The 141,918-nt window shown below is 44.4% G+C and overlaps 3 protein-coding genes, 1 long non-coding RNA gene and 2 other non-coding genes across 8 annotated transcripts; 1 reads left to right on the top strand and 5 right to left on the bottom strand.

Annotated features, from left to right (window-relative positions):
* Nucleotides 1-3,622: 3,622 nt before the first annotated feature.
* Nucleotides 3,623-3,710, bottom strand: LOC132385371 (small nucleolar RNA SNORD14). Its single transcript, XR_009509169.1, has one exon. It is a non-coding gene; the product is annotated as a small nucleolar RNA SNORD14 (small nucleolar RNA).
* A 5-nt stretch (nt 3,711-3,715) lies between these two features.
* Nucleotides 3,716-24,688, bottom strand: LOC132385359 (heat shock 70 kDa protein-like). Its single transcript, XM_059957398.1, has 4 exons — nt 24,665-24,688; nt 4,387-4,645; nt 4,100-4,302; nt 3,716-3,943 (listed from the first exon to the last, which is right to left on the bottom strand). The coding sequence occupies exons 1-4, from the start codon at nt 24,686-24,688 to the stop codon at nt 3,731-3,733; spliced, it is 699 nt and encodes a 232-aa protein (XP_059813381.1). The 3' UTR covers nt 3,716-3,730.
* Nucleotides 24,689-46,795: 22,107 nt separating this feature from the next.
* LOC132385349 (uncharacterized) lies at nt 46,796-61,668 on the bottom strand. 3 transcript variants are annotated; one of them, XM_059957389.1, is made up of 6 exons: nt 61,546-61,668; nt 60,079-60,125; nt 56,609-56,863; nt 49,357-49,509; nt 48,485-48,518; nt 46,796-46,844 (listed from the first exon to the last, which is right to left on the bottom strand). In XM_059957389.1, exons 1-6 carry the CDS (start codon nt 61,596-61,598, stop codon nt 46,823-46,825), a joined length of 564 nt encoding a protein of 187 aa, XP_059813372.1. In that variant the 5' UTR covers nt 61,599-61,668; the 3' UTR covers nt 46,796-46,822. The 3 variants fall into 3 exon arrangements, with proteins under 3 accessions (XP_059813372.1, XP_059813370.1, XP_059813371.1); XM_059957387.1 differs by having other exon boundaries at nt 46,796-48,231; XM_059957388.1 differs by lacking the exon at nt 56,609-56,863 and having other exon boundaries at nt 46,796-48,231.
* Nucleotides 61,669-61,740: 72 nt separating this feature from the next.
* Nucleotides 61,741-79,213, top strand: LOC132385352 (uncharacterized). The gene is made up of 3 exons (XR_009509162.1): nt 61,741-61,908; nt 71,690-71,795; nt 78,542-79,213. It is a non-coding gene; the product is annotated as an uncharacterized LOC132385352 (long non-coding RNA).
* A 794-nt stretch (nt 79,214-80,007) lies between these two features.
* Nucleotides 80,008-117,240, bottom strand: LOC132385361 (heat shock 70 kDa protein). The gene is made up of 5 exons (XM_059957399.1): nt 117,231-117,240; nt 113,770-113,937; nt 113,483-113,685; nt 113,128-113,326; nt 80,008-80,036 (listed from the first exon to the last, which is right to left on the bottom strand). The coding sequence occupies exons 1-5, from the start codon at nt 117,238-117,240 to the stop codon at nt 80,023-80,025; spliced, it is 594 nt and encodes a 197-aa protein (XP_059813382.1). The 3' UTR covers nt 80,008-80,022.
* Nucleotides 113,006-113,093, bottom strand: LOC132385372 (small nucleolar RNA SNORD14). Its single transcript, XR_009509170.1, has one exon. It is a non-coding gene; the product is annotated as a small nucleolar RNA SNORD14 (small nucleolar RNA).
* Nucleotides 117,241-141,918: the final 24,678 nt, after the last annotated feature.

Genomic DNA, 141,918 nt, shown 5'->3' on the forward strand with positions numbered 1-141,918 from the left:
ATTTTGGTATCTCTGATATATGGCGTTTCCTTCATCCTACGGAGAGAGATTATTCTTTTTTTTCACATGTTCACCATACCTTCACTAGAATTGACTATTTCTTACTCGATAACCAACTTATTCCATTTGCCCACTCTTGTGAATATCAGAGTGTACTGATTTCTGACCATGCCCCAATTACTCTCTCGCTGAACTTTCCTGGTCTCCCTCAGAGGAATAAACACTGGCAGTTTGATTCAACTTTATTATCAGATGATGATTTTCTAAAATTCATTAAGGATCAGATAACCTTTTATTTTAACACTAATACATCACCTGAAGTGTCATCCCAGATTGTCTGGGATGCCATGAAAGCATATCTGAGGGGTCAAATAATCTCTTACACAGCAAATTTCAACAGAAGATCCTGTGCAAACCAATTAGACCTCATTAACCAGACTAAAGAATTGGATCAACTGTATGCTCAAACTAAGAACCCTGAACTATACAAGAAGCGTGTAGAACTCCAAACTAAATTTAATCTTCTGTCTACTCAACCTGTTGAACGCCAACTTCTCGAAAGAAAGAGTCGCTTTTGCATTCATGGGGATAAGTCTGGTAAATTTCTAGCCAATCAGCTGAGGCGTTCCAAAGCCAAACAACATATTACAAAGATCCGGAAGGAGAACAGAGACTTTACATCAGATCATTTGGAAATTAATGATGCACTTAAAAATTTTTATTCTCAGCTTTATTCCTCTGAATCTTTGAATGACAATATCTCTGTTGATCAATTTTTAAATAATCTGAATATTCCTTCACTTTCATCTGATTTTAAAGCCAAACTTAATGCGCCTATATCATCAGAAGAAATATCTTTTGCAATTTCTGCACTGTCCTCAGGGAAATCTCCTGGACCTGATGGGTTCTCTGTAGAACTTTATAAATCATTCTCTTCACTTCTTTCTCCTCAGTTACTTTCAGTATTATCTGACTCATTTAATTACGGCAAACTGCCACCCTCTTTTAATGAGGCATCTATTATTCTCCTATTAAAAAAGAGTAAAGACCCAACAGAGTGTTCCTCGTATAGGCTGATTTCTTTACTCAATGTTGATGTAAAGATCTTAGCTAAAGTTTTGGCTTATAGATTAGAAACCGTTATTCCCTCTATTATCTCTGATGACCAATCAGGTTTCATTAAAAACCGTCTCCCTTTTTTTAACATTCAGCGTTTATTTAATATTTTATATTCACCCCCAACTGGGATCTCTGAATGTGTTATTTCCCTCGATGCGGAGAAAGCATTTGATCGTATAGAGTGGGACTACCTTCTTACAGTCTTAGAAAAATTTGACCTCGGCCAAAGTTTCATCTCTCGGACCAAATTGCTGTACCTGTGTCCTACTGCTTCTGTTTTAACTAATTTTCAGAAATCCCAGGTATTTAATCTCAAACGTGGCACCTGTCCGGGATGCCCCTTAAGTCCCTCCCTTTCTCTTTGATTTGGCTGTAGAACCTTTGGCGATAGCATTTCGAAATTGTCCTGAATTGACCGGGATTTGGAGAGGGGGTGTTGAGCATAAAGTTTCTCTTTATGCTGATGACTTACTACTTTTTCTCTCAAATCCGTCTACATCCTTACCTCCAATGTTTTCACTTCTTGACCAGTTTAGCCAGATCTCTGGCTATAAACTTAGTTTACATAAGAGTGAACTTTTCCCAATTAGTAAAGAAGCACAAGAATTAACATTTCATGATCTCCCTTTTAAAGTAGTCCATAATCAATTTACTTATCTTGGAATTACAGTCACAAGGAAGCTTAAAGATCTCTTTCTTGAAAACTTTGCCAATCTTTCATGGTCTATAAAACAGAGTCTGGTACAATGGTCACCTCTATCTATGTCTTTGGTAGGTTGTATTAATGTTGTTAAAATGTATGTTCTCCCCAAATTTTTATACTTATTTCAATCTATCTTATTCTATCTTTTCTATCTTATTTCAATTTTTATTCCTAAATCTTTTTTTGACTTCTTAGACTCTTATTATTTTGTCATTCTGTGGAAGAATAAGTGCTCTAGAATTAGTAAAATCCATCTCCAAAAACCTAAAAAAGAGGGTGGCATGGCTTTACCTAACTTTTATTTATATTATTGGGCAGCTAATATACGTTGTGCTACCTTTTGGTCTTTTTTCCATGGCCAACCCGAGTGCCCTAAGTGGGTGGCAATGGAGTTGAGCTCCACTAAAGAACTATCTATCTCTGCACTTCTTGGCTCTGCACTCCCTAGTAGTCTGTCCAGATCAATAGCTAATCCTCTTGTTAGACACACTTTGCGTATATGGGCTCAGTTTAGGAAATGCTATGGTTTCCATGGTTTTTCCGTTTCCAGCCCTGTCGTACATAATCACCTTTTTCTACCTACTACATACGATTCAGCATTCCAGGTTTGGTATAGGAAGGGCATTAGACATTTTGAAGATCTTTTCATTGATAATCGCTTCGCTTCTTTTCAGCAGCTCTCTGTTAAGTTCAATCTGCCCAATGCTCATTTTTTCAGATATCTCCAAATCCGACACTTTATTGCTCCTTTAATTCCTAACTTCCCTGAAATGCCTGCGAAAAATGCTATGGACTTATTTCTTTTCATTAATCCACTAGGTAAAGGTTTAATATCAATTATTCAAGATAAGTTAGCAACCTTACGACGGGCCCCTGTGGGTAAAATTAAAATGGCATGGGAGCAGGATTTAAATATCTCCTTATCTGATGAGAGTTGGGACTCGATTCTCAAATCGGTTAACTCAACCTCTCTTTGTGCTCGCCATTGCCTTTTACAGTTTAAGATGGTTCATAGAGCACATATGTCTAAATCTAAACAATCTCGATTCTACCCTGACATTAGTCCGCTCTGTGATAAATGCAAGAGGGGTGAGGCCTCTCTTATTCATATGTACTGGTTCTGTCCTAGCTTGGAGAAATTTTGGAAAGATGTCTTCACTATGTTATCATATATTCTGAATCAACACCTAGAACCAAACCCCTTAATTGCTTTGTTCGGTTTCTGGGGCAAGACAGATTTATGTCTGGGTCCGACCAAATGCCGAATATTATCCTTTGCCTCTCTCCTGGCTAGACGCTTGATCCTCCTCAGATGGAGAGATGCTGCCCTGCCCACTCATGCTCAATGGCTTAACGACATTATGGCCTGCTTGGACCTCGAAAAAATCCATTATTCAGTTCTTAATTCGGGTTTAAAGTTCCATAAGGTCTGGGGACCTTTAATCGAGTACTTTCATAACCTTCCTCTTGACTAGGGTTCTTTTTTCTTTTTTTCGGTCCCTTACTTTCAGCTCCCTTTTTTTTTCTGGTAGTAGGCATTATTATCCTCTGTTACTGAGTGTATTCACAGTCTGGGAGTTTGATTGTCCTGATTTATATTCTCTATATTGTGTTGTGGTTGGTCTGGAGTTTTTTTTATTGTGTTTTGGGGTTGGGGGAGGATACTGAGTTTACTTGTCTTCAATTTAGGTGCTTTTTTTAAAATTCTCTTTCTTTGTATCATATTGTCACTGTACGCTTAATTTTAAAAAACTGTAGTATTGCTCCCTGGTTAACCAACTAACAACTTGTTTATGTCAACCGCTCAGACATCCAAGGAAGGTTCTTTGCCAACATCTCTATTTCTGGTGGAAACTACGAATGACTTTGGAATTCTTCATCATAGCAGAAACCATATTCATCTGACTTCTAAAGCTTCTTACCTTTGTCATTTGTGATGGTGATCTTGTTTTCTTTTCCGGTGCTCTTGTCCACTGCAGACACATTCAAGATACCCTTGGCATCAATATCAAAAGGCACCTCAATTTGAGGCACACCCCTGGGAGCAGGTGGAATTCTAGTCAGCTCAAACTTGCCCAGCAAGTTGTTATCTTTCGTCATTGCTCTCTCACCCTCAAACACCTAAATTCGAAACAATATTTGGCATTGTCAGGAAAACAAACTAATTAGGTAAGACACCGAGTCAAGAGATTCAGGAAATGCTAGACAGTAAATTTAACACAAATGGCATCAGAGAATCAAGCAGCTAATTTAGATATATGTAACATTGGCATTTACCTGGATCAGCACACCAGGCTGGTTATCAGAATAGGTAGTAAAGGTTTGTGTTTGTTTTGTTGGAATGCTGGTGTTACGCTTAATTAATGTTGTCATGACACCGCCAGCTGTCTCGATGCCCAGGGACAGAGGAGTAACATCCAACAGCAGCAGATCTTGCACAGCCTCAGACTTGTCACCAGCCAAGATAGCCGCCTGGACAGCTAAGAGAACATTAAAAGAGTTTACTTACAAGTTAAACAAGTTATTAAGATTGTACTACAAAACAATGTCAATTTGGTGATTACCTGCACCATATGCAACAGCCTCGTCAGGATTGATGCTCTTGTTCAATTCCTTGCCATTGAAGAAATCTTGCAACAACTTCTGGATTTTGGGAATGCGGGTGGATCCACCAACCAGCACAATATCATGGATTTGAGCCTTGTCAAGATTGGCATCTCGCAAGGATTTCTCTACAGGGTCAAGAGTGCCGCGGAAGAGGTCAGCAAATCGTGCTCTAGTGATTGAGGTATAAAAATTTGCAGTCTTCCGTTCTGCTGGGACCTGCCCAGAGTCCAGAGAATTTTGATAAATGATTACCAACGTGTCTACTATAACCTCTGCCAATTCCTTCGGCACCCTAGGATACCCTCTAGTTTGCTCATCACTATCTCTGTAGTGACAGTGATTTTATCGAGGTCCTCACCTCCCATTTCGTCCATAACATCTTTCTTTGGCATATTAGACGTGTCCACCACCGTGAAGACCAACACAAAATAGTCGTTCAATGCCTCAGCCATTTCCTTATCACCCAATATCAATTTTCCCTTCTTGACTTCCAAGGGACCTACGTTGACTTTAGCCACTCTCTTCAGCTTTATAATTTATAAAAAACTTGTGCTATCTGTTTTTATATTTTGTGCTAATTTACTTTCATATTCTTTCTTCCCTTTCCTTATTTCTTGTTTTGTTGTTTCTGTTGCTTTTTAAAGTTTTCCCAATTCTCCAGTCTCCCACTACTCTATGTGAGTTTGTACAAATTAGCTTTTAATTTGATACTATGTTTTAGATAGAAAAATAGAAAACCTACAACACAATACAGGCACTTTGGCCCACAAAGTTGTGTCGAACATGTCCCTACCTTAGTAATTACTAAGGTTACCCATAGCCCTCTATTTTTCTAAGCTCTATGTACCTATCCAAAAGTCTCTTAAAAGACTATCGTATCCGCCTCCACCACCTTTGCCAGCAGCCCATTCCACGAACTCACCACTCTCTGGTCAAAAACTTACCCCGACATCTCCTCTGTACCTACTCTGAAACACCTTAAACCTGGGCCCTCATGTGGCAGCCATTTCAGCCCTGGGAAAAAGCCTTTGACTATCCTCACGATCAATGCCTCTCATCATCTCATACTCCTCTGTCAGGTCACCTCTCATCCTCCATCGCTCCAAGGAGAAAAGACCGAGTTCACTCAACCTATTCTCATAAGGCATGCACCCCGATCCAGGCAACATCGTTGTAAATCTCCTCTGCACCCTTTCTGTGGTTTCCACATCCTTCCTGTAGTGAGACGACCAGAACTGAGCACAGTCCTCCAAGTGGGGTCTGACCAGGGTCCTGACCAGCTGCAACATTACCTCACACCTCCTGAATTCAATTACGCCTTCTTAACCACAGCATCAACCTGAGCAGCTGCTTTATGTGTCCTATGGACTCGGACCCCAAGATCCTCCACACTACCAAGAGTCTTACCGTTAATACTATACTCTGCCATCTACTAAAATGAACCACTTCACAATTATCTGGGTTGAACTCCACCTGCCACTTCTCAGCCCAGTTTTGCATCCTATCAATGTCCCGTTGTAACCTCTGACAGTCCACCACACTATCCACAACACCTCCATCAGCAAACTTACTAACTCATCCTTCAACTTCCTCTTCCAGGTCATTTATAAAAATCATGAAGATTAAGGGTCCCAGAACAGATCCCTGAGGCACACCACTGGTCACTGACCTGCATGCAGAATACAACCACTCTTTGCCTTCTGTGGATAAGCCAGTTCTGGATCCACAAAGCAATGTCCCCTTGGATCCCATGCCTCCTTACTTTCTCAACAAGCCTTGCACGGGGTACCTTATCAAATGTCTTGCTGAAATCCATATACACTACATCTACTGCTCTACCTTACTCAATGTGTTCAGTCACATCCTCAAAAAATTCAATCAGGCTCGTAAGGCACAACCTGCTGAAAAAGCCATGCTGACTATTCCCAATCATAATATACCTCTCCAAATGTTCATAAATCCTGCCTCTCAGGATCTTCTCCATTGACTTACCAACCACTGAGATAAGGCTCACTGGACTATAATTTCCTGGGCTATCTCTACTCTCTTTCTTGAATAAAGGAACAACATCCGCAACCCTCCAATCCTCCGGAACTCTCCTATCATTGATGATGCAAAGATCATTGCCAGAGGCTCAGCAATCTCCTCTCTCGCCTCCCACAGTAGCCTGGGGAACATCTCACCTGGTCCCGGTGACTTATCCAACTTGATGCTTTCCAAAAGCTCCAGCACATCCTCTTTCTTAATATCTCCATGCTCAAGCTTTTCAGTCTGCTGCAAGTCATCACTACAATCACCAAGATCCTTTTCCATCGTGAATATTGAAGTAAAGTATTCATTAAGTACCTCTGCTATTTCCTCCAACTTTTAATTATGTGCAATCGTGAACAATAGCCAGATCACAAATGCTGATGAAGTCGACTCGTTCCCAAAGAGAAATCTGATAGGCCAGTCAGACGGTTCACGCTGCTCAGCGATAGAACATAAAAAAATCATATGTACAATTAAGAAACAGTAAAAAAATAGTAGAAATACTGGAGTCCTGATGAATGTGATGAGGTCTGCTGGAGAGAGACATTTATACACATGCTATCCTCCATAATTCAGAGAGATTGAAGGATAAGGTTACAGGGTGACAAAACGTGACAGGAGCACTTGGAACTAAAAACTACTCCCTACTGGGAGAAAACAGTTCCATACACACTTTCCCACCTGATTGGTCCTATTCTTTCATGTCTTATCCTCTCGCTCTTCTCATACTTGTAGAATGCCTTGGGGTTTTCCTTAATCCTGTCTGCCAAGGCCTTGTCATGGCCCCTTCTGTCTCTCCTAATTTCCTTCACAAGCTCCTTCCTGTTAGCCTTAGAATCTTCTAGATCGCTAACATTACTCAGCTCTTTGAATCTTTTATAAGCTTTTCTTCTTGACTAGATTTAATACAGCCTTTGTACACCACGGTTGCTGTTCCCAACCAAAACTTCCTTGTCTCACTGGAACATAGCTACGCAGAACTCCACACAAATATCCCCTGAACATTTGCCACATTTCTTCTGTACTTTTCCCTGAGAACATCTGTTCCTAATTGAAGCTTCCAGTGTCCTGCCTGGTAGCCTCATAATTCCCCTTACTCCAATGAAACACTTTTCTAACCTGTCTGTTCCTATCCCTCTCCTGTGCTGTTGTAAAGGGGATAGAATTATGATCACTATCTCGAAAATGCCCTCTCACTGAGAGATCTGACACCTGACCAGGTTCATTTCCCAATATCGAATCAAGTCCTCTTGTAGGCTTATCTACATATTCTGTCAAGAAACCTTCCTGAACACACCTAACAAACTCCACCCCATCTAAACCCCTCACTCTAGGGAGATGCCAATTGATATATGGGAAAACAAAATCTCCCATCATGACATCAACTGGAGACGTCCAGTATCATATTCCAGCAGACAGATATCCACTCTTTCTTCTCGAGGAGGAGCTGGGAGGATGGGATTGAGAAATATAACTCCTGACTGATTGGAGCAGTAGAGTCAATGGGCCAAATGGCCTCCTTCTGCTCCTACATCCTCCAGAAGCTCTCTTCAGCCTCCAGGTAGGGAATGGGAAGCCTCACCTGGAATTACCGACTGTAGATTGCACTCGTAGTGGTGTCCAGCACCTTACCTCCGTCCATCCCCGCAGACATCTCAACCCAGTGATGAGATGATGAGGCAGAGAGAGCAGACAGCCAGTGTCCTTCCCCCAGTCTAACACTAGAGGGCACACTTTCCACATAAATTGGTATATTGAGGGGTAACCATATTGGAAATTGTGGAGAGCAGTGGCTGCCTAGAGTGTGCTGCCAAGGGAGTTGGTGGAGGCAGATACAATACAGGCCGTTCAGATGCTCTTAGGCAGACACACATCAATTTGTAGAGAATACATGGAACATAGAAAAAACTAGAGCACAATACAGGCTTTTGGCCCACAATGTTGTGCCAAACATGCACTTTCTTTAGAAATTAACTAAAGTTACCATAGCTCTCTATTTTTCTAAGCTCCATTTACCTGTCCAGGAGTCTCTTAAGAGACCCTATCGTATCCACCTCCACCACCATTGCCAGCAGCTCATTCCACGCACTCACCACTGTCTGCGTAAAAAACTGACATCTCCTCTGTACCGACTTTCAAGCATCTTGAAACTGTGGCCTCTCATGATAGTCATTTCAGCCCTGGGAAAAGGAATCTGACGATCCACGATTATTGCCTCTCATCATCTTATACACCTCCAGCAGACCACCTCTCATCCTGCAACGTTCCAAGGAGAAAAGGCCAAGTTCACTCAACCTACTCTCATAAGGCATGCTCCCCAATCCAGGCATCAACCTTGTAATCTCCTCTGCACCCTTTCTATACTTCCCACATCCTTCCTGTAGTGAGCTGACCAGAACCGAGCAGAGTACTCCAAGTGGGGTCTGACCAGGGTCCTGTATAGACGCTCTTAAACTCAATCCCACGGTTGATGAGGGCCGTGTTCATGGACCGTTCAGAAATCTGATGTCAGAGGGGAAGAGGTTGTGTGTGAGCTTCCAGATGCCAGTAATGAGAAGACGGTATGTCCCGAATGGTGAGTGAGAATGGATGCTGCCTTCTTGAATGGAGGGGAGGGTTGTGTCAATGATGGAGGGGAGGGTGGTGTCCATGACGGTGGGGAGGGTTGTGTCCATGATGGAGCGGGGGGTTGTGTCCGTGACGGTGGGGAGGGTTGTGTCCATGATGGTGGAGAGGGTTGTGTCCGTGATGGTGGGGAGGGTTGTGTCTGTGTCCGTGATGGTGTGGGGGGGTTGTGTCCATGACGGTGGAGAGGGTTGTGTCGGTGACGGTGGGAAGGGTTGTGTCAATGATGGAGGGGAGAGCTGTCTCCGTGACGGAGGGGAGGGTTGTGTCGGTGATGTTGGGGAGGGTTGTGTCAATGATGGAGGGGAGAGCTGTCTCCGTGACGGAGGGGAGGGTTGTGTCGGTGATGGTGGGGAGGGTTGTGTCCGTGAAGGTGGAGAGGGTTGTGTCGGTGATGGTGGGGAGGGTTGTGTCCGTGTCCGTGATGGTGGGGGGGGGTTGTGTCGGTGATGGTGGGGAGGGTTGTGTCCGTGTCCATGATGGTGGGGGGGGGGGTTGTGTCGGTGATGGTGGGGAGGGTTGTGTCGGTGATGGTGGGGAGGGTTGTGTCTGTGATGGTGGGGAGGGTTGTGTCAGTGACGGTGGGGAGGGTTGTGTCGTTGATGGTGGGGAGGGTTGTGTCCGTGAAGGTGGAGAGGGTTGTGTTGTCGGTGATGGTGGGGCGGGTTGTGTCCGTGTCAGTGACGGTGGGGGAGGGTTGTGTCCGCGACGGAGGGGAGGGTTGTGTCCATGACGGTGGAGAGGGTTGTGTCGGTGACGGTGGGGAGGTTTGTGTCCGCGACGGAGGGGAGGGTTGTGTCCGTGACGGTGGGGAGGGTTATGTCCATGACGGTGGAGAGGGTTGTGTCGGTGATGGTGGGGAGGGTTGTGTCTGTGTCCGTGACGGTGTGGGGGGGGTTGTGTCCATGACGGTGGAGAGGGTTGTGTCGGTGACGGTGGGAAGGTTTGTGTCCGCGACGGAGGGGAGAGCTGTCTCCGTGACGGAGGGGAGGGTTGTGTCGGTGATGGTGGGGAGGGTTGTGTCAGTGACGGTGGGAAGGGTTGTGTCAGTGACGGAGGGGAGAGCTGTCTCCGTGACGGAGGGGAGGGTTGTGTCGGTGATGGTGGGGAGGGTTGTGTCCGTGATGGTGGAGAGGGTTGTGTCAGTGACGGTGGGGAGGGTTGTGTCGGTGACGGTGGGGAGGGTTGTGTCCGTGATGGTGGAGAGGGTTGTGTCCGTGATGGTGTGGGGGGGTTGTGTCCATGACGGTGGGGAGGGTTGTGTCGGTGATGGTGGGAAGGGTTGTGTCAATGATGGAGGGGAGAGCTGTCTCCGTGACGGAGTGGAGGGTTGTGTCGGTGATGGTGGGGAGGGTTGTGTCCGTGACGGTGGGGGAGGGTTGTGTCCATGATGAATCTGACTGTGTCTATGACCCTCTGCAGCCTCTTGCGATCCCATGCATTGGGGCTTCCACACCAGGTGCTGATGTAACCAGTCAGATTGTTCTTCATTGCTAGAGCATTTAGTGACTTTACCAAATCTCAAACTCTCATTGAAGAATAGTCTTGCATATTTACACGTACATTATTCCAGAGATGTGCAGTACAGGGCATCCTAAAAGTTGTATCAATGCGTGGTACGGAAACTGGCTTCTGGTGTGCCCCAGCCTTGCTCATTTACACTCATGTCTGCGTCAACAGTGCAACCGTTCTACCAGTGCCCAAGAAGAGCAGTGTGAGATGTCTCAGTGACTATCATCCAGTAGCATTTACATCTACGATGTGCTTGGACATGTTGGTTATGACTGGAATCAATTCCTGCTTCAGCCAGGATCTGGACCCACTGCAATATGCCTCTTGCCACAATAGGTCTACGGCAGACATAGCCTTATTGGCTCTCCACATGGCCTTGGATCACCTGGATAATACAGTATCTAAGCCAGGGTGTTGTTTAATGACTATAGCTCAGTGTTTAACACCATCATCTCTACAGTTCTGACTGAAAAGCTACAGAACCTGGGCCTCTGTACCTCCCTCTGCAACTGGATCCTCGACTTCCAAACGGGAAGACTACAATCTGTTCAGATTGGAAACAGTATCTCCACCTCACTGATAATCAATGCTGATGTACCACAGGGATGGGTGCTTAGCCCACTGCTCTACTCTCTCTACACCCATGATGTGAGGCTCGGCACAGCTCAGATACCATCTATAAATTTGCTGATGATCCAACTACTGTTGACAAAATCTCAGGTGGTGACGAGAGGGCGTACAGGAGTTAGTTGAGTGATGCACTCAATGTCAGCAAGATGAAAGAGCGGATTTGAAAGGATAAGACGAGGGAACATGGCCGAGAGATTCTCAGTGGGATCAGAAGTGGAGAGAGTGAGCAATTTCAGGTTCCTGAGTGATATCCTCTGAGGAATAACCGGGTGCCAACATATCGATTGAACTGTAAAGAAGGCAAGACAGTGTCTGTATTTCATTCAGAGTTTAAGGAGATTTGGTCTGTCACCTAAAGCACTCGCAAATGCCTACGGATGTTCCGTGGAGAGCATTCAGACTGGTTGCATCAGCGTCTGGTCTGGAGGGGGGTGGGCTGGAGTGCCACTGCACAGGATGGAAGTGAGCTGCAGAGAGTTGTAATGTTAGTCATGGACACCAGCCTTTGTAATATCCAATACATCTTCAAGCAGCAGTGACTCAAAAAGGTTTGTGTCCACCGTTAAGGATCCCCACCACCCAGGACATGCCCTCTTCTCATTGTTACCATCAGGAAGGAGGTCCAGAAGACTGAAGTCACACACTCAGTGATTCAGGAACAGCTTCTTCCCCTCTGCCATCAGATTTGTGAATTTACATTGAACCCAGAAACAGTACCTAACTACCTTTTTTATTTGTTCTTTTACTATTTATTTAACTTAACTGTTTAATGCCTATATATACACTTAGTGTAATTGAGTTCTTTTCTAATACTTGTTTTGCATTGTACTGTAAAGTTAACAAATTTCATGCCACGTGCCGTTGATACGAAACCTGATTCTGTTTCTACAGATGCACAGCAGAGGGCATCCTAATCGCTGGATCACAGCATCCGGCCTACCCACCCTCAGGTGGGCCAATAACATCATGAAGGTTCTGACTCACCATGCTCATGGACTGTTTGTCCCACCCCCATCAGGGAGGAGGCAACACAAACCACGCCAGGACCGCCAGACTCAAAAATAGTTACATTCCCCAAGAAGTAAGGCTGATCAATGTCTTCACCTCTGGAAGTTGCAGTAAGGCAAGGGTTAAAGAGAATGCTAGCCCAGGGCAGCTGTAGACAAGTGTCACTTTCGGAGTCTCAATCCAAACTAGTGACAATATAACAGAAAGACGTTAAGCATCTCCAACAACAAAGGCTCTATTGTCCTCACTGACTTTTTAAATATCATCGGCTGTCCATTTGAAGTTTCGGTTGGGTTTAACACGTCTATTGTGAATGGCGAATGATCTTGTAAATAAGGAATTCACATATATACAACTTATAATGATCAATATCCAGAGCTAATAAGTCAATTTGAATATTCAGAGTTCAGAATACTGACAGGGGCTAGGTTGTACTCCTTGTCTACAAGTAAAATTAATAAAATGCTTGAGTCCGAGTGTTCTGGGCCCAGTTACTGTACTTATATGATTTTGTTATGGGCAATGATAATTATTTCAGCATGTCCACTAATACCACCACTACTTTATTATTGCCTTCAGTCACATTATGTACAGCCTAATGTCACATTCAGTCTAAGTCTATAAGCTGTTTATGCATTTATATGTATTGTGTGTGCTTTTTTAGTATTATTGTGTTCACTTTTTGTTTGTTTTTCTGTGCCGCATCGGATCCAGAGTAACAATTATTTTGTTCTCCTTTACAATTGTGTACTGGAAATGATGTTAAACAATTTTGAAGTTTTGAAAATTTTGATCGTGTCTATCTGGTGGGCACAGGTTAATAAGTTTGCCAAAACCAGTCCCAGTGTTGTTCAGTTCTCTGTTCTGTTTCCCGCTTCGCAACAGAGCCGGTTAATTTCAGTTTTTCCTCCAGTGACCTGCATTCCTGAGACTTTGCCATTGCTCCTGCCACCTATCCCACTATCATTTCTACAAATCCCTTGAGTTTACGATTTTCCAAACAGTATATATATTCTTCATGAATATTAGAATTTCTGACAGCTACATCAGCAATTTGTGATGCTACAGTTCAGAGAAGTTACATATATAACGTGAACTTTATAATTTTGGAAAGCTGCATGTATCACTCGTAGAGACTGCAATTTGTGAAACTTACCGGTACAATCTGAACACAAGAAATTCTGCAGATGCTGGAAATCCAAAGCAACACATACAAAATGCTGAAGGAACTCTGCAGGTCAGGCAACATCTGGAAGTGAACGAACAGTCAACATTTCGGGCCGAGACCCTTGTTCAGGACTGAAAAGGAAGGGGAAAATGACAGACTAAAAAGATGCCGGGGGGTGGGTGGTGGAGGAGGAGGAGGATTGCTGGAGAATGCTACGATTTCTGATCGCCACGATTTGAAAACTACTGGCATCATTTCTGAAAGTTACAATTAATGATGTATGGTTTCTGGAGTCTACACATTGGGAAAGGTACACGTATAATCACAGACTGTGACAATTTATGAAGGCTGCCTGTTATAACCTCCTGATATAACTGTCACTCACTAGGTGTAGTTTTGCTTTTCAGACATTTCTCTTTAAACTCTAGAGACTTGTGCATGAAAATCCAGGATATCGGCAGTTTGAGATAATCAAACCAGCCCGTCTGGCACCAACAATCATTCCTCGACTAGATTCAGTTAAATCACATTCCCTCCCCATTCTGATGTTTGGTCTGAACAACTGAACATCTTTCTTCTTCTGACTTTTAACTGCAAAGTCAAAGGTGCATTAACACCACTGACAGAACTGCAATGTGGCGTAGAGAGTTACAATTTTGCAAAGAAAAATTTCTTCAATCCATTGTAAGCCCAAAATGATGGCAACCAGTTCTGCTGTACATACTGATAAATGATTAGTAAGACATTTCTTTATGGCTACCTGTAATTCTAGCACAAAAAATAACCACACAAACAGTCCCAGCTTAATTATATTTTTATCCATCAGTAAAAGTAATTAACATATCACAATAATTTCCCTTAACCAACAGACTCTCAGACATACAAGGATCCTTGGACTTCATTAAAACAAGCAACCTAATATCAACTGAAGTGATTGGGGAAAAACCAGGGTGGGGTTACCAAAAAAGTGACAGTGGGGCATATTGCAAAATCCAGCAAACCCATATTCCTAGTGAGATGAGATCCCAGCCACCCAAAACTGAAAACACTCTTCTTGTGATGTTCCCAACAGTCTTCCAACAACTGGGTGATCATTCCTCTGCCCCACCAAGTTAACCCAGTATGTTAACACTAACTGCGACCTCCACAACTGTAAGGGTTATGGTCCCATTTCAACCAGTAAAGCTGAAACAGGAGATGACCTCACTGCACCACAACACTTCTGGGTGGGGGGGGGGGGGTACAACCTGTTCAAAAAGGACGGGTTACACCTGAACCCAAAGGGGTCCAATATTGTTGCGGGCAAATTTAATGGAGCTGTAAGGGAGGGTTTAAACTAATTTGGCAGATGCTGAGGCTTAATCACAGCCAGTGGGATGTATTACAGGGTAACAGAGACATGGTGCAGTTAAAACAGAAAGCAACAAGTACTGGACTGAAAGTGTTATATTTGAATGCACGCAGAATGAGAAATAAAATGGACGATCTTGAAATTCTGCTACAGATTGGCAAGTATGATGTTGTGGCCATCTCTGAAACTTGGCGAAAGGACGGCTGCCATTGGGAGCAGACCCTCCAAGACTATACGGTGTATCGGAAAGACAGGTTAGTTGGCAGAGGGGGTGGTGTGGCTCTGAGTATAAGAAATAATATTAAATCACTGGAAGGAGATGACATAAGATTAGAAGGTCTCTGTGGGTTGATTAAGAAATGGCAAGCATAAAAGAACCCTAATGGCAGTTGTATACAGGTCTCCAAACAGCAACCGGGATGTGGATTACAAATTACAGCAGGAGATAGAAGAGGCATGTCAGAAAGGCAATGCCATGATAATCGTTAGGGATTTTAACATAAAGGTGGATTGGGAAAACCAGGCTAGTACTGGAACTCAAGGGAGAGAATTTGTAGAATGTCTAAGGGATAGCTTTTTAGAACACTAGGGGATCGACTGTGCTGGATTGGGTGTTGTGCAATGGTTGGGAAGTGACAAGAGAGTTTAAGCTTAAGGAACCTTTAGGGAACAGTGATCACAGTGTGATCGAGTTCCCTTTGAAATTTGAGAAGGAAAAAATAAAATCTAATGTGTTGGTATTTCAGTGGAATAAATGAAATTACAATGGCATGAGGGGAACTGGCCAAAGTTGACTGGAAAGGGACACTAGGAAGGACAGCAGAGCAGCAATGGCTGGAGTTTCTGCAAAAAATGAGGGAAGAGCAAGACAGATATATTTCGAATAAGAAGAAATTTTTGAATGGAAGAAGGAGACTACCATTGCTGACAAGTGAAGTCAGAGCCAAAGTAGAAGCAGAAGAGAAGACATTCAAGGAAGCCAGAGCCAGTGGGAAAGATAGCCAGTGGGAAGCCAGTGGGGAGCTTTTAAAAACTTGCAGATGGAAACTAAGGTCATTTGGAAGGAAAAGATGAATTATGAGAGGAAGCTGGCAACTAATATCAAAGAAGGTATTAAAAGTTTTTTTTAAGTATATAAAGGGTAAATGAGGGTCGAGGTTAGATATAGAACTAATACAAAATGACGCTGGATGCAAAGATGGCAGAGGAACTGAATGCGTATTTTGCATCAGTCTTCACATTTGAAGATGTCTTCAATATACCAGAGATTTAAGAGCGTCAGGGAAGTGAAGTTTGTGCAGTGAAAATTACAACTGAGAAGGTGCTCAGGAAGCTTAATGGTCTGAGGGTGGATAAATCTCCTGGACCTGATGGAATGCACCCTTGGGTTCAGAAGGAAGTAGCTGCAGAAATTGCGGAAGCTCTCTTGCAGTGATCTTTCCAGAATCGATAGATTGTACCGGGTGACTGGAAAATTGCAGATGTTACTCCGCTATTTAAGAAGGATGGGAAGCAGCAGAAAGGAAACTATAGACCTGTTAGCCTGACATCAGTGGTTGGGAAGTTGTTGGAAGCGATTGTTAGGCTTGAGATTATGGCACATAGGCCAAAGCCAGCATGGCTTTTTGAAAGAAAGATCCTGCTTGATAAACCTACTGAAATTACAAGCAAAGGAGATGCAGTAGACGTGGTGCACTTGGATTTTCAGACGGCCTTTGTCAAGGTGCTGCACATGCAGCTGCGTAGCAAGGTAAGAGCCCATGGAATTACAGGGAAGTTACTAGCAGGGGTGGAGCATTGTTGGTCGGCAGAAAGAAGAGTGGGGATAAAGGGGTCCTATTCTGGCTGACTGCTGGATACCAATAGGTGTCGGTGTTAGGAACGTTACTTTTTACAATGTATGTCAATGATATGGACCATGGTATTAATGGATTTGTGGCAAAATTTGCCGATGATAGAAAGATAGGTGGAGGAGCGATAACGTTGAGGAAACAGAGAGACTTGGATAGTTTAAGGGAATGGGCAAAGAAGTGACAAATGAAATACAATATTGGAAAGTGTATGGTCATGCACTTCGGTGGAAGAAATAAATGGGCAGACTATTATTTCGATTGGGACAGAATTCAAAATGCAGAGATGAAAAGAGATTTGGGAGTCCCTGTGCAGGATACCCTAAAGATTAACCTGCAAGTTGAGTCGGTTGCGAAGAAGGCGAATGCCATTCATTTCTGGCGGTTGGAATATAAGAGCTGGGATGGGATGATGAAGCTCTATAAGGCACTCGTGAGGCCACGCTAGGAGTATTGTGTGCAGTTTTGGGCTCCTTATTTTAGAAAGGATATACTGACATTTGAGAGTGTTCAGAGAAGATTCATGAGAATGATTCCAGGAATGAAAGGGTTACTGCATGAGGAATGGTCTTGGGCTGTATTCCCTGGAGTTCATGAGAATGAAGGGGGAATTTTATAGAAATATTCCAAATGTTAAAAGGCCTGAACAAATTAGATATCGGGAAGTTATTTCCCATGGTCGGGGATTCTAGGACAAGAGGGCACGACTTCAGGATTGAAGGATGTCCTTTTAGAACAGAGATGTGGAGAGATTACTTTAGTCAGAGGGTGGTAAATCTGTGGAATTTGTTGCCACGAGCGGCTGTGGAGGCCAAGTCATTGATGTATTTAAGGCAGAGATAGATAGGTTCTTGATTAGCCAGGGCATCAATGGAGAAGGACTGAAAGCAGGGGAGTGGGGATGACAGGATGAAGTGGATCAGCCCATGATTAAATGGTGGAGCAGACTCGATGGGCTGAATGGCCTACTGCTGCTCCTATTTCTATGGTCTTATGGTCTAACACAGTTTTAAAGCCCGAGCTGGTATCACATCCAATCATTTTTAATTTGAAGATGAAGCTGATCCATAAGTCACACAGCCATAATCAAGTACCAATTTAAACAGATATAAATGATCCACAGAGATTTTTGTGTAGCACCCCAGGAGTTACCACATAGACCCAAGGATATTTAATGCCCCTTTACAGTTATCAATTATTTTACTGATATGGTGCTTCAGGTTATTCTACAGCCACATTCCAAATAATCTGATCACTGACACTTCCAGAGTTTGACAAATTTCAAACCAAGTGCAGGTCCCAATATTGATCCTCTGTAAAACACATAACTTGTGTTTTAGCTACCAAAATCTTCACAGCCCATCTACTTGCACACTGTTCGACCTTATTAATCACTAATTGCATTCCATATACTGTTACAATTAAACTTCTACCTCTAATCCACATAGCTCCATCATCTGCAAAAAGTGATTTAGCCACCCATCTCAGAGAAAATATCATTCATCATGTTATGAAACAATAAAGGGCCACACTAGAGAGGATATAGCTGCACTATGTTCCCCTCTGCAATTATAACAATTAACATTACACGTTCACAATCTTCATATTTATCTTTGCCGCCACACTTACTGCATCTTAGTTTCCCACGACACACTGCCGCAACATTCCCGAGCCTGTGACATTTGTAACATTTAAGAGGAAGTGGGACACACTCGTACATTATAACTGACGTACCCCAAACTAACTTTATCAGGGAGCTTCACCTCATCAAAATAAATCAGTACAGATAAACTACCCATCCTTTCCCCAGTTCAGACAACTTGCAATCTCTTTTCCTCCCGAGAAATGAGATTTAACCTCTTCTGTCGAAATCTCCACCAGAACTCCAGGATAACTCTCCTAATGTCTCTATTTTCATTATGCAACATAGATACTACCTTTTGCAAGTAATGTCTTCAAACGGAATGCCTTCTCACTACAAATGATGAACACATCGCTTCCTCCTAAAGCACGAGCATGATCTGTATTCCCGATGGGCGATTTTAACTCTGTAGTTGATCGAAGAAGGCCGTTCCGGGTCAAGTTTAAACAATATTTTGAAGCTTTCTTCCCGTATTTTTTTCAATATACCCCGCCCTTGCTCTCAATCGCTTCAAATATATTCCAATATTATGTTCCTTTTTTCGTTTTCCAGATTAGATTCAACTTCATTCCAACCTCCTTCCACCAACCCACGTTCACTCGAATCCTCCATTTGCAGTTCCCTGCCCAGATTCTCGCCCCGACCTGAACCCACACTATCTCCCAGCAACACCAGCCACCACACCTCCCAGCCAAGCCTCGAACCTCCAACTGAACCTCTTCTTCCGATTTTACTGGCGGTTGCAGCCCAACCTAATGGTGCATTACCACCACCAACTGGACTGCAGTGTGTTGTAGAGAGTTGGGAAATAAATACCTGCTCCTTTTATCAGATGAAGACTAAATTACCCCATAAAGCCCTGTAAAGGTAAGAAATGTAAGACAACATTGTGAATGAAATTAAAGCCACTTCCATAATTTGGTAAAGTGTTTAAATGAAAACCATCACCTCCCAAAGCTAGTAGTGCAGCCTGCATTTGCTTTCTTTCAACCTTACATGGTTTACGTTGTAAAAGAATGCATACAAATGTTTCATACAAGGTAAATGGTAGGAACTTTTAACAGCTATTTTGGCCAGACAAGCAACCTGGGCATTCTCCTCAACACCTCTGTGTGCAGGGACCCATAAGAAGAGACATGTAGAGCAATACTTTGAATATGAAGTGAAGTTTGAGGAACTTCCTGCAATAAATCTGACCGACTGCTAGAATGACCTTTTTTAAGACTAGTCAAGGCCAAAAAATAATCTGAACAAATTACAACTTTAGAAGGACAAATTTCTTTCACCAATTAGACATTGGCTGAATGGGAGAAGTCAGAGGTGATAGTGGAGGATTGATTCTCTGAGTGGAGGCCTGTGACTAGTGGTGTGTGTGCCACAGGGATCAGTGCTGGGTCCATTGTTATTTGTCATCTATATCAATGATCTGGATGACAATGTGGCAAATTGGATCAGTAAATTTGTTGATGATACAAAGATTGGAGGTGTAGTGGACAGTGAGGAAGGTTTTCAAAGCTTGCAGAGGGATCTGGACCAGTTGGAGGAATGGGCTGAAAAATGGCAGATGGAGTTTAATACAGACAAGTGTGAGGTATTGCACTTCGGAAGGTCAAACCAAGGTAGAACATACAAGGTAAATGGTAGGACACTGAGGAGTGCAGTAGAACAGAGGGATCTGGGATACAGATACAAAATTCCCTAAAAGTGGCATCACAGGTGGATAGGGTCAGAAAGAGAGCTTTTGGTACATTGGGCTTTGTAAATCAAAGTATTGAGTATAAGAGTTGAAATGTTATGGTGAGGTTGTATAAGGCATTGGTGAGGCCGAATTTGTAGTATTGTGTGCAGTTTTGGTCACCAAATTACAGTAAGGATAGTAATAAGGTTGAAAGAAGGTTTACAAGGATGTTGCTGGGACTTGAGAAACTGAGTTACAGAGAAAGGTTGAATAGGTTAGGACTTTATTCCCTGGAGTGTAGGAGAATGAGGGGAGATTTGATAGAGGTCTATAAAATTATGATGGGCATAGATAGAGTGAATGCAAGCAGGATTTTTCCACTGAGGCTAGGGGAGAAAAAAAAAAGAGGACATGGGTTAAGGGTGAAGGGGGTTAAGTTTAAAGGGAACATGGAGGGGTTAAGGGTGAAGGGGGTTAAGTTTAAAGGGAACATGGAGGGGTTAAGGGTGAAGGGGGTTAAGTTTAAAGGGAATATTGGGCGGCTTCTTCACAGAGAGAATGGTGGGAGTGTGGAATGAGCTGCTAGATAAAGTGGTAAATGTGGGCTCATTTTTAACATTTAAGAAAGACACGGATGAAAGGGATTTGGAGGGATATGGTCCAGATGCAGGTCAGTGGGACTAGGCAAATAAAAAGTTTCAGCACAGCCAAGAAGGGCCAAAAGGCCTGTTTCTGTGCTGTAATATTCTATGGTTCTATGGTTCTAACTGTAAACCTAAAATGATGGCAACTAATTCTGCTGTATACACTGATAGATGATCAGTGAGCTGTTTGTGTATTGTTCCTGTAATCCAGACATTCCCAGTTAATCTATCTTTGGACCCATCAGTACAAATAGTTAACATATCACAATAATTTTCCTTAACATATTGATGAACCAAATGTCTTTTGGGCATATCAGGATCCTTGGACCATTAAATCTTGCAACCAAAAATCAACTATAGGCATTGGGAAAAAACATGGTGGGGTTACCAAAAAGTTACCATGGGACATACTGCATGACCCAGCAAACCCATAGACCCAGCATGATGAGAATCCAACCACTGAAAACTAAAAATACCCTTCATGTTCCCAACAGTCTTCCAACACACTTTTAACAGGATTATTATGACTCTGCCCCCTCAATTTAACCCACTGTGATAACAATAACTACAAACTCCGCAACTGTAAGGGTAATTGTCCCATTTCAACCAGTGAAGCTGAAACAGGAAATGACTTTACTGTAACCACAACACAGTCTTAAAGCCTGAGCTTGTGGCACAGCAAACATTTTAAATTGTGTGCTCGTCTATTCATCCTCTTAGTAAAACATACAATTAGTGGTTTATCTACTGAAAGCTTAAAACCCTGTTCTCTCTCTCTCTCTCTCTCTCTCTCTCTCTCTCTCTCTCTCTCTCTCTCTCTCTCCCTCTCCCTCTCCCTCTCCCTCTCCCTCTCCCTCTCTCCCCCCCCCTTAGTTTTTCAGGTTTTCTGAAATCTACCAACTGAAAGAGAATCAGCAGCCAGAACGGAAACTAAGGAAACCCAGATAATGGAATTGACTGATGGATTTGACTGATAATGGAATTATTGATATTTGAAGATTTTGGCATTCTAAGGACAAAGAGTTTTCATTTTTCTCACATGTTTATCATTCCTACTCGAGAATTGATTATTTTTTTATTGACTCTTGTTTTATTCCATCGGTAATTGGTTGTAATTATGATATTATAGCCATCTCTGACCATGCTCCATTAAAACTTTCTATTACATTTACAGATACAGCTTCTAGTGCTAGACAATGGCAATTTGATTCTACCTTACTGCAAGATCCGGATTTTATTAAATTTATGAAGGAACAGATCGATTTCTTCTTTTCAACTAATTCCATGGATGATATTTCTTGCGGAACACTTTGGGACACTTTTAAAGCATATATATGTGGACAGATTATCTCCTACTCTACTGGTCTGAGAAAACGCATTAAGGTGGAAACTCTTTCATTGGTTGATAAAATTAAAGAGAGTGACAAGAAATATTCAATTACTCCTAGTAAGGAGCTTTACAAACAAAGGGTTGAACTTCAAACAGAACATAGTTTATTACTTACATCTTCGATTGAAAATCAATTAATGAAAACCAGATCTGATTTTTATATACATAGTGATAAATCGGGTAAACTGTTAGCTAATCAATTGAAGAATGCTTCGGTTAAACGTCAAATTACTAAGATCCATCAGCAGAACAGGGATCTGACAGTTAACCACGATGAGATAAATAAATCATTTCAAGATTTTTATACCTCCCTGTATCATTCCGAATTCCCTCATGATTGTAATACCATGTGTGATTTTCTTGGGAAATTGAATTTTCCAAAATTATCATCAGATGATCTTTCAATATTATAAACTCCTATTATGGATGCAGAAATTAAAGGGGTTATTTCCTCTATGAATTCTGGAAAAGCACCAGGTCCAGATGGGTATACAGTAGAATTTTTTAAATGTTTTTCCGCTACTCTTTCTCCTTGGTTATGCAGGGTTTTTGAAGAAGCAATTAGATTGGGCAATCTGCCACAATCTTTTTATAGAGCTTCCATTTCTTTAATATTGAAGAAAGATAAAGACCCTACTGACTGTGCATCCTATAACCAATATCCTTATTGAATATAGATTCCAAGATCTTTTCCAAGTTACTGGCATCCAGGCTGGAGAAGGTATTACCCCAAATTATTTCGGAAGATCAAACCGGTTTTATTAAAAATCGCTACTCTTTTATCAATGTTAGGAGATTATTGAATATTGTTTATACTCCTTCGCATACCACTTCAGAATGTGTTATTTCATTAGATGCAGAGAAAGCATTTGATAGAGTTGAATGGCCATACTTATTCAATGAGCTTGAGAAGTTGAATTTTAGTCCGACATTTATTTCCTGGATTAAACTGATATATCATACTCCAGTAGCCTCGATGCTTACTAACAATCAAAGATCTCCCTTTTTTCGTTTATTTCGGGGTACTAGACAAGGCTGTCCTCTTAGTCCATTATTATTTGATATTGCTTTAGAACCCTTGGCAATTGCTATCAGAGAATCACAGAACATTTTTGGCATTAATTGTGGGACAGATATACATAAATGATCATATGCAGATGATTTATTATTATTTATTTCTGATCCTGAGAAACCCATTCCTGCAGTTTTATCATTGTTGGCTCAATTTAGTGATTTTTCTGGGTATAAATTAAATCTTAATAAGAGTGAATTGTTTCCTTTAAATAGACAGGTTCCAATTTATGGAAATTTACCTTTTAAATTAGTTAATGACTCTTTTATTTACTTAGGGATTAAAATCACAAAAAGCTATAAAGACTTATTTAAGGTTAAGTTTTTACCCTTAATCGATCAAATTAAATGTTTGTTTACTAAGTGGTCACCACTACCTTTATCTCTGATAGGTCGGATTAATGCTATTAAAATGGTTATTTTACCCAATTTTTATTCCAAAATTAATGCTATTAAAAATTAATGCTATTAAAATTAATGCTATTAAAATGCTATTAAAAAATTAATGCTATTAAAATTAATGCTATTAAAATGGTTATTTTACCCAATTTTTATTCCAAAATCTTTTTTTGCTAATGTTGATTCAAAAATTTCCTCATATATATGGCAGAATAAAAATCCTAGGTTAGGTAAAATATATTTACAGAAGGCAAGGAAGGAAGGTGGATTGGCATTGCCTAATTTTAGATTTTATTATTGGGCAGTTAATATCTGATACTTGATATGTTGGTTAAAGGATTGGGATGGATCTTTTAGCCCTCATTGGGTGAACCTGGAAATTAAAGAACCTGGAACCTGGAACCTGGAAAGAATTTGCATTGGGTTCTATTTTAGGGCTTCTCTTCCCTTTGCTCTTTCTAAATTGCCGAAACGAATCGACAACCCGATAGTTAAACATACTTTACGTATATGGTTTCAATTTTGGAAATTTTTTGGGTTGACTCAGTTTGTTTTTAATATTCCTATTATATCCGATTGCTTTTTTTATCCTTCTATTATAGACCAAGCTTATTCAGCTTGGAAGACTAAAGGATTACTACGATTACTACAAAGGATTACTATACACGGATGTTCCGTGGAGAGCATTCAGACTGGTTGCATCAGCGTCTGGTCTGGAGGGGGGTGGGCTGGAGTGCCACTGCACAGGATGGAAGTGAGCTGCAGAGAGTTGTAAAGTTAGTCATGGACACCAGCCTTTGTAATATCCAATACATCTTCAAGCAGCGGTGACTCAAAAAGGTTTGTGTCCACCGTTAAGGATCCCCACCACCCAGGACATGCCCTCTTCTCATTGTTACCATCAGGAAGGAGGTCCAGAAGACTGAAGTCACACACTCAGTGATTCAGGAACAGCTTCTTCCCCTCTGCCATCAGATTTGTGAATTTACATTGAACCCAGAAACAGTACCTAACTACCTTTTTTATTTGTTCTTTTACTATTTATTTAACTTAACTGTTTAATGCCTATATATACACTTTGTGTAATTGAGTTCTTTTCTAATACTTGTTTTGCATTGTACTGTAAAGTTAACAAATTTCATGCCACGTGCCGTTGATACGAAACCTGATTCTGTTTCTACAGATGCACAGCAGAGGGCATCCTAATCGCTGGATCACAGCATCCGGCCTACGCACCTTCAAGTCACCTTCATGAGTCATCGTATTCATGGAACGTTTGTTCCACCCCCTCATCAGGGAGTCAGAGATTGGTTAAGAAAAAGGAAATATGACAGAGCTAAGGTGAGTGGGAGGACAGATGATTGGGAAGTTTTTAAGGAACAACAGAACTTAACTAAAAAGACAATACGGGGAGAAAAAATGAGGTACGAATGCAAGCTAGCCAGGAACATAAAGGAAGATAGCAAAAGCTTTTTTAGGTATGTGAAGAGAAAGAAGATAGTTAAGAACAATGTTGGGCCCTTGAAGAATGAATTGGGTGAAATTGTTATGGGAAACAGAGAAATGGCAGAAGAATTTAATGAGTACTTTAGATCTGTCTTCACTATGGAAGACACAAGCAATCTCCCAGATGCATGGATGGGCCAAGGACAGAGGAAATGAAACAGATTGACATTCGGAAGGAAACGGTGATGAGAAGACGATGGGACTGAAGGCTGACAAATCCCCAGGTCCAGATATTCTGCATCCTAGGGTACTAAAGGAGGTGGCCCTGGAAATTGCGGATGCATTGGTAATCATTTTCCAATGTTCCTTAGATTCAGGATCAGTTCCTGAGGATTGGAAAATGGCTAATGTTATCCCACTTTTTAAGAAAGGAGGGAGGGAGAAAACAGAGAACTATCGACCTGTCAGCCTGACATCGGTAGTGGGGAAGATGCTAGAGTCCATTATTAAGGATGAAATAGTGGCATATCTAGATAGCAGTGATAGGATTGGGCCGAGCCAGCATGGACTTACCAAGGGTAAATCATGCTTGACTAATCTGTTGGAGTTTTTCGAGGATGTAACCAGGAAGTTAGACAGGGGAGATCCAGTGGATGTAGTGTACCTCGATTTTCAGAAGGCATTTGATAAGGTCCCACATAGAAGATTGGTGGGTAAAATCAAAGCTCAGGGAATTGGGGGGGGGGGGGAAGGCATTGACATGGATAGAAAACTGGTTGGCAGATAGAAAGCAAAGGGTAGCGGTGAATGGGTGTTTCTCGGAATGGCAGGTGGTGACTAGTGGGGTGCCACAGGGCTCGGTATTGGGACCACAGCTGTTTACCATTTACATTAACAATTTGGATGAAGGCATAGAAAATAACATCAGCAAATTTGCTGATGATACTAAGCTGGGTGGCAGTGTGACATGTGATGAGGATGTTAGGAGAATTCAGGGTGACTTGGATAGGCTGAGTGAGTGGGCATATACTTGGCAGATGGCGTTTAATGTGAATAAGTGTGAGGTTATCCACTTTGGGAGTAAGAACAGGAAGGCAGATTATTATCTGAATGGTGTAGAGTTAGGTAAGGGAGAAATACAAAGAGATCTCGGAGTCCTTGTTCATCAGTCACTGGAGGTGAATGAGCAAGTGCAGCAGGCAGTGAAGAAGGCTAATGGAATGTTGGCCTTTATTACAAAGGGAATTGAGTACAAGAGCAAGGAAATCCTCTTGCATTTGTACAGAGCCCTGGTGAGACCACACCTGGAGTATTGTGTACAGTTTTGGTCTCCAGGGTTAAGGGAGGACATCCTGGCTGTCGAGGAAGTGCAGCGTAGATTCACAAGGTTAATTCCTGGGATGTCTGGACTGTCTTACGCAGAGAGGTTAGTGAGACTGGGCTTGAAGATGCTGGAATTAAGGAGATTGAGAGGGGATCTGATTGAAACATATAAGATTATTAAGGGATTGGACAAGATAGAGGCAGGAAATATGTTCCAGATGCTGGGAGAGTCCAGTACCAGAGGGCATGGTTTGAGAATAAGGGGTAGGTCATTTAGGACAGAGTTAAGGAGAAACGTCTTCTCCCAGACAGTTGTGGGGGTCTGGAATGCACTGCCTCGGAAGGTAGTGGAGGCCAATTCTCTGGATGCTTTCAAGAAGGAGCTAGATAGGTATCTTATGGATAGGGGAATCAAGGGATATGGGGACAAGGCAGGAACCGGGTATTGATAGTAGTTGATCAGCCATGATCTCAAAATGGTGGTGCAGGCTCGAAGGACCGAATGGTCTACTTCTGCACCTATTGTCTATTGTCTATAAGTTGATCATGGGCGGTGACTTTAATTGTTGTTTGAACCCAACGATTGACAGGTCATCAACCAATCCGTCGCTTCCTACTAAAGAGGCGGCGTGTATTAATTCTTTTTTACTAGCATATGGCCTGGTCGATATCTGGAGATATAAGCACCCTAATGACAAAGATTTTTCTTTTTATAAGTATTCTAGAATTGGGATTTATTTCCTGGATTAAATTGATTTATCATGCCCTGGTGGCTGTGGTTATAATTAATAATCGAAAATCTCCTTATTTTAGATTATAGAGAGGAACCCATCAGGGTTGTCCTTTTAGTCCTGTATTAATTAATTTGGTTTTGGAACCACTTGCTTTCACTCTTAAGGATTCTAATTCTGTGCAGGGTATTAAAAGAGGGGATAAATTACATAAGGTTTCGTTATTTGTGGATGATTTATTACTTTACATTTCAGACCCAAGGAAATCTATTCCTTTTATGTTATCTATATTTACAGAATTTAGTATTTTCTCTGGATATAAACTTAAGTTACATAAATGTGAACTATTTCCTATTAATAATTGATCATTTGATTATTAAATATATTATATTATATTATATTATTATACATAATATAATAATTTGATTATTATGATCAAATACCTTTTAATGCTAAAAACTATTTCACTTATCTTGGTATTAAAATCACTAAAAATGTTAAAGACCTATATAAGTATAATTCCCCCCTCTAATTGAATATATTCAGCAAGCGCTTTCTAAATGGTCGCCTATGTCGATGTCATTGATTGGTCGAATAAATGCTATAAAAATGGGTATTTTACCGAAATTTTTATATACATTTCAAGCAATTTCTTCCTTTGTTCCGAAAATAATTTTTGATAAAATAGATTCTATGATTTTGACTTACATTTGGAATAATAAATGCTTTAGAGCGAATAAACTTTTATTGTAAAAATCAAAAAAAGATGGCGGACTGGTCTTACTAAACTTTAGATTTTATTATTGGGCAATTAATATTCGTCATATTATTTTTTGCTTTCATGATATAGACAACCAGGATCGCCCTTCGTGGTTACATTTGGAGGAAAATTCGGTAGCGGGGTTTTCTTTAGCTTCTTTATTAGGAGCTCCCCTTCCTTTTTCATTCTCCAGTATAGGTAAACAAATTCTCAATCCTATCGTTAAAACGTACTTTAAAAGTCTGGTTTCAGTTTCGTAGATTTTTTGAATCAAATAATTTTCCACTCTCTAGTAATTTATTCTCTAGTAATATCTATTCTAATTTTTTTTAAACCATCAACTCTGGATAAGGCTTTTTTAACATGGAAAACTAACGGAATAAAAACGTTTTTAGATTTGTTTTTACGGGATTGTTTAATGACTTTTTCGTAGTTAATGGATAAATATGATATCTCTAATACACATTTTTAAGATATTTACAAATTAGGAATTTTTTACGTGATTTTTTTTACCAAAATACCCCTTGTTGGCTTAGCCATTAAATTTGGTTTATGCTATTTTTCAGCTCAAACCATTTCAAAAACGATTAATAGCTATTATTTATAAACCGTTATTGAATGCTCGCGTGTCGCTTAATGATAAGGTTAAATGCACCTGGGAAACTGGCATCTAGGTGTGGATTTACAACCCAACTCACTCACGGCAATTTTTGGGATTATTCTGGAGGAAGCAGGTAGAGTTTCTGCTTCTGCTCAACATGTAACAACCTTTTCAACTTTACTGTCTAGGAGAACTATCTTGTTATACTGGGAAGATTCTAATCCACCCACTGTTTTCCTTATCCGCGAAGGTTCGGAGGTGAATGGAAGGATGTTTTCTTCTTTTTTCTTCTAATTTTATCCTCAAATGGACTGCCCAATCTTTCTTTTTTTTTTGTTTTAGGTTAGTTTAGCGGTTTTTTTCCTTCTTACACAATAAAATTTCCAATTTTTTTTACGATTTGTCAAGAGAAGTTGTGGTTTCTTGTGTATATAATATATACAACAGCGTAATACCATACTTAATTGACTTTGACAATATATACATTTTTTTGCTGTTTCTACGTCTTTTGTATTATCTGTTTGTTAAAACTTCTCTGATTTGTAATTTTTTCTTCACTGGGAGATCAATAAAAAAGATTGAAAATGAAAATGAGATGTGCACTTGGTGAATGCTAAAATATGCAAAATATAACGTTTTTACTTCTGAGTTCGTAATTTTTGAAAGCCACGCGTATAATTTGTGAATGCTGTGGTTTATAAAGTTACATTTTGAAAGCTACGTGTACATCTTAACAATACTACAAATGCGGAGCGCAACAATCTTTAAAAGCTACAGGTATACTTCACGGAAGTTGCTGTTTATGAAAGTTACATGATTTTTTTTGTGAAGGCCACAAGCGCTGAAAGTTTTAATTGTGAAAGGTACACGGATGCTCTAATTTGTAAAATCTTCCTTTATATGCTATTAATTGTAACACACGTATATACACGATATTTCTGAACGCCACAACTTGTGAAAGGTACAGGTCTCATTTGACCGATGTACAATGTGAGTATATCGCATGTTTAATTTGCGAACCCCACTATTTTTACAAGCGACATGTGTATAACTTTAGAATTTGTGAACGGTAGATTTTGTGAGCGCAACATGTATAATTTGTAAATATTTAAACATTGACTGGCTGTGAGCATGCCTGCCTTTGACTTTGTTCAGAAAAGAAAACGCGGGCAAAAGGAATTCGTGAAATCCAGAATATTCTCAGGTGTGCATGTGTCCCGAGTTTTGCCGCCGGCCTGAAGGAACTTCAGTTGCTTCTGTCCAATCGGATACAAGAAATCATGCCCATAAGCGGTGTGTGTGCGGGGACAGGGTGATGTAAAACCCACACCCTGCCCAAAGATACAAGAAATCACGCGCGTCAGCGGTGTGTGTGTGTGTGCGCGGAGACAGGGCGTTGTGCTCCAAGCGTATTGTCTGTTCGATTCAAGATGAGGAACCGAGTTGTTCTAGTCTGGTATGTACTCGGGTACCCGTCCCGGGACTTACGAAGCCCCGCCGCTGAGAGGGAGAGGAACCGATAACCGGTGAAGTTAGCGGGGTTTGGAGTTGCAGACGAGGTCGGTGCTATGAATCGCGTTGACGAGAGTGGAGGGGTAGAAAGAAGAGGTGGCAGTGTGGGAGTTTACGACTAGAGAACGCAGCCACCGAATAGAACAGAAACGAGGTATTTCTGTAGACAGGGTAGGGAATCTGTGGAATTCATTGCCACCGCTAACTTTGGAACATTTTTGGGATACATTTAAAGCGAGGGTTCTTGGGTATTTGATTAGTAATCGCGTTAACGGTTACGGGGAGAAAGCGGGTAATGGAATTGAGGTGGACAGTAAATCAGCCATCATGGAATGGCGGACCAGACTCGATGGGGCAAATGGCCCGAATCTGCTCCTCTGTCCATGGACTCATGGATGCGATTGTGCCCCGAAAGCGCTCCCGAAGCGGGAGCCAGGTTTGGGGTGTCGAGTCTGCAGGAGCGGAGCGTTGGTCGGGGTTTATAACCCAGAGGGAGATGGTCACCGCTGAACGTGGGGGTGGGGACGGAACACTAAGGAGACGACAGGTCGGGCCATCGAAAACCGGGAGGTGTTGCGTTGCGGACCGGTAGTAGATAAAACAAAGAGCGGCCCGGTACAAGAAGAAGTTTAGCGCGATAGTTGCACCGAACAAATTAAGTGTCAAATTAAATTTCAATCCTTCTACGTCCATAACCCTCCGCTCGCCGCGCATTGATAGAACATACAACGCGGAACATTACAGGCGTTTCGGCCGTCAATGATGATTTTAACCCACTCCAAAATCAATCTAACCCCTTCCTTCAATTTCTAACATTCGCGTGTCTTGGTCACGGTCTAGGTAGCGTAGCGGTCAGCGCGACGCCATTACAGTTCGAGTCGATCCCGGCGCCGGCTGCAAGTAGTGTGTGCGGCTTAGTTTCTTCCTCCCACAGTCCAAAGACCTACCAGTTACTAGATTAGTTTCTCATTGTAATCGGTTCTGTGATCAGCCTGGAGTTAAGTAGGCACATTTTCAGACGGCTCTGCTCCTGAGCAAGAAGAGCGTTTAAAAAATTGTGTCTGCTCCCATTATTCATTGGCAACGAATAACTCGCACCCACCGCACTCTGATATGTTCCCCACCCGAACATTCCTCCAATTCTCTTAAAATTGTGCCCGTTTCCACCCAGGGAAAAAGTCTCTATCTTTGGCTTATCATCTCGTACTCCTCTATCAAGTCAGCTGTCACCTCTCATTTCATCCTCCAAAGAGAAAATCCGGAGTTCTCTCATAAGACGCGCTGCGCATTCCAACTAGCAGCCTGGTAAACCTCCTCTGCGCCCACTCTAAAGCTTCCTCACCCTCCAATGAGGACGTCTGCCTAACTCGTGCACACCTCCATCGTATCTGCCTCCATCACGATCCCTGGCAGCACATCGCAGGCACCCGGGACTCTCAGCTGAACAGGACACGATCCCCACCTCGTGGCGAACAGAACTAACTGCAATACAGAGTCCTGCCGAGCGGCCGGACTGGTTTGATCAATCTGCAACATTTTCAGATCAGTATGTTGCAAGAAATGTTTTGACAGTGCAAGACAAAAATGAGTGTACGTTATACACAATTAAACAATCAGTTCTTGACTGCTCAGGGCATGAAGGGATACGGGGAGAAGGCAGGATTTTGCGGCTGAGAGGAGAATTGAACCAGCCATGGTGAAATGGTGAATCAGACTTGATGGGCCAAATGGCCTACTTCTATATCTTATGGTCTTGTACATGATGGTGAACAGAGGTCACAGTTTGTTCGACACAACACCAGATTGACTGTTTCTACCGAGGTCATTGTTTTCAAACTGCCCATAAATCATATCCCATAGAAATATTGAAGAGCAGGAGAAACATTGGGAGAGAACATACAGAAACATTGGGGGAGAACGTACAGCTAGTTGCACAGTTCCAGCTGTCAGATTCTGTTGAGTTAACTCTTCAAATTAACCTTTCTTCCTCCTCAGGTCCATGAGAGTGTGTATATCCATGGTCAGATCTGCTCCTGGTAAGTACATCCCAGTTATAGAGGGAGCTTCACACAATGTCTGATCCTGTGTGTGTGTGATGGCACAGTGTGGAAAATGATTGACTCTGTCTCTGACCCTGGAAGTACGTGTTGAGATGTGGAGGGAACCTGACTCATGTCTGTCCCCAGAAGTTGATGATAGAATGGAGTGGAGGGAGCTTCATTCTGTGTCTGACCCCGGGAGTGTGTGATGGGACGGTGTAGAGGGAGCTTCACTCTGTGTCTGACCCCAGGTGTGTGTGATGGGATGGTGTGGAGGGAGCTTCACTCTGTGTCTGACCCTGGGACTGTGTGATGAGACAGTGTGGAGGGAGCTTCACTCTGTGTCTGACCCTCGGACTGTGTGAAGGGACGGTGTGGAGGGAGTTTCACTCTGTGTCTGACCCCGGGAGTGTGTGATGGGACGGTGTGGAGGGAGTTTCACTCTGTGTCTGACCCCGGGAGTGTGTGAGGGGACAGAGTGGAGGGAGCCTCACACTGTGTCTGACCTCGGGAGTGTGTGAGGGGACGGTGTGGAGAGAGGTTCACTCTGTGTCTGACCCTGGGAGTGTGTGATGGGACGGTGTGGAGGGAGATTCACTCTGTGTCTGACCCCGAGAGTGTGTGATGGGACGGTGTGGAGGGAGATTCACTCTGTGTCTGACCGTGGGAGGGTGTGATGGGACGGTGTGGAGGGAGTTTCACTCTGTGTCTGACCCCGGGAGTGTGTGATGGGACGGTGTGGAGGGAGATTCACTGATGCTGATGCTGGGAACGTTCTTGGGAAGGTGGGGAAGTGAGGGTGATGACCCCCCCCCCCAATCCCATTAACAGGAACACGGTTCTCCCTACAGGTCAGCATTACCCCTGCCTTTTCGAGAACAGCTCCTACAGGTGCCCCTGCACCCTGACTGCGAACCAGATGGTGCACTTTCACAACCTTGAGAACTCCCGCGGGTCCTTCAAGGATTTCTGCATCAGGGGCGAGGGAGATGAACTCTGCTGTGGAAAGATCAGACAGGCCTGTATGGTTGATGGCCACATCTTCCTGAGGAATTCCTCACAGATTCCTGGCACTCTGATCTGTGAGACCGTCCCAGGTAAGTTCTGGGGGGAGGCATGTACCATGAGGGTTTGATATTCCAGAATCCCACTTTATCCCATGCCCTACACACCCTTTGTTGGGGGCACATGGTTTCCTGTGTTCTGATCTAAATATAACATGAACCAGTACAGCACAGGAACAGGCTTTTCAGCCCAATATGCAGTACTAAACGTATTAAGTATGTTCATATGTGTATCGCCCCTTCTCCCTACGTCACGTGACCATCCCTCCGTTGTCTGAACAGTCATGCTTCTGTCTCAGAGCCTGTGCTGGTGGAGACAGGTGCAGCCCTGGCAGGTCAGTTGAGACTCTCATGGGTCATAATCTAATTCATTTGCCGGGTCCTGCTCCATGGATTGGAAATTTGCTCCGGTGCGTTCCTGTAAAGAGAACTGGCTCAGCACGCGTCCTTTGAACTTGACCCCTCTCAACTTAAATGCACACCCTTTCTACATTTCAACCCCAGGAAAAAAAGATACCAGCATTTGTAATTTCATTACAAGTCTCTACAAATTAAACTTCTTGTAGAACCAAATCTCCATAAGATCATAAGATATAGGAGCAGAAATAGGCCATTCAGCCCATCGAGCCTGCTCCGCCATTCAATCATGGTCTGATCCAATTCTTTCAGTCATCCCCACTCCCCTGCTTTCTCCCCATACCCTTTGATGCCCTGGCTAATCAAGAACCTATCTATCTCTGCCTTAAATACACCCAATGGCTTGGCCTGCACAGCCGCTCGTGGCAACAAATTCCACAGATTTTACCACCCTCTGACTAAAGTAATATCTCCACATCTCTGTTCTAAAAGGACATCCTTCAATCCTTATCTATTCAGGCCTTTTAACATTCGGAATGTTTCTATGAAATTCCCCCCCCACCCCACAATTCTCCTGAACTCCAGGGAATTCAGTCCAAGAGTTCCTCACATTGTAACCCTTTTATTCCTGGAATCATTCTCATGAATCTTCTCTGAACCACGTCCAATGTCAGTTTATCCTTTCTAAAATAAAGAGCCCAAAACTGCACACAATACTCCAAGTGTGGTCTCACGAGTGCCTTATAGAGCCTCAATATCACGTCCCTGCTCCTATATTCTATACCTCTAGAAGTGAATGCCAACATTGCATTTGCCTTCTTCACAACCGGCTCAACCTGCAGGTTAACCTTTAGGGTATCTTGCACAAGGACTCCCTGGTCCCTTTGCATCTCTGCATTTTGAATTCTTTCCCCATCTAAATGATAGTCTGCTCATTTATTTCTTCCACCAAAGTGCATGACCATACACTTTCCAATATTGTATTTCATTTGCCACTTCTTTGCCCATTCCCCTAAACTATCTAGGTCTCTCTGCAGGCTCTCTGTTTCCTCAATGCTATCTGCTCCTCCACCTAACTTTCTATCATCGGCAAATTTAGCTGCAAATCCATTAATACCATAGTCTAAATCATTGACGTTCATTGTAAAAAGCAGTGGTCCCAACACCGACCCCTGTGGAACTCCACTGGTAACCGGCAGCCAGACAGAATAGGATCCCTTTATTCCCACTCTCTGTTTTTGGCTGACCAACCAATGCTCCACCCACTATAGTAACTTTCCTGTAATTCCATGGGCTCTTATCTTGCTAAGCAGCCTCACGTGCGGCACCTTGTCAAAGGCCTTCTGAAAGTGCAAGTACACCACGTCTACTGCATCTCCTTTGTCTACCCGGCTTGTAATTTCCTCAAAGAATTGCAGTCGGTTTGTCAGGCAGGATTTTCCTTTCAGGAAGCCATTCTTGCTTTGGCCTATCTTGTCATGTGCCTCCAGGTACTCCATAATCTCATCCCTAACAATCGATTCCAACAACTTCCCAACCACTGATGTCAGGCTAACAGGTCTATCGTTTCCTTTCTGCTGCCTCCCACCCTTCTTAAATAGCGGAGTAACATTTGCAATTTTCCAGTCACCCGGTACAATGCCAGAATCTATCGATTCTGGAAAGATCACTGCAAGAGAGCTTCCCCAATTTCTGCAGCTACTTCCTTCAGAACCCAAGGGTGCATTCCATCAGGTCCAGGAGATTTATCCACCCTCAGACCATTAAGCTTCCTGAGCACCTTTTCAGTCGTAATTTTCACTGCCCAAACTTCCGGTATGTCTGGTACACTGCAGACCTCTTCCAATGTGAAGACTGATGCAAAATATGCATTCAGTTCCTCTGCCATCTCTGTGTCTCTCATCACAATATCTCCAGAGTCATTTTGTAATGGTGCTATATCGACCCTTGACTCTTTTACTCTTTGTATGCTTAAAAAAGCTTTTAGGTCCGTAAGCTTTTTAAACACTCATTGTAAAGTCTCTGGGAAAAATATTCTGACTACATTTCTGTAAATTGTTTTACTGGAAAATGTGTTCTAGTACTTTGTAACAATCAAGCTAAATAAGAGTTGAGAATAACATCCAGAAGTCTGGAAGATTAGCTCATCTTCCAGCTGAGGGGCATGGCGGGTTATTGGATACTTAATGGACAACTCTGTGGTGTAATGATTACTGTAGGGCTGTCATCATTTCAATGGAGGGGAGAGAGTTACAGGATCGAGGTCAGTCATTTCTACTAGAAGACGGTACCGTCAATACTCTGCCCCAGAGAATGTGAAGGGTGAGGGAAAGGGATAAATGTCAGAAAGATTGTGTGGAGGGGGTTTGGAGTAAGGATTGGGACATGAGCCTTGCACAAAGCATTGGACGATTGTGTTCAGCTTTGATCACCTTGCTCTAGGAAACATGTCATCAAGATGGAAAAACATTGAATGCCCCAGACATAACACACAAGTGACGACTCTGGAGCCAGTGACTGCCTGGACGAATGAATCGGACGGAGGAGAAGTGCCGAATACAACTAAGAGTGTGGCTGGGTGGACTGTAGGTGAGGTTTCTCATCCTGAAACTTGGACTTGAAATGAGTGGCTGGAAGGTGTCTGGTTCAGAAGGGGTTAAATGCACCCAACAGTAAGTGGCCTCTCCCCTCCTCCCTCACTGGATTGCAGCCCCTCTTCCACTCTATTCCCCTATTGCTCTCCTGTGGGGGCAGTTTTAAACCAGAAGACACATCTCTGCCCTCAGTACGCTTTCCCAGTAACGATGTCCGCAGGCAATGAATTCCACAGCTCTGAGCCCCTCATAATCTTGTTCACCTCTCGAAGGTCATTCCTCAGTCTCCTACACTCCAGAGAATAAAGACCCAACCTCACTCTGTAACTTAGTCCCTCGAGCCTCGGCAACATCTCAGATCCAACCTGCACTCTTTCCAAATTCATGGGAACTTTCCCCATATCAAGTTGGCCAAAGCTGAGCACAATATTCCAAGTTTGGGCTCACTAACAACCCGTACAACTGCAACGTGACTGCCCAAGTCCTGGCCTCAGTACCCCGAATGACGAAGCCTCATGTGCCAAACACCTTCACCATCCTGTCTACCTGTATCACCACTCTCAGGGAACAATTTATTGGGATTTAAGAAGGGGATGGATAGGCTTGTTAATACAAAAGACTGGTGATAGAGAGTGAATGGGACTGTAGTGTGGATGAAGGTACATCTGGGATGGGTGTGGATGGTGGAGCAGGCCCCGGGGGTAATGGATGTCCCACAACTATGTTGTACGTTTCTGGTTGACTCACTCTAATTATATCATTTCTGTTCAGGTGTGGCAGTCGTTCTTGTTGCTGTGGTTATTGTCTTTCTCATTTGCTGGTAAGTGACCTCATTCCTTCCTGGGGAAACTCAACTTTCAATTGTCCCAGAACCTCAACTGTGGCTTCCCCTACACCCCTCCCATCTGAGTTCTTCTGGTCCCTACACCCCATCAACACATCTCTGTGACCAACCCCCCCAACCTCTGGCCCCTAGACTCCTCCCATTTCTGTAACCCCCCCCACCCCAGCCCCTAGACCCATCTCTGTGACCCAATATCTCTCCCGTCTCTGACTCTCCCCTCCATTCCCTACACCCCCCTTTGACCACCTCCAACCCCTTGCCACTCCCTGCCCCTGTGACCTTGCTTTCTGCTTTACTTCCTGAAGTGACGTCACAGTGAGAGACTGGTGAGAATGTTGGCCTGGATTGATCCCCAGGGAACGTCTACACACAGTTAGAACTGACTAACAGCATGGACCGCCTGAAAGGAGTTAGAGTAGCAGTCCACTGGAATATACTTTCATATTTGATCAAATAAAATAACTGGAGGTGGAGCTAAGTGGATGATGGCGCCCAACGGCGACTCCTTTGCTTGCATCTTTGGAAACAGTCCTATTTCCATCTTTAACATCTCTGTTTTTCCCTTTCAGTTGTCTGAAGAACCGGACTACAGGGAATGAGACCCGTTATCGGGGTTCCACGATCTCGGGTGACTTTTGAGGTCCTAACATTTAACCGCCATTCATTCTTTGGGGCACTGCTCTGTTTTCATGGATGGTTGCAAAGAAACAGTATTTCAGGATGTATATTGTTTACATTTCCCTGATATTAAATTCTACCTTTGAATATTTGTGGTAATATTATTTTGTGTTATGTGTGTACACCCTGGTCTGGAGGAATGTGGTTTCATTTGGTGGTATACATCGGTACAGTTGGATGCCATTAAACCTTAACTTGAGCTTGAACTCGCCTCCCACCCATCGGGCAGATGTTAACTTCTCACCAGCTGACACGAGTCTGATTTAGAGTGAAGATCAGACAAACTGGCGGTGGTCTTGCACCTTGTTGTCCACCTGCACTGCACTTTCTAACTAACGCTTTATCCCGATTTGTATCCTTGTTTTACCTCGAAACTACCTCACCATACTGACGTGTGCAATGATCTGTCTTGATGAAACATAAAGCAAAGCTTTTCACTGTATCTCAGTACATCTGTGAAAATAGTAAACCGAGACTGGGCAGCAGACCACAGGTACCTATCAGACGGCTGTGTGTGTGGGGGCGTCTCTGATGGGGCAATAGCACTGTGCCCATGTGGGGTAGTTGCAGACGGTATGTTGACTAGAGAACATATGCCACTGTGTCACAAGCACCCCACATGCTGAGAGCCCCACGCACCAACAAGTTCCCACAACGCTGTTAAATTCAGAAGAATACTTTTCATTGCAGCATACAGAAACTGCTGAAAGAAGGTGTAGTTGGCAAGTAGGATGCCTTCAAAAGTGAAAGTCTGAGAGTCCAATCACAAACACGAGAAAATCTGCAGATGCTGGAAATCCAAGCAACACACAAAGTGCTGGAGGACCTCGGCAGGCCTTTCCCCTCTCACCTTATCTCCTTGCCCACGCATCACCTCCCCCTGTTGCTCCCCCCTTTCCTTTCTTCCATGGCGTTCTGTTCTCTTCTGTCAAACTCCCACCTTCCCCAGCCCTGTGTCTCTTTCACCGATCAACTTCCCAGCTCTTAACTTCATCCCTCCCCCTTCAGATTTCACCTATCACCTGGTGTTTCGCGCTCCCCTCTGCCCACCTTTTAAACCTAGTCCTCAGTTCTTTTTTTCTCCCGTCCTGCTGAAGGGTCTCGGCCTGAAATGTTAATTGTACCTTTTTTCCATAGGTGCTGCCTGGCCTGCTGAGTTCCTCCAGCATTTTGTGTGTGTTGTTTGAGAGTACAAAGCTTGACGTGCCCGTCAGAATAAAAGGCAAAGGTGATAGGTTTAGGAGACCCTGTCTTTCAAGAGAGGTTGAGGGTTGGTTAAGAAAAAAGAGGTGTCTGGCAGGTAGGAACAAATGAGGTACTTGAGGAGTAGATGAAATCAGGAGGGCTAAAACAAGGCATGAGGCTTCTCTAGCAGACAAGGCGAAGGAGACCCCGAAGAGCTTCAACAGATACTTTAAGAGCAAAATGATAAAATTGGTCCTCTGGAAGCTCAGATTGGAAATCCTCTGCCTGGAGTTAAGTGTTGGGGGAGATCCTAAATGACATTTTTTACATCTGTATTTACTCAGGAGATGTCACGTGGTCTACAGAATTGTGGCAAAGTAGCAGTGAGGTCATCAACCGTACACGGGTGACAGGGGAGGAGGTGTTTGCAGTTTTGGAGCAAATCCCCAGGGCCTGACAAAGTGTTCCCTCAGACCCCATGGAAAGGACAGTGGCATAGGGTTGGCACAATGCTTCACAGCACCAGTGATCCAGGTTCAATTTCTGCTGCTGTCAGTAAGAAATTTGTACTTTTCCCCCGGGACCACGTGGGTTTCGTCCGGGTGCTCAAATTTCCTCCCACAGTTCGAAGTTGTATCAGTTAGTAGGTTAATGGTCACCGTAAATTTTCCTGTGATTAGGCTAGGATTAAATCAGGGGTTACCGGTCAGAGCGGCAGGAAAGGCCAAAGGGCCGATTCCCAATAAATAATGAAAGAGTAGGGTCCTTAGCGGACGGGTGAGATACCTGGAGGATAGCTAATGGTGTTCTGCTGTTTCAGAAAGGCTCTGCGAATAAACCAGGAAATTATAAGCTGATGAGCGTGACATCAGTGATGGAAAAGTTATTGGAAGGTATCATAAGAGACTGGATTAATGTGTATTTGGATTGATTAGGAGTAGTCAGCATGGCTTTGTGCATAGCAGGTTACATCCAACTCATCTGAAAGAGGGTTTCAGGAAGTTACCATGAAAGTTGATGACGGCAAGGCAGTGGCTGTTGTCCAGATGGACAAAGCATTTGACAAGGTTCCACATGGAAGATTGGTCAAGCAGGTTCAGTTGCTTGGCACTCAAGGTGAGGTAGTAAGTTATATCAGGAACTGACTTTGTGGGAGAAGCCAAAGGATTGCAGCAGTCGTTTGCCTCTCTGACTGGAGGCCTGTGACTACAGGAGGGCCGCCAGGGTCAGTGCTGGGTCCGTTGTTGTTCTTCATCGATATCAATGATCTGGATGATAATGTGGTTAACTAGTTCAGCAAATTTGCGGATGGTACCAAGATTGGGGGTGTGCTGGACAGTGAGGATGACTACCAAAGCTTGCAGTGGGGTCTGGACCAACTAGAAAGATGGCCGATGCAATTTAATGCAGAAAAGTGTTCTTTGGGAGGACAAACCAGTGAACAAAGACATCTTGGAATACAGGCCCAGAATTCATTGAAAGTGGTGGCACGGGGAGATAGTGTCATTAAGAAAACTTTTGGCACATTGGTCTTCAAAGACCAAAGTACTGAGCACAGGAGTCGAGATGTTATGTTGAAGTCGTACAAGGGGTTGGCCAGGATTGATTTGGAGTATTGTGTGCACTTTTGGTCACCTAGCTACAGTAAAGATGTAAATAAGAGTGAAAATTTACAAGGATTTGCTGGGACTGGACTACCTGAGTTATAAGGAATAGGTTTGAAGTTTATTCCCTGGAACATAATAGATTGAAGGGAGATCTGAAAGAATTTAAATTATGAGGGGTATAGATAGGGTGAATGTAAGCAGGCTTTTTCCACTGAGGTTGGGTGGGACTGCAACCAGAGGTCATGGGTTAAGGATGAAAGGTGAAATGTTTAAGGGGAACATGAGGAGAAACTCCTTCACCTGGAGGGTGCTGGGAGTGGGTACGAGCCGCCAGCACAAGTGGTGCAAGTGATTTTGGTTTTAATGTTGAAAGGAGTATGGACAGGATTACGGCTGGAAGGGGTGTGGAGAGTGATGGTTGAGTGCAGGTTGATCAGAGTCGGCATGGAGTGGATGGCCGAAGGGTCTGTTCCTATACTGTAGTTTTATCTGACTCTAACTCAGCAGGTCAGGCAGCGTCCATGGAAATGAACAGACAGTCGACGTTTCGGGCCGAGACCCTTTTACTGGATTGCAAAAGAAGGAGGGAGACACCAGAATAAAAAGTTGGGGCAGGGGAAGGGAAATAGGCGGACGGTGTTAGGTGAACCCAGGTGGGTGGGAAATGTAAAGGGCTGGAGATGGAGGAATCTGATAGGAGTGGAGGGTGGGCCATTGCAGAAAGAGGAGGAGGAGGAGGAGGAATACAAGGGAGGTGATAGGCAGGTGGGAAGAGGTAAGAGGCTTGAATGGGGAACAGAAGATGAGGGGAGGGGGAATCTCGCGAGACGGGTGTGCCGAGTGAAGAGCAGAACACGGTACAGTGTGTGTGTGATGTGTCAGTTTCAGCAGCAGTGCTCCCCCGAGCAAACGATTGTTATTTACCTGTCTTCACTGGGAAGCGCAGAAACGCAATCCAGGTGTGGCAGAGAACAAAATGGACGTAATAACACAAAGTAATTTCCTCTGCTGACGTTCAGGTAAAACGCGGATACTACAGAAACTAACTGTTAGACCAGGTGCCATGTATGGTACATATGTAAATCTGTATGCGACAGAAGGAACGAGACAAAATCTGCAGATGCTGGAAATACAAGTTACACACACACATAAAATGCGGAGGAACTCAGCAGGCCAGGCAACACCTCTGGGTCAAAAACACTTGAGGACGTGTCTGAGACCACCTCGGTCGTGGGGTGGAGTGAAGGAGACCTGAAAGGCGGGGGCATCCTGAAAGGTGAAGCAATTACGGGCAAAGGCTTGCCCGAACAACACAATCAAAAATCAAATGTATTACTTACCTGTTTTCACTGGAGAGGCAGAGAGGAAACCAGTTCCTGTGTGGCGAGGAATGCGGTAGTAACACAAAGTTCCTGTTCATTACTTTCAAAATAAAATACCTTCCAAACTACCAGCTGACAATCTCACTGCGAGCCGTGTTCTATCCACTGGACGTGCAGCAATAAATGGAAAAGCGGAAACACAGGGGAATTAAACGGAGTTAGCTCTTGGGGTTAATTCAAACTCTCGAGAGTTTCCGAACAGGGCTGACAGATAAACAGCGAATCGCAAGATAGTGCAAGATCATATATGTTTAAAAACTGAGGTGGTGTTCCTCGGTTAAATGTCCATTTATGAATTGTATAGCAGATGGGGAGAATCTGTTCCTGAATCGCTGAGTGTGTGCCTTCAGGCTTCTGGACCTCCTTCCTGATGGAACCGGGCAATTCCTGGGTGAGGGGGGCATTAAGATAGATGCCACTTTTCTGAGCCACCGCTCCTTGGAGATGTCTTGCATACTACGGAGGCCAGTACCCAAAGTAGAGCTGACTAATCCTATTGCAGCTTCTTTCGGTCCCTTACTGAAGAGTGATACAGCCTGTCAGAATGCTCTCCACCGTACATCTGTAGAAGTTTTCCAGTGTTTTAATTGACAAAGCTCTTCAAACTCCGAATGAAATATAGCTGCTGTCTTGCCTTCTTTTAATAGCTGCATCAACATGTCGGGCCCAGGTTAGATCCTCAGGGATCTTGACGCCCAGGAACTTGAAACTGCTCACTCTCTCCACTTCTGATCCCTCTATGAGGATTGGTTCGTGACCCCTTGTCTACCCTTCCAAAGTCCACAATCAGCTCTTCCATGTCACTGACATTGAGTGCAAGGCTGTTGCTGCAAAACCTCTCAGCGAGCTGGTGTATCGTGCTCCTGTACACCCTCTCGTCTCAATCTGAGATTCTGCCAACAATGGTTGGGTTATCAGCAAATTTATAGATGGTCTTTGAGCTGTGCCTAGCCACACAGTCATGGGTTTAGAGAGAGTAGAGCAGTGGGCTGAGCACACACCTCTGAGATGACCATGTGGGCTGTCATGTTTCAGACAATTAAAAAGTATGTCTGGCTCTTCACCCATCTGGTACAAAATACAAAACATGATACATTATACTTTTGGAATTTAATGACTTACTGGATCTAAGGATTTAATGAACTTCTATTTTCCATAATAAAAACTCACCAGTACATTGAAACCTCCTAGTTTCAATGGTGTTCTGACAACTTATCTCAGTGTGTTGTGGGCGGGAAAGAGACAGGCTCTGGCATTTTTATGGGAATTGATAAGACACACAGAGCTGAGTTTGCTTAACTTTGTTGTAATTGACTTTGTGTGATTGTACAGTATAAAAAAGGCTGTGAATATATTTTTTGGAAGACTTGACGAGTCATTCTTCCCTTATTCATAAATAAAGGTATTCTCTAGTCACTTCGAAATCTGTGTCCAATATAGTGGCTAGCAACTTTAATTGAATTTACTTAGCAAATTCACTTCCCTAACTATTTGGCGATGAGGATGGGATCCCTTTTATACTGAGTTCAACAAACCATTAAATTGCGAGTTACGCTTGGGAAGCATTCATGGGGACCGTTTGACCATGAGCTGCTGTGAGTCTCCAGGGCAGAAAAGACCAGTAGGGCAAGACTGGTGCAGATGAAGGGCTCGCCCGGCCAGTGACCATCCCTGAGTTCCCGGAGAGGAGCAAGACAGTAGATGAAAAACAGGGTCCGAGACCCACGGGGTCACTGAATAATCAAATTAAAGGACAACAGGGACTTTGAAAATTGAGATAAGTTCTGTCCAGAAAAGGGTAGGGGAGTTGTACTGTGACAGACAACTAACTAAATTGGATTACAGGTTGACCAAAAACTAACAGGAAATGGATAGTAATGAGAGCAAATTCACCAAAGCCACCGGCGCTGTACCGAAGAGAAGAGACACAGCCTCGAGGCCTGCCGATCCACCCACAAAGGCTCTGATGAATAAACGTACTGAGAAAGGGGCAAGGAAGAATAAGACTACGCAACTTCTGGGTCAGCCCCAGTGGCTCCGGGCTCCTCGGTGAACAAGGTATGGCTGGTCACTGGAGATAGGAGGGATGTGATTACTTTTCTAGTGATGTAGACAGATGCAGCTTGGGAGAACGGCCATATTGATGGTCTTTTCATTTAAAGAACATTCGTTACTGGGAAGGTGAGACCATTGGAGGGGACGGGACCCAGACTGGGATTTACAATACTGATGTGGGGAGAAGTGGCCAAAAGGCATCAGCTACCAAAACCTAAACCTAAGATGGAGGAGGCAAACATACAAAAACTGGAAGTAAACCCTCCTCCCCTCCCACTCTTTCTCCCCCTGTGGGACTCTATTCTAAAATCCTAGATGTCGGGCTGCCGGAAAACACAGTTATGGAAATAGTAATGTTTGCTAAGACCGCTGCACAACACGGAGCCCAGTAATTGGAACGACAAGTACAAAAGTCGCAGTCCCATTGCGGGAACCAGCTTCCCTCATATGAACAGATTTCCCCATCCAGCACATGGGATCCTTCTGCCCCCGTGGAAAGGGAACAGTCACAACCGATGCCAACGCGATTATCGGACAGGAGATTTCAGTCCAGGGAACTAGTAGCAGGACCTAGCGATTGCCACAGGGAGAGTGAGCTACCTGATAGTCCAACCCACACACTGGTGTCCCAAATAATGGTAGGAGAGATACTGATCCTCAAACCCAGGACCCCTGCAGAGATTAGGGGTATTATTAGTGACACCCCTAGCCTATTAGGAAACCTTTCGAGTTCCACATTTGGTGAATACAAACTTGAAACATTAACTCTTTACCCGGAACTGCGCAGCGACTCCTACTGGCTGCCTATGGTATCGCCTGGTGCACTCCCACACAACGATTCACAGGAACCCCAGGAATAGATGGAGATTGAGTCCTGCGAGAAGACGGAGGGGTGAAGGCAACCCCTGGGTGCAGAAATGGCTAGAACAAGCCAAAGAGATCATCCTAGCAGAGGCCAGTCAGCATTGTGATTTTGGGGAGGTCAAGAAATGCCAACAGAAAAAGGGTGAGCCCCAACAGATTTAATTTTCTGTTTTGAAGATGTGTGGGCAAATAGTGCAGGAATACAATTGGAACAGAATAGACCTTCAGCGGTGCAAACATTTGTAAATGTTGCACACTCATTCAAAGTGATGATGGATATAAGGAACAATAAACCTGACCTACTTTGGTCCTCACAATCTTTGTAAATCAGACAGACCTATAGATAACTCACAACAAAATGAACATAATGACATCTTTGTAGTTCAGAATCAGATTTATTATAAGTAATTATAAATATATATATATAATTATTTATTATAAATAATTATAAATATATATATATTATGAAATTTGTCATTTTGAATCAGAAGTACAATGGAATACAGAGAGTTACAAATAAGCAATATATAAAAATAAACCAATGGAGCAAAATATATATATATCTATCAAACTTGGGAGATAGGGTTACTGTACAAATTAGAAATCTGATGGTGGAATGGAAGAAGTCAATCTGAAAATGTTGAGTGTGCACCCTCAGGCTCCTGTACCTCCTCCATGGTGGCAGGAACGAGAAGAGGGTGCGATGAGCAAGTGGACTTGCTGGCGGATTTTACCTCAAGTGAACATACAGGAGACACATTTGCAAACTGGTTGTTAGTGGTGATTGCGTTATAACGTAATGAAACAACAGCTAATAGAAAAAAGTTTGGGTCGAGCAGACCGGCTGTTCGGAAGTGGCCATTGTAGGAGTGGGGAGCTGAAGGTTCGGCTCTGGAGGCTTTGGCGTGACGAAGCTGAGTAAGTGGCCCAGCTGTGGGGAGTGAGAGCAGTGAGAAGGTGCGGGTAAGAACAGTTTTATAATGTTTTATTTTATTGATGAGCCTCAGACGATGTTCCAGTACAGGCACATGGTAGTGCCGGGTTAGAGTGAAACATTGTTCTTTTTCCTGTAGTTTGACGTTCCTGCACTTGCTTATAATGCTTACTGTATATAATTACCTGTATGAGTAATTGTTCATTGAATTTTCAGCAACTGTAGTACAGCTGTTTCTATACTTTGCTCGAATTTTTGTTATGGACATCTAATCAACTGCTACAGTCAAGAGAAGGTCCAGAGGTTCACGAAAATGATCCTGGAAATAAAAGTTAAGGTATGAGGAGCGTTTGATGGTTCTGAATCTGTACCCACTGGAGGTTAAAATGAAGGAGGAATCTTTTTGAATATTGAAAGGCCTGCATAGAGTGGGTGTGGAGAGGATGTTTTCAATAGTGGGACAGTAACGAGTTATGTTTAAAAGCAAAGGTTGACAGGTTTTTGATTAGTCAGTGGTTACAGGGATAAGGCAGGAAAGCGGAGTTGAGTGGGATAATAAATCACCCTTGATGGAAAGGTAGGGAAGACTCGATGGGCTGAGTGGTCCAATTCTGCTCTCATGTTCTCTGGCCTTGTGGCCTCATTGTTGACTTTTGAAGAGCCTCTGGGTCACAATATGACTGGATCCAACTAGAACGGAGACCCTCCTGCGAGATGTAGAAAGTCAGGGAACCTCACGGCCAGGCGCAGCTCTTGATGGTCGGGACAAGGAACCAGTTTCCTCCCACATTCCAGAGCCCAATGAGCTGGTGTCCGTGAGGAGTCGGCAGGCTGTGTTGGTGCCAGAAGCACGGTGGCAGTTACGGGCTGTCCTCAGCACGTCCTTGGGCTACGTTGGTCGTTTTATGCAAACGAAGCATTTCACTGCTTGTTTGGATGTACCCATGACAAATAAAGGTAATCTTTAACCTTTATCTGTATGTTAATCTGAAGGGCAAAGTGAGACAGGGATAGGAGACTCACTAGTTACTGGGGACGGACAGGAGATTCTGGGGCTGAGAAAGGGACAGTGGGATGGTGTTGCTGCCCAGGTGCCAGGGTCGAGGACGTCTTAGGGTGGCTGCAGAATATTCCCGAGGAGCAGGGAAATGATCTCGGGAGAAAGAGGGGAAGAGGATCCACACGGTGAGCTTAGGGAGTTTGGAAAGAGGCTGGAAACCAGGACCTTGAAGGTAGCGATCTCTGGATTACTGCACGCCAGGCCAGGAACAGAAATATAGAACAGATGAATGTAACTCTACCATGATGATCCTGTAACGTTCTCCTTCTGGTGTAACGAACGCCGAATTAAACGTCGAGATAAACCACAGTCAATGAAAACCAGTTTGCAGTAAGATTAACCATTTACTGTTCACTCTTCACATTAACATATGGTGAAAACTGTTGATAAAACAATACAAGATTGATACAGTATTTGTTCCTTTCTTAATATCACATTTCCATTGTAAATACTTGTAAAAGTGACTATAACTACATTACATTAAGGTGAAGTATACAGGCAGAGTTTACCTATGCCATTGACTACTTTAAATACACTTCAATGCAAACTATCCGCAACTCTTTAACTAACGAAAACATAAACATTATCGACCGTCGTTACTTTTAACAGGATCGGCGTTAACATCTTAGTTCAATATATCGATTATCTATTAACTTACAGCGTTGCTCTCACTGTGATTTCTAATGCATACAAACAACCCTGCTCAGGTGTGCCTCGTGGTGAGCCCCCCACCCTCGTGTTGATCTCAAACCGGTATTTTCCCACAAGACGTGGCGAAACCGGATGTGACGTCATCGCATGCCGATATTTTTTACATGCAATGAATATACTTTAAACACTTCTAATTCTAACTAGAAAATACTAACAAATGAATTACTAAGCGAAAATATTATAAACTAAATAACTGTCGTAAAGCCAACACATCTACCATGATGATCCCTAACCCAGCCCCGAGAGCAGGAGGGTTGGAAATGGGGTTAGCAACCCATGTGCTTGTTAGTCAAACCAATAAAGTTAATTGTGAGGAAATACATGTTTTTCTGTACCCAACTCGTCATTATTATTATTATTATTATTATTAATTAGGGTTAATTCTTATAACAGAGTTGGTAACAGAGCATTTCCTATCACACTCTCCCCCTAATTTGCCTGAGATTTAATGAGGTGGTGACTCGGATAAGTTGACCAGGGCCATGACGTATATTTTACTCAGAAACACTTTGGGAAGGTCTTTGATTGGTTTGTGGGCGGGGAGGGGGTGGTGTTGGTGGAGAGCAAGTCCAGAAGGCACTTGGTGTCCAAGTTGAATTGGATAATTGGTAGATGATTGGAGACAAAGAGGGGAGTGCTGGGAGGATGCTTTTCCAATTGAAGTCTGTGACTTGTGGTTAACCACAGGGTACTTCAGGCATGATGTGATAACAACTGATGTGATGTGAATGTGGGAGAAATGATTGTGACAAACCCAAGTAGGTGTTTACCAACAAGACAGGGGTTCTCAACTTTATTTTATGCAGAGGACCAATACCATTAACCAAGGGGTCCGTGGACCCAAGGGAGGGATCCCCTGTGTGAAGGGGAGATTCACCAGGACTTTGTCTGGGTGGGGTGTTAGTCCTGGGGAGAGATTGCACAGACTGGGCTGGATTCCTCTGGAGTCTTGGGGGTGCTGCCAGAGCAGGCAGTAACACTGCTGATAGTGGGATCTCACTGTGCATCTCCATCCAGGCCAATATTTGAGTTTTCAAACGTCCGACCCACAAGCACCTGGGAAGAATGGAGGGGAAGGGCACTCATAGTCTGATCACTGTGGGGAGACAGGGAGGGGTGTATGGTCTGGAAGGGGTCACGGAGAGGGGGAAGACGTATGGGGTCACATAAATGGGAAGTGGTGCAGAGACCTTACAAGTTTACAGAGATGGAGAATGTCACGAAGATGGGGAGGGGTGTGGACAAGCCACTGTTGAGAAGCTGGGAGAGCACACAATAGGCATCCCCAGGAAGAGACGAGGTCACTTACCACAGAACGATAGGAACACCAACTGCCATCGTCACTGGAGAATGGAAATGTCATAATCAGAGACATTCAGTACAATATAGCCTGTGGAACAGTGTGTTAATCATCCCTCCCCCTGCTGCCTGATCCGCCGTCCACAGCTGGACAGCATGGTGAAGGTGGTCGACACTGGCCTTTATCGACTGGGTCACTGAGATAGAGACTGGGCCATTGCATTGTATTTGTAAAAAGGCATTGGTGAGGCTGCATTTGGAGTTTGGCAGTGCGTGACTCCAGGATTTTGCATGTGCTTGCAATACTGTGTTAGTTTTGGTCAGTAAGGAAGGGTGCCATTAGGGAGGATGGAGTTCAGGAGGATGGTGGAAAGTGGTTGGATCTCATTGAAACCTGCTGGATAGTGCCTGGGTAGAGTGGAAATGTCTCCAGCCTCTCCTGCAGGAGTCCAGGAGCTGACAGCACGCCCTCAGGGTAAAGGGAACTCACTATGGAACTGAGACAAGAAGGAATTTCTAAAGCCAGGGTGTGGCAAAGCTGAATTTATTGCCTGAGGAGGCCAAGACATTTAAATATTCAAAGCAGACATTGATAGGGGTTTGTGAGGATGTTAAGGATTACTGGAGGAAGGCGGGAGAATGGGGTTGAGGAAAAAGCAGCCATGACTGAATAGAGCAGCAGATCTGATGGGCTAATCAGTGACCCAGTCGATAAAACTGCCCCCTACAGTACAGCTATAGGAGAATGGGGTGGGAGAAGGGCTGAGATCCAGGGGTGGAAGATGGGAGATTCCTGAGGGCCATTCAACCCCTCCCCCCCAACTCTGAAATGGACGCCGGCAACTCAACTTCAATCCCCTTGCACAGAAAGTGAAGCCTCACCTTGAGCTACTGACCGCCCAGCCGCATTCGTGGAGTTCAGCATCTTCCTTCCATCCCATCCCCCCATTCTGCTGGAGACTGGCTTCCTAGAATTCATCAGTGGCGAGTTCGACATCTGGGTTGCCATGGTCCCCTGCCCAGAACACTCCACATCTGTAAAACAAAGTTCAAAGTAAATTTATTATCAGAGTACATACAAGTGGAACCCTCGGGTGCGGCAAACGGCGTTACTCTAGGGGAAGACTCTCTCCGGCCCGCCAAACTTGTGAAATCTCATTTGTGCGGATGCTGCATGATGTTACAAATCAGTACCATGAAATTACAAACAGTACACCATATGCAATTAGAGCTTTATAATTTGTGATTTGACTTTAGGGTTAGTAAAGAGAACAAAAAGGAAAAGGGTCCATTTTAATGAAACAGTCTAGTGCGCACGTTGGAGCTCATGATTTTCCCGTCCATTCTCCATCGATTTTCCCCGGACATCGTCAACTCCCGACCCCATTTCAAAGGCCCCGTTATCTCTTATCATAACTGAAACACTGCTGTTACAGAGAAACCATTTCACTGGACTCAGCATGAGCAAAGTTGGGAGTCTCTTCCTCAATCAGTGGGGAGTTAGCAAAAGGCAGCATATAGCACACCCCCAGTCCCTCATCCTCTGAATCAGTATCCAACTCAGGGGTGGGGTCTTGCCTAATCTCTCCTTCAGTCGGTCCTGTAGTCGCTCCGCGTTGCTTCAGAGTCCTCTTACTAGCTGTAGGCTCTGGGTCAACCTGAACCTCTTGTCCCCCAGGTGGTTCTGATGGAGAATGTTGACAGGCCTATTCCTATCCTCTGGTTTCACCCAGAAAACTGGTATGCTTGGCATCTGACTCTCCACCACACAGGGCATAGCCGTCTAGTGGTTGGCCAAATTATGCTTTCCAGGTAGCTCCAAATTCTTTACACGGTCTCCTGGCATGAGTTTTGAGAACCTCACCTTTTGATGATACATCCTCTTACTTTTTTTTGATTCTGCTTGGCAGCCATAACATCAGCTCCCTTCTCATATCAGACACATACTTCAGATAAGTCTTTGGTGGTAAGTCACCTTTGTCAGTCGCAAAACAAAGGTCAATGGGCAACCTCTCAACCAAACATCAGGTAATATGGTGAGTACCCGGTAGCTTCATTTTGGGTACAGTTGTAGCAGTGGACCAGATCAAGTCAAGTCACTTTTATTGTCATTTCGACCATAACTGCTGGTACAGTACAAAGTAAAAATGAGACGCTTTTCAGGACCATGGTGTTACATGACATAGTACAAAAACTAGACTGAACTACGTAAAAAAACACAGAAAACTACACTAGACTACAGTCCTACACAGGACTACATAACTTGCACTAAAACAGTGCAGGCATTGCAACAAATAATAAACAGGACAATAGGGCAAGGTGTCAGTCCAGACTCTGGCTATTGAGGAGTCTGATAGCGTGGGAGAAGAAACTGTTACATAGCCTGGCCGTGAGAGCCCAAATGCTTTGGAGCCTTTTCCCAGACGACAGGAGAGAGAGGGGTATGAGGGGGTGCATGGAGTCCTTTAAAATGCTGTTTCCTTTGCTGATGCAGCTTGTAGCGTAAGTGTCCGTGATGGCGGGAAGAGAGACCCCGATGATCTTCTCAGCTGACCTCACTATCCGCTGCAGGGTCTTGCAAACCGAGATGGTGCACTTTCCGAACCAGGCAGTGATGCAGCTGCTCAGGATGCTCTCAATACAACCCCTGTAGAATGTGATGAGGATGGGAGGTGGGAGATGGACTTTCCTCAGCCATTGCAGAAAATAGAGACACTGCTGGGCTTTCTTTGCTATGGAGCTGGTGTTGAGGGACCAGGTGAGCACCAAGAAATTTGGTGCTCTTTACAATCTCTACCGAGGAGCCGTTGATGTTCAGCGGGGAGTGGTCGCTCTCTGCCCTCCTGAAATTAACCACCATCTCTTTTGATGTCCAAAATGTTGACTCCACTTGTTCTTCCTGCTGATCTCCAAAGTTCTGAGCATGTCTAACAAGGTCCCACTGAACCGCTTGTGTTGGGGATCACCTGGTATAGTCCTCAACCTCTCAACTCCAACTCCAAGCATGGCTAGTAACTCATGTATGAGCCCACTTTTGAAATCTCATCCCTGATCTATGTATTCGCCAGGGGACTATAATAAATGAAATACTTCTCCCATAACACCTTGGCCACCGTGGATACCCTCTGCTCCTTGGTAGGGAAAGCTTTCGCATATCTGGTGCAGTTATCCCTGATGACACATTGCTGACATCTGACTCTATTGACAGGAAATCCATACACACCAGGTCCAGGGGCCCCACACTCTGCAAGTGGGACAAGGGAGCTGCCCGTTAGGCAGCGTCTTCCTCCGTATGCATCGAATGCACGACTTGCAGAATTCTTCGACCTCCGACTTCATTCGGGGCCAGCAGAACTGGTCTCTGAACAATCCATTGGTCTTTTCAACCCCCAAATGTCCAGAATCATCATGAAGTGAGCGTAATACAACCCTCCCAAACTTCTCAGGCAGAACCAGTGCTGGGAATGCCGAGGTCGGTCTGGAGGTGACGTGACCCAGTATACTGAGTGATCTGGTTCCTCAACTCCAACCAAGGCCATTCTCTCAGTAATGGAGGAACCACAGAATGTTTCCTCTTCTCTGCTTGAGTCATGTTTCCCTTTTCAACTGCTTGCCAAATGGCACTGACACCCAGGACATCTTGCTGAGCAGCAGCCACTTCCCCAGAAATCAATTCTGGCAGATGATTTTTCTTCAGAGCAGTCAGGTTACAGTAAACCTGGGGAATGAAGTCATCAGAAGCTCCCAGTGGATCTACCGCTCGATCCTGCCCTTGCTTTTCATCCGCATTCACTGTGATAGCAAACTGGCACACGGCTTTCACTCCCGGGTCAGGAACACTCTCCCACCCTCCGTCCCTGCCCAGCCTTTCCTGTGCACATCGGGTCAAAGCGTCAGCATCAATGTTCCGGCTTCCCGGTTGGTAATGCCGCCAACCACCGACGGCCTACGGCATCCAGTTTTGCCGAGGTCAGGATACAAGTTAGGGGATTGATGTCCGTCCTCACCTCAAACTTGTTACTGTTGAGGTAGTCACTCAGCTTATCCACCTCCACCCACTTCAACGCCAGAAACTCCAACTTATTCGTGGAATAGTTCTTCTCAGAGGGTGACAGACTCCAACTGGCAAATGCAACAGGTCTCAACCAGGTGCCTTGGTCCTGATACAGGACACCCCCTAAGCCCTCTTGGCTAACATCCATTGTAGTACATACCGCAATCAGGGGTCTGTAAAAGCCAGAACAGGGGCCTGGATCGGCATCTCCTTCAGAGACTGAAAGGCCTCCTCACATTTCACATCCCACCTCAGTCCAAAAGGCTCTGATGGGCCAAGATACACTTTACACTCCTCTCCTTGTGTCCTCCCCCCTTTCTTCCCCAAAGGAGGGTAACCACACAGAAGCTGATTCAACAGGTGACTCACTTTCATGTAGCCCCTCACAAACCTCCGATTGTAACCACAGAACCCGAGGAACGAGTGCAGAGCCCTCACGGTCCGGTGCCACGGCCAGGTGGTCACCACCTCTACCTTAGCCAGATCTGTAGCTACTCCATCCCATGACAGCACATGTTCAACATAGCTAACAGACATCTTTCAGAACTGGCACGTCGAGGGAAAGTTTTAACTCTTCAGCTTTCAGATGGCCCAGCACCTTCAGTACTCAGTCCAGATCTTGGATGCTTTTCTTGGATGCACTCTCCCGATGGTACTGAGAGCAAAGGGTCATCGGGAGACATGGGGGTGCACAATGGTTCCTCCTTGCTCTCGTGGAGAAAGCGAATACAGAAGGCATTGAGCTCATCTGGAAGCGAAGCTCTGTCCTGTATGTTGCAAGATTTAACTTTGTAGGAGGTTACAGTATTCAAACCTTGCCACACCTGTTAAGTGTCCTTCGTTGATTCCAGTCTACTCTGGAATCTCCATTTCACCCAAGAGATGGCTTTCCGGAGATGATATCTGCACTTCTAGTAGCATCCTTGAGCTCCAGACATGAATACACCTGACCTGTCTCTCAGCAGGTTCCCGACTTCTGTCCCAGCTGTTTATTCCTTACTGCTGGGAAGACAACTGAGGACATTTAGTCTATCTATGCCCCTCACAATTTGAAACACTTGCAAAGCAAAACCAAGCAACATGTGTGACATGGTTTCATGAGAACAATGGCTCTTATGGTCACTTTGACTGAAGAAAGACATGGAAGTTCCCAATGTCCTCATTAATTCGTAAAGACCAGTGTGTGTAAAAATCATATGCTGTACAATCTTTTTTGCCCAGTGACAACAATTTGTGGATACTGAATAATTTCTTCAATAAAAACAGTATAAATAAGCCAGTTGTAAAATCTGCAGGCAAATCATCGCAAACTCCACACTGTCAACACTGTCCACTTCAGAAACCAGAAAAGGAAATACAATGGTGAAACATACTTAACATGCTAATGTGGTAGAGGGTGACAACCTTTTGTGCGCAGTTGAAATTCCTGTGCGCTAGTAGCAAATGATGCGTGCGCGTGCACACCTCAGAGGGAACATCCGAGGCACTTTCACATACCCCCAAAACACCGACCACCCTGTGATTTCAGTGGAGGCCGACTCCCGAGGATTTCACCGTCTACTGCAAGGACAGGACAATGGAGTCTCCAAAAGGAAGAGGAGTCAGATTGTGTTATTTCCTGATTAAATCATTGTGCTGCACAGACATGACAGTTCCGTCTCAGTCCTGCTCAGACAAGCTGGAACATGAAACAGTCAAGTGACGTCCATTTTATCTACCGATGGAGTTTTCCACCATCGTCCTGGTGATGAACATTTCACCGTTGGCCATTGTCAGGCAGGCATTGAAAGAACTGTGTACTGTGATCAGCGGTCATGAAAGAGTGCCCCCTAATGCCTTCTTGCCAGAGTTTGTTATCTACTTGATCTGCCTTATGAGAAACTTGTACGAAGATCACGGCAGTCAGAACTGAACACGGAACAACAGACTGTTTCAAGACAGGGAAAGGAGTACGACAAGGCTGAACACTGTCACCCTACTTATTTAATCTACCTGCTGAACACATCACGAGGAATGCTGGTCTGAACTCACGTCTGCATACCTCGATTCTGTTTTATCCCCCTTGGTTCAGTCTCTTCCTACCTACATCTGTAATGCTTCACACAGTTTCGATCTTTACAATGACTTTAAGATCTCTCGTCCTGATCGTCTCATTTCCTCTGTGGATATCCGGTCCCTGTACACTTCTGTCCTCCCCATCAGAAGGGCCTTAAATTCTCCATTTCTTCTTGGACACCAGACCCAAGCAGATCCCCTCCAACACCACTCCTCAATCAGGCGGAACTGGTCCTCACCCTCAACAACTTCTGCTTTGGCTCCTTCCTTCAAACCCACAGTGTAGCCGGGGCACTCACACGGATCCCAGCCATAGCCGACAAAAAGTCAGTTATGTGGTACAATTCATGTTCCGTGCCGACATCGCTCCCCCACTCTTCTTACCCTGCACTGACAACGGCATCGGTGCGGCTTCCTGCACCCACGCTGAGTTCATCAATTTCACCAACTTTGCCTCCAACTCCCACTCTGCCCTCAAATTTACTTGGTTCATTTCTGACACCTCCCTCCCTGTTCCCGATCTTTGGAATCTACTGCTTTGTATCTACTGCTATCTTTTATAAACCCACTGACTCTCACAGCTATTGGAACTCTACTTCTTCCCAACCTGTCACTTGAAAAAATGCCGTCCACTTTTCCCAGTTCCTCTGACTCCGCCATATCTGTTCTCAGGATGAGGCTTTTTCATTCCAAGACAGTGAGATGTCCTCCTCCTTCAAAGAAAGGGTCTTCCATTCATGACATCAACTCTGCCCTCCCCAAAATCTCTTCCACATTGTGCACACCTGCCCTCCCTCCACCACACCAGGGTTAGGGTTTCTCGTCCCCACCAACCACAAGGGTCTGTATCCAGCACATAATACTCCAATATTTGCCATCTCCAACAGGATAGCACCACCAAGTGCATTTTCTCTCCAGTGAAATGTGACTCCCTTGTCCACTTGTCTTCTGAATAATTTCAATAAAAACAGTACAAATAAGCCAGCTCTAAAAATCTGCAGTAAAACCATCGTAAACTCCACGTCATCAACGCCGTCCGCAACAGAAACCGGAAAAGGAAATGTAATTGTGTAGATCTGTGAAACATAATTAACTTGCCAATGAGGTTGAGAGTGACAACCTCTTGTGTGCAGTTTAGATTCCTTTGTGCGCTAGTGGCATAAATGTGTGCACCCACACATGGGTAAACATTCCCTGCGAGTCTATCCGGTGCTCCTGATGTGGCCTTCTGTATACCGGGAGAAATGTCCACTGTTCATGCTTTTCCACAGACGCTGCCTGGCCAGCTGAGTTCCTTCGGCATTTTGTGCAAATTGCTCAGAATTATTTACTCATCGTATTTCTTTCCTACTTGCAGTTTGTCTTTTGTATATTGGTTGTTTTATCAGTATCTGTGTATAGTTTCTCAGTGATTCTATTGTATTTCTGTTAATGCCTGTAAGAAAATAAGTTCAAAGTGGTATTTGGTGGTACACGTGTACCTTGGTAATAAATTTCCACTGAACTTTGCAAGGTCAAACCCCAGCCCCCTACACACCAAGGAAGCGAGTCTCAACCTGCTGGGGGGCGGGGCGTGGGGAGGAAGAATGGATAAACTTGGATTGTTTTCTCTGGAACAACTGAGATAGAAACTGATGAGTTTATGAGGATCAGAGGTGCATTGTCTCTTCCACCGTATCTAAATGTCCAACACTTGTATGCACACGTTTATCCAAGACTGGCAAGTGCTGTGTGCCTGCAATGAGCTGCCAGGGTTGTGGTGGAGATGGACGTCATAGAGCCATTTTGGAAGTTCTTAGGTAGACACATTAACGTGCTGGGAAAGGACTGATATGGACAGAAAGGATTGGGGTGGTTGGGTGTTTAACGAACAGTTCCAAGTCTGAGTGCAGCACAGGAAACTACAGGCTCTCGTGATGTGGTGGGAGGCAAAAGAAACATTTCCAGATGAAAAATCCTCAGAATGGTGGGATCCTAGAGTACTGGGTTCTCACTGGACACAACTCACCTCTCCCTGCCACTTACCTGACAAGCCGAAGCCGAAGCCAAATTCACAGTAGACAGTGTGGTTCATAGCCCAGCTGTAGATCAGTTTAACATGGCTGGCATCTACCCAGGCCTGGCTGCTGTTCCGACAGCACAGTCTGTCTCCGTTGCCTTTGAGGCAAACGTCTATAGGTCTTCGGAGGCTGTGAAGGTGCAGGCTTTGACCAACGTTCGGGACGCAGGAGCAGCTGAGAGAGCTGGTATCCGGAGTGAAACGGCAGATGCCACGCTGACCTGTCGGTAGAAGAGCGCCCCTGGTCACTGGGGTTGTGGGGAGTCATCCTCACTTCCCCACCTTCACCTCCATACCATCCCCTCACACACCCCCAGGCTCAGACACAGAATGAATCTCCATCGACACTGTTCCATCACACACTCCCGGGGTCAGACACAGAGTGAATCTCCATCGACACTGTTCCATCACACAGTCCCGGGGTCAGACACAGAGTGAATCTCCATCGACACTGTTCCATCACACACTCCCGGGGTCAGACATAGAGTGAAGCTCCCTCCACACCGTCCCATCACACACTCCCAGGGTCAGACACAGAGTGAATCTCCCTCCACACCATCCCCTCACACACCCCCAGGCTCAGACACAGAATGAATCTCCATCGACACTGTTCCATCACACACTCCCGGGGTCAGACATAGAGTGAAGCTCCCTCCACACCGTCCCATCACACACTCCCAGGCTCAGACACAGAATGAATCTCCATCGACACTGTTCCATCACACACTCCCAGGGTCAGACATAGAGTGAAGCTCCCTCTACACTGTCCCATCGCACACTCCCGGGGTCAGAAAAAGAGTGAAACTCCCTCCACACCATCCCATCACACACTCCCAGGCTCAGACACAGAATGAATCTCCATCGACACTGTTCCATCACACGCTCCCGGGGTCAGACACAGAGTGAAGCTCCCTCCACACCGTCCCCTCACACACCCCCAGGCTCAGACACAGAATGAATCTCCATCGACACTGTTCCATCACACACTCCCAGGGTCAGACACAGAGTGAAGCTCCCTCTACACTGTCCCATCGCACACTCCCGGGGTCAGACAAAGAGTGAAACTCCCTCCACACCATCCCATCACACACAGAATGAATCTCCATCGACACTGTTCCATCACACACTCCCAGGGTCAGACATAGAGTGAAGCTCCCTCCACACTGTCCCATCACACACCCCCAGGCTCAGACACAGAATGAATCTCCATCGACACTGTTCCATCACACACTCCCAGGGTCAGACATAGAGTGAAGCTCCCTCCACACTGTCCCATCACACACCCCCAGGCTCAGACACAGAATGAATCTCCATCGACACTGTTCCATCACACACTCCCGGGGTCAGACACAGAGTGAATCTCCCTCCACACCGTCCCATGACACAGTCCCGGGGTCAGACACAGAGTGAATCTCCATCGACACTGTTCCATCACACACTCCCGGGGTCAGACATAGAGTGAAGCTCCCTCCACACCGTCCCATCACACACTCCCGTGCTCAGACACAGAATGAATCTCCATCGACACTGTTCCATCACACACTCCCAGGGTCAGACATAGAGTGAAGCTCCCTCTACACTGTCTCATCGCACACTCCCGGGGTCAGAAAAAGAGTGAAACTCCCTCCACACCATCCCATCACACACTCCCAGGCTCAGACACAGAATGAATCTCCATCGACACTGTTCCATCACACGCTCCCGGGGTCAGACACAGAGTGAAGCTCCCTCCACACCGTCCCCTCACACACCCCCAGGCTCAGACACAGAATGAATCTCCATCGACACTGTTCCATCACACACTCCCAGGGTCAGACACAGAGTGAAGCTCCCTCTACACTGTCCCATCGCACACTCCCGGGGTCAGACAAAGAGTGAAACTCCCTCCACACCATCCCATCACACACAGAATGAATCTCCATCGACACTGTTCCATCACACACTCCCAGAGTCAGACATAGAGTGAAGCTCCCTCCACACTGTCCCATCACACACCCCCAGGCTCAGACACAGAATGAATCTCCATCGACACTGTTCCATCACACACTCCCAGGGTCAGACACAGAATGAATCTCCATCGACACTGTTCCATCACACACTCCCGGGGTCAGACACAGAGTGAAGCTCCCTCCACACCGTCCCCTCACACACCCCCAGGCTCAGACACAGAATGAATCTCCATCGACACTGTTCCATCACACACTCCCAGGGTCAGACACAGAATGAATCTCCATCGACACTGTTCCATCACACACTCCCAGGGTCAGACACAGAATGAATCTCCATCGACACTGTTCCATCACACACTCCCAGGGTCAGACATAGAGTGAAGCTCCCTCCACACCGTCCCATCACACACCCCCAGGCTCAGACACAGAATGAATCTCCATCGACACTGTTCCATCACACACTCCCAGGGTCAGACATAGAGTGAAACTCCCTCCACACTGTCCCATCACACACCCCCAGGGTCAGACACAGAATGAATCTCCATCGACACTGTTCCATCACACACTCCCGGGGTCAGACACAGAGTGAAGCTCCCTCCACACCGTCCCCTCACACACCCCCAGGCTCAGACACAGAATGAATCTCCATCGACACTGTTCCATCACACACTCCCAGGGTCAGACACAGAATGAATCTCCATCGACATGTTCCATCACACACTCCCAGGGTCAGACATAGAGTGAAGCTCCCTCCACACCGTCCCATCACACACCCCCAGGCTCAGACACAGAATGAATCTCCATCGACACTGTTCCATCACACACTCCCAGGGTCAGACATAGAGCGAATCTCCCTCCACACCGTCCCATCACACACTCCCGGGGTCAGACACAGAGTGAATCTCCATCTACACCGTCCATCACACGCTCCCAGGGTCAGACATAGAGTGAATCTCCCTCCACACCGTCCCATCACACACTCCCGGGGTCAGGCACAGAGCGAAGCTCCCCACACACCATCCCCTCACACACCTCCAGGCTCAGATACAGAGTGAATCTCCATCGACATTCCCAGGGTTAGACATAGTTCCCTCTACAGCATCCCATCATGTACCCCTGGGGTTAGACAGAGTGAAGCTCCCCCCACACACTCCCAGGGTCAGACACAAGAGTGAATCTCCCTCTGCAGTGTCCCATCACACACTCCCAGGGTTAGATACAGTGTGACGCTCCCTCTACACACCACCGGGGTCAGACACACAGCGAAGCTCCCTCCAAACTGTCCCATCACACACTCCCAGGGTCAGACACAGAGTGGAGCTCCATCCACACTGTCCCATCACACACTCCCGGGGTCAGACACAGAGCGGAGCTCCCTCTACCCTGGAAGTGTGTGATGGGACAGTGAACGTACACACAGTAAAGCTCCCTCCACCCTGGACAAAAGGAGAATCTCCCTCCACACTGTGTGACTCTACCCTACTTACCAGCAGCAATTCCGACCATGACCAACCACACACAGACTGCGATGGACCTGAGGTGGAAGAAAGGTTGAGGTGAGGAGTGAACTTTGATAATCTGATCCCACCTCAGACAGGAACTGTCAACGGCACCCAGAGTTTGAGTTCGGAACCAGTCTAGCCAGTTTTCTAATCCCTCCCAATGCTCCCACTGATCTGAAATGTTTCTGTGTAACCGTGGCCTAATTAGGGACAGTCAGCCTGGTACTGTGTCGGGGAAATTGAGTCTCACTGAGGTTACTGTATTTTTGAAGGAGGCGATGAAGATGATTGACAAAGTTGGAGTGTGTAAGATCTCTACCTGGATTTCAGTAAGCCATTTGGCAAACCCCTCGTGGGAGGGTCATCCAGAAGATTAGGATGCAAGAATTTACCACTTGGATTCAGTATGGTGTTGCCCCACAGAAGAGAGCAGGGAGTGGTTGATTGTCTCCGGAGGTCTTCGACTTGAGGTGTTCTGCAGGGATTAATACTGGGATCTCCAAATGACCTGAATAAAAATGTGGGTGGGTGGATTCGCGATGTGGATCGCGTGGGAGAACAGGGGCACGAGTTACAGGGAGAAGTCGCGTTGGTGCAAGCTGAGGGGACCCTGATTATGTTTATGGGAGCGAGAGAGGTGGGAGGGGCGGGCAGAGGGGATGAGCAAGAGGGGCAAAAGAGGCACAGGGTGATGCACCATCAATAACTCTCGTAGACGTGAGCTAAGGTAGACTTTTATTGGTTGGAAGAAAGCACCGTCAGCAGCAAACATGCAACATCCTGGAGACTCAGTACCTCCAATCGCCTTTATACAGGGGTCTGTGGGAGGAGCCACAGGAGCAGTCGGGTGGGGGGGGGGGGGGGCGTGTAGGAAAAGGCACAGGAAAAGAGCCGCAGAAATAAGAAACACACAGAGAAGAAACCGCAGAGATAAGAAGCGCATAGAGAAGAAGCCGCAGAAATCGGAGTCACACTGGCTGAAGCAACGAAATGGCGATGAGTGGATGGAAAGCCGGTATATTTATGCTGCCGTTTATATGAGATTCACGTGGAAGCCCGGGAGAACCAAAGGAAACGCTCTCTGCCCGCCGCGCCGACACTCAGACAGGGGAGCTCGAGAAACAGGGGGAAAAGGGAATTAGGAGAACAAGAGGAATAAACAGGTGGGGTGAGGGGGGAGGCGGCCGGGATAGTCACAGGTTTAGTCAGGCGGGGATTTAATTAGTTGGGGGTTTAATTAGTTCAGCCCCCTTTAACCCTGTTTTGTTCTCTGTACCATTTCCCATCTCCAGTTTCGCATCGCAACAGGCAATATATGCCCACGTTTCCCTCGCTGGGATCCCGAGTTGCCACCGACCCCCGTTCCAAACGGTAGTCACTGTTCCTCCTCAGGTTGAAACCGCTACTCCTCCATCGCCAACATAATGCATTCCCGTCCCGGACACTACATACCTTCCCTTGGTAGTCACGTCCTCCATCTGATATGATACTCCGAGTGAGCACATTCACCAAAGGAATGATCCCGTGAACTCGAAAAGGCAGGGTTTAATTCCAAGATATCTCCTGCGAAATCGCTCCGTTTTGTCGTTTGCATCACGGGCCACGTGACTCAATACTGCATAACCCGAGCCACTTCCGGGTTCGGAAGCGGATGAGAACTGGTTCTGCTTCTTGCAACTGTTCTTCTCCCGACTTTCCAGCTCACTCCTCCCTCGTACCTTTCCCTCCGACCAGTGGGATTTGGATTGAAATCTTCCCCACTCTGCCGGCTACCACGGGGCAGTGAGACGATGCTGTTCACTGGAGGAGGAGCGGGTATGTTCAGCGTTACCGTGTCCCGAGCCCAGGGAACGGGAACGAGTGTGCCGTGAATTTAGCCTCTCCGCGGTTTAACTCAATTCTACTTGTTTGTAGAAGGATTCAAAGGGGGGAAAGGGGCCACAGTAGTTGACAAAGGAAGTCAGAGATTGCATAGCATTAAAATAAAAGGAAATATAAGGTGAGTGAGAGGACAGATGATTGGGAAGTTTTTAAGGAACAACAGAACTTAACTAAAAAGACAATACGGGGAGAAAAAATGAGGTACGAACGCAAGCTAGCCAGGAATATAAAGGAAGATAGCAAAAGCTTTTTAGTATGTGAAGAGAAAAAAGATAGTTAAGAACAATGTTGGGCCCTTGAAGAATGAATTGGGTGAAATTGTTATGGGAAATGGAGAAATGGCAGAAGAATTTAATGAGTACTTTAGATCTGTTTTCACTAAGGAAGACACAAGCAATCTCCCAGATGTATGGATGGGCCAAGGACAGAGGAAATGAAACAGATTGACATTCGGAAGGAAGACTGATGGGACTGAAGGCTGACAAATCCCCAGGACCAGATGGTCTGCACCCTAGGGTACTAAAGGAGGTGGCCCTGGAAATTGTGGATGCATTGGTAATCATTTTCCAATGTTCCTTGGATTCAGGATCAGTTCCTGAGGATTGGAGAATGGCTAATGTTATCCCACTTTTTACGAAAGGAGGGAGGGAGAAAACAGAGAACTATCGACCTGTCAGCCTGACATCGGTGGTGGGAAAGATGCTAGAGTCCATTATTAAAGATGAAATAGTGGCATATCTAGATAGCAGTGATAGGATTGGGCTGAGCCAAGATGGATTTACCGAGGATAAATCATGCTTGACTAATCTGTTGGAGTTTTTCGAAAATGTAACCAGGAAGTTAGACAGGGGAGATCCAGTGGATGTAGTGTACCTCGATTTTCAGAAGGCATTTGATAAGGTCCCACATAGAAGACTGATGGGTAAAATCAAAGCTCAGGGCATCGGGGGGAAGGCATTGACATGGATAGGAAACTGGTTGGCAGATAGAAAGCAAAGGGTAGCGGTGAATGGGTGTTTCTTGGAATGGCAGGTGGTGACTAGTGGGGTGCCACAGGGCTCAGTATTGGGACCACAGCTGTTTACCATTTACGTTAATGATTTGGATGAAGGCATAGAAAATAACATCAGCAAATTTGCTGATGATACTAAGCTGGGTGGCAGTGTGACATGTGATGAGGATGTTAGAAGAATTCAGGGTGACTTGGATAGGCTGGGTGAGTGGGCAGATACTTGGCAGATGGCGTTTAATGTGAATAAGTGTGAGGTTATCCACTTTGGGAGTAAGAACAGGAAGGCAGATTATTATCTGAACGGTGTAGAGTTGGGTAAGGGAGAAATACAAAGAGATCTAGGAGTCCTTGTTCATCAGTCACTGAAGGTGAATGAGCAAATGCAGCAGGCAGTGAAGAAGGCTAATGGAATGTTGGCCTTTATTACAAAGGGAATTGAGTACAAGAGCAAGGAAATCCTCTTGCATTTGTACAGAGCCCTGGTGAGACCACACCTGGAGTATTGTGTACGGTTTTGGTCTCCAGGGTTAAGGAAGGACATCCTGGCTGTAGAGGAAGTGCAGCGTAGATTCACGAGGTTAATTCCTGGGATGTCTGGACTGTCTTACGCAGAGAGGTTAGAGAGACTGGGCTTGTACATGCTGGAATTAAGGAGATTGAGAGGGGATCTGATTGAAACATATAAGATTATTAAGGGATTGGACAAGATAGAGGCAGGAAATATGTTCCAGATGCTGGGAGAGTCCAGTACCAGAGGGCATGGTTTGAGAATAAGGGGTAGGTCATTTAGGACAGAGTTAAGGAGAAATTTCTTCTCCCAGACAGTTGTGGGGGTCTGGAATGCACTGCCTCGGAAGGTAGTGGAGGCTAATTCTCTGGATGCTTTCAAGAAGGAGCTAGATAGGTATCTTATGGATAGGGGAATCAAGGGATATGGGGACAAGGCAGGAACCGGGTATTGATAGGAATTGATCAGCCATGATCTCAAAATGGTGGTGCAGGCTCGAAGGGCCGAATGGTCTACTTCTGCACCTATTGTCTATTGTCTCTCTGCTCCCAGGTGAGGCTTTCCATTCCAGGACATCTCAAATGTCTAAATTCTTTAAAGGTTGTGGTTTCCCTTCTGCCATCATGAATGATGCCCTCACCTGCATCTCCTCCATTTCCCACACTTTGGCCCTCACCCCGTCCTCCCGTCACCACAACAGGGACTGTCCCCCTTGTCCTCACCTACTACCCCACCAGCCTCTGGATCCAACATATTATCCTCCGCAACTTCCGCCACCTTCAACAGGACCCCACCACCAAGCACATCTTTCCCTCTCTACCCCTATCAGCTTTTTGCAGGGATCGTTCCCTCCATGACTGCCTGGTCCACACGTCCCTCCCCACAGATCTCCCACCTGGCACTTAACCCTGCAAGTGTAAGTACTACACCTGTCCCTACACCTCCTCCCTTACCACCATTCAATGCCCCAAACAAGCCGTCCAGGTGTGGCAACACTTCACTTGTGAGTCTGTTGGGGTCATCTGTTGCATCCGGTGCTCCTGGTGCAGCCTCCTCTACATCGGCGAGACCCGACGCAGATTGGGGGACCGCTTCGCCAAACACCTCCGCTCCATCCGCCACAACAGACAGGATCTCCCGGTTGCCACCCACTTCAACTCTGCTTCACATTCCCATTTGGTTATGTCCATACATGGCCTCCTCTACTGCCACGATGAGGCCAGACTTGGATTGGAGGAACAACACCTCATATACCGTCTGGGCAGTCTTCAGCCCCTTGGCATGAACATCAAATTCTCCAACCTCTGGTAATTCCCTCCCTCTCCCTTCCCCCATCCCAGTTTCACTCGTCCTCCTCCTCCTACTGCCTATCAACTCTCTCATGATTCTGCCTTCTTCTACTACACAGCACTGTCCCCTTACATTCCTTCTTCATCTTTCCTGCCTATCCCCTCCCTGCTTCCCCCCCCCCATCCCTTGATCTTTCCTCTGATTGGTTTTTCACCTGGCACCTACCAGCCTTCTCCTTCTCTTCCCCCCACCCCCCACCTTCGTTATAGGGCCCCTGCCCCCTCCATCTTCAGTCCTGATGAGGGTCTCGGCCCGAAACATTGACTTCGTTTCCACGGATGCTGCCTGACCTGCTGAGTTCCTCCAATGTGTTGTATGTGTTGTTTTGACTCCAGCATCTGCAGAGTATTTTGTTTTCTTTTGGGCTGCCTTGAAATTACAAAACTATCTGTATTGTTGTAACTTTCGGTTCCTGTTTAAACTTTTTTCCTCTTCCTTGTTCATGAGTTTCCTATGCAACTTGGTTAACCCTTTACATAATATATGGCTTATTTAAGGAAAATGGATAATATTATTAACTTTGTTTCATGGAACACGAATGGTTTGAATCATCCAATTAAACGAAAGAAGTTTTTCAAAATTTTTCATAGTTTGAATGCTCAGATTATTTTTGCGCAGCAGACTCATGAGGAAGGAGGATAATTAGCTTTTATTTTAGGTTTTGGATAGGGCAACAGTTTCACTCAAACTCATCAACCAAAGTGAAAGGTGTTTCCATTTTTATAGACCCTTCAATCTCACTTGTTCGTCATGACATAATCTCAGATCCTTATGGTTAATGACTGGTTTACTCTATAACCAAAAAGTAGTTTTGGTTAATGTTTATGCAGCAAATACAGACTACCCTGAATTCTTTAAGCAGCTATTTATATCTCTTCCTAAATTAAATGAATATAGGTTAATAATGGGCCGAGATTTTAATTGCTGTTTGAATCCTATGTTGGTTATGTCTGCACCCAATCAGGTACTTCCAAACAAATCTGCTACCTTTATTAATTCCTTTTTAGTTGACTCAGGAATTTTAGAAATTTGGAGGGTTTTTACATCCTAATGAAAAAGAGTTCTTTCTTTTCTCACATTTGTCATAATTACTCTGGAATTGATTATTTCTTTATTGATTCTCATTTAGTTTCATCTGTTACTACCTGTGAGTATGATGCAATCGCCATTTCCAATCATGCCCTTTGAAATTATCAATTAAATTTAATGATGTGACTTTTAGTACTAGACAATGGTGGTTCAATTCTATCTTGCTTCAAGATTCAAATTTTGTTAATTTCATTAAAGAACAGATTGAATTTTTCCTTTCATCTAATTCAACGGAAGAAATTTCCGGTGGGATATTATGGGATACCTCCAAAGCATTTATCCATGGACAAATTATTTCATATTCTGCAGGATTGTAAAAAATGAATTAATAGTGAGATACATACATTGGTTGATAAGATTAAAGCAGTTGATAAATAATATTCTATTGCTCCCAATTTGGAGCTTTACAGAGAGAGTTGAACTTCAGATACAACATAGCTTGTTATTAACATCGCTGATTGAAAACCAATTACTTAAATCTAGGAGTCAATTTTATATACGTGGTGATAAATCAAATAAATTATTGGCTAATCAATTGAAAGCTACTTTGGCGGAACGACAGATTAATAGATTAATAAAGTTCGTAGACGGGACAGTACTTTGTCGGTTAACCATGATGAAATTAATAAATCTTTTCAAGAATTTTATACTAATTTATACCAATCAGAATTTCTGGTTGATCCTAATATAATGCATGATTTTTTTAAGGAAATTAAATATTCTGAAATTACCAGTTCATGAATGTTTTGCATTAGATGCACCCATTACTGAAGAAGGCAATTTTTTCAATAAATTCTAGTAAAGCACCTGGCCCAGATTGATATACAGCTGAAATTTAAAAAAAAACTTCTTGAGATTTACTCTCTCCCTGGTTATGCAGAATGTTTAAAGATGCTTTATTAGTAGGTAAATTACCACAATCCTTTTATGAAGCATCTATTTCTTTAATTCCTAAAGACCTCACTGAATGTGCGTCATACCAGCCCATATCTTTGTTGAATGTGGATTCTAAGATCTTTTCCAAAATATTAGCAATTAGATTAGAGAAGGTATTGCCTCAAATTATTTCTGAGGATCAGACAGGATTTATTAAAAATCGTTACTCACATTTTAACATTAGGAGGTTGATGAACATTGTGTACACTACGTCATCTAATACTTCAAAATGTGTTATTTTGCTTGACGCTGAGGCGTTTGATAGACATGAATGGGATTATTTAATATACTCGAGAAATTTAATTTTAGTTCATCTTGGATTCGACTGTTATACCCTTGGCTGCTGTATTAACCAATAATCAGAGATCCCCTTTCTTTTGGGCTTTTTCAAGGTACCAGACAGGGCTGTCCTTTTAGCCCTTTACTATTTGATATCCTTGGAGCCCTTGGCAATTGTTATTCATGATTTACCTGATATTTGGCATTATGCAGGGGAATAGGACGCATAAAATATCACTATATGTAGATGACCTGTTATATATTTCTAACTCATAACTGCAGGAATGGATTTCTAACACTACTTGCCCAGTTTAGTAGCTTTTCTGGTTACAAATTGAGTCTTGATAAGAGTGTGCTTTTCCCATTAAGTATGCAAATTCCAATTTACAGACAATCACCATTTAGATTGGTTACTGATTATTTTACTTGGGGGTTAAAATTGCTAAGTATAAGGATCTACTAAAAGTTAATTTTTTTTTTACCTTTTAATTGATCATGTTAAACAACTGTTTACTAAATAGTCCCCAATGTCCTTATCTTTGATTGGTAGAATTAATGCGATTAAGATGTTTATTTTACCTACATTTCTGTAACTATTTCAGGAGGTATCAATTTTTATTCCCAAATCTTTTTTTGATATTATTGATTCTAAAATTTCTTCATATATATTGCAGTATAGAAATCCCAGTTTAAGAAAGAAATATTTACAGAAATCAAAAAAGGAAGGCAGTTTGGCTTTGCCAAATCTTAGATTTTATTATTGGGCAATTTATATTCGATATATAATGTTTTGGACACGTGCTGGATGAAACTCAATCCCTAAGATGGTTGAACCTTGAGTGGGATTCTCTTCAGGGGTTTTCATTGGCTTCTAGTCTAGGAGCTGTGCTTCCCTTTGCAGTTACTAAATTGAATAAACAAATGATTAATGCAACATACAATACAAATATGGTTTCAATTTCGTAAATATTTTGGATTGAATAAATTTATCCTGTCAATTGCTATTGTAACTTTTTTTTCCAACCGTCTACAATTGACCAAGCTTTTGTTTTAAGGAAACCAAAAGGAATAACATGTTTTCATGATTTATTCATGGATGATTGTTTTATGTCTTCTGCTTCTTCTGAATTCCAGTCAGTACATTCCCAAGCGACTCAATCTGTCCTCATAGTCCAATCCCCTCATCTCTAGAATCAGCCTGGTGAGCACCACCTCCAAAGCCAGTCCATCCTTCCTCAAGTTGGGAGACCAGAACTGCATGCAGTTCTCCAGGTGCGGCCTCACCAGTACCCTGTACAGTTGCAGCATAGCCTCGTTGCTCTTAAATCCAATCTCTCTAGCAATGAAGGCCAACATCCCATTTGCCTTCTTGATAGCCTGCTGCACCTGCAAACCAACCTTTTGTGATTCCTGCACAATCACTCCCTGGTCCCTGTGCACAGTACCATGCTGTAATTTTTCCTCATTTAACTAATAATCTGCTCTTCCATTTTTCCTTCCCAAGCATTTACACATTTACCAACATTGTATTCCGTCAGTGAGACCCTTGCCCACTCACTTAACCTATCTATATCCGTCTGCGGACTCTATGTATCTTTGGCACAATTTGCTTTTACACTCAATTTAGCATCATCAGCAAACCTAGATACACTACACTCGGTCCCTTCTTCCAGATCTGACACAAGATCCGCTACCGCTCCCTGGACATAGGATTTGTACGTCTCTCCCACTCACACACACATTCCCGTTCCATCATTGGGAGTATCTACAGGAGGAGCTGCCTTGAGAAGGCAACAACCATCATCAAAGATCCCCACTTTTGGGCCATGCAATCTTCTCACAGCTCCCATCATTCAGCCCTCCACACTGTCTACAACACCCCCAACTTTTGTGCCATCAGCAAATGTACTAACCCATCCCTCCACTTCCTCATCCAGGTCACTTATAAAATTCACAAGAAGCAGGGGTCCCAGAACAGATCCCTGAAGCACACCGCTGGTCACCGAACTCCACGCAGGAGTACGAGCTATCTATAACCAAACTTTGCCTTCTGTGGGCAAGCCAATTCTGCATCCACAAAGCAAGGTCTCTTTGTATCCCATGCCTCCTTACTTTCTGAATGAGCCTTGCATGGGGAACCTTCTCAAATGTCCTGGTGAAATCCCTATACAGTGGCATGCAAAAGTTTGGGCACCCCGGTCAAAATTTCTGTTACTGTGAATAGCTAAGTGAGTAAAAGATGACCTGATTTCCAAAAGGCATGAAGTTAAAGATGACACATTTCCTTAATATTTTAAGCAAGATTACTTTTTTATTTCCATCTTTCACAGTTTCAAAACAACAAAAAAAAGAAAAGGGCCCGAAGGAAAGTTTGGGCATCCTGTATGGTCAGTACTTAGTAACACCCCCTTTGGCAAGTATCACAGATCGTAAACACTTTCTGTAGCCAGAATTTGCTAGTATTTAATTGAATTCATTCTTCCCTCTACCAGTGAAATGTTCCCCGTTCACTGTTCACTGGCTGCAACACAAGCCCGGGGGGGGGGGGGGGGGGGAAGAGGAGGGGGCAGTTGGAGAGGTGTTCTTTTCATGAAATTCTACACTTTTCTCCCCCCAAACATACCTTTGCTCATTGTGGTCAAAAATTTCTATTTTAACTTCATCAGTCCACAGGACTTGTTTCTAGAATGCATCAGGTTTGTTTAGATGTTCCTTTGCAAACTTCTGACACTGAATTTTGTGGTGAGGATGCAGGAAAGGTTTTCTTCTGCTGATTCTTCCATGAAGGTCATATTTGTGCAGGTGTCACAGCCCAGTAGAACAGTGCACCACCACTCCAGAGTCTGCTAAATCTTCCTGAAGGTCTTTTTGCGGTCAAACAGGGGTTTTGAGTTGCCTTTCTAGCAATCCTCCATGCAGTTTTGCTTGGAAGGTTTTCTTGGTCTTCCAGACCTCAACTTGACCTCCACCATTCCTGTTAACTGCCATTTCTTAATTACATCACGAACTAAGGAAACGGCTACCTGAAAACGCTTTGCTATCTTATAGCATTCTCCTGCTTTGTGGGCATCATTTATTTTAATCTTCAGAGTGCTGAAAGATCGGCTGGCAGTGTTGGTCTAGAGAAACCTGAGGTGGAAAACCTCTTGTTTGTGTGGATGCTGTGTGATCTGTTCCCCCGTTACAAATCAGTACCACGAAATAACAGCAAGTACAATTAAATGATTTAACTCTTTAATTCTCCATCTGACTAAAGGATTAGTAAAGTAAAACAAAAAGAAAAGGGCCAATTTTAATGAAACAGTCAAGTGGGCACAAGTTGGAGCTCACAGTTTTCTCCTGCTGGTCCTTTTCTTTTCACAATATTTTTATTCCGAAGAAAAAACAAGATTTACAGAGTGCAACACATAGATACATATCGACATAAATTGTGTACATTCATATATTGTAATAAAATTGATCAAAATGTTATACATAAAGGTATACCACTCAGTAATCAAAAATTTAAAGGTAGGTCATACATCATAAAAGAAATTTTTTATATAAAAAAATTCAACCCCCTACCAACTACCAAAGAAAAAAGCTGATGGATGATAATGGATAATTAGAAAAAAAAACATATTCGCTTAAGAAGATAGAAATATACATAAAAGTCTGTGCTCTGTTATGCTTTATAAATTGGAAAAGTAATTTAGGAAAGGTCCCCAGATAATCATAAAAAGATTGTTTCAAATTTAAGACTGAGCAGCGGATCTTCTCTAAGTTTAAATAAAACATAATATCACGTAGCCATTGAAGATGTGTAGGAGGGGTAGACTCCTTCCATTTAAGTAAGATTGCTCTCCTTGCTAAAAGAGAGGTAAAAACTAAAACCTGTAAGTTAGGAGTATTTAAAGTTGTATCTTCATTTGCAATAATAGCAAACAAGATGGTAAGGGGATTTGGGTCAAATTGGACCCTAAAAAGTTGTGAGAAGGTATGGAATACTTCCCGCCAAAACTTTTCAATTTTAGGGCAAAACCAAAACATGAATTAAAGAGGCATCAGCAGAGTTGCATTTATTACAAAGTGGAGAAACATTCGGATAAAAACAGAGTTTCCAGTGATACAGAATAACCTATCAACTGGTCAGGTTCAATTGTATGACACACACTGCAAAGGAGCTTCTGGAAAAGTACAGAATCACCTGTACTACTGTTACTGAAAATTCAATGAACAATTACTCATACAGGTGATTATATAAGCATTATTAGCAAACTGGAAGAACAAGAACAATGTTACTCTAATCCAACACTACCTTCCTGTCTGCACTGAAAGAATGTCAAAGGTCAACAGCAAAATAAAACACCTTAAGGAAGGTCTTACCTGCTCCCCCTCCCCACACCTGGGTCACTTACTCACCCTCTTCACGCCAGAGCCTCTCACTCCCAACTCCAAAGTCTCCAGACTGCTTGACCCCAACTTCTTTCTAGTAGCTGCTGTTCATTACCTGATTACCCAATCACTGTCGACTATCAATTTGCAAATGTGTCTCCTTGAAGGTCCTAGTGAGGTGAAACTTACCACCAAGTGGGACGGGAAAACGTTCGAAAAAACAACAGAGGGCAACGACAACAGCCACAAGGAAGGAAAAGTTGAAGTATGAAGGTAAGCGAGTTTAGCAAGAGTGCATGGCATTTCAGGAGAAATACGAGCATGGATAGAGCTTTGGCTATTGGAAGGGGGCAAAGAGTGGGAACTAAGAGGTCCTTTTCTGATTGGCTGCCGTTCCTCAGGGGTCAGTTTTGGGACTACTTCTCTGTACATTGTATATCAGTGATTTGGCTGACAGGATCTCTGGCTTTGTGGCCAAGATTGTGGATGATACAGAGATAGATGGAGGGGCAGGTAGAATTGTGGAAGGAGAGAGGGTGCAGAAGGACTTGGATTGATTCTGAGAATAGGCAAAGAAATGACAATTTTCCAAATGGAGAGAATATGTAAAAATCATGAGGTGCAAAAGGACATGCTAGTCCTTGTGCAGGATTCCCAAGGTTAACTTGCAGATGGAATCGGTGGGAAGGAAGGCAAATGCAATTTTAGCATTCATTTCGAGAGGACTAGACTAGTAAAGCAGGGATGTAATGCTGAGGCTTTGTAAGGCTCTGGTGAGGCCTGATTCGGATTATTGTGAGCAGTTTTGTGCTCCTTATCTAAGAAAGGATGTGCTGATATTGGGAGGGTTCAAAGGGGGTTCAGGAAATTGATCCCAGCAATGTAAGGCTTCTCAAATGAGGAAAGTTTGGCTCTGAGCCTGCACTTGCTGGAATTTAGGGAAATAGAAAGTGGGGGAGGATCTCACTGAATCCTATTGAATGTTGGAAGGCCAAGATGGAGTGGGTGTGGAGAGGATGTTTCCTATAGTGAGGGAGCCTAGGACGAGAGGGCACAACCTCAGGGTTGTCCATTTATAACAGAGATCGGGAGGAATTTCTTCAGCCAGAAGGTGGTGAATCTGTGGAATTCATTGCCACAGGGGTCTGTGGAGGCCAGGTCACTGGGTGTATTTAAGGCAGAGATTCATAGGTTCTTGATAAGTCAGGGCGTGAAAGATTACGGGAGGAAGGCAAGCGAATGGAGTCGAGAGGGAAATGGATCAGTCATGATCAAACGGTGGAGTTGATTTGAAGAACCGAATGGCCTAATTTGTTCCTCTGTCTTTTGGTCTAAGTCGCCTTGCTCACCACCCCCTCTCCTCATTACTGCTGTGAGGGAGGAGGTAGCAGAGCCTGAGGACGGACACTCATCATGGACAGAACAGTAGCATAACGGGTAGCAGGTCACTATTACAGAGCCAGGGACACTGGTTCGATTCCCACCACCATCTGTAAAGAGATGTATGTTCTTCCCGTCACCGCACGGGATCCGAAGGGTGCTCAGGTTTCTGGTTTACTCCCAGCTTCCAAAGACACCCAGATGAATGGGTTAATTGGTCAGATGGGTGTGATTTAGCAGAACAGGTTCATCGGGTTGGAAGACCCTGTTACTGTGGTTTATTTCTCTACAAATTAAAGACCAGTTTTAGAACAGCTTCCTAATGTTCATCAGATGTCTGAATGGTCCGTGAACCCATGAACACCAGCTCACTATCATCTCCCTTTCTGCATAATCTACTTTTTACACATTTCTTATTCTACTTTTTTATGTATTCCACTGCGTTGGTGCTTCAACAGAAAAAACTGTCATGTGTATCTCAGTGATAATGAACCTGATCTGATTCTGAACTTGTTCAAATGTCAGTGTTTATTTTGTTGTGTGTTATGTATAAGTCTGTCGGATCTACCAATTCCATTTCCCTGACATTTTTGTCTGCACCCTGCCCTGGGATATCTTCCCAAAATCAACACCTCACACTTAGCATCATGGAATCATAGAAAGCTAAAGCATAGAAACAGGCCCTTTAACATAGAAATCAAAATCACATCCACCACTTTTGCCAGCAGCTTGTTCCACACTCTTTCCCCCCCCCCCACCTCGGTGAAGTGGTTTCCCCTCATGATCCCCTTAAACATTTCACTTTCACCCTTAACCCATGACCTCCAGTTGTCGTGTCACCCAATCTCAGTGGAAAAAGTCTGCTTGTATTTACCCTATCTATACCCTTCATAATGTTGTATACCTCTATCAAATCTCCCCTCAGTCTTCTATGTTCCAGGGAATAAAGTTATAACCGACTCAATCTTTTCTTGTTCCTCATGTCTCCAGTCCTGGCAACATCCTGTAAATTTTCTCTGCAAACTTTCAATCTTATTTGCATCTTTCCTGTAGGTAGGTGACCAAAACTGCACCCAGTTCTCCAAATTAGGCCTCACCAACATCATACAACTTGAACATAGCAACCCATCTCCTGTGCTCACTATTTTGATCGATGAAGGCCAATATGCCAAATACTTTCTTTAAGACCCTAGCTACCTGCAACACACATTTTCAATGAATTATGGTTGTGCATTCCCAGGCCCCTTTGTTCCACCACACTCCTCAGTGCCCGACCATTCAATGTAAGACGTACCCTGGTTGGTCCTACTGAAATTCAACACCTCGTACTTGTCTGCATGAAATTCCATCTGCCATTTTTCATCCCATTTTTCCAGCTGGTATGGATCCCACTGTAGGCTATGATCATCTTCCTCACTGTCCACTACAACACAAATCTTGGCATCATCTGCAAATTTACTGATCCAGTTTACCACATTATCATCCAGAATGTTGATACAGATGACAAACAACAACAGACACATCACCGACCCCTACAGCAGTCCACTAGTCACAGAGGAAACTATCTGTTACCGATCTCTGGCTTCTTCCATAATCCAATTTACTACCTCATCTTCAATGTCAAGTAATGGAATCGTCTTGACCAATGTCCCATGCGGGACTTTGTCAAAGGCCTTACTGAAGTCCACGTAGATAACATGCACTGCCTTGACCGTATTGACCAATTTCCCATGTGGGACTTTGTCAAAGGCCTTGCTGAAGTCCACGTAGATAACATCCACTGCCTTGATCGTATTGACCAATGTCCCATGTGGGACTTTGTCAAAGGCCTTGCTGAAGTCCACGTAGATAACATCCACTGCCTTGATCGTATTGACCAATGTCCCATGTGGGACTTTGTCAAAGGCCTTGCTGAAATCCACATAGATAACATCCACTCCCTTGCCTTTATCAACTTTCCTGGTAACTTCCTCGAAAAACTCTATAAGATTGGTTAGACACGACCTACCACACACAAAGCCATCCTGACTATCCCTAATCAATCCCGTCTATTAAATACTCATATTTAAGAATACCGTCCGATAACTTTCTCACTACTGATGTCAGACTCAGCGGCCTATAATTTCCTGGTTCATTCCTAGAGCCTTTCGTAAGCAGCAGAACAGCATCAGCTATTCTTCACTCATCTCGTACCTCACCTGTCATGAAGGATGATTTAACTAGGACCCCTGCAGTTTCAGCACTTGCATTCCACAGGGTCCGAGGAAATACCTTGTGAGGAGTGAGCACCTCCTCTGTAATCTGTACAGGCTCCAGGTCCTCACTGCTGCTTGGCCTCACTTCTTTTGACTCTGTGTCCATCTCCCAAGTTGATACAGATGCGTAAAATCAATTTAAGATCTCCCCGTTTCTTTTGGCTTCAAGCCTAGATTACCATTGTGATCTTGCAGTGGACCAATTTTGTCCTTTGCAATCCTTTTGCTCTTAACATACTGTGTCTGTAGAAGCCCTTAGGATTCTCCTGCTACTTGGTCTGTTGGAGCAACTTAATGCCTTCTTTTAGCCTTCCTTGTTTCTTTAAGTGTTCTCTTGCATTGCCTTGAAATTCAAGTCAAGTCAACTTTTATTGTCATTTCGACCATTACTGCTGGTACAGTGCATAGTAAAAATGAGACAACGTTTTTCAGGACCATGGTTTACATGACACAGTACAAAAAACTAGACTGAAGTACGTAATAAAAAAAACAGAGAAAGCTACACTAGACTGCAGACGTACACATGACTGCGTAAAGAGCACAAAAATAGTGCAGGCTTTACAATAAATCATAAGCTGGACAATAGGGCAAGGTGTCAGTCCAAGCTAATGACATAATGATCACTAGATGCAAAGTTTTCGAGTTTAACTCCAGCTGCCATTCCTTGGCCCTGTTCCCCAGGTCATCTGGAATTCCGTGTATTCCGAGATAACCCTCTTCACTGTGCACTACCTCACCAACTTTGTTGATCGGGTAAACTTATTTGAAGAGGGACACTGCACAATCCCTTCGGTACACCATTGGTCACAGGCCCCCACTTTAGAGGAACTCCATTCCCATCGCAACTCTTAACTACCAAGGCCAATATTGTGTCCATTTCCTTATCTCACCCTCGATCCTACGTGTTCTCACCTTCCAGACTAGCTACAACATGACATCTTTTCAAAGACCCCATAGACAACATCTGCCTTGCCATGTCAATCCTCTTGGCCACAGCTTGTCCCCACCGTGTATCTCACCCACCCAATGGCTTATGTGAAGTAATGGTCTGGAGGGATCTAAATGAGGTCTCCACCATTCGTGGCCCTGCTGCCTACCTGTTGCTGTACCCAGCCCACAGTCACCCACTCTTTGGCTCAGAGGTGCTCCCTCCCCCGATGCTCCCTCATTGGCCCTGCATACAATAACAATATGTTACAAAGGAAGAGAATTTAGCAAAAAAAAAGCACCTAAATTAAAGACAAGTAAGCTTAGTGTCCTCCCCAAGCCCCACAACACAAGAAAAAACAACAGCAACTCCAGGCCAACCACAACACAATATAGAGAGGACAGCCAAGCTCCCAGACTGTGAATACACTCAGCAACAGAGGATAATAATGCCTTCTACCAGAAGAAAAAAGGAGCTGAAAGCAAGGGACCGAAGAGAAAAAAAAAACCTAGTCAAGAGGAAGGTTATGAAAGTACTCGATAAAAGGTCCCCAGACCTTATGGAACTTTAGATCCGAATTGAGAACTGAATAATGAATTTTTTCGAGGTCCAAACAGGCCACGATGTCGTTAAGCCATTGAGCATGAGTGGGCGGGGCAGCATCTCTCCATCTGAGGAGGATCAAGCGTCTAGCCAGGAGAGAGGCAAAGGATAATATTCGGCATTTGGTCGGACCCAGACATAAATCTGTCTCGCCCCAGAAACCGAACAAAGCAATTAAGGGGTTTGGTTCTAGGTGTTGATTCAGAATATATGATAACATAGTGAAGACATCTTTCCAAAATTTCTCCAAGCTAGGACAGAACCAGTACATATGAATAAAAGAGGCCTCACCCCTCTTGCATTTATCACAGAGCGGACTAATGTCAGGGTAGAATCGAGATTGTTTAGATTTAGACATATGGGCTCTATGAACAATCTTAAGCTGTAAAAGGCAGTGGCGAGCACAAAGAGAGGTTGAGTTAACCGATTTGAGAACTGAATCCCAGCTCTCCTCAGATAAAGAGATATTTAAATCCTGCTCCCAGGCCATTTTGATTTTATCCATGGGGGTCCGTCGTAAGGCCGCTAGTTTATCTCGGATGATTGATATTAAGCCTTTACCTAGTGGATTCATGGAAAGAAATAGGTCCATAGTATTTTTCGCAGGCATTTCAGGGAAGTTAGGAATTAAAGGAGCAATAAAGTGTCGGATTTGGATATATCTGAAAAAATGAGCATTGGGCAGATTGAACTTAACAGAGAGCTGCTGAAAAGAAGCGAAGCGATTATCAATGAAAAGATCTTCAAAATGTCTAATGCCCTTCCTATACCAAACCTGGAATGCTGAATCGTATGTAGTAGGTAGAAATAGGTGATTATGAGCAATAGGGCTGGAAACGGAAAACCCCTGGAAACCATAGGATTTCCTGATCTGAGCCCATATACGCAAAGTGTGCTAACAAGAGGATTAGCTATTGATCTGGGCAGACTACTAGGGAGTGCAGAGATAGATAATTCTTTGGTGGAGCTCAGCTCCATCGCCACCCAGTTAGGGCACTCAGGTTGGCCATGGAAGAAAGACCAGAAGGTAGCACAACGTATATTGGCCGCCCAATAATATAAACGAAAGCTAGGTAAAGCCATGCCGCCCTCCTTTTTAGATTTTTGGAGATGGACCTTACCAATTCTAGAGCGCTTATTCTGCCACAGATATGACAAAATAATAGAATCTAAGGAATCAAAAAAAGATTTAGGAATAAAAATTGGGATAGATTGAAATAGGTATAAAAATTTGGGGAGAACATACATTTTATCTGGAGGGATCTAAATGAGGTCTCCACCATTCATGGCCCTGCTGCCTACCTGTTGCTGTACCCAGCCCACAGCCACTCCCTTTTTGGCTCAGAGGTGCTCCCTCATTGGCCCTGAGGTACTTCCTTCTAGCTCCCTTGAAACCGGTCACTTCCTCCAGCTCAGACGTGCCACCCCCACCAAATGGATGATCCTTCCCCCGTCCAGTGCTGCTCATGGCCTGGGCTCCTTCTGCTCCTGCACACGGAGTGGCTGAGTCAGGTGTGGAAGCCCCTCAAACGCTGAAAGGGTTTATTAACCTGAGGAGCTATGTAAGAGTTGAATGAAAGTTTTCAAAGGAAAATGAATAAGGTAAACAGTAATACTCAGATCTTGAGTTGCAAAGAGTCCTTGAACGTGAGCCTGTAGGTCGTAGAATCAGTTCAGGGTGAAGTTATCCACGCCGGTACAGGAGTCTGATAGTTGAAAGGTAATACCTGTTCCTGAAGCTGGTGGTGTGGGACCAAAGGCTTCTGACCCTTCTGCCTGATTGTATCAGTGAGATGAGGGTGTTGTCAGGACCGCGAGGGTCTTTGATGATGAACGCTGTTTCCTTGTGGCAGTGTTCCTTGTAAATGTGCCCATTCCTGGGAATGCCTGTGATGGACTGGACTGTATCCACCACTTTCTTCAGCATTTTCCGTCCTTGGGCATTGGAGTTTCCACACCAGGCTGCGATGCAACCAGCTGGAATGTTCTCCACTCCACGTCATTAGAACTTTGTCAGTTTTTGTTGACATGTGAATCTACACAAGTAAGAAAGTAGAGGTGCGGTTGAGCCTTTGTGATGACGCTTACGTGCCGGTCCCAGAATAGATCCCCTGATGTGATGATGCCAAGGAATTTTTACCGTACTGACTCCCTCTGCCCAAGTGAGGACTGGCTCATGTACCTCCGGTTTCCTCCTATAGTCTGTAATCAGCTCTTGGCTTTGCTGACATAGACCATGAAATATAAGAACAGAATTAGGACATTTGGCCCATCAAGTCTACTCTAGCATTCCAACATAGCTGAACCATTTTTCCCTCTCCGCCCCAAACTCCTGCCTTCTCCCATATCCCTTCATCCCTGACCAATCCATCAATCTCTGCCTTAAATATACCCAGTGACTTGACCAACACAGCCATCTGTGGCAACAAGTTATGGGTTGTGTGTGAGGGTGTGTTTTGGTTGTGTGTTTGTGTGAGGGTGACTGCAGGTTGAAGAAGGGAGATCGGGGCACTCAATGGATTTCTTGTTTTTAGCCGAGACACCAGACACGCTGGTCAGACGGATGTAGCAGTCTGTCACATGATCCTTCTGCTCCCGCCATATCATCAGGACAGCGCAGAATTGACTTCCGAGCACCTCCGAGCCAAGCTTTACGATGGACAGTGCATGTTGTGCAACAACGTGAGGAGCCCAGGCTTTGTCTGAATCGCCAATTTTCCACCCAAAGAACAGTAAAGGCTTTCTCAATAAGAGGAGTCAATTTCCTTCTTTGAGATCTTAGTGTATACTCGTCAGAAATGTGACAGAGAGTCGTAGTTGTTGCAACATTGGCAAGACATTCTGCAATCACAAATACTCCTGAAAATACTTTATTATAATGAATACAGTAGATGAACATCAATGTGATTGCAAACCAATATCATGTAAACACAATGCATAGAATGGTGTGTGTGTGATGCTTTATTCCCTTTCGAAAACCTGTCCTGCCTTGTAGCATCCACCCTGCCTAAGCAAGCCCAGGAATACCTGGACACGATGGAGATCTTTTCACTTTACATTGCGGGCAACATTTTAATTGATTTGAATAATGAATTGAAATAACAAATATAGGTGATTTTTGAAAAATGGTGAGTGATAGGGAGATTTCATGGTGATTTTGCTTGATCAGCAGCCCAAAATCCATAAAGTACACCAAAAGTATTCAGGAAGCAATTCTTTGTTGTCCGGTGTTACTGACCTTGTCGGAGGGAAACCAGAGGGTCATGAGCCAGTCCTCATCGGAAGGTCAGAGGTGGAGAGGGTCAGCAACTTTAAATTCCGAGGTGTTAGTATTTCAAATGACCTGTCCTGGGTTAACAAATAAATGCAATTATGAAGAAAGCATGGCAGCAAGATTCAGCATGACCTCTAAAACTTTGACAAACTTCTATAGATGAGCGGTGGAGAGTATATTGACCAGCTGCTTCACAGCCTGGTATGGAAACACCAATGCCCTCGAATGGAAAATGCTACAAAAAGTAGTGGATATGGCCCAGTCCACCATGGGTCAGCAACCCCAACTGTTGTGCACATTGACATGAAATGTTGTCGCAGGAAAGCAGCATCCTTCATCAGGGACCACCCCATCACCCAGGACATGCTCTCCTCTCGGTGCTGCCATCAGGAATTAGGAACAGAAACCTTAAGACTCACACCCATGGTTCAGGAACAGTTATTACCCCTCAGCCATCAGGTTGTTGAACCAAATGTGATCATTTTCCTTGTCCCATCATGGAAATGTTCCTACAACCGATGAGATTTTCAAGGACCCTTCATTTCATGTTCTTGATATTTTTGCTTATTTATTTATTATTATTAATTCTTAATTTTGTATTTGCACAGTGTGTTGTCTTCTGCACTCAGGCTGACAGCCCCAGTGGGTGGATTTTCATTCATTCTGTTATGGTTATTCCGAGCGTGTGACCACAAGAAAGTGAATCTCAGGGTTGTGTATAGTGACATATATGCACTATGATATTAAAGTTTACTTTGAACATTGGCCTGTGGTTCACTACAGGGTACCTAATGTGTAAAGTGTTAAACCTGAGTTGTGAATGTTGGAGATATGACTGGTGGGTTTGTGACTAACACAAGTTGGTGGTGTTGTGGAGAGAAAGGAAGGTTGTCATGGATACAGATCACATGGAAAGTTGTTCCGAGAGAGGGCAGATGGAGTTCATTACAGGAACGGTACTAACATGGACAGAAGATTGGTTGACTGGCAGAAGGTGAAGAGTGGGATTGAAGGAGAGCATTGTCTGGTTGGCTGCCAGGGACTAGTGGTGTTCCACAGGGGCCGGCGTTGGGACCACTTCTTTTCACAGCATAGGCCAATGATTTGCGTGGCAGAATTGATAGTTTTCTGGCCAAGTTTAAGAATGATACAAAGATAGGTTGAGGGGCGAGTAGTGTTGAGGAAGCTGGGAGTCTGCAGAAGAACAAATTAGGAGAATGGGCAAAGAACACAGACACATAGAATAGTACAGCACATTACAGGCCCTAGTGTATCTACCTCCACCACTGACTCAGGCCGTGCATTCCATGAACCTACCACGCTCTGAGTGAAAAACCTTCCTCTAATATCCCCCTTGAACTTCCCGCCCTTTACCGTAAAGCCATGTCCTCTTGTACTGAGCAGTGGTGCCCTGGGGAAGAGGCACTGGCTGTCCACTCTGTCTATTCCTCTTAATATCTTGTACACCTCTATCATGTCTCCTCTCATCCTCCTTCTCTCCAAAGAGAAAAGCCCTAGCTCCCTTGCTCTCTGATCATAATCCATACTCTCTAAACCAGGCAGCATCCTGGTAAATCTCCTCTGTACCCTTTCCAATGTTTCCACATCCTTCCTATAGTGAGGTGACCAGAACTGCACTCAGTACTCCAAGTGTGGCCTAAATAGAGTTTTATAGAGCTGCATCATTACATTGTGTCTCTTAAACTCTATCCCTTGACTTAAGAAAGCTAACACCCCATAAGCTTTCTTAACTACCCCATCTACCTGTGAGGCAACTTTCAGGGATCTGTGGACATGTACCCCCAGATCCCTCTGCTCCTCCACACTACCAAGTATCCTGCCATTTACTTTGTACTCTGCCTTGGAGTTTGTCCTTCCAAAGTGTACCACCTCACACTTCTCCGGGTTGAACTCCATTTGCCACTTCTCAGCCCACTTCTGCATCCTATCAATGTCTCTCTGCAATCTTCGAGAATCCTCTACACTATCTACAACACCACCAACTTTTGTGTCATCTGCAAACTTGCCAACCCAGCCTTCTACCTCCACATCCAGGTCGTTAATAAAAATCATGAAAAGTAGAGGTCCCAGAACAGATCCTTGTGGGACACCAGTAGTCACAACCCTCCAATCCAAATGTACTCCCTCCACCACGACCCTCTGCCTTCTGCAGGCAAGCCAATTCTGAATCCACCTGGCCAAAGTTCCCTGGATCCCATGCCTTCTGACTTTCTGAATAAGCCTACCATGTGGAACCTTGTCAAAAGCCTTACTAAAATCCATGTAGATCACATCCACTGCACTACCCTCATCGATATACCTGGTCACCTCCTCAAAGAACTCTATCAGGTTTGTTAGACACAATCTTCTCTTCACAAAGCCGTACTGGCTGTCCCTGATCAGACCATGATTCTCTAAATGCCCATAGATCTTATGTCTAACAATCTTTTCCAACAGCATTCCCACCACAGATGTAAGGTTCACTGTTCTATAATTACCAGGACTATCCCTACTACCTTTTTTGAACAAGAGGACAACATTCGCCTCCCTCCAATCCTCTGGTACCATTCCTGTGGACAACGAGGATATAAAGATCCTAGCCAGAGGCTCAGCAATCTCTTCCCTCGCCTCGTGGAGCAGCCTGGGGAATATTCCGTCAGGCCCCGGGGACTTGTCCTTCCTAATCTATTTCATCAACTCTAACACCTCCTCTCCCTTCATATGAACATGCTCCAGAACATCAACCTCACTCATATTGTCCTCACCGTCATCAAGTTCCCTCTCAGTGGTGAATACCGAAGAGAAGTATTCATTGAGGACCTCGCTCACTTCCACAGCCTCCAGGCACATCTTCCCACTTTTATCTCTAATCGGTCCGACCTTCCCTCCTGTCATCCTTTTGTTCTTCACATAATTGAAGAATGCCCAGGAGTTTTCCTTTACCCTACTCACCAAGGCCTTCTCATGGCCCCTTCTTGCTCTTCTCAGCCCCTTCTTCTCCTTTCTTGCTACCCTATATTCCTCAATAGACCCATCAGATCCTTGCTTCCTAAACCTCATGTATGCTGCCTTCTTCCACCTGACTAGATTTTCCACCTCCCTTGTCACCCATGGTTCCTTCACCCTACCATTCTTTATCTTCCTCACTGGGACAAATTTATCCCTAACATCCTGCAAGAGATCCTTACTTATCTTGAACCTATCAGCCTCTGCCTCAAATACATCCAGTGGCCTCATGCTCGGTACACCTGTAAATCTGCTCAATAATGAAAATATCTAATCAGTCTATCATGTGGCAGCAACTCAATACAGCAAAGCATGCAGGCATGGTCAAGAGGTTCAGTTACTGTTCAGACCAATCATTAGAAAGGGGAGGAAATGTGATCAAAGTGACTTTGACTGTGGAGTGATTGTTGGTGCCAGATGGGGTGGTTTGAGTATCTCAGAATATGCTGATCTCCTGGGATTTTCAAGCACAACAGTCTCTTATGGAGGATGATGCAGAAAAATAACCAACAAAATGCTTCCATTGAGTGGCAGTTCTTTGGGTGAAAATGTCTTGTTAATGAGGGAGACCGGAAGAGAATACCAGAGTGGCTTACGCTGACAGAAATGTGACAATAAAGAACATAAACTTAATGAACATGAGAAATAGGAGCAGGAGTAGTCCATCTGTCCTGTCGAGCCTGCTCCGCCATTCAATCAGATCATGGCGATCTGATCATGGACTCATCTCCTCCTACCCACCTTTTCTCTACAACCCTTAATTCCCCCCACTATGAAAAAACCCATCCAACCTTATCGTAAATATATTCACTGAGGAAGCCTCCACTGCTTCATTGGGCAGAGGATCACACAGATTCACCACTCTTTGAGAAAAGCAGTTCCTCCTCGTCTGCGTCCAAAATATACTCCCTGAATCTTGAGGCTATGTCCACTAGTTCTAATCTCAGCTACCAGTGGAAACAACTTCCTTGCCTCTGTCTTATCAATCCCTTTCATAATTTTATATGCTTCTATAAGATCTCTCAATCTTCTGAATTCCAGTGAGTACAGTCTCAGGCAACTCAATCTCTCCTCATAGTCTAACCCTCTCATGTCTGGAATCAACCTGATGAACCTCCTCTGCACCGCTTCCAAAGCCAGTATATCCTTCCTCAAGTCTGGAGACCAGAACTGCACACAGTACTCCAGGTACAGCCTCACCTGTACCCTGTATAGTTGCAGCATGACCTCCCTGTTCTTGAATTCAATCCCTCTAGCAATGAAGGCCAGCATCCCATTTGCCTTCTTGATGGCCGGCTGTACCTGCAAACCAACCTTTTGTGATTCATGCACAAGCACAGCGCAGCATCATGCTGCAATTTGCTCTTTCGTTTTTCCTCCAAAGTGGATGACCTCACATTTACCAACATTGTACTCCATCGGCCAGACCCTTGCCCACTCACTTAATCTATATCTATGAGTCCGTCTGCAGACTCTCACAGCAAAGTCCACTCTTTACCTTCTGCCAGTCAGCCAATCTTCCATCCATGCTAGTACCTTTCCTGTAAAACCACGGGTTCCTATCCGGTTAAGCAGCCTCATGAGTGGGACCTTGTCAAAGACCTTCTGGAAATCCAAATAAGCAACATCCATGACTCATCCTTGTCTGTCCTGTCTGTCATTTCCTTATCAAATCCCATCAGATTTGTCAGGAAAGATATCTCCCGAAGGAAACCATGTTGACTATGGTCTATTTATCATGTGGCTGTCAGCACTCCAAAACATTATCGTCAATAAACCTGTTCCTCCAATATCATCTGAATCATTGAGGTCAGACTAACTGAGTGATCACTACTTGTCCCTCCATAATCCATTGAGCCACCTCTTTCAGGACCCTAAGTGTCCACATGGTGCAGGTGACTTATCTACCTTCAGCTACCCAAGCACCTTCTGTGTAATAGTAATAACACTCACTTCTGCCCTGACACTCTCGGAGTTCTGACAAACTGCTGCTGTCTTCCACAGTGAAGACAGATGCAAAATACTTCGACTTCACCCAACAATCACCCCCCCCTCCCCCCTCCATTATTACCTCTCCAGTATCATATTCCAGCAGTCCGATATCCACTCTTGCCTCCAGAGGAGAGGGTGGGAGGATGGGATTGAGAAATATCACTCCTGACTGAATGGAGCAGTAGTCTCAATGGGCCGAATGGTCTCATTCTGCTCCTGCATCGTCCAGAAGTTCCCTTCAACCTCCAGGTGGAGAATGGGAAGCCTCACCTGGAATTACCGTCTGTACATCAGCACTCGTAGTGATGTCCCACACCTTACCTCCGTCCATCCCAGCAGACACGGGCTTCCGAGACATCGCCTGAGGTGGGTAGACAACCCGTCTCCCACATTCCCCTGTCTGGATGGGGCCACACCACAGCTGTAAAACACGGCCGGTCTGTCTCAGGGGTGAGCTGCTCTCTGTAGATCCACGTTCTCCGGTGGTTGGACGGGTCTCCTGGGGAGGGTTTGTGAACTCAGGACAACGGGAGCAGGAAGAACGTCTATCCCACACGGCTTGTCTCCCAGGATCGGTGACACAGAGTCACACTTCACAGAGACAGGCCCTTCGGCCCATCTGGTCCCTGTCAGCCCAGATGCTCAACAGAGCCAGTTCCACTTGCATGCATTTATCCCAAAACCTTTCCTATCCATGTACCTCTCCGAGAGGCGTTTACATATTGTTACCGTACCTGCTTCAGTCTGCTCATTCCATGTACGGACCACCCTCTCATTGAAAATGTTGCCCCTCAGGTTCCCATTAAACCTCTCACCTCAAGCCCGTTGCCTCTGGTACTGCATTCCATCACCTCGGGTGAAAGACTGTGCATTCACCCCATCCATCCCCTTCATGATTTTATACCCCTCTGTAAGGTCACCCCTCAGCCCCATAAACTCCAATGAACAACGTTCCAACCTGCTGTCTCGATTGGACGAGAAGGAGAGGTTGGACAAACTGGATTTGTTTTCTCTGGAGCTGCGGAATCTGACGGGAGACCTGATAGTGATGAGATGATGAGAGGCTGAGAGAGCAGACAGCCGGTGTCCTTCCCCAGTCTAACACTAGAGGGCACACTTTGCCCATACTTTATTGTCACCAAACAATCGATACAAGAGAGTACAATCATCACAGCAATATTTAATTCTGCGCTTTGTGCTCCCTGATGTACAAATCCAAGTAAATATAATAAAAATTTGAATTATAAATCATAATTAGAAAATAGAAAAGGGAAAGTGAGGTAGTGCAAGTTAGGTCCGGATATTTGGAAGGTACGGCCCAGATCCGGGTCAGGATCCGTTCAGCAGTCTTATCACAGTTGGAAAGAAGCTGTTCCCAAATCTGGCCGTACGAATCTTCAAGCTCCTGAACCTTCTCCCAGAGGGAAGAGGGACAAAAAGTGTGTTGGCTGGGTGGGTCGTGTCCTTGATTATCCTGGCAGCACTGCTCCAACAGCGTGCGGTGTAAAGTGAGTCCAAGGGTGGAAGATTGGTTTGTGTGATGTGCTGGGCTATGTTCACAATCTTCTGCAGCTTCTTCCGGTCTTGGACAGGACAACTTCCATACCAGGTTGTGATGCACCCTAGAAGAATGCTTTCTACGGTGCACCTATAAAAATTAGTGAGGGTTTTAGGGGACAGGCCAAATTTCTTCAGCTTTCTCAGGAAGTAAAGGCACCAGTGGGCCTTCTTGGCAGTGGACTCTGCTTGGTTAGACCAAGTCATGTCATTTGTGATATTCACCCCGAGGAACAAGCTTTTGACCTGTTCCACCTGTGCACCACCGATGTAGATGCGGTCGTGCAGTCCGCTACTCCTGAAGTCAACAACCAATTCCTGACATTGAGGGATAGGTTATTGTCTTCGCACCATGCCACCAGGTTCTTAATTTCCTCTCTGTACTCAGACTCATCATTACCCAAGATACGGCCTACAATTGTGGTGTCATTAGCAAACTTATATATTGAGTCTGATGAAAACTTGGCTACACAATCGTGGGTGTACAGTGAGTACAGCACGGGGCTGAGTAAACAGCCTTGTGGGGCACCAGTGCTCAGAGTGATTGTAGAGGAGAGCCTGTCCCTTATTTTTACAGCCTGGGTCCTGTCTGTGAGGAAGTTGAAGATCCAGCTGCAGATCTGAGTGCTGAGACCCAGGTTCAGGAGTTTAGGAATCAGTTTATTTGGAACGATGGTATTAAAGGCAGAGCTGTAGTCGGTGAAAAGGAACCTGACATATGAGTCTTTATTCTCCAGGTGTTCTAAGGAGGAATGTAGTGCCAGAGAGATGGCATCTGCCATTGACCTGTTGCTCCGGTAGGCGAATTGCAAAGCATCGAGGCTGACTGTTAGGTTATGGTTGATGTGTGCCATAACCAATCACTCGAAGCACTTCATAGCAATTGATGTTAGAGCCACAGGTCGGTCGTCATTCAGGCATGCCACCTTGCTTGTCTTTGGCACCGGGATTATCATTGCCTTGTTAAAACACGAGGGGATCTTAGACTGAAGCAGGGAGCAGTTGAAGATTTCAGCAAACACTCCAGCTTGCTCACTTGCACAGGCCCAGAGATCCCGTTCTGGGATGCCATCTGGGCCGGTAAATAATTATGTATAATTATATTTATGTGATTTATACATAAATTAGTATATTGAACGATAACGATATTGGAAATTGCAGAGAGCAGTGGCTGCCGAGAGTGTGCTGCCAAGGGAGTTGGTGGAGGCAGATTCAATACAGGCCGTTCAGATGCTCTTAGACAGACACACATCAATTTCTGGAGAATATATTGAACAGAGAAAAACAACAGCACAATACAGGCCCTTTGGCCCACAATGCTGTGCGGAACATGGACTCACTTTAGAAATTACCTAGGGTTACCCATAGCCCTCTATTTTTCTAAGCTCCATGTACCTGTCCAGGAGTCTTTTAAAAGACCCTATCGTATCCACCTCCACCACCATTGACAGCAGCCCATTCCACGCACTCACCACTCTGGCAATTAACGTACCCCTGATATCTCCTCTGTACATACCTCCTGGCACCTTAAATCTATGAGAATATAAGAACATAAGAAATAGGAGCAGGAGTAGGCCATCCGGCCCATCGAGCCTGTCCCACCATTCAATAAGATCATGACTGATCTGTCCCCAAACTCAGCTCCATCTATCTGCCTTTCCCCCAATAACCCTTAATTATAGAGTATAGTCCCAGGCAACTCAATCGCTCCTCATAGGTTAACCCCTTCGTCTCTGGAATCAAGCTGGTGAACCTCCTCTGCACTGCCTCCAAAGCCAGTATATCTTTCCTCAAGTCTGGAGACCAGAACTGCAGACAGTACCCCAGGTGCGGCCTCACCAGTACCCTGTATGGTTGCAGTACCTCCATGTTCTTGAATTCAATCCCTCTAGCAATGAAGGCCAACATTCCGTTTGCCTTCTTAATAACCTGTTGTATCTTCAAGCCAACGTTTTGCGATTCATGCACAACCACTCCCAAGTCCATCTGCACAACAGCATGCTGTAATATTTCACCATTTCGATGATCATCTGCTCTTCTATTATTCCTTCCAAAGTGCCAGATCTCGCATTTACCAACATTGTACTCCAGGTGCCAGACCTTGGCCCACTCACTTAACCTATCTATATCCCTCTGTAGACTCTCCACATCCTCTGTACAATTTGCTTTTCCACTTAGTTTAGTGTCATCAGCAAATTTTTCTACGCTACACTCAGTCCCCTTTTCCAAATCATCGATGTAGATGGTAAACAGCACAAACCACTACGGCACCCCACTCACCACAGACTGCCAACCGGAGAAACACCCATTTATACCAACTCACTGTTTCCATTGGTTAACCAATCCACTATCTATGCCAATACACTTCCGCCGACTCCATGCATCCGTATCTTATATACAAGTCTCTTGTGTGACAGCTTATCGAACACCTTCTGGAAATCCAAGTGTACAACATCCACCTGTTCCCCTCTATCCACTGCACTCATTATGTCCTCAAAGAACTCCAGTAACTTTGTCAAACAGGACCTGCCCTTTCTGAATCCATGCTGCGTCTCTCTGATGCAACCACTCCTTTCTAAATGTTCCACTATTTCTTTGTGAATGACAGCTTCAAGCATTTTCCTGACTACAGATGTTAAGATAACTGGCCTATAGTTGCCCGTCTTTTGCCTACATCCTTTTTTAAAAAGTGGCATGACATTTGCTGTCTTCTGATCCACCGGGACCTGCCCAGAGTCCAGAGGATTTTGATAAATGATTACCCACGCATCTACTATAACCTCTGCCAATTCCTTCGGCACCCTAGGATACATCCCATCAGGACCAGGGGACTTATCTACCTTCAAACCCTCTAGTTTGCTCATCACTGTCTCTTTAGTGACAGTGATTTTATCGAGGTCCTCACCTCCCATTTCATCCATAACATCTTCTTTGGCATATTAGACGTGCCCTCCACCGTGAAGACCAAATAGTCGTTCACTGCCTCAGCCATTTCCGTATCACCCAATATCAATTTCCCCTTCTTGACCTCCAAGGGACCTAGGTTGACTTTAGCCACCCTCTAAAGCTTTATAATTTATAAAAACTTGTGCTATCTGTTTTTATATTTTGTGCTAATTTACTTTCATACTCTATCTTCCCTTTCCTTATTTCTTGTTTAGTTGTTTCTGTTGCTTTTTAAAGTTTTCCCAATTCTCCAGTCTCCCACTACTCTATGTGAGTTTGTACAAATTAGCTTTTAATTTGATACTATGTTTTAGATAGAAACATAGAAAACCTACAACAAAATACAGGCACTTTGGCCCACAAAGTTGTGTCGAACATGTCCCTACCTTAGTAATTACTAAGGTTACCCATAGCCCTCTATTTTTCTAAGCTCTATGTACCTATCCAAAAGTCTCTTAAAAGACCCTATCGTATCCGCCTCCACCAGCTTTGCCAGCAGCCCATTCCACGAACTCACCACTCTCTGGTCAAAAACTTACCCCGACATCTCCTCTGTACCTACTCTGAAACACCTTAAACCTGGGCCCTCATGTGGCAGCCATTTCTGCCCTGGGAAAAAGCCTTTGACTATCCACACGATCAATGCCTCTCATCATCTCATAGACCTCTGTCAGGTCACCTCTCATCCTCCATCGCTCCAAGGAGAAAAGACCGAGTTCACTCAACCTATTCTCATAAGTTAGCATGCCTCCCAATCCAGGCAACATCCTTGTAAATCTCCTCTGCACCCTTTCTATGGTTTCCACATCCTTCCTGCAGTGAGACGACCAGAACTGAGCACAGTATTCCAAGTGGGGTCTGACCAGGGTCCTGACCAGCTGCAACATTACCTCACACCTCCTGAATTCAATTCCACCATTGATGAAGGCTAATACACCGTACGCCTTCTTAACCACAGCATCAACCTGAGCAGCTGCTTTGTGTGTCCTATGGACTCAGATCCCAAGATCCCTCCGATCCTCCACACTACCAAGAGTCTTACCGTTAATACTATATTCTGCCATCTACTAAAATGAACACTTCACAATTATCTGGGTTGAACTCCACCTGCCACTTCTCATCCCAGTTTTGCAGACTATAAATGTCCTGCTGTAACTTCTGACAGCCCACCACACTATCCACAACACCTCCAACCTTTGTGTCATCAGCAAACTTTCTAACTCATCCCTCCACTTCCTTTTCCAGGTCATTTATAAAAATCATGAAGATTAAGGGTCCCAGAACAGATCCCTGAGGCACACCACTGGTCACCGACCTGTATGCAGAATATGTCATGCATGCAGAATACAACCACTCTTTGCCTTCTGTGGGCAAGCCAGTTCGGGATCCACAAAGCAATGTTTTTTTACCAGAGAGTGGTGAGTGCGTGGAATGGGCTGCTGGCAATGGTGGTGGAGGCGGATACGATAGGGTCTTTTAAGAGACTTTTGGATAGGTACATGGGGCTTAGAAAACTAGAGGGCTATGGGTAACCATAGTAATTACTAAGGTAGGGACATGTTCGACTCAGCTTTGTGGGCCAAAGTGCCTGTATTGTGTTGGTGGGTTTTCTATGTTTGATAAGGTATCCCATGCCTCCTTACTTTCTCAAAAAGCCTTGCATGGGGTACTTTATCAAATGCTTTGCTGAAATCCATATACACATCTACTGCTCTTCCTTCATCAATGTGTTCAGTCACATCCTCCAAAAATACAATCAGGCTCGTAAGGCACAACCTACCCTTGAAAAAGCAATGCTGACTATTCCTAATCATATTTTACCTCTCTAAATGTTCATAAATCCTGCCTCTCAGGATCTTCTCCATCGACTTACCAACCACTGAGGTAAGACTCACTGGTCTATAATTTACTGCGCTATCTCTACTTCCTTTCTTGAACAAAGGAACAACATCTGCAACCCTCCAATCCTCCGGAACCTCTCCTGTCGCCATTGATGATGCAAAGATTATCACCAGAGGCTCAGGAATCTCCTCCCTCACCCACACAGTAGCCTGGGGTACATCTCACCCACTCCCAGCGACTTATCCAACTTGATGCTTTCCAAAAGCTCCAGCACATCCTCTTTCTTAATATCTACATGCTCAAGCTTTTCAGTCTGCTGCAAGTCATCACTACAATCACCAAGATCCTTTTCCATCGTGAATATTGAAGTAAAGTATTCATTAAGTACCTCTGTTATTTCCTCCTTTTTAATTATGTGCAATTGTGAACAATAGCCAGATCACAAATGCTGATGAAGTGGACTCGTTCCCAAAGAGGAATCTGATAGGCCAGTCAGACGGTTCACGCTGCTCAGCGATAGAACATAAAAACATCATATGTACAATTAAGAAACAGTAAAAAAATAGTAGAAATACTGGAGTCCTGATGAATGTGATGAGGTCTGCTGGAGAGAGACATTTATACACATGCTATCCTCCATAATTCAGAGAGATTGAAGGATAAAGTTACAGGGTGACAAAACGTGACAGGCGCACTTGGAACTAAAAACTACTCCCTACTGGGAGAAAACAGTTCCATACACACTTTCCCCCCTGATTGGTCCTATTCTTTCATGTCTTATCCTCTCGCTCTTCTCATACTTGTAGAATGCCTTGGGGTTTTCCTTAATCCTGTCTGCCAAGGCCTTGTCATGGCCCCTTCTGTCTCTCCTAATTTCCTTCACAAGCTCCTTCCTGTTAGCCTTATAATCTTCTAGATCGCTAACATTACTCAGCTCTTTGAATCTTTTATAAGCTTTTCTTCTTGACTAGATTTAATACAGCCTTTGTACACCACGGTTGCTGTTCCCAACCAAAACTTCCTTGTCTGGAGCATAGCTACGCAGAACTCCACACAAATATCCCCTGAACATTTGCCACATTTCTTCTGTACTTTTCCCTGAGAACATCTGTTTCTAATGGAAGCTTCCAGTGTCCTGCCTGATCGCCTCATAATTCCCCTTAACCCAATGAAATGCTTTTCTAACCTGTCTGTTCCTATCCCTCTCCAGTGCTGTTGTAAAGGAGATAGAATTATGATCACTATCTCCAAAATGCCCTCTCACTGAGAGATCTGACATCTGACCAGGTTCATTTCCCAACACCAGATCAAGTACAGCCTCTCCTCTTATCAGCTTATCTGCATATAGTGTCAAGAAACCTTCCTGAACACACCTAACAAACTCCACCCCATCTAAAGCCCTCACTCTAGGGAAAAGCCAATTGATATTTGGGAAATTAAAATCTCCCATCATGACATCAACTGGAGACGTCCAGTATCATATTCCAGCAGACAGATATCCACTCTTTCTTCTCGAGGAAGAGCTGGGAGGATGGGATTGAGAAATATCACGCCTGACTGAATGGGGCAGTAGTGTCAATGGGCCAAATGGCCTCCTTCTGCTCCTACATCCTCCAGAAGCTCTCTTCAACCTCTAGGTAGGGAATGGGAAGCCTCACCTGGAATTACCGTCTGTACATTGTACTCGTAGTGGTGTCCAGCACCTTATCTCCGTCCATCCCCGGGAAAAAGCCTCTGACGGTCCACACGATCAATGCCTCTCATCATCTTATACACCTCCAGCAGGCCACCTCTCATTCTCCGTCGCTCCAAGGAGAAAAAGCCAGGTTTACTCAACCTATTCTCATAAGGCATGCTCCCCAATCCAGGCAACATCCTTGTAAATGTCCTCTGCACCTCTTCTATAGTTTACACATATTTCCTGTAGTGAAGTGACCAGAAATGGACACAGTACATCAAGTGTGGCCTAACCGGAGTTTTATAGAGCTGCATCATTTCATCGCGACTCTTAAATTCTATCCTTCGACTTCTGAAAGCTAACATCCCATAAGCTTTCTTAACTACCCTATCTATCTCTGAGGCAACTTTCAGGGATCTGTGGACATGTACCCCGAGATCCCTCTGCTCCTCCACACTACCAAGTGTCCTGACATTTACTTTGTACTCTGCCTTGGAGTTTGTCCTTCCAAAGTGTACCACCTCACACTTCTCCGGGTTGAACTCCATCTGCCACCTCTCAGCCCACTTCTGCATCCTGTCAATGTCTCTCTGCAATCTTCGACAATCCTCTGCACTATCTACAACACCACCAACCTTTGTATCGTCAGTAAACTTGCCAACCCACCCTTCTACCCCCACATCCAGATCATTAATAAAAATCATGAAAAGTATAGGTCCCAGAACAGATCCTTCTGGGACACCACTGGTCACAATCCTCCAATATGAATGTACTCCCTCCACCACAACCCTCTGCCTTCTGCTGGCAAGCCAATTCTGAATCCACTTGGCCAAACGTCCCTGGATCCCATGCCTTCTGACTTTTTGAATAAGCCTACCATGTGGAACCTTGTCAAAAGCCTTACTAAAATCCATGTAGATCACATCCACTGCAAAACCCTCATCTGTATGCCTGGTCACATCCTTAAAGAACTTCTATCAGGCTTGTTAGACACGATCTGCTCTTCACAAAGCCATGCTGGCTGTCCCTGATCAGACCATGATTCTCTAAGTGCCCATAGATCCTATCTCTAAGAATCTTTTCCAACAGCTTTCCCACCACAGTCATAAGGCTCACTGGTCTATAATTACCTGGACTATCCCTACTAACTTTCTTGAACAAGGGGACAACATTCACCTGCCTCCAATCTTCCGGTACCATTCCCATGGACAACGAGCATATAAAGATCCTAGCCAGAGGTTCAGCAATCTCTTCCCTCGACTCGTGGAGCAGCCTGGGGAATATTCCATCAGGCCCCGGGGACTTATCCGTCCTAATGTATTTTAACAACTCCCAACACCTCCCCTCCCTTAATATTAACATGCTCCGGAACATCATCCTCACTCATATTGTCCTCACCATCATCAAGTTCCCTCTCAGTGGTGAATACCGAAGAGAAGTATTCATTGAGGACCTCACTCACTTCCACAGCCTCCAGGCACATCTTCCCACTTTTATCTCTAATCGGTCCTACCTTCACTCCTGTTATCCTTTTGTTCTTCACATAATTGAAGAATGCCTTGGGGTTTTCCTTTACCCTACTCACCAAGGCCTTCTCATGCCCCCTTCTTGCTCTTCTTAGCCCCTTCTTAAGCTCCTTTCTTGCTACTCTATATTCCTCAATAGACCCATCTGATCCTTGTTTCCTAAACCTCATGTATGCTGCCTTCTTCCACCTGACTAGATTTTCCACTTCACTTGTCACCCATGGTTCCTTCACCCTACCATTCTGTATCTTCCTCACTGGAACAAATTTATCCCTAACATCCTGCAAGAGATCCTTAAACATCGACCACATGTCCATAGTACATTTCCCTGCAAAAACATCATCCCAATTCACACCCGCAAGTTCTAGCCTTATAGCCTCATAATTTGCCATTCCCCGATTAAAAATTTTCCTGTCGTCTCTGATTCTATCCTTTTCCATGATAATGCTAAAGACCAGGTAGCAGTGATCACTGTCCCCCAGATGCTCACCCACTGAGGGATCTGTGACCTGACCCGTTTCATTACCTAATACTGGATCTAGTATGGCATTCCGCAGGGGTCAGTGTTGGGACCCCAACTCTTTACAATCTATATTAATGATTTGGAGAAAGGGACTAAGTGCAATGTATCGAAGTTTGCTGATGACACAAAGGTGGGAGGGAGTGTAATGAGTGCGGAGGACATTGAAACCCTGCAGGGGGACATAGATAGGCTGAGTGATTGGGCGGACATTTGGCAGATGAAATATAATACTGACAAGTGTGAGGTCTTGCACTTTGGCAGGAAAAGTAATAGAGCAAGTTATTATCTAAATGGAGAGAAACTGGAAAGTGCTTCTGTGCAAAGGGATCTGGGGGTCCTGGTGCAGGAAACACAAAAAGTTAGTATGCAAGTGCAGCAGGTGGTCAAGAAGGCCAATGGAATGCTGGCTTTTATTGCTAGGGGGACGGAGTATAAGAACAGGGAGGTCTTACTGCAGTTGTACCGGGTATTGGGGAGACCACACCTGGAGTATTGCGTGCAGTTCTGGTGCCCATATTTAAGAAAGGACGTACTGGCTCTCGAGGCAGTGCAGAGAAGGTTCACTAGGTTAATTCCGGGGATGGGTGGGTTGATGTATGATGAGAGGTTGAGTAGATTGGGACTCTACTCATTGGAGTTCCGAAGAATGAGAGGCGATCTTATTGAAACATATAAGACTGTGAAGGGGCTTGATTGGGTGAATGCGGGGAGAATGTTCCCAATGATGGGTGGAACTAGGACTAGGGGGCATAATCTTAAAATAAGGGGATGCCGTTCCAGGACTGAGATGAGGAGAAATTTCTTCACTCAGAGGGTAGTGGGGCTGTGGAATTTACTGCCCCAGAGAGCTGTGGAAGCTACTACACTCAATAAATTCAAAACGGAGATAGACATTTTCCTGGATAAAAATGGCATTAGGGGATACGATGAGCGAGCAGGTAAGTGGACATGAGGCTAGGTTTAGATCAGCCATGTGATCTCCTGGACCAGTTTTCGATAGCCTGGATGGGTCGGAGAGGAATTTTCCAGATTTTTTCTCCTCAATTGGCAAATTGTTTTTTTTTCCCCGGGTGATCTCATGGGTTTGGGCGGGATGAATAATAAAATAAAATGGGCGGCATGGTGCCCTGTTGGTTGGCACTGTTGCCTTGTGGGATTCGGTGATAACTAGAGTTAAGATTGGATCAGTCATGATCTTGTTGAATGGCGGAGCAGGCTTGAGGGGCCGATTGGCCTACTCCTGCTCCTATCTCTTATGTTCTTATTCCCCCTAGTCGGCCTGTCCACATACTGTGACAGGAATCCATCCTGGACACACTTAACAAATTCTGCCCCATCTGAACCCTTGGAACTAATCAAGTGCCAATCAATACTAGGGAAGTTAAAGTCACCCATGATAGCAACCCTGTTATTTTTGCACCTTTCCAAATTCTGCCTCCCAATCTGCTCCTCGGTATCTCTGCTGCCACCAGGGGGCCTACAGAGTACCCCCAGTAGAGTAACTGCTCCCGTCCAGTTCCTGACTCCACCCATACTGACTCAAAAGAGGATCCTGCTACATTACCCACCCTTTCTGCAGCTGTAATAGTATCCCTGACCAGTAATGTCACCCCTTCTCCTCTTTTACCCCCCTCTCTGTCCCTTTTAAAGCACTGAAATCCAGGAATATTCAGAATCCATTCCTGCCCTGGTGCCAGCCGAGTCTCCGTAATGGCCACTACATCATAATTCCATGTACGTATCCAAGCTCTCAGTTCATCACCTTTGTTCCTGATGCTTCTTGCATTGAAGTACACACACTTTAGCCCTTCTACCTTACCACCTTTACACCCTTTATTCTGCTTCTCTTTCCTCAAAGAAGTGGCAGAGAGAATACAATCTTGGGAAGCGTATGGACATGCACTTTGGTAGAAGGAACAAAGGTACGGACTGTTTTCTAAATGGGGAAAGAGGTGCAAAGGGACTTGGGAGTCCTTGTGTAGGATTCTCAAAAGCAGGGGATCCCCACCGCTACGATTAACCGAGGTGTCTGCGGACCCCAGGTTGGGACATTCTGCCCTAAAGGAATTTGAGTCAGTGGTAAGGAAGGCAAATATAATGTTAGCACTTGTTTTGAAGGGACAAGAACTCAGCAATGGTGAGACTTTAAAAGTGATTGGACAGATTGCACAGAGTATTATGGGCAGTTTTGGGCCTCTTATCTAAGAAAAGTTGTGCTGGCATCTGAGAGGGCCCAGAGGAGGTTCTGTGAATGAAAGGATTAATGTATGAGGAGCAAATGCTCTGGGCCTGTACTCGCTGGAGTTTAGAAGAATGAGGGGAGATCCCAGTGAATCCTATTGAATATTGAATAGCTGCGATAGAGTGGATGTGGAGAGGATGTTACCGATGGTGCGGACGTCTAGGACCAGAAGGCACAACCTCAGAATCATTAGCAAGAAGGTGATGAATTGCTGAGATGGCTGTGGAAGCAAAATCATTGGGTATACTTAAAGGAGTCTGATAGGTTGTTGATTCTCGTTCCTGTACCGAAGACGCCGCACCCCCAGTGGCTCCAATGACTACGGACTGGTGGCATTGACCTCCCACATCATGAAGACCCTGGAGAGACTTGTTCTAGAGCAGCTCCGGCCTATGGTTAGGCCACACTTAGACCCCCTCCAGTTCGCCTATCAGCCCCGACTAGGAGTTGAGGATGCCATATCTACCTGCTGAACAATGTCTACGCCCACCTGGACAAGCTGGCGAGCACTGTGAGGGTCATGTTTTTTGACTTCTCCAGTGCGTTCAACACCATCCGCCCTGCTCTGCTGGGTGAGAAGCTGACAGTGATGCAGGTGGATGCTTCCCTGGTGTCATGGATTATTGATTACCTGACTGGCAGACCACAGTACGTGCGCTTGCAACACTGTGTGTCAGACAGAGTGGTCAGCAGCACTGGGACTCCACAGGGGACTGTCCTGTCTCCCTTTCTCTTCACCATCTACACCTCGGACTTCAACTACTGCACAGAGTCTTGCCATCTTCAGAAGTTTTCTGATGACTCTGCCATAGTTGGATGCATCAGCAAGGGAGATGAGGCTGAGTACAGGGCTACGGTGGGAAACTTTGTCACATGGTGCGAGCAGAATCATCTGCAGCTTAATGTGTAAGGAGCTGGTGGTGGACCTGAGGAGGGTTAAAGCACCGGTGACCTATTTCCATCCGAGAGGTTAGTGTGGACATGGTGGAGGATTACAAATACCTGAGGATATGAATCAACAATAAACTGGACTGGTCAAAGAACACTGAGGCTGTCTACAAGAAGTGTCAGAGCCGTCTCTATTTCCTGAGGAGACTGAGGTCCTTTAACATCCGCCAGATGATGCTGAGGATGTTCTACGAGTCTGTGGTGGCCAGTGCTATCATGTTTGCTGTTGTGTGCTGGGGCAGCAGGCTGAGGGTAGCAGACACCAACAGAATCAACAAACTCATTCGTAAGGCCAGTGATGTTGTGGGGGTGGAACTGGACTCTCTGATGATGGTATCTGAACAGAGGATGCTGTCCAAATTGCAGCCATCTTGGACAATGACTCCCATCCACTCCATAATGTACTGGTTAGGCACAGGAGTACCTTCAGCCAGAGACTCATTCCACTGAGATGCAACACTGAGCGTCATAGGAAGTCATTCCTACATGTGGCCATCAAACTTTACAACTCCTCCCTCGGAGTGTCAGACACCCTGAGCCAATAGGCTGGTCCTGGACTTATTTCCACTTGGCATGATTAACTTATTATAATTTAATTATTTATGGTTTTATATTGCTATATTTCTTCACTATTATTGGTGCGGCTGTAATGAAACACAATTTCCCTCGGGATCAATAAAGTATGTCTGTCTGTCTGTCTGTCAATTAGTATGGGCATCAAAAGTTGTGGGAGAAGGCAGAAGAACGGAGTTGAGAAGGACAGTACATCCGCCTTGATGGAGTGACAGAGTAGACTTGATCGTCCGAATGTCCTAATTCTGCTCCTGTGTCACACCATCTTTGAGGTAACTCTTAACCCCGTACTTACCTTGAACCTATCAGCCTCTGGCTCAAATATACTCAGGGACCTTGTGTTCGGTACACCTGTAAATCTGCTCATATATGCAAATATTTAATCAGCCAATCATGTGGCAGCAACTCAATGCAGCAAAGCATGCGGGCATGGTCAAGAGGTTCAGTTGCTGTTCAGACCAATCATTAGAAAGGGGAGGAAATGTGATCAAAGTGACTTTGACTGTGGAGTGATTGTTGGTGCCAGATGGGGTGGTTTGAGTATCTCAGGATATGTTGATCTCCTGGGATTTTCAAGCACAGCAGTCTCTGATGGAGGATGATGCTGAAAAACTACCAACAAACTGCTTGCAGTGAGCGGCAGTTCTTTGGGTGAAAATGTCTTGTTAATGAGGGAGACCGGAGGAGAATGCCAACTGGTTTACGCCGACAGAAAGGTGACAATAAAGAACATAAACATAATCAACATAAATAGGAGCAGGAGTCTGGCCCATCGAGCCTGCTCCGCCATTCAATCAGATCATGGCTGATCTGTCCCTAAACAGCTCCATCTACCTGCGTTTCCCCCAATAACCTTTCATTCCTTTACTAAGGAAAAACCTATTTAACTGTCGCTTAAATATATATAGTGAAGAAACCTTAACTGCTTCCCTGGGCAGAGAATTCCACAGATTCGCCACTCTCTGAGAAAAACAGTTTCTCCTCATCTCCGTCCTAAATCTTCTCCCCTGAATCTTGAGGCAATGTCCACTGCTTCTAGTCTCACCTATCAATGGAAACAACTTTCCTACTTCTATCTTATCTATCCCTTTCAAAATTTTATATGTTTCTATAAGATCCCCCCCTCATTCTTCTGAACTCCAGAGAGTATAGTCCCAGGTGACTCAATCTCTCCTCATAGGTTAACCCCTTCATCCCCGGAATCAACCTGGTGAATCTCCTCTGCACTGCCTCCAAAGCCAGTATATCTTTCCTCAAGTCTGGAGACCAGAACTGCAGACAGTACCCCAGGTGCGGCCTCACCAGTACCCTGTATAGTTGCAGCATGACCTCCCTGCTCTTGAATTCAATCCCTCTAGCAATAAAGGCCGACATTCCATTTTCCTTCTTAATAACCTGTCGTACCTGCAAGACAACATTTTGCAATTCATGAACAAGCACTCCCAAGTCCATCTGCACAACAGCATACTGAAATCTTTCACCATTTAAGTAATAATCTACTCTTCTATTATTCCTTCCAAAGTGCATCATCTCGCATTTACCAACGTTGTATTCCAGGTGCCAGACCTTGGCCCACTCACATAACCTATCTATGTCCCTCTGTAGACTCTCTACATCCTCTGTACAATTTGCTTTTCCACTCAGTTTAGAGGCATCAGCAAATTTTGCGATGCTACACTCAGTCCCCTCTTCCAAATCATCGACGTAAATGGTAAACAGCACCGACCCCTGCAGCACCCCACTCACCACTGACTGCCAACCGGAGAAACACCCATTTATACCAACTCACTGTTTCCATTGGTTAACCAATCCACTATCTATGCCAATACACTTCCTCTGACTCCATGCATCCGTATCTTATATACAAGTCTCTTGTGTGACAGCTTATTGAACACCTTCTGGAAATTCAAGTATACGACATCCACCTGTTCCCCTCTATCCACTGCACTCATTATGTCCTCAAAGAACTCCAGTAACTTTGTCAAACAGGACCTGCCCTTTCTGAATCCATGCTGCGTCTCTCTAATGCAACCGCTCCTTTCTAAATTTTCCACTATTTCTTTGTTAATGACAGCTTCAAGCATTTTCCTGACTACAGATGTTAAGATAACTGGCCTATAGTTGCCCGTCTTTAGCCTATATCCTTTTTTAATAAGTGGCGTGACATTTGCTGTCTTCTGATCTGCTGGGACCTGCCCGGAGTCTAGAGAATTTTGATAAATGATTACCCACGTGTCTACTGTAACCTCCGCCAATTCCTTCAGCACACTGGGATGCATCCCATCAGGACCAGGGAATTATCAGCCTTCAGGCCCTCTAGCCTGCTCATCACTATCTCTTTAGTGACAGTGATTTTATCAAGGTCCTCACCTCCCATTTCGTCCATACCATCTTTTTTTGGCATATTAGACGTGTCCTCCACCGTGAAGAGCGACAAAAGATAGTCGTTCAATGCCTCAGCCATTTCCTTATCACCCAATATCAATTTCCCCTTCTTGACCTCCAAGGAACTATGTTGACTTTAGCCACCCTCTTCCGCTTTCTATCTTTATAAAAGCTTTTGCTATCTTTTTATATTTTGTGCTAATTTACTTTCATACTCTGTCTTCCCTTTCCTTCTTTCTTGTTCAGTTGTTCTCTGTTTCTTTTTAAGGTTTTCCCAATTCTCCAGTCTCCCAGTACGCTTTGTGACTTTGTACACATTAACTTTTAATTGGATACTGTGGCGGCTCATTTCCTAGCGTATGCGAACCGACTCACAATTAGATAGCCTACGGGGGTTTGCGAGCACAGAGCTTTGGAGCCTCTTCGCCATGGGGGGCCGGTTGACAGAGGCTTAAAAGTGAGGCTGAAGTTTTCGAATAAAGTTTTTCCTTCGACTGCAGTTACCGACTCCGTGTCGTAATTTTAGCGCTGTTTGTAGCACACCGCTACAATTGGTGACCCCGACGGTCCAAACGATTTTTGGACCAGAAATGACCGACGCCGCCTCTGTTCATGCGGTTTCGTTGAAACTGCCGGGTTTCTGGACACAGCGCCCGGACCTATGGTTCCAGCAAGCCGAAGCCCAATTCCACGTTCGCCGGATCACCTCAGAAGACACCCGCTACTACTACGTGGTGGGCTCCCTCGACCAGGACACAGCTGCCCAGGTCGCGGAGTTCGTACAGTCGCCCCCGGCAGACGGCAAGTACACGGAATTCAAAGCCCTGCTCCTCAGGATTTTCGGACTCTCACGGCGCGAGCGGGCTGCCCGTTTACTGCACCTGGATGGCTTGGGCGACAGACCTCCATCGGCTTTAATGAACGAGATGTTGTCTCTGGCCGAGGGACACACAGGCCTCATGTTTGAGCAGGCATTCCTGGAGCAGCTGCCCGAGGACATACGCCTGCTGCTGTCCGACGCGGATTTCAGTGACCCCCGGAAGGTGGCAGCCCGGGCGGACTTGCTGTGGAACGCCAAAAAGGTGAGCGGGGCGTCCATCGCACAGATCACCCAGCCACGCTCCCGGCAGCAAACCAGTCCAGGCCCGGCCGCAGAGCCCACTAACCCCCGGCCCAATGACCACTGGTGCTTCTACCACCAGCGGTGGGGCGCAGAAGCCCGCCGTTGCCGCCCGCCCTGCAAGTTCCCGGGAAACGCCAGGGCCAGCCGCCGCTGATGGCTACGGCGGCTGGCCATCGGGATAGCCTCCTGTATGTGTGGGATAGCAGGTCGGGACGCCGCTTTTTGGTCGATACTGGGGCTGAGGTCAGCGTTTTACCTCCGACAAGTTACGACACTCGCAGCAGGGCACCGGGTCCCCCCCTGAGGGCCGTGAATGGCAGCACAGTAAGGACCTATGGCACCCGTCAGGTGCAGCTACAGTTCGGCCCCAGCCAGTTCACGTGGGACTTCACACTGGCCGCCGTAGCCCAACCGCTTCTGGGTGCGGATTTTTTGCGAGCTCACAGCCTGCTGGTTGACCTGCCCAGGAAGAGACTGGTACACGCCGGGACCTTTCAGACGTTCTCCCTGGGCGCGGCCCAGTTGCCAGCCCCTCACCTCGGCTCCATCACGCTGTCCGACAACGACTTCACCAGGGTCCTGGCGGAGTTCCCATCGGTTCTGGCACCGCAGTTCACAGCAGCCATGCCCAGGCACGGCGTACAGCACCACATCCCGACACAGGGACCACCCCTCCATGCCCGTGCTCGGCGGCTTCCCCCGGACAAGCTCCGACTGGCGAAGGAGGAGTTCCAGAGAATGGAGGAATTGGGGATCATCCGGCGGTCCGACAGCCCCTGGGCTTCCCCCCTGCACATGGTGCCCAAAGCGACGGGGGGCTGGAGACCGTGCGGCGACTACCGCAGGCTGAACGAGGCTACCACACCGGACCGCTACCCTGTGCCGCACATTCAGGACTTTGCGGCAAACCTGCACGGCGCCCGGATCTTCTCCAAGGTCGACCTTGTCCGAGGGTACCATCAAATCCCGATGCATCCTGACGACGTCCCCAAGACGGCTCTCATCACCCCGTTTGGCCTCTTCGAGTTCCTCCGCATGCCGTTCGGCCTGAAGAATGCCGCACAGACGTTCCAGCGGTTAATGGACGCGGTGGGACGGGACCTGGACTTCGCGTTCATCTATTTGGATGACATCCTCATAGCCAGCGGCAGTCGTCAGGAGCATCTGTCCCACCTCCGTCAACTCTGCGCCCGACTGAGTGAGTACGGTCTTACAATCAACCCTGCCAAATGCCAGTTCGGACTTGATACCATTGACTTCCTGGGCCACAGGATTACTAAAGACGGGGCAACCCCTCTGCCCGCTAAGGTAGATGCGGTCCGCCACTTCCCCCGACCCACCACGGTCAAAGGCCTTCAGGAATTCGTAGGTATGGTCAATTTCTACCGCCGCTTCCTCCCTTCAGCTGCCCGGATCATGCGCCCCCTGTTCGCCCTGATGTCGGGTCCGAGCAAGGACATTACCTGGGACGAGGAGTCCGCCGCCGCTTTCGTTCAAACGAAGGAAGCTTTGGCTGACGCCGCAATGCTAGTACATCCCAGAATGGACACCCCTACCGCCCTCACAGTGGACGCATCAAACACGGCAGTCGGTGGGGTGCTGGAGCAGCTCATCGCAGGTCGCTGGCAACCCCTGGCGTTTTTCAGCAAACACCTGCGGCCACCCGAGCTCAAGTACAGTGCTTTTGACCGGGAACTGTTGGCGCTCTACCTGGCAATCCGGCATTTCAGGTACTTCCTAGAAGGTCGGCCCTTCACCGCGTTCACGGACCACAAACCGCTTACCTTTGCGTTTACGAAAGCATCCGACCCCTGGTCATCCCGCCAGCAACGCCACCTGTCCTACATCTCTGAATACACAACGGATGTCCGGCACGTCTCGGGTAAGGACAATGTCGTGGCGGATGCGCTCTCTCGCCCTACCGTTCATGCCCTTTCCCAAGGGGTAGACTTTGAGGCACTGGCAGAGGCACAGCAGGTAGATGAGGAGATTCCGAGTTACAGGACTGCAGTCTCTGGTTTGCAGCTCCAGGACCTCCCCGTGGGCCCAGGTGAGAGGACCCTACTCTGTGACGTCGCCACCAACCAGCCCCGTCCGGTCGTCCCCGCAGCCTGGCGGCGACGTGTTTTCGACTCCATTCATAACTTGGCGCATCCCTCCATCCGGACAACTGTCCGGATGGTTTCCAGCAGGTTCGTTTGGCACGGACTCCGCAAACAGGTCAGTGAATGGGCCAGGACGTGCATGCACTGCCAGACGGCCAAGGTTCAGCGGCACACCAAAGCCCCACCGCAGCAGTTCCATCCCGCCCACCGGCGTTTCGACCACATTCATGTGGATATCGTGGGCCCCCTGCCAGTGTCGCGCGGAGCGCGTTACCTCCTGACTATCGTGGACCGGTTCACAAGATGGCCAGAGGCGGTCCCGCTCACCGACACCACCTCCGAATCTTGCGCCCGAGCCCTGATCGCCACCTGGATATCCCGCTTTGGTGTACCAGCCCACATTACCTCCGACAGAGGCGCCCAGTTCACCTCCAGCCTGTGGTCAGCTATGGCCAGCCTTTTGGGGACTCAGCTGCACCACACCACTGCCTACCACCCACAGTCGAACGGGCTAGTGGAGCGTTTCCACCGTCACCTGAAGTCGGCCCTCATGGCCCGCCTGCGAGGAGCCAACTGGGCGGACGAGCTTCCCTGGGTCCTTCTCGGCATCCGCACAGCGCCCAAGGACGACCTGCACGCCTCGTCGGCCGAGTTGGTATACGGCGCGCCCCTGGCCGTCCCCGGGGAGTTCCTACCAGCCCCGAGGGGGCAAGAGGAAGAACCCGCTGCAGTCCTGGGCAGACTTCGCGAGAAGCTCGGTAACCTGGCCCCCATACCCACTTCACAGCATGGGCGGCACCCGACCTGCGTACCCAAAGACCTACGGAACTGTAAGTTTGTGTTTGTACGAAGGGGCGGGCATCGGCCACCGCTGCAGCGGCCATACGAGGGGCCGTTTACGGTGCTCCGGAACAACGGGTCCACGTTCGTGCTGGACGTTGGGGGGAAGGAGGAGGTTTTCACGGTGGACCGCCTCAAGCCGGCCCATGTGGACCTGGCGCAACCGGCCGAGTTTCCGGCGCCTCGGCGCAGAGGCCGACCTCCCAAGCAGGTTCTGGCCCAGGCTGTGGACATTGGGGGGTGTATCGCCGGTTCTGGGGGGGGGTTATGTGGCGGCTCATTTCCTAGCGTATGCGAACCGACTCACAATTAGATAGCCTACGGGGGTTTGCGAGCACAGAGCTTTGGAGCCTCTTCGCCATGGGGGGCCGGTTGACAGAGGCTTAAAAGTGAGGCTGAAGTTTTCGAATAAAGTTTTTCCTTCGACTGCAGTTACCGACTCCGTGTCGTAATTTTAGCGCTGTTTGTAGCACACCGCTACAATACTATCTTTTAGATAAAAACATTGAAAACCTACAACACAATACAGGCACTTCGGCCCACAAAGTTGAGTCGAACATGTCCCTACTTTAGAAATTACTAGGCTTACCCATAGCCCTCTATTTTTCTAAGCTCCGTGTACCTATCTAAAAAGACCCTATCATATCCACCTCCACCCCCGTTACCAGCAGCCCATTCCATGAACTCACCACTCTCTGGTAAAAAAAACTTAACCCAGCCATCTCCTCTGTACCTACTCTGAAACACCTTAAACCTGTGCCTTCATGTGGCAGCTATTTCAGCCTTCAGCAAAAGCCTTTGACTATCCACACGTTCAATGCCTCTCATCATCTCATACTCCTCTGTCAGGTCACCTCTCATCCTCTATCGCTCCAGGGAGAAAAGACCGAGAGTTCATCTCCTCTGCACCCTTTCGATGGTTTCCACATCCTTCCTGTAGTGTGGTGACCAGAACTGAGCACAGTAGTCCTAGTGGGGTCTGAGCAGGGTCCGATATAGTTGCAACATTACCTCTCAGCTCCTAAATTCAATTCCACGGTTGATGAAGGCCAATACACCGTACACCTTCTTAACCACAGAGTCAACCTGCGCAGCTGCTTTGAGTGTCCTATGGACTCGGACCCCAAGACCTCTCTGATCCTCCACACTGGCAAGAGTCTTTCCACTAATACTATATTCTGCCATCTACTAAAATGAACCATTTTACAATTATCTGGGTTGAACTCAATCTGCCACTTCTCAGCCCAGTTTTGCATCCTATCAATGTCATGCTGTAACCTCTGACAGCCCACCACACTATCCACAACACCTCCAACCTTTGTGTCTTCAGCAACCTTACTAACCCATCCCTCCACTTCCTCTTCCAGGTCATTTATAAAAATCACAAAGAGTGAGGGTCCCAGAACAGATCCCTGAGGTTCTCCACTGGTCACCAACCTCCATGCAGAATATGACCCATCTACAACCACTCTGTGGGCAGGCCAGTTCTGGATCCACAAAGCAATGACCCTTTGGATCCTATGTCTCCTTAGTTTCTCAATAAGCCTTGCATGGGGTACCTTATCAAATGCCTTGCTGAAATCCATATATACTACATTTACTACTCTACCTTCATCAATTTGTTTAGTCACATCCTCAAAAAATTCAATCAGGCTCATAAGGCACAACATGCCCTTGAAAAAGCCATGCTGACTATTCCCAATCACATTATACCTCTCCAAATGTTCATAAATCCTGCCTCTGAGGATCTTCTCCATCAACTTACCAACCACTGAGGTAAGACTCACTGGTCTATAATTTCCTGGGCTATCTTTACTCCCTTTCTTGAATAAAGGAACAACATCCGCAACCCTCCAATCCTCCGGAACTCTCCTGTCCCCATTGATGATGCAAAGATCATCGCCAGAGGCTCAGCAATCTCCTCTCTCACCCACACAGTAGCCTGGGGTACATCTCACCTGGTCCCGGTGACTTATCCAACTTGATGCTTTCCAAAAGCTCCAGCACATCCTCTTTCTTAATATCTACATGCTCAAGCTTTTCAGTCTGCTGCATCATCCCTACAATCACCAAGATCCTTTACCATCGTGAATATTGAAGTAAAGTATTCAATAAGTACCTCTGCTATTTCCTCTAATTTTTAATTATGTGCAATCGTGAACAATAGCCAGATCACAAATGCTGATGAAGTTGACTCGTTCCCAAAGAGAACTCTGATAGGCCAGTCAGACGGTTCACGCTGCTCAGCGATAGAACATAAAAAAATCATATGTACAATTAAGAAACAGTAAAAAATAGTAGAAATACTGGAGTCCTGATGAATGTGATGAGGTCTGCTGGAGAGAGACATTTATACACATGCTATCCTCCATAATTCAGAGAGATTGAAGGATAAGGTTACAGGGTGACAAAACGTGACAGGAGCACTTGGAACTAAAAACTACTCCCTACTGGGAGAAAACAGTTCCATACACACTTTCCCACCTGATTGGTCCTATTCTTTCATGTCTTCTCCTCTTGCTGTTCTCATACTTGTAGAATGCCTTGGGGTTTTCCTTAATCCTGTCCGCCAAGGCCTTGTCATGGCCCCTTCTGGCTCTCCTAATTTCCTTCACAAGCTCCTTCCTGTTAGCCTTGTAATCTTCTAGATGGCTAACATTAACCAGCTCTCTGAACCTTTTGTAAGCTTTTCTTCTTGACTAGATTTAATACAGCCTTTGTACACCACGGTTCCTGTACCCAACCAAATCTTCCCTGTTTCATTGAAATGTACCTGTGCAGAACTCCACAAACATATCCCCCCCCCCCCCACTGAAACTCTAAGGGTTGTTGGCAATCTCTCCCTGGATTTGGTGTGTCTTATTTTTAAATAGACATTCTGTGCTTAATGTTTCCCTATGGACGTTAAACAGTACTTGTGTAATCTATCTTATTCTTGTATAACTTTATCTATAGAGTTCTACAGTTGACTCTAACTTGTTTTGGAGGTTTGAAGTCTTTATTGAAGGTCTCCCTGTTTGCTGGTTCACAGTTTAACTGCTGATTATTTTTTTATTATTCTTTTTTTATTTATTATTTTTTTCCACTATTTCTTAATTTTTGATTTTTTTCCCTCTCTGTAAATGGTTGATAAGTACTCTTCCTGAATCTATAATTTTCCCCTTCCTCCCTCTTCTTTTTTCTTCCCTTTTTTCCCCCTTTTTCTTCCTTTATTCTTCCATTATTTTTCGCGGGTAGGTTAGTTTTGGTTTTCTTCCGATTTTCTCTGTATTAAGTTTTATGTTTCTGCAGAAAATGTTCCAATTTGCAGTTATGTTTTCTAGTGCATAAACTAGTTACTATTTGCTATAATATTTATATGGAACTGCTGTTAATGACACAGATCTGGAAGTTATATTTGGGTTAATTTTTTTGGTAGAGCTAGCTGCTCTTTTTGGTAGCCATCTAGTTTTGGGTTGTGTGGGTGGGGTGCATTTTCCAGTTCCAACATCATTCACTGTATTTATTGTTTTTCTTTATTGCTCAGGACATGTTTATCTTTTGATTTTACAAATCTATGTTTATATTTCTGCTCCCAGACTGCTATTGTATTGCTTGACTTTTTATATGCCTGCTGCCTTTTATGCATTAGTAATTGATAATGGCTAGTGCACTTAAATTTGTGAGCTGGAATGTAAAGGGATTGAATCACTCTGTTAAAAGGAGGAAGGTATTCTCACATATTAAACAACTCAAAGCTGACATTGCTTTCCTTCAAGAAACTCATATTCGTTGTTTTGATAACTCCCGGCTTCTGTCAAAGTGGGCGGGTCAGTACTTTCATTCATCCTTTGCCACTAAAGCTAGGGGTGTCTCCATTCTTATTAACTCAAATATTCCGTTTGAACTCCATAATAAAATATCTGATACAAATGGTCGTTTTATTATTGTTTCTGGCAAACTATATAACACTAAAGTTGCACTAGCAAACCTGTATGCCCCCAACTTTGATGATGTTAACTTTTTTGAACGTTTTTTTTTCCTCACTACCAGACTTAAACTCATACACTCTTATACTGGGTGGCGACTTCAACTGTTGGTTAGATCCTAATTTGGATCGATCATCCTCTGTTACCAGATCACCTACTAAATCTGCCTTAGCTATCCAATCGTTTCTCTCTAATTTTGGTATCTCTGATATATGGCGTTTCCTTCATCCTACGGAGAGAGATTATTCTTTTTTTTCACATGTTCACCATACCTTCACTAGAATTGACTATTTCTTACTCGATAACCAACTTATTCCATTTGCCCACTCTTGTGAATATCAGAGTGTACTGATTTCTGACCATGCCCCAATTACTCTCTCGCTGAACTTTCCTGGTCTCCCTCAGAGGAATAAACACTGGCAGTTTGATTCAACTTTATTATCAGATGATGATTTTCTAAAATTCATTAAGGATCAGATAACCTTTTATTTTAACACTAATACATCACCTGAAGTGTCATCCCAGATTGTCTGGGATGCCATGAAAGCATATCTGAGGGGTCAAATAATCTCTTACACAGCAAATTTCAACAGAAGATCCTGTGCAAACCAATTAGACCTCATTAACCAGACTAAAGAATTGGATCAACTGTATGCTCAAACTAAGAACCCTGAACTATACAAGAAGCGTGTAGAACTCCAAACTAAATTTAATCTTCTGTCTACTCAACCTGTTGAACGCCAACTTCTCGAAAGAAAGAGTCGCTTTTGCATTCATGGGGATAAGTCTGGTAAATTTCTAGCCAATCAGCTGAGGCGTTCCAAAGCCAAACAACATATTACAAAGATCCGGAAGGAGAACGGAGACTTTACATCAGATCATTTGGAAATTAATGATGCACTTAAAAATTTTTATTCTCAGCTTTATTCCTCTGAATCTTTGAATGACAATATCTCTGTTGATCAATTTTTAAATAATCTGAATATTCCTTCACTTTCATCTGATTTTAAAGCCAAACTTAATGCGCCTATATCATCAGAAGAAATATCTTTTGCAATTTCTGCACTGTCCTCAGGGAAATCTCCTGGACCTGATGGGTTCTCTGTAGAACTTTATAAATCATTCTCTTCACTTCTTTCTCCTCAGTTACTTTCAGTATTATCTGACTCATTTAATTACGGCAAACTGCCACCCTCTTTTAATGAGGCATCTATTATTCTCCTATTAAAAAAGAGTAAAGACCAAACAGAGTGTTCCTCGTATAGGCTGATTTCTTTACTCAATGTTGATGTAAAGATCTTAGCTAAAGTTTTGGCTTATAGATTAGAAACCGTTATTCCCTCTATTATCTCTGATGACCAATCAGGTTTCATTAAAAACCGTCTCCCTTTTTTTAACATTCAGCGTTTATTTAATATTTTATATTCACCCCCAACTGGGATCTCTGAATGTGTTATTTCCCTCGATGCGGAGAAAGCATTTGATCGTATAGAGTGGGACTACCTTCTTACAGTCTTAGAAAAATTTGACCTCGGCCAAAGTTTCATCTCTCGGACCAAATTGCTGTACCTGTGTCCTACTGCTTCTGTTTTAACTAATTTTCAGAAATCCCAGGTATTTAATCTCAAACGTGGCACCTGTCCGGGATGCCCCTTAAGTCCCTCCCTTTCTCTTTGATTTGGCTATAGAACCTTTGGCGATAGCATTTCGAAATTGTCCTGAATTGACCGGGATTTGGAGAGGGGGTGTTGAGCATAAAGTTTCTCTTTATGCTGATGACTTACTACTTTTTCTCTCAAATCCGTCTACATCCTTACCTCCAATGTTTTCACTTCTTGACCAGTTTAGCCAGATCTCTGGCTATAAACTTAGTTTACATAAGAGTGAACTTTTCCCAATTAGTAAAGAAGCACAAGAATTAACATTTCATGATCTCCCTTTTAAAGTAGTCCATAATCAATTTACTTATCTTGGAATTACAGTCACAAGGAAGCTTAAAGATCTCTTTCTTGAAAACTTTGCCAATCTTTCATGGTCTATAAAACAGAGTCTGGTACAATGGTCACCTCTATCTATGTCTTTGGTAGGTTGTATTAATGTTGTTAAAATGTATGTTCTCCCCAAATTTTTATACTTATTTCAATCTATCCCAATTTTTATTCCTAAATCTTTTTTTGACTTCTTAGACTCTTATTATTTTGTCATTCTGTGGAAGAATAAGTGCTCTAGAATTAGTAAAATCCATCTCCAAAAACCTAAAAAAGAGGGTGGCATGGCTTTACCTAACTTTTATTTATATTATTGGGCAGCTAATATACGTTGTGCTACCTTTTGGTCTTTTTTCCATGGCCAACCCGAGTGCCCTAAGTGGGTGGCAATGGAGTTGAGCTCCACTAAAGAACTATCTATCTCTGCACTTCTTGGCTCTGCACTCCCTAGTAGTCTGTCCAGATCAATAGCTAATCCTCTTGTTAGACACACTTTGCGTATATGGGCTCAGTTTAGGAAATGCTATGGTTTCCATGGTTTTTCCGTTTCCAGCCCTGTCGTACATAATCACCTTTTTCTACCTACTACATACGATTCAGCATTCCAGGTTTGGTATAGGAAGGGCATTAGACATTTTGAAGATCTTTTCATTGATAATCGCTTCGCTTCTTTTCAGCAGCTCTCTGTTAAGTTCAATCTGCCCAATGCTCATTTTTTCAGATATCTCCAAATCCGACACTTTATTGCTCCTTTAATTCCTAACTTCCCTGAAATGCCTGCGAAAAATGCTATGGACTTATTTCTTTTCATTAATCCACTAGGTAAAGGTTTAATATCAATTATTCAAGATAAGTTAGCAACCTTACGACGGGCCCCTGTGGGTAAAATTAAAATGGCATGGGAGCAGGATTTAAATATCTCCTTATCTGATGAGAGTTGGAACTCGATTCTCAAATCGGTTAACTCAACCTCTCTTTGTGCTCGCCATTGCCTTTTACAGTTTAAGATGGTTCATAGAGCACATATGTCTAAATCTAAACAATTTCGATTCTACCCTGACATTAGTCCGCTCTGTGATAAATGCAAGAGGGGTGAGGCCTCTCTTATTCATATGTACTGGTTCTGTCCTAGCTTGGAGAAATTTTGGAAAGATGTCTTCACTATGTTATCATATATTCTGAATCAACACCTAGAACCAAACCCCTTAATTGCTTTGTTCGGTTTCTGGGGCGAGACAGATTTATGTCTGGGTCCGACCAAATGCCGAATATTATCCTTTGCCTCTCTCCTGGCTAGACGCTTGATCCTCCTCAGATGGAGAGATGCTGCCCCGCCCACTCATGCTCAATGGCTTAACGACATTATGGCCTGCTTGGACCTCGAAAAAATCCATTATTCAGTTCTTAATTCGGGTTTAAAGTTCCATAAGGTCTGGGGACCTTTAATCGAGTACTTTCATAACCTTCCTCTTGACTAGGGTTCTTTTTTCTTTTTTTCAGTCCCTTACTTTCAGCTCCCTTTTTTTTTCTGGTAGAAGGCATTATTATCCTCTGTTACTGAGTGTATTCACAGTCTGGGAGTTTGATTGTCCTGATTTATATTCTCTATATTGTGTTGTGGTTGGTCTGGAGTTTTTTTTATTGTGTTTTGGGGTTGGGGGAGGATACTGAGTTTACGTCTTCAATTTAGGTGCTTTTTTTAAAATTCTCTTTCTTTGTATCATATTGTCACTGTACGCTTAATTTTAAAAAACTGTAGTATTGCTCCCTGGTTAACCAACTAACAACTTGTTTATGTCAACCGCTCAGACATCCAAGGAAGGTTCTTTGCCAACATCTCTATTTCTGGTGGAAACTACGAATGACTTTGGAATTCTTCATCATAGCAGAAACCATATTCATCTGATTTCTAAAGCTTCTTACCTTTGTCATTTGTGATGGTGATCTTGTTTTCTTTTCCGGTGCTCTTGTCCACTGCAGACACATTCAAGATACCCTTGGCATCAATATCAAAAGTCACCTCAATTTGAGGCACACCCCTGGGAGCAGGTGGAATTCTAGTCAGCTCAAACTTGCCCAGCAAGTTGTTATCTTTCGTCATTGCTCTCTCACCCTCAAACACCTAAATTCGAAACAATATTTGGCATTGTCAGGAAAACAAACTAATTAGGTAAGACACCGAGTCAAGAGATTCAGGAAATGCTAGACAGTAAATTTAACACAAATGGCATCAGAGAATCAAGCAGCTAATTTAGATATATGTAACATTGGCATTTACCTGGATCAGCACACCAGGCTGGTTATCAGAATAGGTAGTAAAGGTTTGTGTTTGTTTTGTTGGAATGGTGGTGTTACGCTTAATTAATGTTGTCATGACACCGCCAGCTGTCTCGATGCCCAGGGACAGAGGAGTAACATCCAACAGCAGCAGATCTTGCACAGCCTCAGACTTGTCACCAGCCAAGATAGCCGCCTGGACAGCTAAGAGAACATTAAAAGAGTTTACTTACAAGTTAAACAAGTTATTAAGATTGTACTACAAAACAATGTCAATTTGGTGATTACCTGCACCATATGCAACAGCCTCGTCAGGATTGATGCTCTTGTTCAATTCCTTGCCATTGAAGAAATCTTGCAACAACTTCTGGATTTTGGGAATGCGGGTGGATCCACCAACCAGCACAATATCATGGATTTGAGCCTTGTCAAGCTTGGCATCTCGCAAGGATTTCTCTACAGGGTCAAGAGTGCCACGGAAGAGGTCAGCAAATCGCGCTCTAGTGATTGAGGTATAAAAATTTGCAGTCTTCCGTTCTGCTGGGACCTGCCCAGAGTCCAGAGAATTTTGATAAATGATTACCAATGTGTCTACTATAACCTCTGCCAATTCCTTCGGCACCCTAGGATACATCCCATCAGGACCAGGGGACTTATCTACCTTCAAACCCTCTAGTTTGCTCATCACTATCTCTGTAGTGACAGTGATTTTATCGAGGTCCTCACCTCCCATTTCGTCCATAACATCTTTCTTTGGCATATTAGACGTGTCCTCCACCGTGAAGACCAACACAAAATAGTCGTTCAATGCCTCAGCCATTTCCTTATCACCCAATATCAATTTCCCCTTCTTGACTTCCAAGGGACCTACGTTGACTTTAGCCACTCTCTTCAGCTTTATAATTTATAAAAAACTTGTGCTATCTGTTTTTATATTTTGTGCTAATTTACTTTCATACTCTTTCTTCCCTTTCCTTATTTCTTGTTTTGTTGTTTCTGTTGCTTTTTAAAGTTTTCCCAATTCTCCAGTCTCCCACTACTGTATGTGAGTTTGTACAAATTAGCTTTTAATTTGATACTATGTTTTAGATAGAAAAATAGAAAACCTACAACACAATACAGGCACTTTGGCCCACAAAGTTGTGTCGAACATGTCCCTACCTTAGTAATTACTAAGGTTACCCATAGCCCTCTATTTTTCTAAGCTCTATGTACCTATCCAAAAGTCTCTTAAAAGACTATCGTATCCGCCTCCACCACCGTTGCCAGCAGCCCATTCCACGAACTCACCACTCTCTGGTCAAAAACTTACCCTGACATCTCCTCTGTACCTACTCTGAACCACCTTAAACCTGGGCCCTCATGTGGCAGCCATTTCAGCCCTGGGAAAAAGCCTTTTGACTATCCTCACGATCAATGCCTCTCATCATCTCATAGACCTCTATCAGGTCACCTCTCATCCTCCATCGCTCCAAGGAGAAAAGACTGAGTTCACTCAACCTATTCTCATAAGGCATGCACCCTGATCCAGGCAACATCCTTGTAAATCTCCTCTGCACCCTTTCTGTGGTTTCCACATCCTTCCTGTAGTGAGACGACCAGAACTGAGCACAGTCCTCCAAGTGGGGTCTGACCAGGGTCCTGACCAGCTGCAACATTACCTCACACCTCCTGAATTCAATTACACCTTCTTAACCACAGCATCAACCTGAGCAGCTGCTTTATGTGTCCAATGGACTCGGACCCCAAGATCCTCCACACTACCAAGAGTCTTACCGTTAATACTATATTCTGCCATCTACTAAAATGAACCACTTCACAATTATCTGGGTTGAACTCCACCTGCCACTTCTCAGCCCAGTTTTGCATCCTATCAATGTCCCGTTGTAACCTCTGACATCCCTCCACACTATCCACAACACCTCCATCAGCAAACTTTCTAACTCATCCCTCCACTTCCTCTTCCAGGTCATTTATAAAAATCATGAAGATTAAGGGTCCCAGAACAGATCCCTGAGGCACACCACTGGTCACTGACCTGCATGCAGAATATGTCATGCATGCAGAATACAACCACTCTTTGCCTTCTGTGGATAAGCCAGTTCTGGATCCACAAAGCAATGTTCCCTTGGATCCCATGCCTCCTTACTTTCTCAACAAGCCTTGCACGGGGTACCTTATCAAATGTCTTGCTGAAATCCATACACACTACATCTACTGCTCTACCTTACTCAATGTGTTCAGTCACATCCTCAAAAAATTCAATCAGGCCTGCTGAAAAAGCCATGCTGACTATTCCCAATCATAATATACCTCTCCAAATGTTCATTAATCCTGCCTCTCAGGATCTTCTCCATTGACTTACCAACCACTGAGATAAGACTCACTGGTCTATAATTTCCTGGGCTATCTCTACTCTCTTTCTTGAATAAAGGAGCAACATCCACAACCCTCCAATCCTCCGGAACTCTCCTATCATTGATGATGCAAAGATTATCGCCAGAGGCTCAGCAATCTCCTCTCTCGCCTCCCACAGTAGCCTGGGGTACATCTCACCTGGTCCCGGTGACTTATCCAACTTGATGCTTTCCAAAAGCTCCAGCACATCCTCTTTCTTAATATCTACATGCTCAAGCTTTTCAGTCTGCTGCAAGTCATCACTACAATCACCAAGATCCTTTTCCATAGTGAATACTGAAGTAAAGTATTCATTAAGTACCTCTGCTATTTCCTCCAATTTTTAATTATGTGCAATCGTGAACAATAGCCAGATCACAAATGCTGATGAAGTCGACTCGTTCCCAAAGAGAACTCTGATAGGCTAGTCAGACGGTTCACGCTGCTCAGCGATAGAACATAAAAACATCATATGTACAATTAAGAAACAGTAAAAAATAGTAGAAATACTGGAGTCCTGATGAATGTGATGAGGTCTGCTGGAGAGAGACATTTATACACATGCTATCCTCCATAATTCAGAGAGATTGAAGGATAAGGTTACAGGGTGACAAAACGTGACAGGAGCACTTGGAACTAAAAACTACTCCCTACTGGGAGAAAACAGTTCCTTGTCTCACTGGAACGTAGCTACGCAGAACTCCACACAAATATCCCCTGAACATTTATCACATTTCTTCTGTGCTTTTCCCTGAGAACATCTGTTCCTAATTGAAGCTTCCAATTTCCTGCCTGGTAGCCTCATAATTCCCCTTACTCCAATGAAACACTTTTCTAACCCGTCTGTTCCTATCCCTCTCCTGTGCTGTTGTAAAGGGGATAGAATTATGATCACTATCTCCAAAATGCCCTCTCACTGAGAGATCTGACACCTGACCAGGTTCATTTCCCAATATCGAATCAAGTCCTCTTGTAGGCTTATCTACATATTCTGTCAAGAAACCTTCCTGAACACACCTAACAAACTCTACCCCATCTAAACCCCTCACTCTAGGGAGATGCCAATTGATATTTGGGAAATCAAAATCTCCCATCATGACATCAACTGGAGACATCCAGTATCATATTCCAGCAGACAGATATCCACTTTTTCTTCTCGAGGAGGAGCTGGGAGGATGGGATTGAGAAATATAACTCCTGACTGATTGGAGCAGTAGAGTCAATGGGCCAAATGGCCTCCTTCTGCTCCTACATCCTCCAGAAGCTCTCTTCAGCCTCCAGGTAGGGAATGGGAAGCCTCACCTGGAATTACCATCTGTAGATTGCACTCGTAGTGGTGTCCAGCACCTTACCTCCGTCCATCCCCGCAGACATCTCATCCCAGTGATGAGATGATGAGGCAGAGAGAGCAGACAGCCAGTGTCCTTCCCCCAGTCTAACACTAGAGGGCACACGTTCCACATAAATTGGTATATTGAGGGGTAACTATATTGGAAATTGTAGAGAGCAGTGGCTGCCTAGAGTGTGCTGCCAAGGGAGTTGGTGGAGGCAGATACAATACAGGCCGTTCAGATGCTCTTAGGCAGACACACTTCAATTTGTAGAGAATACATGGAACATAGAAAAAACTAGAGCACAATACAGGCTTTTGGCCCACAATGTTGTGCCAAACATGCACTTTCTTTAGAAATTAACTAAAGTTACCATAGCTCTCTATTTTTCTAAGCTCCATTTACCTGTCCAAGAGTCTCTTAAAAGACCCTATCGTATCCACCTCCACCACCATTGCCAGCAGCCCATTCCACGCACTCACCACTGTCTGCGTAAAAAACTGACATCTCCTCTGTACCTACTTTCAAGCACCTTGAAACTGTGGCCTCTCATGATAGTCATTTCAGCCCTGGGAAAAGGAATCTGACGATCCACATGATTATTGCCTCTCATCATCTTATACACCTCCAGCAGACCACCTCTCATCCTGCAACGTTCCAAGGAGAAAAGGCCAAGTTCACTCAACCTATTCTCATAAGGCATGCTCCCCAATCCAGGCAACAACCTTGTAAATCTCCTCTGCACCCTTTCTATACTTCCCACATCCTTCCTGTAGTGAGCTGACCAGAACCGAGCAGAGTACTCCAAGTGGGGTCTGACCAGGGTCCTGTATAGACGCTCTTAAACTCAATCCCACGGTTGATGAGGGCCGTGTTCATGGACCGTTCAGAAATCTGATGTCAGAGGGGAAGAGGTTGTGTGTGAGCTTCCAGATGCCAGTAATGAGAAGACGGTATGTCCCGAATGGTGAGTGAGAATGGATGCTGCCTTCTTGAATGGAGGGGAGGGTTGTGTCAATGATGGAGGGGAGGGTGGTGTCCATGACGGTGGGGAGGGTTGTGTCCATGATGGAGCGGGGGGTTGTGTCCGTGACGGTGGGGAGGGTTGTGTCCATGATGGTGGAAAGGGTTGTGTCGGTGACGGTGGGGAGGGTTATGTCTGTGTCCGTGACGGTGTGGGGGGGTTGTGTCAGTGACGGTGGGGAGGGTTGTGTCGGTGACGGTGGGGAGGGTTGTGTCAGTGACGGTGGGAAGGGTTGTGTCAATGATGGAGGGGAGAGTTGTCTCCGTGACGGAGGGGAGGGTTGTGTCGGTGATGGTGGGGAGGGTTGTGTCTGTGTCCGTGACGGTGTGGGGGGGGGTTGTGTCCATGACGGTGGAGAGGGTTGTGTCGGTGACGGAGGGGAGAGCTGTCTCCGTGACGGAGGGGAGGGTTGTGTCGGTGATGGTGGGGAGGGTTGTGTCCGTGATGGTGGAGAGGGTTGTGTCAGTGACGGTGGGGAGGGTTGTGTCAATGATGGAGGGGAGAGTTGTCTCCGTGACGGAGTGGAGGGTTGTGTCGGTGATGGTGGGGAGGGTTGTTTCCGTGACGGTGGGGGAGGGTTGTGTCAATGATGGAGGGGAGAGTTGTCTCCGTGACGGAGTGGAGGGTTGTGTCGGTGATGGTGGGGAGGGTTGTTTCCGTGACGGTGGGGGAGGGTTGTGTCCATGATGAATCTGACTGTGTCTATGACCCTCTGCAGCCTCTTGCGATCCCATGCATTGGGGCTTCCACACCAGGTGCTGATGTAACCAGTCAGATTGTTCTTCATTGCTAGAGCATTTAGTGACTTTACCAAATCTCAAACTCTCATTGAAGAATAGTCTTGCATATTTACACGTACATTATTCCAGAGATGTGCAGTACAGGGCATCCTAAAAGTTGTATCAATGAAACTGGCTTCTGGAAACTGGCTTCTGGTGTGCCCCAGCCTTGCTCATTTACACTCATGTCTGCGTCAACAGTGCAACCGTTCTACCAGTGCCCAAGAAGAGCAGTGTGAGATGTCTCAGTGACTATCATCCAGTAGCATTTACATCTACGATGTGCTTGGACACGTTGGTTATGACTGGAATCAACTCCTGCTTCAGCCAGGATCTGGACCCACTGCAATATGCCTCTTGCCACAATAGGTCTACGGCAGACATAGCCTTATTGGCTCTCCACATGGCCTTGGATCACCTGGATAATACAGTATCTAAGCCAGGGTGTTGTTTAATGACTATAGCTCAGTGTTTAACACCATCATCTCTACAGTTCTGACTGAAAAGCTACAGAACCTGGGCCTCTGTCCCTCCCTCTGCAACTGGATCCTCGACTTCCAAACGGGAAGACTACAATCTGTTCAGATTGGAAACAGTATCTCCACCTCACTGATAATCAATGCTGATGTACCACAGGGATGGGTGCTTAGCCCACTGCTCTACTCTCTCTACACCCATGATGTGAGGCTCGGCACAGCTCAGATACCATCTATAAATTTGCTGATGATCCAACTACTGTTGACAAAATCTGAGGTGGTGACGAGAGGGCGTACAGGAGTTAGTTGAGTGATGCACTCAACGTCAGCAAGATGAAAGAGCGGATTTGAAAGGATAAGACGAGGGAACATGGCCGAGAGATTCTCAGTGGGATCAGAAGTGGAGAGAGTGAGCAATTTCAGGTTCCTGAGTGATATCCTCTGAGGAATAACCGGGTGCCAACATATCGATTGAACTGTAAAGAAGGCAAGACAGTGTCTGTATTTCATTCGGAGTTTAAGGAGATTTGGTCTGTCACCTAAAGCACTCGCAAATGCCTACGGATGTTCCGTGGAGAGCATTCAGACTGGTTGCATCAGCGTCTGGTCTGGAGGGGGGTGGGCTGGAGTGCCACTGCACAGGATGGAAGTGAGCTGCAGAGAGTTGTAATGTTAGTCATGGACACCAGCCTTTGTAATATCCAGTACATCTTCAAGCAGCGGTGACTCAAAAAGGTTTGTGTCCACCGTTAAGGATCCCCACCACCCAGGACATGCCCTCTTCTCATTGTTACCATCAGGAAGGAGGTCCAGAAGACTGAAGTCACACACTCAGTGATTCAGGAACAGCTTCTTCCCCTCTGCCATCAGATTTGTGAATTTACATTGAACCCAGAAACAGTACCTAACTACCTTTTTTATTTGTTCTTTTACTATTTATTTAACTTAACTGTTTAATGCCTATATATACACTTAGTGTAATTGAGTTCTTTTCTAATACTTGTTTTGCATTGTACTGTAAAGTTAACAAATTTCATGCCACGTGCCGTTGATACGAAACCTGATTCTGTTTCTACAGATGCACAGCAGAGGGCATCCTAATCGCTGGATCACAGCATCCGGCCTACCCACCTTCAGGTGGGCCAATAACATCATGAAGGTTCTGACTCACCATGCTCATGGACTGTTTGTCCCACCCCCATCAGGGAGGAGGCAACACAAACCACGCCAGGACCGCCAGACTCAAAAATAGTTACATTCCCCAAGAAGTAAGGCTGATCAATGTCTTCACCTCTGGAAGTTGCAGTAAGGCAAGGGTTAAAGAGAATGCTAGCCCAGGGCAGCTGTAGACAAGTGTCACTTCCGGAGTCTCAATCCAAACTAGCGACAATATAACAGAAAGATGTTAAGCATCTCCTACAACAAAGGCTCTATTGTCCTCACTGACTTTTTAAATATCATCGGCTGTCCATTTGAAGTTTCGGTTGGGTTTAACACGTCTATTGTGAATGGCGAATGATCTTGTAAATAAGGAATTCACATATAATGATCAACTTATAATGATCAATATCCAGAGCTAATAAGTCAATTTGAATATTCAGAGTTCAGAATACTGACAGGGGCTAGGTTGTACTCCTTGTCTACAAGTAAAATTAATAAAATGCTTGAGTCCGAGTGTTCTGGGCCCAGTTACTGTACTTATATGATTTTGTTATGGGCAATGATAATTATTTCAGCATGTCCACTAATACCACCACTACTTTATTATTGCCTTCAGTCACATTATGTACAGCCTAATGTCACATTCAGTCTAAGTCTATAAGCTGTTTATGCATTTATATGTATTGTGTGTGCTTTTTTAGTATTATTGTGTTCACTTTTTGTTTGTTTTTCTGTGCCGCATCGGATCCAGAGTAACAATTATTTTGTTCTCCTTTACAATTGTGTACTGGAAATGATGTTAAACAATTTTGAAGTTTTGAAAATTTTGATCGTGTCTATCTGGTGGGCACAGGTTAATAAGTTTGCCAAAACCAGTCCCAGTGTTGTTCAGTTCTCTGTTCTGTTTCCCGCTTCGCAACAGAGCCGGTTAATTTCAGTTTTTCCTCCAGTGACCTGCATTCCTGAGACTTTGCCATTGCTCCTGCCACCTATCCCACTATCATTTCTACAAATCCCTTGAGTTTACGATTTTCCAAACAGTATATATATTCTTCATGAATATTAGAATTTCTGACAGCTACATCAGCAATTTGTGATGCTACAGTTCAGAGAAGTTACATATATAACGTGAACTTTATAATTTTGGAAAGCTGCATGTATCACTCGTAGAGACTGCAATTTGTGAAACTTACCGGTACAATCTGAACACAAGAAATTCTGCAGATGCTGGAAATCCAAAGCAACACATACAAAATGCTGAAGGAACTCTGCAGGTCAGGCAACATCTGGAAGTGAACGAACAATCAACATTTCGGGCCAAGACCCTTGTTCAGGACTGAAAAGAAAGGGGAAAATGACAGACTAAAAAGATGCCGGGGGGTGGGTGGTGGAGGAGGAGGAGGATTGCTGGAGAATGCTACGATTTCTGATCGCCACGATTTGAAAACTACTGGCATCATTTCTGAAAGTTACAATTAATGATGTATGGTTTCTGGAGTCTACACATTGGGAAAGGTACACGTATAATCACAGACTGTGACAATTTATGAAGGCTGCCTGTTATAACCTCCTGATATAACTGTCACTCACTAGGTGTAGTTTTGCTTTTCAGACATTTCTCTTTAAACTCTAGAGACTTGTGCATGAAAATCCAGGATATCGGCAGTTTGAGATACTCAAACCAGACCGTCTGGCACCAACAATCATTCCTCGACTAGATTCAGTTAAATCACATTCCCTCCCCATTCTGATGTTTGGTCTGAACAACTGAACATCTTTCTTCTTCTGACTTTTAACTGCAAAGTCAAAGGTGCATTAACACCACTGACAGAACTGCAATGTGGCGTAGAGAGTTACAATTTTGCAAAGAAAAATTTCTTCAATCCATTGTAAGCCCAAAATGATGGCAACCAGTTCTGCTGTACATACTGATAAATGATTAGTAAGACATTTCTTTATGGCTACCTGTAATTCTAGCACAAAAAATAACCACACAAACAGTCCCAGCTTAATTATATTTTTATCCATCAGTAAAAGTAATTAACATATCACAATAATTTCCCTTAACCAACAGACTCTCAGACATACAAGGATCCTTGGACTTCATTAAAACAAGCAACCTAATATCAACTGAAGTGATTGGGGAAAAAACCAGGGTGGGGTTACCAAAAAAGCGACAGTGGGGCATATTGCAAAATCCAGCAAACCCATATTCCTAGTGAGATGAGATCCCAGCCACCCAAAACTGAAAACACTCTTCTTGTGATGTTCCCAACAGTCTTCCAACAACTGGGTGATCATTCCTCTGCCCCACCAAGTTAACCCAGTATGTTAACACTAACTGCGACCTCCACAACTGTAAGGGTTATGGTCCCATTTCAACCAGTAAAGCTGAAACAGGAGATGACCTCACTGCACCACAACACTTCTGGGTGGGGGGGGGGGTACAACCTGTTCAAAAAGGACGGGTTACACCTGAACCCAAAGGGGTCCAATATTGTTGCGGGCAAATTTAATGGAGCTGTAAGGGAGGGTTTAAACTAATTTGGCAGATGCTGAGGCTTAATCACAGCCAATGGGATGTATTACAGGGTAACAGAGACATGGTGCAGTTAAAACAGAAAGCAACAAGTACTGGACTGAAAGTGTTATATTTGAATGCACGCAGAATGAGAAATAAAATGGACGATCTTGAAATTCTGCTACAGATTGGCAAGTATGATGTTGTGGCCATCTCTGAAACTTGGCGAAAGGACGGCTGCCATTGGGAGCAGACCCTCCAAGACTATACGGTGTATCGGAAAGACAGGTTAGTTGGCAGAGGGGGTGGTGTGGCTCTGAGTATAAGAAATAATATTAAATCACTGGAAGGAGATGACATAAGATTAGAAGGTCTCTGTGGGTTGATTAAGAAATGGCAAGCATAAAAGAACCCTAATGGCAGTTGTATACAGGTCTCCAAACAGCAACCGGGATGTGGATTACAAATTACAGCAGGAGATAGAAGAGGCATGTCAGAAAGGCAATGCCATGATAATCGTTAGGGATTTTAACATAAAGGTGGATTGGGAAAACCAGGCTAGTACTGGAACTCAAGGGAGAGAATTTGTAGAATGTCTAAGGGATAGCTTTTTAGAACACTAGGGGATCGACTGTGCTGGATTGGGTGTTGTGCAATGGTTGGGAAGTGACAAGAGAGTTTAAGCTTAAGGAACCTTTAGGGAACAGTGATCACAGTGTGATCGAGTTCCCTTTGAAATTTGAGAAGGAAAAAATAAAATCTAATGTGTTGGTATTTCAGTGGAATAAATGAAATTACAATGGCATGAGGGGAACTGGCCAAAGTTGACTGGAAAGGGACACTAGGAAGGACAGCAGAGCAGCAATGGCTGGAGTTTCTGCAAAAAATGAGGGAAGAGCAAGACAGATATATTTCAAATAAGAAGAAATTTTTGAATGGAAGAAGGAGACTACCATTGCTGACAAGTGAAGTCAGAGCCAAAGTAGAAGCAAAAGAGAAGACATTCAAGGAAGCCAGAGCCAGTGGGAAAGATAGCCAGTGGGAAGCCAGTGGGGAGCTTTTAAAAACTTGCAGATGGAAACTAAGGTCATTTGGAAGGAAAAGATGAATTATGAGAGGAAGCTGGCAACTAATATCAAAGAAGGTATTAAAAGTTTTTTTTAAGTATATAAAGGGTAAATGAGGGTCGAGGTTAGATATAGAACTAATACAAAATGACGCTGGATGCAAAGATGGCAGAGGAACTGAATGCGTATTTTGCATCAGTCTTCACATTTGAAGATGTCTTCAATATACCAGAGATTTAAGAGCGTCAGGGAAGTGAAGTTTGGGCAGTGAAAATTACAACTGAGAAGGTGCTCAGGAAGCTTAATGGTCTGAGGGTGGATAAATCTCCTGGACCTGATGGAATGCACCCTTGGGTTCAGAAGGAAGTAGCTGCAGAAATTGCGGAAGCTCTCTTGCAGTGATCTTTCCAGAATCGATAGATTGTACCGGGTGACTGGAAAATTGCAGATGTTACTCCGCTATTTAAGAAGGATGGGAAGCAGCAGAAAGGAAACTATAGACCTGTTAGCCTGACATCAGTGGTTGGGAAGTTGTTGGAAGCGATTGTTAGGCTTGAGATTATGGCACATAGGCCAAAGCCAGCATGGCTTTTTGAAAGAAAGATCCTGCTTGATAAACCTACTGAAATTACAAGCAAAGGAGATGCAGTAGACGTGGTGCACTTGGATTTTCAGACGGCCTTTGTCAAGGTGCTGCACATGCAGCTGCGTAGCAAGGTAAGAGCCCATGGAATTACAGGGAAGTTACTAGCAGGGGTGGAGCATTGTTGGTCGGCAGAAAGAAGAGTGGGGATAAAGGGGTCCTATTCTGGCTGACTGCTGGATACCAATAGGTGTCGGTGTTAGGAACGTTACTTTTTACAATGTATGTCAATGATATGGACCATGGTATTAATGGATTTGTGGCAAAATTTGCCGATGATAGAAAGATAGGTGGAGGAGCGATAACGTTGAGGAAACAGAGAGACTTGGATAGTTTAAGGGAATGGGCAAAGAAGTGACAAATGAAATACAATGTTGGAAAGTGTATGGTCATGCACTTCGGTGGAAGAAATAAATGGGCAGACTATTATTTCGATTGGGACAGAATTCAAAATGCAGAGCTGAAAAGAGATTTGGGAGTCCCTGTGCAGGATACCCTAAAGATTAACCTGCAAGTTGAGTCGGTTGCGAAGAAGGCGAATGCCATTCATTTCTGGCGGTTGGAATATAAGAGCTGGGATGGGATGATGAGGCTCTATAAGGCACTCGTGAGGCCACGCTAGGAGTATTGTGTGCAGTTTTGGGCTCATTTTAGAAAGGATATACTGACATTTGAGAGTGTTCAGAGAAGATTCATGAGAATGATTCCAGGAATGAAAGGGTTACTGCATGAGGAATGAAAGGGTTACTGCATGAGGAATGGTCTTGGGCTGTATTCCCTGGAGTTCATGAGAATGAAGGGGGAATTTTATAGAAATATTCCAAATGTTAAAAGGCCTGAACAAATTAGATATCGGGAAGTTATTTCCCATGGTCGGGGATTCTAGGACAAGAGGGCACGACTTCAGGATTGAAGGACGTCCTTTTAGAACAGAGATGTGGAGAGATTACTTTAGTCAGAGGGTGGTAAATCTGTGGAATTTGTTGCCACGAGCGGCTGTGGAGGCCAAGTCATTGATGTATTTAAGGCAGAGATAGATAGGTTCTTGATTAGCCAGGGCATCAATGGAGAAGGACTGAAAGCAGGGGAGTGGGGATGACAGGATGAAGTGGATCAGCCCATGATTAAATGGTGGAGCAGACTCGATGGGCTGAATGGCCTACTGCTGCTCCTATTTCTATGGTCTTATGGTCTAACACAGTTTTAAAGCCCGAGCTGGTATCACATCCAATCATTTTTAATTTGAAGATGAAGCTGATCCATAAGTCACACAGCCATAATCAAGTACCAATTTAAACAGATATAAATGATCCACAGAGATTTTTGTGTAGCACCCCAGGAGTTACCACATAGACCCAAGGATATTTAATGCCCCTTTACAGTTATCAATTATTTTACTGATATGGTGCTTCAGGTTATTCTACAGCCACATTCCAAATAATCTGATCACTGACACTTCCAGAGTTTGACAAATTTCAAACCAAGTGCAGGTCCCAATATTGATCCTCTGTAAAACACATAACTTGTGTTTTAGCTACCAAAATCTTCACAGCCCATCTACTTGCACACTGTTCGACCTTATTAATCACTAATTGCATTCCATATACTGTTACAATTAAACTTCTACCTCTAATCCACATAGCTCCATCATCTGCAAAAAGTGATTTAGCCACCCATCTCAGAGAAAATATCATTCATCATGTTATGAAGCAATAAAGGGCCACACTAGAGAGGATATAGCTGCACTATGTTCCCCTCTGCAATTATAACAATTAACATTACACGTTCACAATCTTCATATTTATCTTTGCCGCCACACTTACTGCATCTTAGTTTCCCACGACACACTGCCGCAACATTCCCGAGCCTGTGACATTTGTAACATTTAAGAGGAAGTGGGACACACTCGTACATTATAACTGACGTACCCCAAACTAACTTTATCAGGGAGCTTCACCTCATCAAAATAAATCAGTACAGATAAACTACCCATCCTTTCCCCAGTTCAGACAACTTGCAATCTCTTTTCCTCCCGAGAAATGAGATTGAACCTCTTCTGTCGAAATCTCCACCAGAACTCCAGGATAACTCTCCTAATGTCTCTATTTTCATTATGCAACATAGATACTACCTTTTGCAAGTAATGTCTTCAGACGGAATGCCTTCTCACTACAAATGATGAACACATCGCTTCCTCCTAAAGCACGAGCATGATCTGTATTCCCGATGGGCGATTTTAACTCTGTAGTTGATCGAAGAAGGCCGTTCCGGGTCAAGTTTAAACAATATTTTGAAGCTTTCTTCCCGTATTTTTTTCAATATACCCCGCCCTTGCTCTCAATCGCTTCAAATATATTCCAATATTATGTTCCTTTCTTCGTTTTCCAGATTAGATTCAACTTCATTCCAACCTCCTTCCACCAACCCACGTTCACTCGAATCCTCCATTTGCAGTTCCCTGCCCAGATTCTCGCCCCGACCTGAACCCACACTATCTCCCAGCAACACCAGCCACCACACCTCCCAGCCAAGCCTCGAACCTCCAACTGAACCTCTTCTTCCGATTTTACTGGCGGTTGCAGCCCAACCTAATGGTGCATTACCACCACCAACTGGACTGCAGTGTGTTGTAGAGAGTTGGGAAATAAATACCTGCTCGTTTTATCAGAAGAAGTCTAAATTACCCCAAAAAGCCCTGTAAATGGTAAGAAATGTAAGACAACATTGTGAATGAAATTAAAGCCACTTCCATAATTTGGTAAAGTGTTTAAATGAAAACCATCACCTCCCAAAGCTAGTAGTGCAGCCTGCATTTGCTTTCTTTCAACCTTACATGGTTTACGTTGTAAAAGAATGCGTTCAAATGTTTCATACAAGGTAAATGGTAGGAACTTTTAACAGCTATTTTGGCCAGACAAGCAACCTGGGCATTCTCCTCAACACCTCTGTGTGCAGGGACCCATAAGAAGAGACATGTAGAGCAATACTTTGAATATGAAGTGAAGTTTGAGGAACTTCCTGCAATAAATCTGACCGACTGCTAGAATGACCTTTTTTAAGACTAGTCAAGGCCAAAAAATAATCTGAACAAATTACAACTTTACAAGGACAAATTTCTTTCACCAATTAGACATTGGCTGAATGGGAGAAGTCAGAGGTGATAGTGGAGGATTGATTCTCTGAGTGGAGGCCTGTGACTAGTGGTGTGTGTGCCACAGGGATCAGTGCTGGGTCCATTGTTATTTGTCATCTATATCAATGATCTGGATGACAATGTGGCAAATTGGATCAGTAAATTTGTTGATGATACAAAGATTGGAGGTGTAGTGGACAGTGAGGAAGGTTTTCAAAGCTTGCAGAGGGATCTGGACCAGTTGGAGGAATGGGCTGAAAAATGGCAGATGGAGTTTAATACAGACAAGTGTGAGGTATTGCACTTCGGAAGGTCAAACCAAGGTAGAACATACAAGGTAAATGGTAGGACACTGAGGAGTGCAGTAGAACAGAGGGATCTGGGATACAGATACAAAATTCCCTAAAAGTGGCATCACAGGTGGATAGGGTCAGAAAGAGAGCTTTTGGTACATTGGGCTTTGTAAATCAAAGTATTGAGTATAAGAGTTGAAATGTTATGGTGAGGTTGTATAAGGCATTGGTGAGGCCGAATTTGTAGTATTGTGTGCAGTTTTGGTCACCAAATTACAGTAAGGATAGTAATAAGGTTGAAAGAAGGTTTACAAGGATGTTGCTGGGACTTGAGAAACTGAGTTACAGAGAAAGGTTGAATAGGTTAGGACTTTATTCCCTGGAGTGTAGGAGAATGAGGGGAGATTTGATAGAGGTATATAAAATTATGTTGAGTATAGCTAGAGTGAATGCAAGCAGGATTTTTCCACTGAGGCTTGGGGAGAAAAAAAAAAGAGGACGTGGGTTAAGGGTGAAGGGGGTTAAGTTTAAAGGGAACATGGAGGGGTTAAGGGTGAAGGGGGTTAAGTTTAAAGGGAATATTGGGCGGCTTCTTCACAGAGAGAATGGTGGGAGTGTGGAATGAGCTGCTAGATAAAGTGGTAAATGTGGGCTCATTTTTAACATTTAAGAAAGACACGGATGAAAGGGATTTGGAGGGATATGGTCCAGATGCAGGTCAGTGGGACTAGGCAAATAAAAAGTTTCAGCACAGCCAAGAAGGGCCAAAAGGCCTGTTTCTGTGCTGTAATATTCTATGGTTCTATGGTTCTAACTGTAAACCTAAAATGATGGCAACTAATTCTGCTGTATACACTGATAGATGATCAGTGAGCTGTTTGTGTATTGTTCCTGTAATCCAGACATTCCCAGTTAATCTATCTTTGGACCCATCAGTACAAATAGTTAACATATCACAATAATTTTCCTTAACATATTGATGAACCAAATGTCTTTTGGGCATATCAGGATCCTTGGACCATTAAATCTTGCAACCAAAAATCAACTATAGGCATTGGGAAAAAACATGGTGGGGTTACCAAAAAGTTACCATGGGACATACTGCATGACCCAGCAAACCCATAGACCCAGCATGATGAGAATCCAACCACTGAAAACTAAAAATACCCTTCATGTTCCCAACAGTCTTCCAACACACTTTTAACAGGATTATTATGACTCTGCCCCCTCAATTTAACCCACTGTGATAACAATAATTACAAACTCCGCAACTGTAAGGGTAATTGTCCCATTTCAACCAGTGAAGCTGAAACAGGAAATGACTTTACTGTAACCACAACACAGTCTTAAAGCCTGAGCTTGTGGCACAGCAAACATTTTAAATTGTGTGCTCGTCTATTCATCCTCTTAGTAAAACATACAATTAGTGGTTTATCTACTGAAAGCTTAAAACCCTGTTCTCTCTCTCTCTCTCTCTCTCTCTCTCTCTCTCTCTCTCTCTCTCTCTCTCTCTCCCTCTCCCTCTCCCTCTCCCTCTCCCTCTCCCTCTCTCCCCCCCCCTTAGTTTTTCAGGTTTTCTGAAATCTACCAACTGAAAGAGAATCAGCAGCCAGAACGGAAACTAAGGAAACCCAGATAATGGAATTGACCGATGGATTTGACTGATAATGGAATTATTGATATTTGAAGATTTTGGCATTCTAAGGACAAAGAGTTTTCATTTTTCTCACATGTTTATCATTCCTACTCGAGAATTGATTATTTTTTTATTGACTCTTGTTTTATTCCATCGGTAATTGGTTGTAATTATGATATTATAGCCATCTCTGACCATGCTCCATTAAAACTTTCTATTACATTTACAGATACAGCTTCTAGTGCTAGACAATGGCAATTTGATTCTACCTTACTGCAAGATCCGGATTTTATTAAATTTATGAAGGAACAGATCGATTTCTTCTTTTCAACTAATTCCATGGATGATATTTCTTGCGGAACACTTTGGGACACTTTTAAAGCATATATATGTGGACAGATTATCTCCTACTCTACTGGTCTGAGAAAACGCATTAAGGTGGAAACTCTTTCATTGGTTGATAAAATTAAAGAGAGTGACAAGAAATATTCAATTACTCCTAGTAAGGAGCTTTACAAACAAAGGGTTGAACTTCAAACAGAACATAGTTTATTACTTACATCTTCGATTGAAAATCAATTAATGAAAACCAGATCTGATTTTTATATACATAGTGATAAATCGGGTAAACTGTTAGCTAATCAATTGAAGAATGCTTCGGTTAAACGTCAAATTACTAAGATCCATCAGCAGAACAGGGATCTGACAGTTAACCACGATGAGATAAATAAATCATTTCAAGATTTTTATACCTCCCTGTATCATTCCGAATTCCCTCATGATTGTAATACCATGTGTGATTTTCTTGGGAAATTGAATTTTCCAAAATTATCATCAGATGATCTTTCAATATTATAAACTCCTATTATGGATGCAGAAATTAAAGGGGTTATTTCCTCTATGAATTCTGGAAAAGCACCAGGTCCAGATGGGTATACAGTGGAATTTTTTAAATGTTTTTCCGCTACTCTTTCTCCTTGGTTATGCAGGGTTTTTGAAGAAGCAATTAGATTGGGCAATCTGCCACAATCTTTTTATAGAGCTTCCATTTCTTTAATATTGAAGAAAGATAAAGACCCTGCTGACTGTGCATCCTATAACCAATATCCTTATTGAATATAGATTCCAAGATCTTTTCCAAGTTACTGGCATCCAGGCTGGAGAAGGTATTACCCCAAATTATTTCGGAAGATCAAACCGGTTTTATTAAAAATCGCTACTCTTTTATCAATGTTAGGAGATTATTGAATATTGTTTATACTCCTTCGCATACCACTTCAGAATGTGTTATTTCATTAGATGCAGAGAAAGCATTTGATAGAGTTGAATGGCCATACTTATTCAATGAGCTTGAGAAGTTGAATTTTAGTCCGACATTTATTTCCTGGATTAAACTGATATATCATACTCCAGTAGCCTCGATGCTTACTAACAATCAAAGATCTCCCTTTTTTCGTTTATTTCGGGGTACTAGACAAGGCTGTCCTCTTAGTCCATTATTATTTGATATTGCTTTAGAACCCTTGGCAATTGCTATCAGAGAATCACAGAACATTTTTGGCATTAATTGTGGGACAGATATACATAAATTATCATATGCAGATGATTTATTATTATTTATTTCTGATCCTGAGAAACCCATTCCTGCAGTTTTATCATTGTTGGCTCAATTTAGTGATTTTTCTGGGTATAAATTAAATCTTAATAAGAGTGAATTGTTTCCTTTAAATAGACAGGTTCCAATTTATGGAAATTTACCTTTTAAATTAGTTAATGACTCTTTTATTTACTTAGGGATTAAAATCACAAAAAGCTATAAAGACTTATTTAAGGTTAATTTTTTACCCTTAATCGATCAAATTAAATGTTTGTTTACTAAGTGGTCACCACTACCTTTATCTCTGATAGGTCGGATTAATGCTATTAAAATGGTTATTTTACCCAAGTTTATATATATATATATATATATATATATATATATATATATATATATATATATATATATATATATATATATATATTTCAAGCGGTACCAATTTTTATTCCAAAATCTTTTTTTGCTAATGTTGATTCAAAAATTTCCTCATATATATGGCAGAATAAAAATCCTAGGTTAGGTAAAATATATTTACAGAAGGCAAGGAAGGAAGGTGGATTGGCATTGCCTAATTTTAGATTTTATTATTGGGCAGTTAATATCTGATACTTGATATGTTGGTTAAAGGATTGGGATGGATCTTTTAGCCCTCATTGGGTGAACCTGGAAATTAAAGAACCTGGAACCTGGAACCTGGAAAGAATTTGCATTGGGTTCTATTTTAGGGCTTCTCTTCCCTTTGCTCTTTCTAAATTGCCGAAACGAATTGACAACCCGATAGTTAAACATACTTTACGTATATGGTTTCAATTTTGGAAATTTTTTGGGTTGACTCAGTTTGTTTTCAATATTCCTATTATATCCGATTGCTTTTTTTATCCTTCTATTATAGACCAAGCTTATTCAGCTTGGAAGACTAAAGGATTACTACGATTACTACAAAGGATTACTATACACGGATGTTCCGTGGAGAGCATTCAGACTGGTTGCATCAGCGTCTGGTCTGGAGGGGGGTGGGCTGGAGTGCCATTGCACAGGATGGAAGTGAGCTGCAGAGAGTTGTAAAGTTAGTCATGGACACCAGCCTTTGTAATATCCAGTACATCTTCAAGCAGTGGTGACTCAAAAACGTTTGTGTCCACCGTTAAGGATCCCCACCACCCAGGACATGCCCTCTTCTCATTGTTACCATCAGGAAGGAGGTCCAGAAGACTGAAGTCACACACTCAGTGATTCAGGAACAGCTTCTTCCCTTCTGCTATCAGATTTGTGAATTTACGTTAAACCCAGAAACAGCACATAACTACCTTTTTCATTTATTCTTTTACTATTTATTTAACTTAACTGTTTAATGCCTATATATACACTTTGTGTAATTGAGTTCTTTTTTATAACTTGTTTTGCATTGTACTGTAAAGTTAACAAATTTCATGCCACGTGCCGTTGATACGAAACCTGATTCTGTTTCTACAGATGCACAGCAGAGGGCATCCTAATCGCTGGATCACAGCATCCGGCCTACGCACCTTCAAGTCACCTTCATGAGTCATCGTATTCATGGAACGTTTGTTCCACTCCCTCATCAGGGAGTCAGAGATTGGTTAAGAAAAAGGAAATATGACAGAGCTAAGGTGAGTGGGAGGACAGATGATTGGGAAGTTTTTAAGGAACAACAGAACTTAACTAAAAAGACAATACGGGGAGAAAAAATGAGGTACGAATGCAAGCTAGCCAGGAACATAAAGGAAGATAGCAAAAGCTTTTTTAGGTATGTGAAGAGAAAGAAGATAGTTAAGAACAATGTTGGGCCCTTGAAGAATGAATTGGGTGAAATTGTTATGGGAAACAGAGAAATGGCAGAAGAATTTAATGAGTACTTTAGATCTGTCTTCACTATGGAAGACACAAGCAATCTCCCAGATGCATGGATGGGCCAAGGACAGAGGAAATGAAACAGATTGACATTCGGAAGGAAACGGTGATGAGAAGACGATGGGACTGAAGGCTGACAAATCCCCAGGTCCAGATATTCTGCATCCTAGGGTACTAAAGGAGGTGGCCCTGGAAATTGCGGATGCATTGGTAATCATTTTCCAATGTTCCTTAGATTCAGGATCAGTTCCTGAGGATTGGAAAATGGCTAATGTTATCCCACTTTTTAAGAAAGGAGGGAGGGAGAAAACAGAGAACTATCGACCTGTCAGCCTGACATCGGTAGTGGGGAAGATGCTAGAGTCCATTATTAAGGATGAAATAGTGGCATATCTAGATAGCAGTGATAGGATTGGGCCGAGCCAGCATGGACTTACCAAGGGTAAATCATGCTTGACTAATCTGTTGGAGTTTTTCGAGGATGTAACCAGGAAGTTAGACAGGGGAGATCCAGTGGATGTAGTGTACCTCGATTTTCAGAAGGCATTTGATAAGGTCCCACATAGAAGATTGGTGGGTAAAATCAAAGCTCAGGGAATTGGGGGGGGGGGGGGAAGGCATTGACATGGATAGAAAACTGGTTGGCAGATAGAAAGCAAAGGGTAGCGGTGAATGGGTGTTTCTCGGAATGGCAGGTGGTGACTAGTGGGGTGCCACAGGGCTCGGTATTGGGACCACAGCTGTTTACCATTTACATTAACAATTTGGATGAAGGCATAGAAAATAACATCAGCAAATTTGCTGATGATACTAAGCTGGGTGGCAGTGTGACATGTGATGAGGATGTTAGGAGAATTCAGGGTGACTTGGATAGGCTGAGTGAGTGGGCATATACTTGGCAGATGGCGTTTAATGTGAATAAGTGTGAGGTTCTCCACTTTGGGAGTAAGAACAGGAAGGCAGATTATTATCTGAATGGTGTAGAGTTGGGTAAGGGAGAAATACAAGATCTAGGAGAACTTGTTCATCAGTCACTGAAGGTGAATGAGCAAGTGCAGCAGGCAGTGAAGAAGCCTAATGGAATGTTGGCCTTTATTACAAAGGGAATTGCGTACAAGAGCAAGGAAATCCTCTTGCATTTGTACAGAGCCCTGGTGAGACCACACCTGGAGTATTGTGTACAGTTTTGGTCTCCAGGGTTAAGGGAGGACATCCTGGCTGTCGAGGAAGTGCAGCGTAGATTCACAAGGTTAATTCCTGGGATGTCTGGACTGTCTTACGCAGAGAGGTTAGTGAGACTGGGCTTGTACATGCTGGAATTAAGGAGATTGAGAGGGGATCTGATTGAAACATATAAGATTATTAAGGGATTGGACAAGATAGAGGCAGGAAATATGTTCCAGATGCTGGGAGAGTCCAGTACCAGAGGGCATGGTTTGAGAATAAGGGGTAGGTCATTTAGGACAGAGTTAAGGAGAAACGTCTTCTCCCAGACAGTTGTGGGGGTCTGGAATGCACTGCCTCGGAAGGTAGTGGAGGCCAATTCTCTGGATGCTTTCAAGAAGGAGCTAGATAGGTATCTTATGGATAGGGGAATCAAGGGATATGGGGACAAGGCAGGAACCGGGTATTGATAGTAGTTGATCAGCCATGATCTCAAAATGGTGGTGCAGGCTCGAAGGACCGAATGGTCTACTTCTGCACCTATTGTCTATTGTCTATAAGTTGATCATGGGCGGTGACTTTAATTGTTGTTTGAACCCAACGATTGACAGGTCATCAACCAATCCGTCGCTTCCTACTAAAGAGGCGGCGTGTATTAATTCTTTTTTACTAGCATATGGCCTGGTCGATATCTGGAGATATAAGCACCCTAATGACAAAGATTTTTCTTTTTATAAGTATTCTAGAATTGGGATTTATTTCCTGGATTAAATTGATTTATCATGCCCTGGTGGCTGTGGTTATAATTAATAATCGAAAATCTCCTTATTTTAGATTATAGAGAGGAACCCATCAGGGTTGTCCTTTTAGTCCTGTATTAATTAATTTGGTTTTGGAACCACTTGCTTTCACTCTTAAGGATTCTAATTCTGTGCAGGGTATTAAAAGAGGGGATAAATTACATAAGGTTTCGTTATTTGTGGATGATTTATTACTTTACATTTCAGACCCAAGGAAATCTATTCCTTTTATGTTATCTATATTTACAGAATTTAGTATTTTCTCTGGATATAAACTTAAGTTACATAAATGTGAACTATTTCCTATTAATAATTGATCATTTGATTATTAAATATATTATATTATATTATATTATTGTACATAATATAATAATTTGATTATTATGATCAAATACCTTTTAATGCTAAAAACTATTTCACTTATCTTGGTATTAAAATCACTAAAAATGTTAAAGACCTATATAAGTATAATTCCCCCCTCTAATTGAATATATTCAGCAAGCGCTTTCTAAATGGTCGCCTATGTCGATGTCATTGATTGGTCGAATAAATGCTATAAAAATGGGTATTTTACCGAAATTTTTATATACATTTCAAGCAATTTCTTCCTTTGTTCCGAAAATAATTTTTGATAAAATAGATTCTATGATTTTGACTAAAGATGGCGGACTGGTCTTACTAAACTTTAGATTTTATTATTGGGCAATTAATATTCGTCATATTATTTTTTGCTTTCATGATATAGACAACCAGGATCGCCCTTCGTGGTTACATTTGGAGGAAAATTCGGTAGCGGGGTTTTCTTTAGCTTCTTTATTAGGAGCTCCCCTTCCTTTTTCATTCTCCAGTATAGGTAAACAAATTCTCAATCCTATCGTTAAAACGTACTTTAAAAGTCTGGTTTCAGTTTCGTAGATTTTTTGAATCAAATAATTTTCCACTCTCTAGTAATTTATTCTCTAGTAATATCTATTCTAATTTTTTTTAAACCATCAACTCTGGATAAGGCTTTTTTAACATGGAAAACTAACGGAATAAAAACGTTTTTAGATTTGTTTTTACGGGATTGTTTAATGTCTTTTTCGTAGTTAATGGATAAATATGATATCTCTAATACACATTTTTAAGATATTTACAAATTAGGAATTTTTTACGTGATTTTTTTTACCAAAATACCCCTTGTTGGCTTAGCCATTAAATTTGGTTTATGCTATTTTTCAGCTCAAACCATTTCAAAAACGATTAATAGCTATTATTTATAAACCGTTATTGAATGCTCGCGTGTCGCTTAATGATAAGGTTAAATGCACCTGGGAAACTGGCATCTAGGTGTGGATTTACAACCCAACTCACTCACGGCAATTTTTGGGATTATTCTGGAGGAAGCAGGTAGAGTTTCTGCTTCTGCTCAACATGTAACAGCCTTTTCAACTTTACTGTCTAGGAGAACTATCTTGTTATACTGGGAAGATTCTAATCCACCCACTGTTTTCCTTATCCGCGAAGGTTCGGAGGTGAATGGAAGGATGTTTTCTTCTTTTTTCTTCTAATTTTATCCTCAAATGGACTGCCCAATCTTTCTTTTTTTTTTGTTTTAGGTTAGTTTAGCGGTTTTTTTCCTTCTTACACAATAAAATTTCCAATTTTTTTTACGATTTGTCAAGAGAAGTTGTGGTTTCTTGTGTATATAATATATACAACAGCGTAATACTATACTTAATTGACTTTGACAATATATACATTTTTTTGCTGTTTCTACGTCTTTTGTATTATCTGTTTGTTAAAACTTCTCTGATTTGTAATTTTTTCTTCACTGGGAGATCAATAAAAAAGATTGAAAATGAAAATGAGATGTGCACTTGGTGAATGCTAAAATATGCAAAATATAACGTTTTTACTTCTGAGTTCGTAATTTTTGAAAGCCACGCGTATAATTTGTGAATGCTGTGGTTTATAAAGTTACATTTTGAAAGCTACGTGTACATCTTAACAATACTACAAATGCGGAGCGCAACAATCTTTAAAAGCTACAGGTATACTTCACGGAAGTTGCTGTTTATGAAAGTTACATGAATTTTTTTGTGAAGGCCACAAGCGCTGAAAGGTTTAATTGTGAAAGGTACACGGATGCTCTAATTTGTAAAATCTTCCTTTATATGCTATTAATTGTAACACACGTATATACACGATATTTCTGAACGCCACAACTTGTGAAAGGTACAGGTCTCATTTGACCGATGTACAATGTGAGTATATCGCATGTTTAATTTGCGAACCCCACTATTTTTACAAGCGACATGTGTATAACTTTAGAATTTGTGAACGGTAGATTTTGTGAGCGCAACATGTATAATTTGTAAATATTTAAACATTGACTGGCTGTGAGCATGCCTGCCTTTGACTTTGTTCAGAAAAGAAAACGCGGGCAAAAGGAATTCGTGAAATCCAGAATATTCTCAGGTGTGCATGTGTCCCGAGTTTTGCCGCCGGCCTGAAGGAACTTCAGTTGCTTCTGTCCAATCGGATACAAGAAATCATGCCCATAAGCGGTGTGTGTGCGGGGACAGGGTGATGTAAAACCCACACCCTGCCCAAAGATACAAGAAATCACGCGCGTCAGCGGTGTGTGTGTGTGCGCGCGGAGACAGGGCGTTGTGCTCCAAGCGTATTGTCTGTTCGATTCAAGATGAGGAACCGAGTTGTTCTAGTCTGGTATGTACTCGGGTACCCGTCCCGGGACTTACGAAGCCCCGCCGCTGAGAGGGAGAGGAACCGATAACCTGTGAAGTTAGTGGGGTTTGGAGTTGCAGACGAGGTCGGTGCTATGAATCGTGTTGACGAGGGTGGAGGGGTAGAAAGAAGAGGTGGCAGTGTGGGAGTTTACGACTAGAGAACGCAGCCACCGAATAGAACAGAAACGAGGTATTTCTGTAGACAGGGTAGGGAATCTGTGGAATTCATTGCCACCGCTAACTTTGGAACATTTTTGGGATACATTTAAAGCGAGGGTTCTTGGGTATTTGATTAGTAATCGCGTTAACGGTTACGGGGAGAAAGCGGGTAATGGAGTTGAGGTGGACAGTAAATCAGCCATCATGGAATGGCGGACCAGACTCGATGGGGCAAATGGCCCGAATCTGCTCCTCTGTCCATGGACTCATGGATGCGATTGTGCCCCGAAAGCGCTCCCGAAGCGGGAGCCAGGTTTGGGGTGTCGAGTCTGCAGGAGCGGAGCGTTGGTCGGGGTTTATAACCCAGAGGGAGATGGTCACCGCTGAACGTGGGGGTGGGGGCGGAACACTAAGGAGACGACAGGTCGGGCCATCGAAAACCGGGAGGTGTTGCGTTGCGGACCGGTAGTAGATAAAACAAAGAGCGGCCCGGTACAAGAAGAAGTTTAGCGCGATAGTTGCACCGAACAAATTAAGTGTCAAATTAAATTTCAATCCTTCTACGTCCATAACCCTCCGCTCGCCGCGCATTGATAGAACATACAACGCGGAACATTACAGGCGTTTCGGCCGTCAATGATGATTTTAACCCACTCCAAAATCAATCTAACCCCTTCCTTCAATTTCTAACATTCGCGTGTCTTGGTCACGGTCTAGGTAGCGTAGCGGTCAGCGCGACGCCATTACAGTTCGAGTCGATCCCGGCGCCGGCTGCAAGTAGTGTGTGCGGCTTAGTTTCTTCCTCCCACAGTCCAAAGACCTACCAGTTACTAGATTAGTTTCTCATTGTAATCGGTTCTGTGATCAGCCTGGAGTTAAGTAGGCACATTTTCAGACGGCTCTGCTCCTGAGCAAGAAGAGCGTTTAAAAAATTGTGTCTGCTCCCATTATTCATTGGCAACGAATAACTCGCACCCACCGCACTCTGATATGTTCCCCACCCGAACATTCCTCCAATTCTCTTAAAATTGTGCCCGTTTCCACCCAGGGAAAAAGTCTCTATCTTTGGCTTATCATCTCGTACTCCTCTATCAAGTCAGCTGTCACCTCTCATTTCATCCTCCAAAGAGAAAATCCGGAGTTCTCTCATAAGACGCGCTGCGCATTCCAACTAGCAGCCTGGTAAACCTCCTCTGCGCCCACTCTAAAGCTTCCTCACCCTCCAATGAGGACGTCTGCCTAACTCGTGCACACCTCCATCGTATCTGCCTCCATCACGATCCCTGGCAGCACATCGCAGGCACCCGGGACTCTCAGCTGAACAGGACACGATCCCCACCTCGTGGCGAACAGAACTAACTGCAATACAGAGTCCTGCAGAGCGGCCGGACTGGTTTGATCAATCTGCAACATTTTCAGATCAGTATGTTGCAAGAAATGTTTTGACAGTGCAAGACAAAACTGAGTGTACGTTATACACAATTAAACAATCAGTTCTTGACTGCTCAGGGCATGAAGGGATACGGGGAGAAGGCAGGATTTTGCGGCTGAGAGGAGAATTGAACCAGCCATGGTGAAATGGTGAATCAGACTTGATGGGCCAAATGGCCTACTTCTATATCTTATGGTCTTGTACATGATGGTGAACAGAGGTCACAGTTTGTTCGACACAACACCAGATTGACTGTTTCTACCGAGGTCATTGTTTTCAAACTGCCCATAAATCATATCCCATAGAAATATTGAAGAGCAGGAGAAACATTGGGAGAGAACATACAGAAACATTGGGGGAGAACGTACAGCTAGTTGCACAGTTCCAGCTGTCAGATTCTGTTGAGTTAACTCTTCAAATTAACCTTTCTTCCTCCTCAGGTCCATGAGAGTGTGTATATCCATGGTCAGATCTGCTCCTGGTAAGTACATCCCAGTTATAGAGGGAGCTTCACACAATGTCTGATCCTGTGTGTGTGTAATGGCACAGTGTGGAAAATGATTGACTCTGTCTCTGACCCTGGAAGTACGTGTTGAGATGTGGAGGGAACCTGACTCATGTCTGTCCCCAGAAGTTGATGATAGAATGGAGTGGAGGGAGCTTCATTCTGTGTCTGACCCCGGGAGTGTGTGATGGGACGGTGTAGAGGGAGCTTCACTCTGTGTCTGACCCCAGGTGTGTGTGATGGGATGGTGTGGAGGGAGCTTCACTCTGTGTCTGACCCTGGGACTGTGTGATGAGACAGTGTGGAGGGAGCTTCACTCTGTGTCTGACCCTCGGACTGTGTGAAGGGACGGTGTGGAGGGAGTTTCACTCTGTGTCTGACCCCGGGAGTGTGTGATGGGACGGTGTGGAGGGAGCTTCACTCTGTGTCTGACCCCGGGAATGTGTGATGGGACAGTGTGGAGGGAGCTTCACTCTGTGTCTGACCCTCGGACTGTGTGAAGGGACGGTGTGGAGGGAGTTTCACTCTGTGTCTGACCCCGGGAGTGTGTGATGGGACGGTGTGGAGGGAGTTTCACTCTGTGTCTGACCCCGGGAGTGTGTGAGGGGACAGAGTGGAGGGAGGCTCACACTGTGTCTGACCTCGGGAGTGTGTGAGGGGACGGTGTGGAGAGAGGTTCACTCTGTGTCTGACCCTGGGAGTGTGTGATGGGACGGTGTGGAGGGAGATTCACTCTGTGTCTGACCCCGAGAGTGTGTGATGGGACGGTGTGGAGGGAGATTCACTCTGTGTCTGACCCCGGGAGTGTGTGATGGGACGGTGTGGAGGGAGATTCACTGATGCTGATGCTGGGAACGTTCTTGGGAAGGTGGGGAAGTGAGGGTGATGACCCCCCCCCCCCAATCCCATTAACAGGAACACGGTTCTCCCTACAGGTCAGCATTACCCCTGCCTTTTCGAGAACAGCTCCTACAGGTGCCCCTGCACCCTGACTGCGAACCAGATGGTGCACTTTCACAACCTTGAGAACTCCCGCGGGTCCTTCAAGGATTTCTGCATCAGGGGCGAGGGAGATGAACTCTGCTGTGGAAAGATCAGACAGGCCTGTATGGTTGATGGCCACATCTTCCTGAGGAATTCCTCACAGATTCCTGGCACTCTGATCTGTGAGACCGTCCCAGGTAAGTTCTGGGGGGAGGCATGTACCATGAGGGTTTGATATTCCAGAATCCCACTTTATCCCATGCCCTACACACCCTTTGTTGGGGGCACATGGTTTCCTGTGTTCTGATCTAAATATAACATGAACCAGTACAGCACAGGAACAGGCTTTTCAGCCCAATATGCAGTACTAAACGTATTAAGTATGTTCATATGTGTATCGCCCCTTCTCCCTACGTCACGTGACCATCCCTCCGTTGTCTGAACAGTCATGCTTCTGTCTCAGAGCCTGTGCTGGTGGAGACAGGTGCAGCCCTGGCAGGTCAGTTGAGACTCTCATGGGTCATAATCTAATTCATTTGCCGGGACCTGCTCCATGGATTGGAAATTTGCTCCGGTGCGTTCCTGTAAAGAGAACTGGCTCAGCATGCGTCCTTTGAACTTGACCCCTCTCAACTTAAATGCACACCCTTTCTACATTTCAACCCCAGGAAAAAAAGATACCAGCATTTGTAATTTCATTACAAGTCTCTACAAATTAAACTTCTTGTAGA

Source organism: Hypanus sabinus (genome assembly GCF_030144855.1).
Source record: "Hypanus sabinus isolate sHypSab1 chromosome 1 unlocalized genomic scaffold, sHypSab1.hap1 SUPER_1_unloc_1, whole genome shotgun sequence".
In the NCBI taxonomy this organism is placed as follows: Eukaryota; Metazoa; Chordata; class Chondrichthyes; order Myliobatiformes; family Dasyatidae; genus Hypanus; species Hypanus sabinus.

Excerpts from the sequence above, each read along its gene's own strand:
- LOC132385361 (XM_059957399.1), bottom strand. Across the intron at positions 113,686-113,769 it reads GGCTGTTGCATATGGTGCAG|CTGTCCAGGCGGCTATCTTG; the intron begins GTAATCACCAAA and ends ATGTTCTCTTAG. Across the intron at positions 113,327-113,482 it reads AGCCTGGTGTGCTGATCCAG|GTGTTTGAGGGTGAGAGAGC; the intron begins GTAAATGCCAAT and ends TTTCGAATTTAG.
- LOC132385349 (XM_059957387.1), bottom strand. The coding sequence starts at position 61,598 with ATGTGCTCACTCGGAGTATCATATCAGATGGAGGACGTGACTACCAAG. Across the intron at positions 60,126-61,545 it reads GACGTGACTACCAAGGGAAG|GTCCATCGCAGTCTGTGTGT; the intron begins GTATGTAGTGTC and ends CTTCCACCTCAG. Across the intron at positions 48,519-49,356 it reads TGGGCGGTCAGTAGCTCAAG|TGACGATGGCAGTTGGTGTT; the intron begins GTGAGGCTTCAC and ends TCCATTCTCCAG.
- LOC132385359 (XM_059957398.1), bottom strand. The coding sequence starts at position 24,688 with ATGACTCATGAAGGTGACTTGAAG. Across the intron at positions 4,646-24,664 it reads CTCATGAAGGTGACTTGAAG|GTCCCAGCAGAACGGAAGAC; the intron begins GTGCGTAGGCCG and ends GACTCTGGGCAG. Across the intron at positions 3,944-4,099 it reads AGCCTGGTGTGCTGATCCAG|GTGTTTGAGGGTGAGAGAGC; the intron begins GTAAATGCCAAT and ends TTTCGAATTTAG.